This window comes from Mirounga angustirostris, unplaced genomic scaffold, assembly GCF_029215605.1.
Source record: "Mirounga angustirostris isolate CCGP_5_RB_7025 unplaced genomic scaffold, mMirAng1.0.hap1 SCAF_2, whole genome shotgun sequence".
Lineage (NCBI taxonomy): Eukaryota > Metazoa > Chordata > Mammalia > Carnivora > Phocidae > Mirounga > Mirounga angustirostris.
The window spans coordinates 192183694-192327872 of record NW_026991710.1 but is presented as its reverse complement, the minus strand read 5'-3'; positions in this window follow the sequence as shown (position 1 = coordinate 192327872).

The window sequence follows — 144179 nt, the reverse complement described above, 5'->3', positions numbered from 1 at the left end:
AGGTCTTTATTTATATTTTTATAACTTCTTCCTTATGTTTTTCAATGTTTAAAAAAATTGATGCAGATTTTATTTTCTGAGTTTGTTTTTTTCATAATCATGGTGTCTTCTTTCTATAATTGTATCTTTGAGGAAAAGAGTACAATTGAATTTCTCCACAGGAATATTCCCAACCTGGAAAAATATGATAGTGAATGTTTTACTGAAGTTTAATGGGCCATATTAGTCATATGAATTTGCAACAAAAATTTCACGAAGACTAACTTATGGCTACAAATTCTCAGGGCAAATATATTCTCCTCCATCCAGTGCCAAATTCAAGATAGAAAATTTCCCTTATTGTTCCCAATATTTTTTCATTTACTCTTGTCGTTTATTTTAGCTCTTTTTTTGTGCCAGCTCTATGTGGGGAAATACAAGGTTTATATTCTGTCTTCCAAATGCTGTGTAGCAACCAATGTTTGCAAGGCAAACTAGACTGAAATACTCAAAATCAGAAATATCTCCGAGATGAAAATATCTGCTAGATCGACTGACTCATCTGTACCGAGTGCATTTCTTCCGATATGGATATATTTCTGATGTTTCTTAGATCTTTATTCAGTAGATATAATGATCCTGTTGCTTCCATATTTTAAAATCATGCCATTTCTTTCTTTCTTTTTTTTTTTTTTTTACGATTTCTATTTATTTATTTGTCAGAGAGAGCACAAGCAGGGGGAGCAGCAGAGGGAGAGGGAGAAGCAGCCTCCTCACTGAGCAAGGAGCCCGATGTGGGACTCAATCCCAGGACCCTGGGATCATGACCTGAGGCGAAGGCAGACACTTAACGACTGAGCTACCCAGGCATCCCAAAATCATGCCATTTCTTAATGATTTAAATTGTCATATATTTAAACTATTTGTAAAAGTTACTCCTTTTATTTCAAATTCTTCTCTAGCTTATCCCTCTTTTTTCTTTTTTTTTTTTTTTTTTGCATTTTATGGTGAAGTTACTCAAAATAACAGTGGGCTAACTTCACAGCTGAGAGCCTATAGGAACATCTCTAAATAAACTATTCTTATTAATTTTACATGATCTTTCATCAGAAAGATGAAAGATCTTTTTTTTTTTTTTCCCATGGCTACTACGATGCCCTTCTCTCTTTCTCTTTATTTTTATTTTCTACTACTTTTTTCATGGCTACTAAGATGCCCTCCTTTCTTTCTCTTTATTTTTATTTTCTTTCTTAATTTCTCTTTTTTGTGTGTTTATAACCTTTTATCAGTTACATGATAGGTTTCTTACCAACTATTTAATGTTTAAGAATTGGTATGTTCCAATGATCTATCATCTGCTCTTCAGAATAAATTCTTTTTCCCTAGAAATGTTTTTTATACTTACATGGTTCCACATTTTATTTTATTTTGTTAATACCTTTCATAGTGATGACTATTGCCTGAGCACCAGGCACTCATATCCAACTGCTGACTAGATTTTTCACAAAGATCTCTCCCTCTGTTAGTGCACAATATCCTTTTTAAAATGCCCTATTTCCCCATCTAGATCTTTTTTTAAATTTTTATTTATCTATTTTAGAGAGAAAGAGAGAGAGAATCTCAAGCAGACTCCCCACTCCTCCCTTGAGGAAAAACTTCAAAATGCTTTTATTTATTTTTATAATTATCTAGGTGTATCTCCCATCAATACATATAATGTATAATACTAAATATTTATTTTTTAGATTTATTGGTATTTTCTCTTTTTTTAAAAAAGTATTATCTCCAAGAAACCATCTACCCCATCTTATTCATGTAGGATGTACCTACACTATAACTATACAAGATAAAAAAAATTGCTGGAATTTAGAAATAATTATGTAAAAGTGTGGGAGTTTGTGCTTTAACCAACATACTGAAAATCCTTTCAGGATAGCTCTGGTTTTTGTTTGGTTGGTTGGTTGTTTTGTTTTTAATAAGAAGAAACATGTTACAGTCCTAAAATATCAAAGTTAACTAGCATAATAAGATTGACTTTATTATGAGACTAGATAATGAAAAAGAAATAGGAAGATTTTTCAGGCAAGAAAGAAATGCTTACTGTGGAATAAAAGAAGTCTTTACATTTACAAAGGATATATAGATCAGAAAAAAATTCGACTACCATATGTTTCTTAAAGAATATCTCTTCAAGACTCTTAAAATTCCTTAAATCTGTGGATAGTCATCATGGAAGTTTGAGATATTTATAAAATGAAATATGTATCAGTAAAATAACATTTTTAACATGATATATTGAGTTGCAAAAATTTTTAGGAATGCTTGAGTGTACCTATAAACTTTAGGAAATTATTACATGAATAGACACATCCTGTCACATAAAATCCTTATTTATTTATTTATATTATCCTTATAATAGCCTTATTATAAAAAACAGAAGACTGTAATTTAAGTGTTGTATTTGTATTTCATTTTGCCAAAATTTTTATGAACTGTCATCATATTACATTTCAGATGGGAAGAGTTAGCACCTAAAATAGTTAATTAATTCCCACTTCTGACAGGCAAAATTTTGTGGTTTAAGCTGTCCCACTGTCTTTACATAAACAGAAAGGAAAACAAGACAAATAATCCTCCCAGACTTGAGTTTAATACATTCTCAATTCACTTACAAATAGGCTGCATGTGCCTGCATAAAACAAAGATATTCAAAATTATTTAAAAAAAATTTCCAGGGCGCCTGGGTGGCTCAGTTGGTTAAGCGACTGCCTTCGGCTCAGGTCATGATCCCAGAGTCCCGGAACTGAGTCCCACGTCGGGCTCCCTGCTCAGCAGGGAGTCTGCCTCTCTCTCTGACCCTCCCCCTTCTCATGCTCTCTCTCTATCTCATTCTCTCTCTCAAATAAATAAATAAAATCTTTAAAAAAAAAAAATTCCAGCAGATATAGTACCTTTATTCCAAACTTGCATTTTGGTCATCATAAAGGTCCTTAGATCCTAGTCAACCTTACTTCTCTGGCCATTTAGACCCATGGGCATGATAATATGAGACTGTTTTTTTTTTTTTTTCCCTTCAATTTTTTTTTTTTTTTTTAAGATTTTATTTATTTATTTGACAGAGAGAGAGATAGCGAGAGCAGGAACACAAGCAGGGGGAGTGGGAGAGGGAGAAGCAGGCTTCCTGTGGAGCAAGGAGCCCAATATGGGGCTCGATCCCAGGACCCTGGGATCATGACCTGAGCTGAAGGCAGACGCTTAAGGACTGAGCCACCCAGGCGCCCGGAGACTATGTTTATAAAGCTCTATCAACTGCCTTATTTCCATTAACTTTTGCACAAGATTGTAAAATTAAAATACAAAGTAATTTTCTTCTCCTCATATCCTTAAATAGATAACATGTTTCAGATTAAGTCCTGGTGAGAAGAAATTGACCTTGGATTCAGAAAGTGAGGATTCCAATCCAGCCAAGTCATGTGACCATGTTTTCTGTTTCTTTCTTTCTTCTTTATTTTTCCAAACTATTCTTGAGCTCAGCCTGATGGAGGAATAAAACAGATAATGCAGGGGAACTTTTATGTTGGAAGCTGACTCATCATGTTTCTTTTTATTAGTAAATCATAGACTGAAATAAAATGTGGGCAATCTCATGGTGAACTGAAAATCTGTATCTTTTAGATGATTTTCTCAAGATTCAGAGTCTTCAAATTATGTAAATGTTTTTTCTGACATATCTTTGTTACTTTGTGTTTAAAATATATGTATTTCAACTTTAGAACATTGATAACCTATTTTTTAATTCAAAAGTAGAACAAAATTTCAAAGGGAAAGCTTCTTACCTCCACCTCGGTATATTTGCTGTGTATCTGGGGATATAATTTTCCACTAAAGTGTGTGTGTGTAAAATACATAATAATCATAATTATAAAACTATAATATTCTATAATTTTCTTTGGTGATTTCTCTAAGCAGAGTATATATAGAGAATGTCTTTCTTTTTAATATATGCTCAATAGTTTATTGCATGGGAGTAGCATAAATTGTTTTATCCAATCCCCTAAACATGACCATTTGAGTTTTTTCAAACATTTTATTGTTACAAGCAAGGCTTTAATGAACAATATACACGAGTTAGTGCAATTACTTTCTTGGGGAAGAATTGTTGGAGTTTAATATATTTTGCACTTTTGATTGTTATTCCTAAATTGTCTCTGAAACAAGGTTTTGATGAATTACACTCCCACCAATAATAAATGAGAATGCTTATTTCTGGCCAGAATTGAGTACTCTGCATCTTTTTATTCTTTTTGCAAACTACTAGAAAATTATCAATAACCACTTTTTTTAACTTTCATTTAAAATATTTTACCAATTACATATCATCAGGTTGAGCTATATTTAATATTTGGATTTCCTCTTCTATAAAAGTGAATAACTGTATTTCATAAGCAAAGTTCCCTGAGAGTATTCAGGATTGAACCAATATTTCTATGAGTGTCATGGAGGTTAAGGAAAACCTCTGTATAAATTCACATTGCATCACAGGATTTCCAGAGCATATTTGAGGAGTAAATGCCGGGTTTGAGAAGCAGGGGATGCAGTACTTTCACTGAATATTTTATTTATTTTATTTATTTTTATTTTTTAAATTTTTTATTGCTATGTTAATCCCCATACATTACATCATTAGTTTTAGATGTAGTGTTCCATGATTCATTGTTTGTGCATAACACCCAGTGCTCCATGCAGAATGTGCCCTCCTAAATACCCATCACCAGGCTAACCCATCCTCCCACCCCCCTCCCCTCTAGAACCCTCAGTTTGTTTTTCAGAGTCCATCATCTCTCATGCTTCATCTACCCCTCCGATTTCCTCCCTTCATTCTTCCCCTCCTGCTACCTTCTTCTTTTTTTTTTTTCTTAACATATATTGCATTATTTGTTTCAGAGGTACAGATCTGAGATTCAACAGTCTTGCACAATTCACAGCGCTTACCAGAGCACATACCCTCCCCAGTGTCTATCACCCAGTCACCCCATCCCTCCCACCCTACCCCCCACTCCAGCAACCCTCAGTTTGTTTCCTGCAATTAAGAATTCCTCATATCAGTGAGATCATATGATACATGTCTTTCTCTGTTTGACTTATTTCGCTCAACATAATACCCTCCATTCCATCCACATCGTTGCAAATGGCAAGATCTCATTCCTTTTGATGGCTGCATAATATTCCATTGTATATATATACCACTTCTTCTTTATCCATTCATCTGTCGATGGACATCTTGGCTTTTCCACAGATTGGCTATTGTGAACATTGCTGCTATAAACATCGGGGTGCATGTACCCTTTCGGATCCCTACTTTTGTATCTTTGCGGTAAATACCTAGTGCACTTGCTGGATCATATGGTAGCTCTATTTTCAACTTTTGGGGGAACCTCCATACTGTTTTCCAGAGTGGCTGCACCAGTTTGCATTCCCACCAACAGTGTAGGAGGATTCCCCTTTCTCCGCAACCCCGCCAACATCTGTCGTTTCCTGACTTGTTAATTTTAGCCATTCTGACTGGTGTGAGGTGGTAGCTCTTTGAGGTTTTGATTTGGATTTCCCTGATGCCGAGCAATATTGAGCACTTTGTCATGTGTCTGTTGGGCATATGGATGTCTTCTTTGGAAAAATGTCTGTTCATGTCTTCTGCCCATTTCTTGATTGGATTCTTTGTTCTTTGGGTGTTCAGTTTGATGAGTTCTTTATAGATTTTGGATACTAGCCCTTTATCTGATAGGTCATTTGCAAATATCTTCTCCCATTCTGTCAGTTGCCTTTTGGTTTTATTGACTGTTTGCTCTACTTTGCAAAAGCTTTTTATCTTGATGAAGTCCCAATAGTTCATTTTTGCCCTTGCTTCCCTTGCCTTTGGCAATGTTTCTAGGAAGAAGTTACTGCGGCTGAGGTTGAATAGGTTGCTGCCTGTGTTTTCCTTTAGGATTTTGATGGACTCCTGTCTCACATTGAGGTCTTTCAACCATTTTGAGTCTATTTTTGTATGGGGTGTAAGGAAATGGTCCAGTTTCATTCTTCTGCATGTGGCTGTACAATTTTCCCAACACCACTTGTTGAAGAGACTGTCTTTTTTCCATTGGACATTCTTTACTGCTTTGTCAAAGATCAGTTGACCATAGAGTTGAGGGTCCATTTCTGGGCTCTCTATTCTGTTCCATTGATCTATGTGTCTGTTTTTGTGCCAATTCCATACTGTCTTGATGATGACAGCTTTGTAATAGAGCTGGAAGTCTGGAATTGTGATGCCACCAGCTTTGTTATTCTTTTTCAACATACTCTGGCTATGTGGGGTCTTTTCTGGTTCCATACAAATTTTAGGATTATTTGTTCCATTTCTTTGAAAAAAGTGGATGGTATTTTGATGGGGATTGCATTGAATGTGTAGATTGCTCTAGGTAGCATTGACATCTTCACAATATTTGTTCTTCCAATCCATGAGCATGGCACGTTTTTCCATTTCTTTGTGTCTTCCTCATTTTCTTTCATGAGTATTGTATAGTTTTCTGAGTACAGATCCTTTGCCTCTTTGGTTAGATTGATTCCTAGGTATCTTATGGTTTTGGGTGCAATTGTAAATGGGATCAACTCCTTAATTTCTCTTTCTTCTGTCTTGTTGTTTGTGTATAGGAATGCCACTGACTTCTGTGCATTGATTTTATATCCTGCCACTTTACTGAATTCCTGTATGAGTTCTAGCAGTTTTGGGGTGGAGTCTTTGGGGTTTTCCAAATAAAGTATCATATCATCTGCAAAGAGTGAGAGTTTGACTTCTTCTTTACCGATTTGGATGCCTTTGATTTCTTTTTGTTGTCTGATTGCTGTGGCTAGGACTTCCAATACTATTATGTTGAATAGCAGTGGTGATAGTGGACATCGCTGCCGCATTCCTGACCTTAGGGGGAAACCTCTCTGTTTTTCCCCATTGAGAATGATATTCGCTGTAGGTTTTTCATAGACGGCATTTAAGTTATTGAGGTATGTACCCTCTCTGCCTCTACTCTGAAGAGTTTTGATCAAGAAAGGATGCTGTACTTTGTCAAATGCTTTTTCTGCATCTATTGAGAGGATCATATGATTCTTGTTCTTTCTTTTGTTAATGTATTGTATCACGTTGATTGGTTTGTGGATGTTGAACCAACCTTGCAGCCCAGGGATAAATCCCACTTGGTCATGGTGAATGATCCTTTTAATGTACTGTTGGATCCTATTGGCTAGTATTTTGGTGAGAATTTTTGCATCCATGTTCATCAGGGATATTGGTCTGTAATTCTCCTTTTTGATGGGGTCTTTGTCTGATTTTGGGATCAAGGTAATGCTGGCCTCATAAAATGAGTTTGGAAGTTTTCCTTCCATTTCTATTTTTTGGAACAGTTTCAGAAGAATAGATATTAATTCTTCTTTAATGTTTGGTAGAATTCCCCTGGGAAGCCATCTGGCCCTGGGCTTTTGTCCATTGGGAGATTTTGGATGATTTCTTCAATTTCCTTAGTGGTTATAGGTCTGTTCAGGTTTTCTCTTTCTTCCTGGTTCAGTTTTGGTAGTTGATACATCTCTAGGAATGCATCCATTTCTTCCAGATTATCTAATTTGCTGGCATAGAGTTGCTTATAATATGTTCTTATATTTGTTTGTATTTCTTTGGTGTTGGTTGTGATCTCTCCTCTTTCATTCATGATTTTGTTGATTTGGGTCATTTCTCTTTCCTTTTTGATAAGTCTGGCCAGGGGTTTATCAATCTTGTAAATTCTTTCAAAGAACCAGCTCCTAGTTTCGTTGATCTGTTCTACTGTTCTTTTAGTTTCTATTACATTGATTTCTGCTCTGATCTTTATTATTTCTCTTCTCCTGCTGGGTTTAGGCTTTATTTGCTGTTCTTTCTCCAGCTCCTTTAGGTGTAGGGTTAGGTTGTGTACTTGAGACCTTTCTTGTTTCTTGATAAAGGCTTGTATTGCTATATACTTTCCTCTTAGGACCGCCTTTACTGCATCCCAAAGATTTTGAATAGTTGTGTTTTCATTTTCATTGGTTTCCATGAATTTTTTTAATTCTTCTTTAATTTCCTGGTTGACCCATTCATTCTTCAGTAGGATGCTCTTTAGCCTCCATGTATTTGAGTTCTTTCTGACTTTCCTGTTGTGATTGAGTTCTAGTTTCAAAGCATTGTGGTCTGAAAATAGGCAGGGAATGATCCCCATCTTTTGGTACCGGTTGAGACCTGATTTATGACCTAGGATGTGATCTATTCTGGAATATGTTCCATGGGCACTAGAGAAGAATGTGTATTCCATTGCTTTGGGATGGAATGTTCTGAATATGTCTGTGAAGTCCATTTGGTCTAGTGTGTTATTTAAAGTCTTTATTTCCTTGTTGATCTTTTGCTTAGACGATCTGTCCATTTCAGTGAGGGGGGGTGTTAAAGTCCCCCACTATTATTGTATTGTTGTTGATGTGTTTCTTTGCTTTTGTTATTAATTGCCTTATATAATTGGCTGCTCCCATGTTAGGGGCATAGATATTTACAATTGTTAGATCTTCTTGTTGGATAGACCCTTTAATTAGGATATAGTGTCCTTCCTCATCTCTTATTACAGTCTTTGGTTTAAAATCTAATTTTTCTAATATAAGGATTGCCACCCCAGCTTTGTTTTGGTGTCCATTAGCATGGTAAATGGTTTTCCATCCCCTCACTTTCAATCTGGGGGTGTCTTTGGGTCTAAAATGAGTCTCTTGCAGACAGCATATCAATGGGTCTTGTTTTTTAATCCAGTCTGATAGCCTGTGTCTTTTGATTGGTGCATTTAGCCCATTTACATTCAGGGTAACTATTGAAAGATAGGAATTTAGTGCCATTGTATTGCCTGTAAGGTGACTGTTACTGTATATTGTCTGTGTTCCTTTCTGGTCTGTGTTGCTTTTAGGCTCTCTTTGCTTAGAGGACCCCTTTCAGTATTTCTTGTAGGGCTGGTTTCGTGTTTGCAAATACCTTTAGTTTTTGTTTGTCCTGGAAGCTTTTGATCTCTCCTTCAATTTTCAATGACAGCCTAGCTGGATACAGTATTCTTGCCTGCCTATTTTTCTCATTTAGTGCTCTGAATATATCAGGCCAGTCCTTTCTGGCCTGCCAGGTCTCTGTGGATAGGTCTGTTGCCAATCTAATGTTTCTCCCATTGTAGGTTACATATCTCTTCTCCCGAGCTGTTTTCAGGATTTTCTCTTTGTCTCTGAGACTCGTAAGTTTTACTCTTAGATGTTGGGGTGTTGACCTATTTTTATTGATTTTGAGAGGGGTTCTCCTGCCTCCTGGATTTTGATGCCTGTTTCCTTCCCCACATTAGGGAAGTTCTCTGCTATAATTTGCTCCATTATACCTTCTGCCCCTCTCTCTCTTTCTTCTTCTTCTGAGATCCAAATTAATCTAATGTTGGTTCGTATTATGATATCGCTTATCTCTCGAATTCTGCCCTCGTGATCCAGTAGTTGTTTCTCTCTCTTTTTCTCAGCTTCTGCATTTTCCATCATTTGGTCTTCTATATTACTGATTCTCTCTTCTGCCTCATTTATCCTAGCAGTTAGCGCCCCCATATTTGATTGTACCTCATTAATATCCTTTTTGATTTCTACTTGGTTAGATTTTGTTCTTTTACTTCTCCAGAAAGGGTTTCTCTAATAACTTCCATGTTTTTTTCAAGCCCAGCTAGTATCTTTAAAGTGATGATTCTGAACTCTAGATCTGACATTATACTAATGTCTGTATTGAGTAGGTCCCTGACAGTCAGTACCACCTCTTGTTCTTTTTTTTGAGGTGATTTTTTCCGTCTCGTCCTTTTTGCAGAGGAGAATAGATTAATGAGAGAACAAAATGCTAGCAGGGTAACAACGTTCCCAGAAAATATACTCTAAATAAATCAGAAAAGATCTGAAGCAGTGGGAAAAGAAAGGGAAAGAGAGAAAAAAGAAAAAGATAGAGATAAAGATAAAGACAAACAAAAACAGAACAAAACAAAACAGAATGTAATCAAATATGATCGGGCTGGTATATAGATCAGTGCCACACACTAGATTTTGGGTGTATTTTGGTCTGTTAGAAGAAAGTGTGTCCCAAAATTTTAAAGAAAGAAAAACTTATATATGTACAAACATAAGGGTTGATATGATAAAGGGATGGGATATGACTGTAAAGATGGAAATTATAAAAAAATTTATAAAAGGAATTGATAAAAAGTTGTTTGAAAAAAGAAAGAAGAGGATTAAAAAAAAAGGGTGAGAATGTGATCAGGCAGGGGAGTAGATCAAAACCATACAGTAGAGATTTAGGGTATATTTTGATCTGTTAGAAGAAACTCTCTCAAAATTTTAAAGAGAGAACAACTTATATATATATGCCAAAAATACGGGTAACTACTATGAAGGTATAGAATATGACTCTAAAAATGAAAAATAAAAATGTTTTTTAAAAAAGGGATTGATAAGATGTTGGTTGAAAAGGGGAAATAGAAAAATTCAAAAAAAAAAAAAAAAGAAAAAAAGACAGTTAAAAAAAAATTAACTTTGAAAGACTAAAGAATCATGGTAAAAAAAGCCATGAATTCAGGGGCCTGGGTGGCTCAGTTGGTTAAGCGACTGCCTTCGGCTCAGGTCATGATCCTGGAGTCCCGGTATCGAGTCCCACATCGGGCTCCCTGCTCGGCAGGGAGTCTGCTTCTCCCTCTGACCTTCCTCCCTCTTGTGCTCTCTGTCTCTCCATTCTCTCTCTCTCAAATAAATAAAATCTTTTAAAAAAAGAAAAAAGCCATGAATTCTATCTGCAGTATTCCCCTAGTGCTGGAGTTCTGCCATTCTCATTGATCAATAAACTTGGTCTTGGCCGGCTGCTCTCGGTGATCTTCTGGGGAGGGGCCTGTTGCCGTGGTTTCCAAATGTCTCTGCCGGAGGCGGAATTGCCCCGCCCTTGCCCCCTCCCGGCTGAGTAATCTGCTCGCGTTTGCTCTCCGGGGCTTTTGCTCCCTGCGAGCTTCCCCTACAGCTTTGGAGGCGGAGAGTGAAAATGGCGGCCTCCCAATCTCCACCCCGGGGGAGCCGAGAACTCGGGGCCCGCTCCTCATTGCGCCCCCAGAGAAAAGCAGTCACTCCCGTCGCCCCGGTCTCCGGCTGCACTCCATGGTCACCCAGCCTATGGCCACGCGTTTCTATCTCTGGCACCGACCCCGGGTGGAGTCTCCAAACCCAGCACATCCCTGCGGTGCCCTCCCGCGCGGCTCCTCCCGGGGGAGGAAGGTGAGTCTCCCCGGATCTGCCGCTTGCTGGGTCCCTGCTGGAGGAGCAGGGGCCCGGCTGTGCCGCGGATCACGGTCAATGGCCACCCCGAGCTGAGAGCCTGCTCCTCAGCTCCATCTCTGCAGCCGGCTTCCCTGCTCTGATACCCAGGAGCTCTGCCACACTCAGGCACCCCCGGTCTTCCTGTGACCCCGAGGGTCCTGAGACCACACTGTCCCGGAGGGTTCCACCCCCTGCTTAGCCACCCGAGTGACGTCCCTCGGCGGAGCAGAGTTTTAAAAGTCCCGATTTTGTGCTCCGCGGCTCTATCACTTGCCAGAAGCGGCCGACGGAGGCCCCTCCCCCGCCGTCTATCCTCCCGAATATCGCCTCGGATTCACTTCTCCGCACGTCCTACCTTCCAGAAAGTGGTCGCTTTTCTGATGAGAGAGTGGTTGCTCTTCTTTTCTTCGATCTCCTGTTGGGTTTGTAGGTGTTCAGAATGGTTTGATCCCTATCCAGCTGAATCCCTGAGACCAGACAAAATCCAGGTCTCCTACTCCTCTGCCATCTTGCTCCGCCACCCCCCTTTTTTTTTTTTAAATAAGGCTGTTGCAAGTAGGAGTCAATGTGAAGGAAAAGGAAGAATTGAGTAATGTATTCTGTATTAAACCTTTAGAAAGCTCACTTTTGCATCAGATGTTTATATCTAGAGAATTAATAAAGTCAAGATTAAAAATGGCTTTCATGTTGCTACATGAAATACAGATTAAAGGAAGTTGTCTCAGTTTTCTTATTAAAAGTTTGGGGAAGAAGAAAAATTTTAAATTGCTACTTTTTAAAAAGATCTTAGATTTCACCTTCAAAGCATTCAGACTTCACATTCCTCACACTGGATGATGTTTTTGCCCAAGGGCATATGAATGTCACTCCCTCAGAAACCCATCAGTGCCAGGTCTAAAATGGCAGAGGAATTGCTGCACGCAGGGCAGGCTGCAGTATCCATCAGCTCTTGCTGCCTTCACCGCTCTGTGGGCTGTGGGACTTCCACCAACATCTGTATGTTGTGCAATGTCAGTACCCCGACTGGCTGTGTGGAGCTGTCCAGCAGTAATGGATAAATATGGATGGATAAAATATTCGCATGTAACTGAAGGATTTTAAAAAGTCCCATATAGTCAGATCTATAAACCCAACAATATATAACAATATGTATGGGGCAAAATTATTTATTTTAATTGTTAATTGTTAAATTGTGGATCAATCTAATGGCAATTACAAAAACTTAGCTGTTTTCCCAATTTAGTAGCTTTAATACTGATGCTTATGTCTATGTACTTTTTCAAAACATGTAAAAGTCAAGCACTTATTTCAGACTGAAGCCTTCTTTGAGACTGCCTTTTTGATTCCCAAATGGCAAGATGTAGACTGCATGGGTGAGATAGTCATATGTAGACCCTAGAGTATTTTCAAAAAGAAAATTATCTCAAGGCCATGATGCACATATGATAATTTTTCTCAAATTATTATTTTTTAAAATATTCTCATCACAGTAGCAGCCTGAAATGAACTTTTGATGAAACTGGGCAGGTGGAGTAGACCAGCCAATCTGTTAGCGTGGGATGTAATGTGCCTTTTTGTTCTTAAAGATTTAAGTAAATTTTTTTTAAATCAAGTATAAAAATCAGTTTTAATGCTGTTGCCAACTAAATCATGATTATTATCAGAATCATCAGATAGCTTGGAATGAAATGAAGATTGGTTTGAGTAATTGGATAGAACAAGAAAACTGGATAAGACAATAAAATAAGCCACAAAAAAGGCAGAATGTCTGATATTATTTACTAGAAAAATTCCCATCACTCACCATTTGGTGGATTTAAAATAATCTGGAGAAAAACTCATAATGTAATAGGGATAATCTCTGTATCTATTGCTATCTATTTCAAATTTAGCTATTCCTATGGCAAACTTACATGGCATTATTTTTGAAGAAAACTGTGATGACCTTGTCATAGTGACAGATGGTGTTCCAAAGTCATATTCTTTTCATCACTAATCTAACTACATGATTTCACTTTGGGCTCAGTTTTGTGAAGAATAAATACAACTTCTATACATAAAGAATATTCTATACTTTATGAAAATATAATAATTTAATTTAATATAACATAATATAAATGCACTTAAAAGGCGAGTCCATTACAATTTGTATTTATCTTCTTGTAAATACAGTGTTCTCTTGTCTTGGGCTTTGATAACATAACACTTCAAAATTATGTATGCAATTCTTCTCTTCTGGACTTGTAGTAGGAGTCTATATATTATAGTTTAGTAATGAATAATATCCATTATGTAGTTAGAATTCCTTGGTTCAAATCCTGTCTCTACCACTACTAGGTGGCTATTATGAGATTGTTCCACTTTCAGAAAAGTTTTTGATATGCATGGCATTGAATTTTCTTTTTCTTTTTGCTTTTTTTCAATGTATGTGCTGGATTTTAACTTTTTAAATTATTTTAAGGGATCTTTTGTTTCATTTTATGTTAGCCTTTGTGGATGAGTTGAAAGAATATTAGAATGTTATTCCTTAATAGCTGTTATTAGTCATAACAGATGTTGTCAAATCCTGGAATGTCCTGTTTGTTGTTACCACTGCCTATAATATAGTCTAGTGTGACTCATATTTTCATTCATATTGAATGCTCTTCTATTGGTCTGTATACATACTGTTTTATGTTTAGTGTACTATTTCATTATATTATGTATCTTAAAAAAGTAGTAACTTATTATGCTATATAAACCACATATCTCAGTATTATAAATAAAATACAGTCCAATAACTACCATTGTACTATTACACCCACTATTATTACTATTGCTTTCACTCATACTCTGAACAGCCCACACTTACTGAATGTTTTCCATATGATCAGAACGATCCTAAGTGCTTTATATTTACTATTTTAAATTTTGTAATAACACTATGAAACATTAGAGGTCTCGAACAGTTAGATATCTCCAACACTATGAAACATTAGAGGTCTCGAACAGTTAGATATCTCCAGCAAATCGCAAATCTCTTATGTGTTAGAACCAAAACGTGAAATCTAATGCATCCTCTCCAGGCCAAAGCCTGTTTATGCACTGCAAGGGTATAAAACCTCTTTGACAAAAAAGCATTAAAAACAAGATGAGTAAACCCAATTAAATATCTTTTGCTTTTTTTTTTTTTTACCTTTTTCCTCCTTAATCTGAATATTTGCCACTTATTTTTCAAAAGTGTTTCCTTTTGTATTTTACTTCTACTTTGATCACATATTTAATTTTGTTCTAGTTTGGAGCCTTATTTATTTATTTATTTAAAGATGTTTATTTATTTATTTGACAGGGGAGAGAGAGAGCACAAGCGGGGGGAGAGGCAGAGGGAGAAGCAGACTCCCCGCTGAGCAGAGAGCCCCCCAAGATCCTGGGAGCATGACCTGAGCTGAAGGCAGATGCTTAACCAACTGAGCCACCCAGGTGCCCTGGTAATCAAATACTTTTATATTTTCCCAAAAATATGTATATATCATGTAGGAAATAACATATATTTTATTTTATTTTCATGTATTTTTTAATTTGAAATGGGACCTAAAAGCATTTGATCCCACTTTCGCAAATTACTGTGAACATTAAAGCTAGCTTCGATACCTATTCACCACTTTTTTTTTTTCTTCCTCTTTCATTGAAACCATATAAAACTAATTTTTAGAGCCATCTGCTAAGGTGTCTTTAAAATATTTTCAATTTCCCAGTCATTGCACAAGAGCAGAAAGTAGCTTTTTTGTACTAAACTAAAACTGGTGATTTATGAAATGTCTAGTATGAATTAGGTCCCATATGTTGCAAGTGTTGAAAAATATACTGTGAGTTTTAGAGTCACCTACAGAACTTTAAGGACAGGCAAATACATCTAGTCATTTCTCTAACTTTCTCCTGGGTCACAGGCTAACCATTTCAGGCAAACAAGAATCCATCCATGTCTGAAGGAGCCTCCAGAGAAGGTTTCTTAATATGCCCTGTAATGCTTTCACTCTTGCTTTTAGTAGAATCTCCTTACCACTAACTTTATTGCTATGGGTGAAGGCTGCTTCTATTGTTCTTCTCTCCATGGAGATGAAGAACAGCTACCCAATATCTTCTGTGTGAAGACATTTGAAATTCTAGAATACAGTAATAAAAATTCTTCTTTGCCTTTGACTAATATTTTCTATGATGTATTTGAGACTTTAATATGTTTTCAGGGTGCCCGTGTGTGTTCTGAGCTCTGGAAGACTTTCTCATGAAGCTCATATTTTTCTATATGAGGTATTGGCTGAGCAGCTAAGAAAAATCAATGAATTGCTTTATATTATTCTAATATATCATTCTTTCATTTGTTTAAATATTGTTATCCCAGACATGAACCAACCAGGTAGATCTCATATTTAAATTTCTTTTTCATGTCTGAAAAAAAAAAAACGGAAGGGAAACAAATCACCAAAAAGGATTACTTTATGGTTATACCAACTTTATTTAAAGAATAGTTTTGTTTGGGAACCCTTTCAAATTCATCCATGAGCCTGAAATACCTTGACAGAGATTATTTCTTTCAACAAACCATTTTTAGTTATTCACAGAGCCTCATAATCTATAAGCTTGATTACAACCACTATTTATTTGTACAGGTGTTATTGGCCCCAGTTTCTGACATAAACTGCAATTTTATCTTGGATTTGTTTGGCAAGGGCTCATGAGAGAATGGGTCTAAAAACAAAGGAGAAAAAAAATGGAAATAGAAGCATTTACACTAAGTACACTACATCATCCAGTCAGGAGGATGAACTGATTTTTTTTATCCCTCAAATATAATCAACGGCAGTAGTCAGGACAAGTTTTCTGCAAAAGGCAAGATAGCAAATATTTTAGGCTTTGCACACCATATGGTCTCTGCTGCGGCCACTCAACTCTGCTATGGTATCACTAAAGTTGCCACAGACAAATTGTAAACAAATGCATGACTGTGTTATAATAAAACTTTATTACAAACACATGAGAAATGCTGCATTTTGCCCATGGACATTATTTCATCAATTCCTGTTCTAGGACAAAGAATGCCAAGACCTGCCTATATCTGCTTGGCTTTTTGTTCCCATGTTTTCCAAAAATCTCTCCTCTGGTCAGACTCTCTGAGGGATTAATCCCTCAAGAAGAGAACTAAACTGGAAATCCACAAAACTCCACCTCCGTGTCCTGTGCAGGCACCTTGGATGCCTACAGAAGGCAGTTTCCTCATGCATCCTGGCTAACGTGTATCATGACCTTAATCTGTCTCAGTAGGAGATCCCCCTACCTAAGTTCCCTGCTTTTCATTTTTCATAGTTTAGAGCAAAATCTAAGCTTTGCCATCACAAGCCTTCCAAGAGACCAGAACACTCATCCCAAATTCTATCTCCAGTGACTGGATAGCCAAGTGCTCCTCATAAATTCCATTTCTCAGTTGCTCAGGCTAAAAAAAGACAGATTTGTTCATTCTTTTCCTACTTCATAAATTCATCAGGAAATTGTACTAACTATCCTTGAAAATACATGTACTCAGCACCATCCCCAAGGTCCCTCCTGGTTTGAGCATCATCATTTCTTCTATGGATTATTAAATCTACCATTTCACCCCAATCTATCTTTAATAGAGAAATTATATAATTAAAGCATAAGTTTGATCACATCAAAGTCCTCCCATGAGTCCTCATTTTAGCCAGAGTGAAAAAACAAGGTCCTTACGTGCCGGGGTAGCTCAGTTGGTTAAGTGTCTGCCTTCGGCTCAGGTCATGATCTCAGGGTCCTGGGATCAAGCCCTGCATTGGGCTCCCTGCTCTGCGGGGAGCCTGCTTTTCCCTGTCCCTCTGCCACTCTCCCTGCTTGTGTTCACTCTTGCTCTCTCTTCCTCTCTCTCAAATAAATAAATAAAATCTTAAAAAAAAAAAAAAAAAAGCAAGATCCTACAACGGCATGCATGGCCTCAGGGCATATGATCTGTGCCACCTCCCCACTGTTATGCCTTCAACTTCTACCACCGTCACCTGCTCTTTGGATTCCAGCCACACTAGCCTCTCTGCTATTTCTTGACTACAGTAGGCACACTTCCACACTAGAGCATTTCCTAGACTTAATTATTCTGCATGGAATGACCCCCCCCACACTCTTCACTTAAGCAATGGCATCACCTCTTACTCTTTTTTAATATAATTCCACATTTGTTAAGTCCTGACATGGCCAGTTACTTATTAACTACAACCATCCCTACTGTAATCAACCACTCCATCTCTCAGAATAGCTCTTATCTGCTCTGCTCTTACATTTTTACTACATATCAATCATCACCTTCTGTCATAAATTTAAATGTTTATGAAGTTGTACTTACCATTCTTGGCTTTCTCTAGCTATTAAATTGCAAACTCCTGAGGCCATGAATTCAAATGCAATGTGGGACCAGATAGGAGATAAACCTCAAAAACATGATAGTAAGTAAAAGAAGCCAGACACAAAAGGTCGCATGTTGCATGATTCCAGTTTTATGAAATATCCAGAAGACGTAAATCAATAGCGACAGTAAGCAGATGGGTGGTTGCCAGAAGCTGAGGGTGGCGAGAGGAATTGGAAAATGACCACTTAATGATACGGAGTTTCCTCGTGAGGTGTTGAGAATGCTTTTCAACTAAACAGGGATTGTGGTTGCACAACATTGTAAATGTATTGAATGTCACTGAAGAGTTTACTTTAAAATGGTTAATTTTATGTTATATGAATTTCACTCCGATGAAAAGAAAAACATGAAAATAAATAAATAAATATTTCTCTACTGTGCCTTCACCTATGGAGACACTTACTAGTAAGAGTTCATGTGCTTTAGGAATAGACTTGGTGCAGCCTGAAGCTGGGGACACCTAGCCAGGCAGCATGTGCAACAATCACGGAGTTCAGGATAACTGAGAGGTCCAGGGCTCCACCTCAGCCTGCAGGTGACAGAGGTTTCAGTTTACCACATACACTTTGCCCCAATATTTCTCTCCATCCACAAAACATGATCTTTGAGCATTAGGACACATAATACTATAATAAGTTGTGAAAGCAGGAGATACTTCTAACTATTATACGTGTATATCTTTCTTAAAAGATCATTTATTAGTTTTAAAGTTACACATTGCCCATATCTCTGCTGAACTAATTCCTTTGTGTGTATTTAGAAGGCAATAGGTCCCACTTGTTACCTAAAAATGTGCTCTCTGTGATAAATAAAACCTGTCAAATGGAAACCAAAAGACAGAGTGGTATCAGAATTATTGCAAATGTTCATCCAGCTGTAGCAAGATACATCACAAACATAGATTACTCTAAATTTAAAACTATTTTTTTTAAAGATTTTATTTACTTATTTGAGAGAGAGAGAGTGAGTGAGAGAGAGCATGAACAGGGAGGAGAGGGAGAAGCAGGCTTCCCACGAACAGGGAGCCCGACGCAGGGCTCCATCCCAGGACCCTGGGATTATGACATGAGCTGAAGGCAGACGCTTAACCAACTGAACCACCCAGGTGCCCCTAAATTTAAAACTTCTTAAATCTGCCCAGACCAATTCTGGACCTTCAGCTACAAACAATGGAGGATGGTGCTTGCGTGACTTGGCCTTACTGATAATCTTATAATATAGGGATTGCTACTGTCCTACTTTTTTTCCTGCCCATTGAGATCTTCTTTCCCTTCTTCTGTCACTGTACACCTGCCTTAGGGTTGCAATACAGCTGTCTTACAGTTTGAATTTCAGCCCTCTACCCTTGAGCTAACATCTATAAACCATGAGATTTGTTTACCATTTTCTGGAAAATAATAGGAAATGGTTCATTTGACTGTGAATGTGTTAAGTCATCAGGGGGATCTACTGTAGGGCTCAAAGGCATAGCATCTTCCTGTTCAATCACGATGGGAACCCTCAATGATGCCCTGACACATGTTACTGAATACACCATTTCTATTGGGAGGAGGCATTTTCCTCCCCTTTAGAATGTTGTTTTAACATAACCCATGACATGATGAGCTTTTCAGGTCTTAAAAGTATTTTTATGTCCTTCCAGAAGAGAAACGATTCAATTATAAACTAGTCATTGCCTCTCAAAGGGAATATACCTACTGGCAGATGCAGGTGATTTGCTCATACAAAATCCTCAGGGTCACCACTGGTTGGTTGTTATGGGCTTTTGCCCAAGGCTCCTATAAGTGTATGTTGCTGACAATTCCAGTGTCATTTGAACATCAGAGTAGTGTGATCCCAAAAGAATCTACTGGGTGATAGCTTTTTGAGGCTCTCAGAGAGCCTGCATTTATCCAGAGCACCACAGAAATCCATTTTTTTTTTCTGATAATGTTGTTATAGGGGCTGCTACTAAAATATCCAGGTGACAGGTGATGTCTCCACAAATCAAATAACTTATTCAAATCTTATGCTTCTTGTTTTGATTTCAGAGCTGGCTGAGACAATAACCTATTTTTAATTGTTCAAGGAATCTCTAATGGCTCTAGCTTCTGTTATTCTTCATAATTTTAACATTCATTTTGGGACCTGTACTTCAGTTCAATGGCCACTCCCTTGTGGTTGTATGAATAACTGGTATTTAAAATTCAGTTTTAGCTTAATATTTGGGTGGAGATATCAGCATTATATAATAACTATTTTCAATTTAATTAAAACTAAGTCTCATCACACCAGGTTATGGACAGTAGCAAGAAAGGTTAAATATCTCTGCACAGTAAACAAGTCCTGTGGAGTCCATCACATATGAATTGAATCTGACTTTGATTTTCTTGCAAGATACAAATTGAAAAGAAAGTGTTCAATCAGTCAATCACAGAACACCAATCTCCTCTGTCTTGTTGCTCAGCTTGAATTGTTAATGCTGTTATTGAACACAGCTGATGCTTTTGGAGGTGTGCATGTACTCAGTCCTCTGTAGGCTCTAGCTAAGCTCTAGGATCCATAAGTTTTTCTTGAAGTCCATATTTTCTCACAGACCGCCAAAAAAGAGATTTGTGGGTACTAATATAATTGCATTTGACAAGTTTTTAAATTTAAGATAAAAGTTCTTGAACTCTAGGGCTCTTATATAATTTTTTTCATATATTTTTAAAATAAGCATAAGAATGCTTTTCTGTAATTCTTTTTTTTTTTTTAAGATTTTATTTATTTATTTGACAGAGAGAGGCACAGCAAGAGAGGGAACACAAGCAAGGTGAGTGGGAGAAGGAGAAGCAGGCTTCCCGCTGAGCAGGGAGCCTGATGTGGGGCTTGATCCCAGGACCCTGGGATCATGACCTGAGCCGAAGGCAGACGCTTAACGACTGAGCCACCCAGGCGCCCCTGCTTTTCTATAATTCTAAAGGCTCTACCAAGAATGACAAATTAAAAGAAGAGAGCAGATTTTCACACAAACCCATTCCTATCATATTCCATTTAGACATCACGTTTATTCTAGTAACACATTCATGTATGGGTGAGGTAAAAACCATTATAACTTTAATTCATTAACTACTACTTTTTTTGAGAGAGAGAGACAGCAAGCACAGGGGCCTGGATGGGGAGCGGGAGGGAAATAATCTCAAGCAGACTTCATGCTCACTGTGGAGCCCTACCTGGGACTCAACTTCATGACCCCGAAATCATGACCCAAGTCGAACCCAAGTTGCTTAACCGACTGAGCCACCCGGGTGCCCCCCATTAACTCCTTCTTTGAACTATATTTTTACTTTTATGCTTTCAGGTACATCACTATATGCCCCTAACTAACTAATATAGTTTACTATATTTAACTTTTAATCAATAGGTTTGTGTATAGTACTATACTGTACACCAGTGTCCAGTAATCCCAATGAAATTCTTCCACTTTTATCCATAATGGACAGTCTCAAGTCCTCTTCTGCCAACACATGCTGAACGGCCTTTTATTCAGAATCATACTCTTTTACCTCACACAGTATTAATTGGTACTGGTTATAGAGAATCTATAGATTCCTCTCTTGCATTCTTATAAAATATTTCAAAATAGACTACATGGTTAACAAACACTAGAAATTTATTTCTCACGGTTTGGGTGCTAGAAATCTGAAATCAGGTTCTGGTGAGAACCCTCCCTTGGCTGTAGATTACATTTTTATCATGTTCTCACATGTCAGAAAGAAAGCAAGAGTGTTCTCTCAGGTCTCTTTTATAAGGGCACAAATCCCATTCATGAGGACTCCAACCTCATGAACTAATTATCTACCAATGACATCTTAATACCATACTTCAGGAGTATAACTGAAACTAATATAACACTGTATGTTAACTAGCTGGAATTAAAATCAAAAGTTAAAAAAATACCATACCTTGTGGGGGTAAGGACTTTAGCATTTGACTTTTGGGGGGACAAAAACAGTTCATTGCTTTTTTGCCCATGCCCCCAAGCAAATTCATGTCCTTTTCACGTTCAAAACACATTCATTCAATCCCAACAGCCCCAAAAGTCTTAACTTGTTCCAGCATCAACACTAAAGTCCAAAGTCTCATCTAAATATCACCTAAATCCGGGGTGCCCTGGGTGGCTCAGTCAGTTAAGAGTCCAACTCTTGGTTTTGGCTCAGGTCATGATCTCATGGGTTGGGAGATCAAGCCCCACAACAGGCTCCACACTCAGCAAGGTTTGCTTGAAGATTCTCTCTCTCTGCCCCTTCCCTTCCCCCACTCCCACTTTCTCTCATTCTCTCACACTCTAAAATAAATAAATAAATATTTTAGAAATATCATCTAGGGGCACCTGGGTGGCTCAGTCTGTTAAGCAGCTGCCTTCAGCTCAGGTCAATCAGTCTGTTAAGCATCTGCCTTCAGCTCAAGTCATGATCCCAGGGTCCCGGGACTGAGACCCACATTGGGCTCTCTGATCTGTGGGGAGGCTGCTTCTCCCTCTCCCTCTGCCTGGTGCTCCCTCTGCTTATGTCCTCTGTGTGTGTGTGTCAAATAAATAAAATAAATTTTTTTTAAAAATTAAAAAAAATGTATCATCTAAATCCAATATGAGTGAGATTCTAGGCACATTTCATCCTGAAGCAAATTCCTTTCCAACTGTGAGCCTATGAAACCAACAGGTTATGTACTTCCAAAATACAGTGATGGGACAGGGTAGGCAAAAATAGGTAGAAAAATAGGTAAGAAAAAAGGGGTAATGAATCCCAAGTAAGTTCAAAACCTAACAAGGCAAATGTTAATCCATAAGGCCCAAGGATAATCCTCTTTGGCATGATGCTCCACCCTCCAGAAACCACAAAGATGGCAGTTGCTCCTCCATGGCTCTCCCAGGCTAAGGTTGTGACCTTGCAACTCTGCGTGGTCCTGCTCCCACGGCTCCAACCGTACATTACCAACACTGTAGCTCTCTGTGGGGGTTTTACACCTGAGGCACTGAGAGGGAACGTCCAATCCTGCCTGACTGGTGAGGTGGCTCCACTCTTTGAAACTGCTCTTCTCCTTGGGCCCTTGTACTCTGGGCCTGAGGTGGCAATGACAGTCATAATGATCTCTAACTCACCTTCTTTGGTCATTCTTCCATTGTCTTGAAGAATAGTTCCTGGCTTCCACTGAGAGGGTTGTTCAAGTTTGTGGCAACTACCCACACTAATTTTATCAAAGGGTCAATGAGCACATCCTTTGTGTTCTCTTCCATGTACTTCCTAATTTTTTTGCAATATGGGAAGGCTGAAATTTTCTAAATCTTTAAGTTCTAGTTCCATTTTACCTAATGAGTCTGTCTTCAAGTCATTTCTCTCGTCTCATGTTTTACTGCAAGTAATCAGGAGTAATCAAACCACTCTTCCCAAACTTTTTTCAGAAACCTCCTCAGCTAGTATCCAACTTCATCACTCACAAGTTACACCCTCCACAAAGCAGTAGAACAAGAGCATAACTCAACCAAACTCTTTGTTACTCTCTTACAAGGGTCACCTTTTCTCCACTGTCCAATAATGTTCCTCATTTCCTTCTGAGATCTCACCCGAATGGACCTCACTGTCCATATTTCTACCAACATTCTGTTTATGATTATTTAGATATTCTCTAAGATGTGAGCTTTCTTTACAGCTATCCTTTTTTTTATTCTGAACCCTCACTAGAATTGCTTTTAAAATTCTGATCACAGATATCTCAGCTTTTGATCATTTCCATCTCAAAATTCTCCCAGCCTCTACCCACTACCCATTTCTAAAGTTCCTTCCACACTTCTTTTTTTTTTTTTTAAGATTTTATTTATTTATTTGCAAGAGAGAGAATGAGAGACAGAGAGCATGAGAGGGAGGAGGGTCAGAGGGAGAAGCAGACTCCCTGCCGAGCAGGGAGCCCAACGCGGGACTCGATCCCGGGACTCCAGGATCATGACCTGAGCCGAAGGCAGTCGCTCAACCAACTGAGCCACCCAGGTGCCCATCCTTCCACACTTCAAGTATATGCTACAGCAGTGCCACCACTTCTCATTACCAGTTTCTATTTTAGTCAATTCAGGCGTCTATAACAAAGTACCATAGATATAACCATAGGGGTTATAAACTTGATATTTATCACCCACAATTCTGGAGGTGGAAGTCTAAAATCAGGGTGCCAGCATGATTGGGTGAAAGCCTTCTTCAAGGCTGCGGGCAGCTGACTTCTCATCCTGACATGGTGGCAAGAGGGTAAGCAAGCTCTCTGGGGTCCTTCTTACAAGGTCCACTGTTCAGACTTTTCCACTCATGACCTAATTACCTCCTGAAGTCTACCCTCTTGAAATCATCATATTGGGGGTTAGGATTTCAACATATGAATTTGGGGGAACCATACATCCAGTCCAATGTACTCACCAATGCATAAATGCACTTGTGTAAGTGCAAAAAAATCCATTTCAATAGTGGCTTAACAGGAAGCTATTGATTTCAGGCCACAGAGTGACATAATTCTTTGACTCCTTATCCCTGTGTTTTGTCATTTGATTCTCCTCCTTTATGAACTATAAAGACTTTAATGTGACTTTCAGTCAGATAAGGTTGTTTTCTGATCAAAAGAAATACCCACTCAACTCCCTTCAGGCAATATATATATATATATATATATTGCCCCTTCATATATATATATATATGAAATAAGTTAAAATATTAGCTTTACTGTGAGCCATCAATGAAAATTTAATTTAATACATTTTCAATCAGATATATTTCCTTCTGTTTTAATAACAACCACTTATTAAAATGAATCATTCACGGAGATGGCGACGTCCTTCCTTTTTATAAACAACGTCATCACCCCTAGCTTGACAGACCTGGTGGCCTCTGATTCCTTATCAAATATTTTCATTTTCACCAAAGTTACCAAAAGCAACCAAGATACCTAGGGTAGTCAGCCTCCAAGGTGGCCCACAGTAATGTCCACATCATTGTATTCACACTCTTTCACATTATACCAGGATTGGGCTCTGTAAGGAATGGCATATAGCAAATGTAACAGTATGTCACATCTGAGATTAAGTTCTAAGAGTCTCTATCTTGCGTACTCTCTCCTTAGCTCATGGACTCTGTTAAATGACTTGCTAGGAGGAAAATAACCTGTCATTTTGTGAGCATTCTTATAGAGTTGTCCATATAGCAAGGAATTGAAACCTTAGACCAACATCCATTAAGGAACTACCAAAAAGCAAATGAGTAAACTTAGAAAAAGTTTTACTCTAGCCCCAGTTGAACCTTGAGATGACTGCATCCCAGACTGACACCTAGACTGAAATGTTTTAAGAGATCTTGAGACAGAATCATTGAGCTGAACTACTCCCAGATTCCTGACCCTGAGAAGCTGTATGAAAATTAATGTTAATTATTTAAGCTACTAAGTTTTAAGTGATTTGTTGTAAAGCAAGAATTAACTAATAGAGTACCAACTTCTTGGTTGACTTCCAATCTACCTGAAATTTTAAAAAATTAATTTGGAAATGAAAATGAATTACAACTTATCAAAATTTGTGAGATGCATTGAGCAGTGGTTAAAAGAAAGTTTATAGAATTGAATGCAATTTAATAGACAAGAAGAAAGATCTAAAATCAGACTAGAAATTCCCAATTTAGGAACCTAGAATAAGAAGAGAAAAATAAATATAAATAAGCAGAAAAATGAAATAATAAAAACTAGAGCAGAAACCAATATAATTGAAAATCAGATACCAATAAAGAAAATCAATGAAACCAAAAATTGGTACTTTAAAAGGATGAATAATGTCAACTATCCAGCCAGGCTAAACCAAAAACAAAACAAACAGAGAGACAAAAAAAAAAAAAAAAAAAAAAAATTAAAAGAGGAAAGGAAGATGACATAAACTATTAATGTAAGAAATGAAAAAGAAGCCATCACTATTGATTTCATGAATATTAAATGGTAAATGGATAGTAAAGAAATATTAGGAACAACTCTATGTCCATATATTGGATAACTTAGCTAAAATGGAAAGTTTCAAAAAAAAAAAAAAAAGTTTCCTCAAGATAAGTAATCTACCAAAACTCACGCAAGAAGAAACAGGTAATCTTAATAGCTCTCTATCTATTAAAGGGATTGAATAGTTAACTTTCCACAACAGAAAGCACCAGACCCAGAATGTTTCACTTATGAGTTCTACCAAATATTTAAGGAAGTAAAGGTACTGGTTCTCTACAGTCTATTCCAGAAATTCTAAGCAGAGGAAACACTTTTAAGCATGAGGCCAATATTACCCTAATACCAAATCATACAGCTCTGTTTAAGAAAAAAGAAAAATACAGATTTATACTTGCTATGAACATAAATGCAAAAGTCTTCAATAAAATATTAGCAAATTAAATCCTTAAATACTTAAAAGTAATTGTACACCATGACCAAGTAGGATTAGATATGTAAGGCTGGTTCAACGTTTGAAAATCAATTAATGTTAGCCATCATTACAAAGAAGAAAACTAACTGACCAAAGAAGAAAAATCATTTAATCATGTCCATAAGTACAAAAAAGTATTTAAGAAAACCCAATATCCACTCATGATAAAAACTCTCAACAAACTATGTATAGAGCAATTCTTCTGCAGTTTGATAGAGAACATTTACAAGAATCCTATAGCTAACTTAGTGGTAAGAAACTAGATGCTTTCCTGCTAAGGAAAAAATGCTACATTTTGTTTTCCTGCTGGGAAAACAACAATGCAACAATGTCCAGTCTTACTAATCTTATTCAACTTCATACTGGAATTCCTTTCTAATGCAAAAAGATAAGAAAAAAAACAGTATATGGATTGGAAAAGAAAAACAAAACTGTCTTTGTTACAAATTATCTATGTAGAAAATCCCACCATCAAAACCAACCAAAATATCTCATAGAACCAATAATCAATTGTAGCAAGTTTTCAGGATACAAGATTAAAGTACAAAAAGCATTGCTTTCCTACATACCAGCAGTAAAATACTGGAATTTGAAAATGAAAACACCCACCATTGCATTAGTACCAAACAAAAAACAAAAACAAACAAAAAACAACTCGGTATAAATTAAAAAAATATATATGTGCATAAGTTACATGAGGGAAACTACAACACTCTGATAAAAAAAATTCTGAAAAGACCTCAGTAGAAAGATATTCCATGTTCATGTATAGAAAGACTCAGTATTAGTAAGATGCCATGCTTCTCAAATTGATGTATAGAATCAATGCAATACCAGGCAAAATTCCACCAAGTTACTTTGTGGATATTGATAAACTGATTCTGAAGTTTTGAAGGCAGAACCCAGAATAACCAACATAATTTTAAAAAAAAGAAGAGAGTTGGAGAACTGATACTACCTGAATTCAAGATTTACTATAAACCTACATTAATCAAGACAGGATAGTATTGCTGAAAGAGAAAGAGAGAAACTGAATAGAATACAGAGCCTAGAAATAGGCTAGCAAATACAAAAGAATAGAATATATTGCCCAGAAATACTCATAATCAGTTGATTTTCAACAAAGGTGATATATTTTTTAAAGATTTTATTTTATTTATTTGACAGAGAGATAGAGAACACAAGTAGGCAGAGCAGCAGGCAGAAGGAGAGGGAGAAGCAGGCACCCCGCTGAGCAATGAGCCCAATGCAGGACTCGATCCCAGGACCCTGGAATCATAACCTGAACTGAAGGCAGTTGCTTAACTGACTGAGATACCCAGGCACCCAAAGGTGATACATTTTTTTTTACTTATATGATAAATAACCTGCATCCAAAATATACAAAGAACTCTGAAGACTCAATAACAAGAAAATAGACATCCTAATTAAAACTTACAAATTAATGAGAATGACTTTATTATTTTCCTCTTAAGGCCTTGAGATTAATTGATTCTTGAACAATGCAGGAGTATATTGCAATTGCATAGAGGTTCTTTCTAGGAGGTAACAGACATCACATAGATAAAGACCTCCACAATATTGCTGAGGAGACTGAATTTATTTGGAACATAGCATAGATGACAAGAGAGAGAGAAAGGACAGAAAAAAATATTCAAGAAATAATTTGTTAAAATTACACATATCTGATGGAAAACAGGAATCTATCTATTCAAGAATGCAGTAAACTCCAAGTAGGATATATATAAAGAGATCCAACCCATTTTATTTTTTTTTTTGAGATCCAACCCATATTATTAGTAAATGAATTTTTTTTTTGACTTTGATGAAAGTCAAAGAATCAATCTTGAAAGCAGATAAATGATTCTAAGAGAATCCCAATATAAGCAACAGATGATTTTTTATCAGAAACAATGGAAGTCATAATGCAAGGGGAAAGCATTTCAAAGTGTTCAAATTAAAAATAAAAATAAAAACAAACAACATGTCTTATAATATTTTATAATTCAAAATTATCTCTCAAAATGATGATGAAGTCTTTCACAGATAAATAAAAACTGAGGAAATTTGTTGCTGACAGACCTGCCTTACAATAAGTATTAAAGGAAGTTCTTCAGGATGGAGGGAAGAGATTCAGAGACTAATTGGAATCCACATAAAAAAAAAAAAATAGCACTGGTAATGCAATTATGTATAAAAATATAAAATATGGTATTATTGCATCTTTCTCCTTTTGGTTAATAGATATATAAGCCAATTCCATAAAACAATATGTATATAATTGCATTGGTCTTAAAACATTTAAACATGTATTATATTTCACAATCACAGCACAAAGAAATGGATGAGAATAAAACTGTCTTGGAATGAGGGCATGGTAACAGATGGTAATTTGAGTCTACAGCAATTTTTATGTATAAATATTATATCTTCTTTTTTATCTCACTTCTTCAGAAATATAAAATTACACCAAGTAATAATTATAACTATGTACTATGGTGTTTAACATAGGCACAGGTAATATGCATAACAATAATACTACCAGAGATAGAGGAAATGAATAGTTATTCAGGAAGACAATTTCCTTATTACACTACAATTAAGACAAGTATGACTTGTATTTGAATGATTTAAGATGTATATAGTAATCCTAGAGCAATCATTAAGAAAATATTCCAAAAATATAATTAACAGCCCTTAAATTAAAATTTTACACTAGAAAATAACCACTTAATAAAATGATGGCAGTAAAGAAATAAAAGAGGGGCGAAAAAGATCTGAGACATGCAGTTTAAGAAAAAGCAAAATAGCAGGTGTAAATCCATTCTTTTCAATAATTACATTAAATGTGAAAGATTGGGAAATCTAATCAAAAGATAGAGATTCTCAGCTGGATATAAAAATGATGTACAAATGAACTATGTGAACTAAATGAACTATATGGTGTCCATGCTCCTATCACCTTAGATTAAAAGATACAAACATGCTGAACGTTAAAGAATGGAAAAAATATATAGTACAATGCAAACCGCACAATGAAAGAACAAGGCTAGCTATACTATATAGTTATATACATGTTAAAAATATACATGTTAAAGCAAAACCAAAGTCCTTAGAGATAAAGAGGGACTTTTAATAATAATAAAAGGTCAATCTATCAAGAATATATTAAATGTAGAGACACATAAAAATCTAATAAGAAGGCCCAAATATACATGAAGCAAAAACCAGGGGAAGTGAAGAAAAAAATAAACGTTAAAAAATATAGTTTGAGATATCAATATCTCACTCAATAATGGTTAGAACAACTAGGCAAAAGATGGACAAGTAAATAAAGACCTTGAAAACAGAATAAAACAATTATATATGGTAGATACCTATAAAGCTCTCCACAAACCCAATGCAAAATATACATTTTTCTCAAGTGCATACGGCACATTCCCTACTATTGATTGTATGTTAACTTATAAAACAAGCCCTAATGAATGTATAAAGTTAACATAAAACAAACATTTATAACTACTGTAGAATAAAACTAAATTCCGTACAGAAGAGCATCACAAAGAAAAAGATTTATAAATACACTTTAAAAAAGAACACAGACCTGGGGCACCTGGGTGGCTCAGTCGTTAAGCGTCTGCCTTTGGCTCAGGTCATGATCCCAGGGTCCTGGGATCGAGCCCTGCATCGGGCTCCCTGCTCCGCGGGAAGCCTGCTTCTCCCTCTCCCCCTCCCCGTGCTTGTGTTCCCTCTTTCTCTGTGTCTCTCTCTGTCAAATAAATAAATAAAATCTTAAAAAAAAAAAAAAAAAGAACGCAGACCTCGTGCACTGAGTCCATAAAACACTATTGCAAGAAATTTAAAGCTCTAAATTGTACAACATCGATTGTTCATGTACAGCTGGAAGAGGAGGAAATGAATGTATGGTGGAGCAACTTTTCTATATTCTTACTGGAATGAATTTAGTATTAATCAGAATTAGTTAATAATAATATAATATATTAATAATATAATAATTCCCAGAGCAACCACTAAGAAAAGTACTTAAGAGTAATAAAAGACAACTAATATACTAAAATGATACATTAGAAAAAAAATTTTTAAATGGAGGTGATAAAGGAGCAGAGAAACCAAAAGACACAAAATATATAGAAAACAAAGAGCAAACTGGCAGACATATACCCGAATATATTAATAACATTAAATGCAAATAGGATCTACACTCCATTTCAAAGGCAGAGATTTCCAGAAGTGATTTTTATTTATTTATTTAAAGAAAATCTTTTTAAGATTTATTGATTTATTTGAGAGAGAGAGAGCGCGCACAGAGGGAGAGGGTGAGGGAGAATCAGACTCGCCATCAAGCTGGGAACTCCATGTGGGGCTCAATCCCAGGACCTTGGGATCATGACCTGAGCCGAAGGCAGACATTTAAGCGACTGAGCCACCCAGGCACCCCAAGAAGAGATTTTTTAAAAAGAACAAAATCCAACTGTATTTCATTGAAAAAATGCACACTTTATATTCAAATATACACATAGATTGAAGACATATTCAACAAAAAGTGACTATATACAAATAATATATATATATATAATATAAAAATATATATTACCAGACAAAATAGATTTTAAGGCAAAAGTATTAGTAGACAAAAATAGTAATCTTATAACAATAAAGAGGCCAATGGGGGTCCCTGGGTGGCTCACTTGGTTAAGTGTCTGCCTTCAACTCAGGTCATGATCCCATGGTCCTGGGATTGAGCCCCATGTTGGGCTCTCTGCTCAGTGGGGAACCTGCTTCTTCCTCTCACCCGTTCATGCTCTCTCTCTCAATATCTCTCTCTCTCTCAAATAAATCAATAAAATCTTAAAAAATAAGAGACCAATCATTGGAAGTGTATATGTATAAATATTTATATGTATATATATATATAATTATATATATATAATTATATGTAATTATACATACATAATCCTATACATGCATATATCCCTATATGCATGTATGTATACTGAAAGAGTGCCCCAAAGTAGATGACATCAAAACAGACAGGTTGAAGGATGACGTGGACAGTTCAACAATAATGAAGATTATAATGCCCACACTCAGTAATGAATAGAATTATCAAGACAGAAAATCAATGAGTTTATAGAACACTTGGAAACTGCCAACAAACTGAACTAAATAATATCTCCAGAACAATTCCCCCCAAAACAGGAGAACTTACATCCTTTCAAAGTGTATATGAGATATTCTCTAGAACAGAGCACATACTAGATTATATTTTTAAAAAGTCAATAAACATAAAAGGATTGAACTCTTTCAAAGGATGTTCCCTAACCACAGTGATAATTAACTATAAAATAATAGAAGAAACTTTTTGAAAATCCACTTATTTAGATATTAAATAGCATACTTCTAAATAACTCTTGGAGAAATGTTTTAAATTTTTGAGAATTCAACAGAATTCTACTTCTTATAAGATTCAAGAGACTTAAGAAATATATTGACTTGTATGAAAATGAAAAGATAACATAAAATTATTATATGCAGTTAAAACAATGCCTAGAAGAAAATTATACAGTAAAGAACATGTTAGAATAGAACAAATAACATATCTGTAATGAAATCTTCTTTATGAAACAAACAAACAAAAAATAGCCAACTACACCCAGAGCACATAGAAAAAAGGAAATAATTAAAATTAGACTGAAATTTGATAAACTATTTTAAAATATTGAATAATGAAAGCTGAAATTTATTTGAAAAGAGCAAAACTGACAAATCTTTAGCTAGATGGAAGGAAGGAAAGGAAAGGAAAGGGAAGGAAGGAAGGAAGGAAGGAAGGAAGGAAGGAAGGAAGGAAGGAAGGAAGGAAGGAAGGAAGGAAGGAGGAAGGAAGGAAGGAAGGAAGGAAGGAAGGAAGGAAGGAAGGAAGGAAGGAAGAAAGAAAGAAAGAAAGAAAGAAAGAAAGAAAGAAAGAAAGAAAGAAAGAAAGAAAGAAAGAAAGAAAGAAAGAAAGAAAGAAAGAAAGAAAGAAAGAAAGAAAGAAAGAAAGAAAGAAAGAAAGAAAGAAAGAAAGAAAGAAAGAAAAGAAAGAAAGAACAAATTCCAGAATCAGGGATGAAAGATTAAAGAAGGGGATATTATTACTGATTTCAAAAGTTAAAAGATTATTAGGGAATATTATGAGCAACTTCATGGCAACAAATTAGGGATATTTAGTGAACTTGATTCCTCGGGAGACTCAATTACTGAAACCAATTCAAACTGGAATAGATCTATAAGAAGTAAAAGTACTGATTTAGTAATTAAAAATCTTCCCAGAAAGAAAAAGCTAAGGCACAGATGATTTCACACACAAATTCAACCAAATAGCTCAAGAATGAATCTATTATATTTCTAGGCACCAGCAATGAATAATCTGAAAATGAAATTAAGTAAATAATTCCCTGATACAAGAGTATCTAAAAGAATAAAATTCTTAGAAGTAATTTTTTTAAGTACAAGAAATTTATACTAAAAACTAAAAAGTATATTATTTCAAAACATTAAAAACATCTATATAGAGGGCAATTTCACATTATTTAATTAGAAGATTTAAAGTTATTAAAATAGGGGTGCCTGGGTGGCTCAGTTGGTTAAATCTTTGTGTTCAGGGAGCAAGCCCTGAATCAGGCTCCCTGCTCAGTGGTGAAGTCGGCCCCTCCCCATCTGCCTCTCCCCCTGCTCATGCTCTATCTCACTCTCTCTATCTCAAATAGATAAATAAAAATCTTTAAAAAAAAATAAAGTTATTAAAATAGCAGTTGTCCCCAAATTGATCTACAAATGTTATGCAATTCCTATCAAAATCCCAGTAATAACCTCAAACACATTATGAAATATGAAAGAAGTCAGATGCTAAAGACTGCACATTGCATAAGTCTATTTATATGAAATATCTAGAAAAGGTAAATGTGCAGAGATAAAAAGTAGATTACAAGTTGCCTGAGTGTGGACGGTGGGGAATAGACTGAGTGCAAATTGGCATGAGGAATGTTTTTGAGCTAATGAAAATGTTCTAAAATTGGACTGCATTGATAGTCACACATTCCATAAATCTTCTAAAAGCCATTGGACTACAGCCCTAAAACAGCTGAATTTATTCTATACACATTATACCACAATAAAGCTTTTTAAAACTTGTGAATTTTCGGAGTTGAAAAGTTTAGTTTTGAAGGGAAAAACATCCTAAAGGATTTATTAAAAAACAAACAAACAAACATAGAATTGTAAATTTTTAAAAAATGACAGCTTAGGAGCTAGTTTTATTTCATAGTAGAGATACATTTAATCAGCTGGGGGCAACAAGAAGTCTCAGAAAGCAACTGAGTTTATATTTCCGGGTGCCTATGAGCAGAGAGACCTTTTGCTGGGGAGTCCCAGAGAAGAAAGACCCTGTTTGTCACTTTCCAGCATTTTGAGGGAAATATTCTCACTCCATAGGATGCCTGGATATAAGAGTGGTAATGACTCTGTGAAGAGTCTAGTTGGATTGGCAGAGTGCAGCCTCTTTAAGGAGAGTGAAGTCATTTGTGTATTTTCTTCCTAGAGCAATTTGCTATGATTTTAGGCATAACTGAATGAATGTTATACTTTGGGAAGCAACAAAAATAAGAAAAAAATAAATATAAGAATATGTATATCACCACACTTCTAAGTTCCAAAAGAATAAAATAAAGTATAGGGACAATCTCAAAGAACAGTTGAGAAGAAAAAACATTTGAATGAGGTGAAAACACATTATATATATATTTTTAAGATTTTATTTATTTGAGAAAGAGAGAGCATGAGCAGGGGGAGGTACAGGAGAGGGAGAAGCAGATTCCCTGCTGATCAGGGAGCCCAATGTGGGGCTCGATCCCAGGACCCTGAGATCATGACCTGAAGCGAAGGCAGAGGCTTAACCGACTGAGCTACCCTGGCACCCTGAAAAAACATTAGCTTTTAAATAAAGGAAATTGAATTCTAGTTTTAACATTTTCCTGTTTTAGACTTCATATGAGTCACTTAACCGCTTCTCAACTGTAGGAAAATTAGCCAGAATAAATGTCCTCTGATACCATATACATGCATATTTCTAAAACTGTGAGGTCCAAGGTATTGCTGAACTTGTGGATGAATTAACTGAAATGAAGATGAAGGTATGGGAGCCCTAATTATGACAGCAAAGAACAGCAGGAAAGCCTGACTCTTATTCTAGGTTGCCTCTGTATTGATCATTAATTCTATTACATAACTATGGCAGACAGTAAATAGGCACTCTGATATTGTTTTGTTGACAGACTTATCTAAAGGATCACATTCATTTTGAACAAATATCTACTAGGTCTAACCTTCAAGATGCTATTTCACATCTTTATTTTTATGATTTTCTGATTTGATTTTTTGGTGTGTCAATTTTTTTGAACCCAAATCTTGGGTCAGGTCAACATTTTCTGTCTACCTCTAAACCCATTTGTTTCATGATTTATTTACTATGTGATCAAGTTTATGAAATTTTATATATGTAATATATATACAGATTTTATTTATTTGAGAGAGACAGAGAGAGCATGAGTGGGAGGAGGAGCAGAGGGAGAGGGAGAAGTATACTCCCCGCTGAGCAGGGAGCCGCACATGGAGTGAGATCCCAGAACCCTGGGATCATGACCTGAGCGGAAGGCAGAGGCTTAACTGACTGAGCCACCCAGGTGCCCCATGGAAATTATATATTTTTTAAAGGAACTGGTAAGTTACTCCAGATGAGCACTCATGGCAACTGGGAAGTTGAAGAAAGACAAATCTTTGACTGAGGCATGATAGCTTTTTGTAATTTTTGTGATTTATTTGAATGCTACTTTAAATCATGCCTTATGATGGACAAAAGGAGAACAATCTCCCATCATATGTAGTAACAGAATTATTTATACCAAGAAAATCAACAACTTGATTTTAAGGCAGCATGATATGTCTGCTTAATCAAATAAATGCAGTCTGAAATCAAGTAAACAACATTTTTTATCTCCAAATATAATATATCTTTCAATTTATTGGGAATTAAAATCTATGCAGGATCCACATGTATAATACATATTAATGAGAAGCTGATTGTGACTCTTTGAATGAGTGCCCAAAACCTGCCTACCTGAAATAAAGTAGCAAAATTCTACTCTAAAGCCTCGCTAAAATTGACTTGGTAATAAAATCACATAACACAAAGCAACAAAGATCTTCATCACCTTCTATTATTTTACTGTAACAATATGACCTATACTCATTGCTAATTTTGCTCCCTCATAAAGAATGTAGTGTTTTCTTAGGAAAAAATATTCCACCAAATATATATTCTGAGGCATTCTTGATCATACAAGTTCTCTCTTCTACTTCTCTCTTCTACTACTAGTTGGGATGTACAAAGGAGAAATCTGACAATAATATCTGCCTTTGGGGAAGCTGTCTTGTGAGAAACACATGATATTCCCAGAATAAAAAGATATACCTTTTAGTTAATCTCCCTCTTGACCTTATGTGTGTGGGTGTTACAATGCATAGTAATTTTATTTATTAATATTTATAAATATTAATATTTAAATGAAGAATAGGAATGGAAACCCTAAAAATATTATGCTCCTCACAAATATCAACTAAAATATCATACAATTCAGATTTGTCCCAAATATATGCCAATTTTAAGCATTCAACCAATAAATGATTGGACATATAATTTTTAAAACCTGTCATTACTTACATTGTTATGCAATTCTCGTAGGAAGGGGAAAATGAAGGGGGGGAATCAGAGGGGGAGATGAACCATGAGGCACTGTGGACTCTGAGAAACAAACTGAGGGTTCTAGAGGGGAGGGGGTGTTGGGGGATGGGTTGGCCTGGTGATGGGTATTAAAGAGGCACGTATTGAATGGAAAACTGAGTGTTATATGCAAACAATGAATTATGGAACACTACATCAAAAACTAATGATGTGGGCGCCTGGGTGGCTCAGTTGTTAAGCGTCTGCCTTTGGCTCAGGTCATGATCCCAGGGTCCTGGGATCAAGCCCCGCATCGGGCTCCCTGCTCCACGGGGAGCCTGCTTCTCCCTCTCCCACTTTCCCTGCTTGTGTTCCCTCTTTCGCTGTGTCTCTCCCTGTCAAATAAATAAATAAATAAATAAAAATCTTAAAAAAAAAAAAAAAAAACTAATGATGTAATGTATGGTGATTAACATAATAAAATAAAATTTCAAAAAATTGTTATGCAATTTTCAATAAATACCTTATACTCACGTAGCTTCCTTATTTTATTGGATGATACTACTCAAGAATTATGCTAGGTCCTACAAATGATGTATGGAATGAGACAGAATTGATTCATGATCTCTCAGACCTTGCAAACTTACTATTAAAGATGACAGATATTTAACTAAAAAAAATCAAATGCAATGATTGTAATTTAAAACATAGTATTCTATGGTAATTTATAGTAGACGGTTATATTAAGAGAGACATAAGGAAAGCCCTTTTTAAGATTAAATTCTTTTAGACCGAGGGATAAAAATTGTTCAAACCAGATAGTAATATGGATGAGGCCTTGGGGAAGCAAAAAAGATTAAAAATTGAAGTAAATAAGATAATTCCAATATATTTGAATAAGAAATAGTAAAGAAAGAATGATGTCAGCAGAAGTGGCAGAGAAAGAACCTCTGGAAATCTCCATATTAGCAATGAGAGAATTGGAAAAAAAAAAGTCAAAATCAAAGGTTTCATAACTCTAGAAATTAAGCAGTAAATTGCAACTATATAATGAACGCTTAGTCTAGAAAAAAGCAGATGAATGTGGGAAAGAACAGAACAATAGTGAGCTTTGTGATGTTTTAAGTTGCGGTATTGCCATTATTCTCTCCCCATCTCCATGGGAGACTTGAGTATCAACTACATTACAGGAGCTGGGAAGGAAAGAAAGAGATGGAAATTCATTCAAAGTCACATTCCAAGATTACTGTCATTATTTGACATGTCTGAAAGTTCCCTAGAAAATCTCACTTGCAAGACTTGTCTTTAATTGACTTATTTGAAATTCTCCCAATATGAACAGCCTTTTCCCTGGGAATGTTTATCAAAAACAATCAGCAAATTGTTTAACACTGTAGCTGTCTGCGGTGGCAATAATAGTTGAAATAAACAGCAAAATGACAAAAACCCTAAAGAGGAAAGCTGAGGAATCAGATAACCATAGGGAACTTTGAAAAGCTGTAACACATTTCGGGAAATGCAGAAGGTTACAGGGACACATAGGGCTATTTGCATGTCAAGTGGGTCTGCATGCCTAGAAACAATTGAAATGGCTCTAGCCCTCACCTTTGTCCAGTGGCTCTGTGCAAGCAGGAAGTGACAGGTAAGGCATAAATATAAACAGCCTGCCTGAGCATCGAATGAAAGCCCCTAAACACAGAGTCTGTTGACAAAAGCTGGAGGATTTATTGGTTCCAGCATGTAAGAATACCTTTGACCAATTATTACCTGATAACTAAGCTACAATGTATAGAGATTCCATTGGCCATCCAGAACATTTACTCTACACAGAATGTGTACTCTAAAAAATTAGTTCTGCAAACTGCTAAAACAAAACAAAACAAAACAAACAAACAAAAACAGCAATAAGAGCAAATTCTTGGAAGGAGGGAGATCCAATATCTAGAGTTGCCATATTAGACTACTTAAAATGTCTGGTAGTTAAGAAAAAAAGTATAAGCATGCAAACAATATATGGGCCAACACAGGAAAAGAAGCAATAAGTAGAAACTGAGGATGAGGGACCCCAGGTGTCGAATTTAATAAATACTTTAAATTTGCTCAAATAATTAATATCTAAAAAAAACCCTAGTGGAAATGTCTTTCTAAATAGAGAATAGAAATTACAAAACAAACAAAAATCCTGGGGTTAAAACACAATAAGTAAAACAGTGATACACTCACTGCTTAATATATTCTAAGGGCTGAACAACAGAATGGAGCTAGCAGAATAAAGAAGCAAGAAACAATGAATTTGGACATAGGTCTATTGAGATTATCAAATCTGAGGATCAGAAAAAAAAAGAACAAAGAAATATAGCAGGGCCTCAAAGATCTATGGGACACCTTCAAATCTGCCCATATATAGATATGGGGAGGAGAGATAGAAAGGAGGAGAAAGAGTATTTGAGTAAATACTGGTCAGAGAATTCCTGAATATGATGGAGAATATCAATTACACATCTAAGAAGTTCAGTGAATTTCAAGTAGAATAAACTTAAAGAGATCCATACCTAGTCAAACTGTTGAATGTCAAAGGCGAAGAGAAAATTGTGAAAGAAGCAAGAAAGAAATAACATATCAAGGACAAGGGATCCACAATAAGGTGAAAATATGATTCTGCATCAAATACCACAGAGGCCAGAAGCACTGGGATGATTTAGATATGTTGAAAGAAAGACTGCCAATCAAGAATTCTATATCCAACAAAATATTAGTAAAACTGAAGTAAAATTTAAGACACCTCCAGATAAAAATTGAGAGAATAATCACTAGCAAACCTGGCACATAATAGATACTTAGGTGAGTCCTCAGCTTATAATAAAAAGACACTAGAGAATAAATTAAACTGACATTAAAAACAAAACAAACAAAACTAACTGCAGGGTAGGAATAACCATAAAAATTATCTTTCAATCTAATATAAGTGTATTTCTGTGTGACTCTTTTTCCCCCATCTCATTTAAAAGACAACAAAATAAATCAATAATTACAAATCTGTATTGAGAAGCATTTAATATATAAAGCTGGAGTTTGGAGTTTGCACAGGATAATGCCACAAAGAAGTCGGTAGGAAATAGAGCTATATAGAAAGTTTTTGTACACTATTGAAATTAAATTAGCATTAATCCAAACTATACTTTTATTGTTGAGCTATTAATTTTAATTCCTACAGCAACCATTAAGAAAATAATTAGTATAGTAACAGAAACAAAAGAATTAAAATAAATACAGTAGAAAATACCTACTTAACAAAAAAAGAGGCAGTAATAGAGAAATAGGAAAACAAAGAAAGACTTAATACATATAGGAAACAAAAGCAAGATGGCTTTTGTTTGTATTGATATTTTATCAATAACTGTAAGAAATATAAATCGGTAAACACTCCAAACAAGGCACGAATTGAAAGAATAGTTTTAAAAATAACATAATCCAACTATATTCAGTCTACAATAAATAGTTTAGATTTAAAGACAAAAGAGGTTGAAAGCAAAAGGAAGGGAAAAGATATACCATAAAAATACTAACCAAGAGAGAGCTGGAATTACTATACTGACATTAGACAAAATAGATTTTAAATTAATTTTAATATATTTAAAAAGTAATAAATTTCTGTTGCTTATAAGATAAAAGATCTATGATATTTCATTATAGCAGCCTGAAGGAACTAAGGCATTCATATTATATTGTGTTCAGCAATCATTCTTTATTTGGCTACTTTGAAGTAACAGGCAACTCTAAATCTCAGTTACAAATAACAACAAAGATTTATTTCCCCCTCACACTTGATGGCTATGGTAGATTGGTCTTGTTGTGGTCACTTGAATATCCAACTTGAAGACAGCTCCGCTCTCTTAACATGCCACTATCACAAAATGTCTTCCAAGTTGGCAGTGGAAGAGAAAAAGAATGGATAACTGTAATCCAGATCTTTAATTCTTCTGTTCATATATCACTGATCAAAACAATACACCTGACTGTACCCTCTTCAAGGAACCAGGGAATGATAATCCTCCAGTGTGCATGGATTAAAGAGATAGTAAAAAAATATTGAGCACGAGTAAGATCTCCAATATTGTGTAATCACAATTTTGTTATTTCTTGTTATTTGAAGTTTATTTTTAATGAATTGCTCAGTGTTACACATCTTAGGCCATGACATTTGGCTGCCATACAACTTCAAATCAATTTTTAATCAAGAATATTTATAAGGTCTTTGAATTTTTAATATTTTCTTTCATTAATTATGCTGATATATAAATGACAATTTTTGCTAGGTAAAGAAATTTGGTTTAAATATTTTCCCACAAATGTCTTTTTGATACAGACTAATTTTGTTTGTTTGTATATAAAAATATGTCTTGCCTGAATATTTGTAATATTCTCTGTACTTGAATTACAGATTTTGAGTAAAACCATTTTATTTTATATTGATATGGAATAATTTTTCCTGAAACACTCTGATCCTTTTAAAATTCAGACTGAGTTCTTCATTTCATTATACACATTTTTTTTCCAACATTTCTACCTCATATTGTTGACTACTGTAGCCATCCCAAAACTAGGTATCATGCTAATCAGGGCTTTAAGATGTTCTTTGTTAAGATGCTAGTTACACTACGTATATCCTTTGAGTTGAAAATATTACCATCATTATCAACACATAATTGAAGAAATTTTTAAGGGAACTCCGTAATTCTTGAATGAATTAATTTTGATGTAGTGTCAATGTTTCTCTTAATTTTCCTACTGAAGAAAAATGAGGAAAAAAAGTCAAATAAAATTTGTTAACCACAACCTATATCTTGACTAAACTTTAAAAAATCTGACCTCTTGCTTTGGTCAGTATGCCCTGGTTATTGTTTTATCCTATCTTTCTAACTATCTTTTTTGATCACTTGTTTCAAAGTTAAACATTGGGAGCTTTAGCATCTGCTGGCTCAGGTTGAATAATCCCACTGCATTCTATCTTTCCCACTGATTAGAACTAAAAAACGTGAACAAACTATAAAAACAAAACAAAACAAAACAAAAAACAGCTAATTACCAGAAGACACTGAAGAGTAAAGACTAGTACATGAATTGGGGAGCCAAATGAAAACTAGAAAATAATGACAGCTATGGCAACAATAAAATAAGAGGAAAGAGGAAATTCTTATTAGAGAAATAGAGACTACACAAATAAACCAAATGAAAATTACAGAGCTTAAAAATATAATATCTGAAATTAAATAATGTACGGGGTAGGCTCAATGGCAGGATAGTGATGCAGAAAAAGAGAAAATAAACTCGAAAAGAGATATATAAAAATTATACAATCTGAAGAAAGGAGAATTAAGAAAAAAAATTACATAATGAGAGCCTTGGAAACTGCTGGAAAAATATCAAAGTTCTAACATTTTCCTTACTGAACTTCTTGAAGGAGAGGAAAAAGACACAGGTATGGAAGAAGAAATCATGGCTGAAAGCTTCCTAAATTTATTTACAGGTTAAAAATACACAGTAAACCTTAAAGAAGATAGACTCAAAGATAACCATGTACAGATACAGTGAATGTTAATGTTAAAAAAAATAAAAAAAGTTTTATACAGGGGCAATACCATTCAGCTAACTTCATATTTCTCATGATGAAATGAAGAAAACAGAAGGTGGGCAATACCTTTCAAGGGACAAGAGAAAAAGGCTATTGACTCAAAACTCTGTGCAGGTGAAATACCTTTCAGGAATGAAGGCCAAGTAAGGCATTCTCAGATGATGAGAAGCTAAGAAGATCCATTGCAAATGCTACTCTAAAGGAAATGCTAAAGAAAGTTCTACAAAAATGTGAAATCAGAGGGAAAATCTAAACTTTAGAAATTATGAGTTTCAGAAATGGCAAATGTTTAGATAGGTAGAATAGAATTTTATCTCTGCTTTAGTCTTGAGAAATGTGTGATTATTGGGGTGCCTGGGTGGATCAGTCAACTGAGGGTCTGACTCTTGGTTTCAGCTTAGGTCATGATCTCAGGATCCTGTGATCGAGCCCTGCATCAGGCTCAGCAAGGAGCGTGCTTGAGATTCTCTCTGTCCCTATGCCCCTCCCCTTCCTGCTCTCTCTCTCTCTTTCAAAATAAGTAAAAAATCTTAAAAAAAAATTAAAATGTGTGATTATTGAAAGCAAAATTATAATATTTTGTAGGGAGTTGTTCAACATATGTAGTGCATAATGCATATGGCAACTATAAGATGCAATGGGGGAGAGAGGGGTTTATATGGTTTTAAGAGTCCCATGTCTTACTTTAAGTGGTAAAGCCCTAACTCTGAATAGGCAATGGAAGTTAGGTAGCCACTAAAATTAATATAAACATATAGAGTGAAAAACAGAGACATTAGGGCGCCTGGGAGGCTCAGTCATTAAGTGTCTGCCTTCGGCTCTAGACAGGGTCTTGGGAATTTGTCCCACATCGGGTTCCCTGCTCTGCGGGAAGCCTGCTTCACCCTCTCCCACTCCCCCTACTTTTGTTTCTGCTCTCGCTCTCTCTCTCTGTTAAATAAATAAATAAAATATTTTAAAAAAAGAGACATTAAAATAAAATTCTAAAAAATACTTCAATATACTAAATGAAGTCAAGAAAGCTGAAGGCAGAGAAAAAAAATTTAAAAATTAAAGAAATAAAGGAATAGGTAAAACCTACATGAATGATTTCAACAATTATATTTAATGTAAATAGTTTAGATATATTGATTAAAAGATAAACTGGATAAAAAAATAAAACCCAAGTATATTTTGCCTCTTAGAAGTTCATCTTAAATATATTGATGAAGATGGTTTAAGTGAACTATACCATGCAAACATGAATCTAAATGAAGTTAGAGTGTCTCTATCAATATCAGACAAAGTAGAATAAGGAATATTTCCAGCAATAACTTTTGACTCCCCCAAAACTTAACTAATAGCTTACTGTTGACCAGAAGCCTTCCCAATAACAGTCAATTAATATGTATTTTGTGAGCGCCTGGGAGGCTCAGTTGGTTGAACGACTGCCTTCGGCTCAGGTCATGATCCTGGAGTCCCGGGATCGAGTCCCGCATCGGGCTCCCTGCTCGGCGGGGAGCCTGCGTCTCCCTCTGACCCTCCCCCCTCTCATGTGCTCTCTGTCTCTAATAAATAAATAAAATCTTTAAAAAAAAAAATTATGTATTTTGTATGTTATATATATTATATACTGTATTCTTCCAATAAAGTAAGCTAAAGAAAAGAAAATTTTATGAAGAAAATCATAAGGAAAAAAAATACATTTCCAGTACTGTACAGTAAAAAATCTGTGTATAAGTGGACTTATACAGTTCAAAGTCGTGTTGTTCAAGGGTCAACTGTATATTAAAAATAAATAAGTAAATAAATATTAATGAACTACTGTTATTTCCTTATGCATTAGTTAATTGTTTTGGCCCTTTTACAACTTCTGAATATCCTTCCAATGTCTGATAAAAATAGCTTTTAAAAATAATACAAGTCTGAATTTGACATGAGCAAATTATTTTGCACTCAGTGCCTTATTTCTTACATAAGAAAATGAGAAATGCATGAGAAAGAGGCCATGATGAATGGGCTAGCAGGTAGTACTCTGCACCTCTCCTGGGGGTTTCACTCATATATACTGTGCACTAAATAGCTATTTCTGTTCCTTCCTTGTCCTACCATTAGAATGGACATTGAAGAAATGTTGTATTTAAATTCTTTAAATCTAGTTTCAGAAATGATCCAGACAGTATAAATTTGACGTCACTTATTCAATTCTTATATTTTATGTTTGTAAAATAAAGTGTTTGTTAATCTCCCTTCCAGCCTTAAAATTCCAAAATACTAGCTTTATCTTTTAATTTTGTACCCCTATACCTATGCTTTAAAATAATTTCTGAGTTTCTAATTGTCTTATTCAAAATAGGTCTCTCTAGTTATATTTATAAGAATTCTATAGCCAGATAATAATGACATTCAGTGCAGTTCCCTTGTATCTACAATATATATTCAAAGTCAGTTCTGGTGCTATCCAGAAACCAGAGGGCCCTTTTTCAATACTCATATGTATTCTCAAAGACCTTTCCATCTTCTAAGAGTTCAATTCTAAGTATATGTGTTTTTGCTTTAACATATAAACGTGTATTTATTTATGTGCAGATAATTCAAAGAGAACTATGGCTGTGTAACAATAAAAATGTCTGGAAAATTTAATATTTGCTCAACAATAGGATCATGCTTTTATGCTAATCACAGGCATATGAAAAATGCTTGTAAAATTTAGTCAATTTATAACTAATGTCAACTGGCATAGTTCCTCAAGTATATCAGCAAGGATGAGATCTTTCATATCCCAGCTTGGTATACCAATAGGATATAAAGAAATATAAGTAGGTCAAAAATGCCTGCATTGATATTTGATATCTATTTAATGTCTTTTCACAAAGATGGGTATTTAATCTTTAACTTGGAAATTACTCTTCAAGAACTTGAGTCCAAATTGTTAGACTGATATGTCATATATTTTTAAAAGATTTTATTTATTTGAGAGAGAGGGAGAGAGCATGAGGGAGAAGTAGACTCCCCACTGAGCAGGGAGCTAGAAGCAGGGCTGGATCCTAGGACCCCAGGATCATGACCTGAGCCAAGGGCAGACACTTAACCAACTAAACCTAGATGCCCCTAGACTGATATGTCATATTTTAATACAAAATGATTTGAATGATAACATTTATTTTGATAGGAAACATAATAGAGTATGACTGGTCAACTCTGCTTTGGCCGAATGCAGAAATACAGAACACGTTAAGTATTTTCAATTACATAGCTGTGATTCAAAATAATTTAAATTATCTGGATCTAAGTTTCTTCAGTCTTTCAAATAAAGCACTTCTGATATGATCACTAATTAACACGTATTTTTCTGTTTAATATGTTTTGGCTGAGGATAATTTTTAATTAATTTTTTGATATATGATTATACATTCAGTGAAAAATTATCATACAATATTTAATCTATTTCCTATTTGTTTGTACTCACGTAGATTTTTCCTTCAGGCTACTAAAGAAAGAATGAAGGATGGTTTTCCTCTGTGTCTCTATTCATATGTCTTTCTCCAATCTATAAAAAGTAAATTGTCATCTTTTCTTGACACTTAATTAACAGGAGGAGACATGGTCCATTCTGATGTCCTTTGTTGGTGAAGGTTGTTGTGTTATGTTTTGCTGAATTCATGGGGCTTTTCTGGAGAAGTCTGTCTCAGTGGCATGAGGTAGTGTGTGATCCCAGTGCAGATGACAAGGTTAGCATCTGAGCTGCATGCTAAAATCTCCTTGCTGCATTGCTCCTGATCAGGACAAGGAGGAGAATTTCATTTTGACCTCAGGCCCAAAGCCGATCCAAAAATCCAAATCTTCTAACAATAAAATTGATATTTTTTTTTCCCTAAATGACATCTTTTTATAGTACTCCACTGTTTCAAGACCTTGGAAGTGAAGTCAGCCTTCGGACTTCCAGATCTATACTTTCCTCCTCATAACTAATGAGCCCCCTCTCTGGTAAATGCTCTAGGAGAAACCTGGGAGAGCAGAAAGGGTATAACCCTCTAGTGCATCTAAACACTAGTAGTTTAAGAATTAAAGCATTACTCTTAAATTTTTTGGTTCAGTTACAAATTCACCCCCTTTAACATTTTACTTTTTAAAAAATAATTTATTTATTTGAGAGAGAGAGAGCACAAGTGGGGGAGGGGAGAGGGAGAAGGAGACACCCTGCTGAGTATGGAGCCCAATGTGGAGCTCAATCCCAGGACCTTGATATCACCTGTGCTGAAGTCAGACCCTTAACCAACTGAGCCACCCAGGCTCCCCACCCTCTTTAACATTTTCAAACTTTGAAAGCCTAATGAACAATACTACCTCTTGTAGTTTCTATCAAACCAAAATTTGGGCAAGGACCAAGCTCACTAGCATTAAGTGGAAGCAGACCATTCAGCTCTTGCAATAGCTTCTTGCAATATTTTCACCATTATCATTGTATTTGGTTGATAAAATATTGTTACCTCAACTGTTACTTTTTCTTATTGTCACTGATGTCAAATTCTTGTTATCCCATGAATTAAACACAACTACTTCCAAATGACAAAAATACTTTTTCTTTTAATATGTCCAAACTATATTCATTTTTCAACAATAGCAAAAATGTATTTGAAAATTCTATGATATGGAATTACATTTGGGGGATAGTAGGCCCTAGGTCTTGCTTTGGTCTTATGTTTTAAGCTGTATCCATCTTAGACAAATAAGTGCCTTCGTGCTCAAACCTTATATTCTGGTGATTTCTATTTTAGGATGAACAACATGCAAAATCATAATAAAAAGTTATGTCATTTCCTTTACTTATTTCTCCCTTTCAGTGAGTTCACGGGGTTGAAGAGTGTGTTTGTCAAGGTAAATTTCTATTCCTCCTGAGCTTTGTAGCTAAAATGTCATCTTAATTCAGATAAATTGAGAAAGATACTTTCTCAATTTAGATACTGAACTGAGAAAGTACCTAATCTCAATTCTTCTGCTCAGTGAGTCAAAGGAAATGTTCAGAGTCATAGCTTTTAAAAATCTAATTCTGAACACTAAAAATGAATTGATTGATGAATATACTATGATAAAATTAGAAGCAATGATACTATGATTTCAGAGCACAGTTTAGGGCATTTAATGATATCATGAAAAGCTAAAAAGGTATGGTAATGTATGAACTCAACTATGAGTATTAAAAATAATTCACTAAGTAAAATTTGTAAAAGCTTAATAGTTGGAAGCACATCAAGTATTTAATTATTGCTAGAACTTATAGTTTTAGGTTAATTTCCAGGGCTAAAAACACCAAAAACATAAACAATTTAAGGGAAGTTAATGACTATATATATATATATATATATATATATATATATATATATATATGCTGAATAGAAGAGCTTTCCCTGAACAAGAGATAATTCTCCAGAGATGGCCTTCAGACATCATCTATAAGACTGATTCTGCTGGGTTTCCAGCTTGCTGACCCACCTTTCAGATTTTTAACTTGCCAACTTCCATAACTGCATGAGCCAATTCCTTAAAATAAGTATCTATTTGTAGATAGATGATAGATAGATAGATAGATAGATAGATAGATAGATAGATAGATAGATACACGTATGCAAGTTAATTTGAAACCAGAGCCTATAATCTAGGTTCTTCTAGGGTTAGATTCAATGGTAACCAGTATAAAGTTTGATAGTAGTAAAAATCAATAGCATTAAGTAAGAGATGGAACCAGTGGACTTAATAAAAAACTTTAAATTTTTTTCTACCAGTTCTGTGCAAGCCTATATAAAATTATGAGTTTGCCTGCTCAGTGGGGAGCCAGGTTCTCCCTCTCTCTGCCCCACCCCGCTCATGCTGTCTCTCACTCTCTCCCTCTCAAATAAATAAATAAAATCTAAAAACAAACAAACAACAGCATTTTTCACAGAGCTAGAACGAACAATCCTAAAATTTTATGGAGCCACAAAAGACTCCAAATAGCCAAAGCAATCTTGAAAAAGAAAAGCAAAGCTGGAGGCATCACAAGTCCAGACTTCAAACTATATTACAAAGCTATAGTCATCAAAACAGTACAGTACTGGCACAAAAACAGACACATAGATCAATGAAACAGAATAAAAAACCTAGAAATAAGCCCACAACTATATGGACTAATCTTTGACAAAAGAGGAAAGAATATTCAATGGAAAAGTCTTTCAATGAATGGTTTTGAGAAAACTGGACAGCAACATGCAAAATAATGAAACTGGGTCACTTTCTCATATTATGTGCAAAAATAAAGATGAAAGACCTGAATGTAAGATAGGAAACCATCAAAATCCTAGATGAGAACACAGGCAGTAACCTCTCTGACATCAGCTGTAGCAACTTCTCACTAGATATATCCCCTGAGGCAAGGGAAACAAAAGCAAAAATAAACTTCTGGGACTACATCAAGATAAAAAGCTTCTGCACAGCAAAGGAAACAATCAACAAAACTAAAAGGCAACGTTCAGATAGGAGAAGATATTTGCAAATGACATGTCTGATAAAGGGCTAGTATCCAAAATCTATAAAGAACTGATCAAACTTAACCCAAAAAATAATTAGTTCAGTTAAAAAAAGGGCAGAAGACAAAACAGACATTTTTCCAAAGAAGACATACAGATGGCCAACGGACACATGAAAAGATGCTCAACATCGCTCACCATCAGGGAAATACAAATCAAAACCACAATGAGATATCACCTCACACCTGTCAGAATGGCTAAAATTAACACAGGAATAAACAGGTGTTGGGGAAGATGCGGAGAAAGGGGAACTGAACTCTCTTATACCATTGACAGGAATGCAAACTGGTGCACTGTCATTGTGGAAAATAGTATGGAACTCCCTCAAAAAGTTAAAAATAGAACTACCCTATGGCCCAGCAATTGCACTACTAGCTAGGTATTTACCCAAAGTATAAAAAAATACACATTCAAAAGGGAATATGCATCCCGATGTTTATAGCAGCATATATGTGTGTATGTGTGTGTATATATATATATATATATATATATATATATATCCCACATCTGTACCATTCATCACTCAATGGACATTTGGGCTCTTTCTATAATTTGGCTATTGTTGATAATGGAATATTACTCAGCCATAAAGGCCATAAAGTAGAATGAAATCTTGGGATTTGCAAAGACATGGCTAGAGCTAGAGAGTATTATGCCAAGCAAAATAAATCAGTCACAGAAAGACAAATACCATATGATTTCACTCATATGTGCAATTAAGAAACAAAGCATGAACATATGAAAAAAAAAAAGAGAGAGAGAGAGAGAGGCCAACCAGGGAATAGACTCTTAACTATAGAGAACGGAGAGTTACTGGAGGACAGGGAGTGGGCAGGGGATGCCCATTTTTTAATTGAATTTATTATTTTTTGGGTTGAGTTTGATCAGTTCTTTGTAGATTTTGGATACTAGTCCTTTATCGGACATGTCGTTTGCAAATATCTTCTCAATGGGCTAGGGGATGGGGATTAAGGATGGCACTTGTTATGATGAGGACTGAGTGTGGCATGTAAGTAATTAATTAGTAAATTCTATACCTGAAACTAATATTACACTGTATGTTAACCAACTGGAATTTAAATAAAAACTTGGAAAAAGACTGTTAAAATACTAAATGATAATCTTTTTTTTTCTTTTTTTAAATTATGTTATGTTAATCACCATACATTACATCATTAGTTTTTGATGTAGTGTTCCATGATTCATTGTTTGCGTATAACACCCAGTGCTCCATGCAGTACGTGCCCTCTTTAATATCCATCACCAGGCTAACCCAGCCCCCCACCCCCCTCCCCTCTAGAACCCTCAGTTTGTTTCTCAGAGTCCATCCTCTCTCATGGTTCGTCTAAATGATAATCTTTATCAACAGAATAGTAATGCTAATTTAAAAACCTTAGAGAGGGAAAACTGCTTTCTGATGATATAAGCATTGATTTGAGGACACGGAGAAGAGTTTGGCTGGGAGGGCCATATTTGAGCCAAGGTTTGTTCCCACATCTTTCTTTAAAATGATTAAGACCTTTCCTTCCCTCTTTTCCCTGTTCTATATCTAATTAAATTCCTTAAAGGCATCATCCCCAGAAAAACTTCCCTAACTCAACCTCTGTGTTTTAAATGTGTATGTTATCTGTTCTTCTACTGTAACTTGAGCATCTTATTTCACAGCACTAACATTATATTGTAATTATCATTTTACAAGGTATTTCTCCTTATAGCTCATTGAGGTCAAGTACAATAAAACTAAAACAAACTTATTTCACAGTTGCTTAAAGGAAAAAAAAAGAAAAAAGAAAAACATTTATATAGTGTTAAAGTAGGAGGCAAGATCAAAGGGCAAATGCCCAGGAGGTAATAGACATATGAGATCACTTTTAAATTTTAGGCTGTTAAAAAACAAATTTCTAAGTAATGAATATGGTGCACATTTATAATAATTCTTTTGCCAGATTGACAAAGTTGAAGACTATGTTGCTATGGATTCAAACAACAGTTAACATTTTATGTACATTTTATTTTAAGGATTCAGTTTAAAATACGCATGATTTCCTCCTCAAATTTTCCAGCATTACATGTCATTTTAACTTTTGCATAGAGTAATAATATTCAATCTAATATAATTCAGAGTGACTAATTACTTGAAAAATATCACTGTACTTGAAAACAATACATTTGCTAAAATAATAAAGCCAAAAGGCCATGAGACTGAGGTTCTAATGCTTTGGAGGCCTATGCAAGTAAATGGAAACCTAAGCCAGAGTCAATGCACTCAAATCTGAGAAAATTAAATTTAAGAACACCTAATCACAAACAGGTACCCAGGCTTCCAGAAAGAAGACAAACGATTAAGCTACAGCCAATCTAATCTAATTGCTTTGCTTTGCTTCCTGCCTTCTCTATAAAAGCTTTTCTCCTGCTCCAGTCAGTGGAGTGCTCCTAACTATTTTGTTTGTCAGATACCTGATTGGAATCAATGTTCGCTCAAATAAACTCTTCAAAATATTAATGTACCTCAGTTTATCTTTTAAAAGTTCTGATTTCAGAAGCGAGGTTGGAAGAGAGTAGTGAGCAGTGGAGTGAAGGAACATGGCCAGTTGCTCATGTTCACAGATTTCTCCCTGTCCTAGAAAGCGGGGTGGGGATGGGGGGTGGATCCCTCTCAGATCTGAGCCCCACTGTTTCTCATTGGGAACTCTCTATTTGAGTATTTCTTTTTCGGGACTGGATATGGAGATGGACTGGTTCTGTTCTAAACCAGATGGGGTCCAGTGTGAGGTCTGCAGAGAGCAAAACGGAGTCCCTCCTGTCCAGCAGGATTCTGTGTCAAGCAATGACCAAGCAGTTAAAGGTAGGGCAGCTACCACATATCTCGGGGACCAGCATCAGCGGACACCCCAGAACTGATAACAAGCAGGAGCAGAGGAGGTCTGCAGGGGCCCAGGACCGATTAAATCCCCTTAAAAGGGGGAGGATTTGGGCAGCAAACTGTCACACTCCTCATACATGACCCCTCTGTGTCTGACCACTTAGAAAAGGCAGCTGCCTGGGAAGGCTCTGCTGATGGATCTCCGAACAGAGCCGAGATCCTTCCCTGCTCGGACAAAATGAGCAGTAAGTGCCCAGAGCTGACCTCGACCAGACCGAGGCTTTATCTCAACTGCATGCCCACAGACTGACCTCAGGTCTGGTTCCTTAACTTCCTACACCCTTTGTCACCTTGTTTATTGTGTGGTTTGTCTTCTGTCCTGCTCTGTGTGCTGTGTAAGAAGCCAACTTCAATCACATGGTGAAATGTCTTTGAGTTTTGGAATCCGAACCTGCTTTATAAATTGCAATTAACTTTGCTTTGTGATTGAATAAAGCTGATATTGTGGAAGGATACAAGTCATGTGTGCACCACTTCATAGCGTGCTCATGACAAGGCCTCAGGTAGGTAAATTTGCTTTTATGAGAACAAAAAAGAAAATGGGTTCTTCTGCGTCCAAAGGGTCTGGGACTCTACTCTGGCTCACTATATGTATAAGAATTATGGGTGCAAAGCTATGTTTTTCTGAACAAGTGGATTAACCTTGTCAAAGATAACCCTGAATTACAGAGGCCACAGTAGGAAACTTTTAACCTTGTTTACCCATTTATGAGGAGCCCTAGCGAAAAAGAGGTCCTAAATCTCCCCAAACTTAATGAGACACATTTTGTATTGGTATGCAGAAGTTTCTAAGAGATTAAATTAATTTTAAAAATTGCCTCTTTAAAATATTCCTTCCAAAAGGCAAATTTAAAAATCTTAAGTCTTTTCACAAATATGAATAAAAAGCTTTAGCCATCCAAGTGGGTAATCTGAACTAATTCCAACTGCCAGAAACACATTTGGTTCCAAGTGTTCTTTTATAAAGTAGTAAGCTTTGTATTATTTTGTATATCCTTGTATATACTTGTTTCATGGTTAAAATCTTTAAACATCTGTCTGTATGCTTAAGAATGTCTGTGTGTTATTTTTCTACCTCTGGATGGTATTGCCAATATTAATTTGTGAAAGAGCTATTTTTAATTGTCTTAAAGAAAAATAAGCACTAATATAAAATTAAGTGTTCTCTCGAATACAGAAACCAACCCAAATTTTCCTAAGTTCATGTGATCTTAGATGATCTTTGGTAAATAAAAGCTATTTCAAGTTTGTTGGCTTAATTAAAATAGGCATGTTTTCAGAGTTATTGACATTAAATATAATTCAAAGATACACAACTTTCGATCTACCTAGGTTTACTAGTCAAATAAGCTCATATTATCTCTGTTACAAAATTTATCAGCAAGAAAAATAACAATATGTTTGCTAAATGTCTTGTGAAATTTTCATGAGTGATCTATACATAAAAATTAAGAATGAGTAAGTTAAATAGATCCAAAAACGTTTTTGGTAACTTGAAGTCTTAAAGTTATACTAAGTGAAGTTAAATGATGTATATTCATTGAAATCGAGGTTATTCTCAAATAAGGTAAAATATTAAAACAGTAACTACTAAATAGAGGTTTATCTACTTTTAGCTTCTTACAGAGGAACTGAAGAAGTTTGGATCTGCTAATAAACATGTCTTGTGACACAATGAAAAAATTAATTTGAGGAAGAACATGCTTCCAGAAATTATGAAATGAATTCGTTTGCCAATCTACAGAATATTGGTGTAACAGTCCACACTTGCTTACCTCTTAGTTTTCATTAGAAATTAAGGTTTCTAAGGGTTAAGAATTCTATTCAACATTTGTAATTAAAACTAAGAAAATAATAAGGGAAACAATTCTGTATACAAGGAAAGTAGGATGCATATTTTGATGGAGAAAAGGTATAAGGTATGGAGACCCAATTCTTAAGGGAAAATAATTTTGTCTTAAAGGAGAATATTTTCAGAATGGGAAAGAGAATAAAGGGCAAAAACTAAGTGGGTATAAGAAATTGGAAGAGAAAGAGAGAGAGAGGGAGAATGAATGAATGAATCTTATCTGGTCAAGCTGGCTAAAGTTGGATGAATTTAAAAATAAACTTTAATATCAATAGTGTGCCTATGTAAAACTAAATTTTAATTTTATTTCATATGTTAAAAGGACAAACTTTCTTGGACTATTGGTCTGCTCTTGATAAGATTCTGAAAGGTCTGTCTTTAACTTTTGGGTAATCAATCTAAAAGGCAAAGGTTTTCTGTCTTACCAAAATAATTTCCTGTGCTTCATGTTGTCTTTATTAGGTCTTTGATTACTTGGGAGAAGTGTGTTTTCTCTATTAGATGAGCAGAAGGTTTTTATTTTGTTTTTGTTTTGTTTTGTTTTGTTTTTTTGTTTTTACAATTATTTAACTTTCTGTGTTTGCCTTTTAGTCAAACTAAGTATTGTGTAACAGTGATACTGATCCCATTTAATCCATTGTTTTAAACTTTTGATATTGTTGACAAACTTCCCAAATCAATATTCTAAAGACAAAACTTTTTGGCCTCAAAATAACTTTGAGATTTTCCAGGGGATCCCTGAAAAAAATCTCAAAGACATGTGTGCTCTTCCCTTATAAAAGAAGAGGAAATGTAGTATAATTAGGTTTATTTGATAAGCTAAATTTTGTGAGAAGCATTGCCAAATTAAAAAACAAACCAAAAGTAATGCTAAATATTCTTTTGGTTTATTTGTATGGATACGTTATTAATATAAGTGTTCCAGAAATTGTATGAAATTCCTAGAGATCTGATATGTCCTAGTATAATGTTATTAGTCATAATTCCAATTGTTATTTTAAAAAATTGCATGTCACAGAAATAATGAATCTGCTCTGTCAATTGCATTATAATGAACTCTCATCAAATCTTTAACCATGGCCACTTTTAAGTCTTTTGTCATTTACAGACAGTTTCTGTTTTACGCTGATGTCTTTGCAAAAATGTTTCATTTTCAAAGAGATTCATGGAAAGGACTGACAAAGATTTCTGATAACTTAAGATCATACCACTGACATGGGCAAGAAGTTTCTAATAAGAAACTGAGGGATTCATAAAACTATTAAACCAAGACCAAGCAAAGTAAAAATTAATTACATAGGACTGGATAAACTAAAGATGATTATAATTTCAATGACTCTGTTTGAAACATTGATAGTTCTTCAATGTTTTCTTTTCCAGATTTAAAGAACTATTTTCTCCTTTCTTTGAAGCTATCTATAACTTACGCAATTTGGTAAAGTATATTTTTGGAAATAAAAATGGAATATTTATCTTTTTTTTCTTTTTCCTCTACCTGATTCCTCCAGAATTCAGGAACTCTTACTGAGTATCCTCATTCTTCCCGATAATGTAAGTACTTGTCTAAGTTCAACAGGACACAACTGGGCAAATCCTTGCTTGGCATATCTTCTTAACCTAAAGAGGCTTTAAAAAATTTAATCCGAGATTCCTTATTACCTGATACTTACAAAAATAAGATTGACTTAATGGAGTCAATAAAGCCCCTTAGCTATCAACTCAGATACTTCATCTAGAATGTCATATGTAAGAATATACGTAAAATTACTATTCTTAAACTGGATCCTGAATTTTTCTAGTTTCCTCCAATATCTGGATACAACTCCAAACTAGTCTTTCCAATTTTCTTCCACTTGAAATAACCAAGAACAAAAACCGCCCTTTTATTGAAGCTCTACAAACTGAAGCTGGCTGACTGGATATCAGTTTCAGAGAAATCACCACAACTGATGAATGGACCTTTGTGCTTGTTGTTTGTGGGCCACTCAGAAAGATCACCAGAGCACTGGACAACATTTATACTACAAGAGGTCCAACATCTAGAAACCTACCATCTGGGGATCTCAATGGACTGCCCTCTGGACTCAAAAAAATGATTTCTAGTCTGCTCCACCCTTTGTTTTTCTTCTGTTTTCATAGAAATACCTCTTATTAAATACCTGATTGCACCCAGCATATGTTTCTAACTTTGGGAGCCTGCTTGCAACACCATTTCCTGAAATGAGACAACTGTTTAACTGAATTGACCTATTTTTAGAACTAAGATACTGGTTCATTGAGATGGAACAATCTACCAAGAAAACTTCTGGACTGTGATACTTGAGGAAGTTTCAAAAGCAGGGAATGAAGGATAGCAGAATATGTCATCTAAGGGCGCCTGGGTGGCTCAGTTGGTTAAGTGACTGCCTTTGGCTCAGGTCATGATCCTGGAGTCCCAGGATCGAGTCCCGCATCGGGATCCCTGCTCGGCAGGGAGTCTGCTTCTCCCTCTGACCCCCCTCCCTCTCATGCTCTCTGTCTCTCATTCTCTCTCTCTCAAATAAATAAATAAAATCTTAAAAAAAAAAAAGAATATGTCATCTAAGAATATGCCTCTTCAGCATCAATTTATTTATTTAGATAATAGTATTGCCTTAGATTACTTGTTGGCTAAATCAGGAGAAGTCTATACCCTAGCAAATGCTTCCTACTGCAGGATCAACACTCCTGTTATTGTAGAAACTCAAATACAAGAAATTAAGAAACCATTTGCTAAATCAGGTTGATGGTTCTTTGGGTACATTCTTTGATTTCTTTGTTACTAACTGGTTTGTTTTTTGTGGGCTCTGGCTGAGGAGCATACTTTAGTCTCTTGGCATTGCCCTCCTAATTGTCACCACTACAGTCTCTCTGGTGGCACTGTGTTCTCACAAGAGTGTTAGATACCTGTTTGCAGCCCTCAGCAGTGTATCAGGTGTTCTTACTGAGGTTGGAGCAACAGAAACAAGATGAACAATGAGAAGAACAGCAAAAAGAATTCTTCCACGGACATGGCGGGATAAACTATACATTTAGACACAATTAGACAAAAACAACTTAACCCTGATGGTCTACCAAATATTTGCTCCATACTGCATGTAGGAGAGGTGACCTAAAGGGGGGAATTGTTGTTTGTTTGTTTGTTTGTTTTTTTAAAGATTTTATTTATTTATTTGACAGAGAGAGAGACAACAAGAGAGAGAACACAAGCAGGGGGAGTGGGAGAGGGAGAGGCAGGCTTCCCGCCGAGCAGGGAGCCCGATGCGGGGCTCGATCCCAGGACCCTGGAATCATGACCTGAGCCGAAGGCAGCTGTCCAACCGACTGAGCCACCCAGGAGCCCCAGGAGGGGAATTGTTAAAGTAATTAAACAAAAAGGCCATTAGATTAAGGAGACTCTAGTGCCTTGGTGATCTATGCAAGCAAACCAAAATGTAAGCCAGAGTCAATGCACTCAAATCCACATATACAAAACTTAAGAACAACTAATCATAAACAGTTAACTAGGGTTTCCCAACGAGGCAACTGCTTAAGCGACAGCAATTCAACCATTTGTTTACTTTACTTTCAAGTCTTCTCTATAAAGCCTTTCCTTAGCACCTGTCAGTAGAGTGTTCCTAACCATTTTTGGTTTCATGGTGCCTAATTCGAACTGATGTTTACTCAAATAAACCCTTCTAAATTTTAATGTACCTCAGTTTATCTTTGAGCACACTAAAAAATAAAAGTTATTTTTACTATAAAGAAATGTGCCTTGATATAGTACAATGTGTATTTAGATAGACAAATGTTAAATGCATGCTTTGTTGTCTTTTTGCTCATGGTGGGAATTTTCTTTCTTGTGAAGTTCCCCAAAAGACATTATCTTGGTTTCTCAGAATAGAAAGTAACAGTTGGCTAATGTGTGTAACAGAACAATTTTATACATGTAGTATAAAAATGCTAGTCTTTTTAGTATGTAGATGTCACAAATTGCTAGGGGGAAACTCAGCAATCTTCATACTTTCTACTTTTTTCTAATCTATTAAAATTCTTCCAGATTTCCTATTGCAACTACAGCTGTGAGCCTGTGATTATCACTAAACCAAAATGTAAATAGACTTTACGATTGAAAATATACATGGAGAATAAGTAAAGATTCATTCCCACCTTGCCCACAACAGTCCACAGACATAATGGTTTCACCTGATTCTACTAAGGCTAATGGGAAATGCCTAAATGTCAAGCTAATTTCTATCAATATGTACTAAACAAGTGCTTTTAGAATTAGGATGAGGGTTGCTACTAAAGAAAAAAAAATTGAAATCCTGATACATTTTTTAATATTTTGATTAATGAACATTCTTAAACCATGTATGCATATAAAAATAACATTTCCATTTAAATGTTAATATCTAAACTAGAATTTTATTTTATATGTTACTTTTTATAAATATTGACATGATATGAAATAAAACGTGCTCATGTATTTTGATAATGTTCAGCAGACTTTCTGATATATTGTGATAGTAATAATAATAGAAAATATAGTAATAATCGTAATATAATAATAGTAATAGTAGTAATAATCATTGTGTTTTAAATTAACATAACAGAAGAGGAACTCAATTTAAGTACAATCTAGACGAATAAGTTAAGGGATTTTGTTTTCATATGATTTCTACCTCATTTCACACATTGCAGCCACAAATGTAATTGAAGGAAAAAGTCAATTTTAATAAGAACATAATTTTATGAATTTTGAAGTCATACTTTTAAAATACAGATTAAACATATAGACCATAGTAATTAAATGAATTCAGTTGGAGTTCTGTCACTAAGCCCATATAATACCACCTAATATTTGAATGGTGCTTTATAATTTAAAATAATTTTTTCAGACTTTATTTTCCCAAGAAATACATGAGGATACTGGTCAAACATTATTAATCTCATTTTACAGAATAGGGCACTAAATTAGAATTAGTTAAGTCATAAATGGCACACATAAAACTATGGCCTTGCTTTTTTCTTTTAAGTGTCCATTTAATGATTGTTCCATGATACCTCAAATATTTTCAGTGATAAATTTTGTAATTGTTCTAAATTGGAGTCATAGAGCTTTCTGATGATTAGTGGTCTTATATTTTAAAATATATCATTTGAAAAAATGCTTAACAGTATTTAGATATTCCAGTTTTCCCAACATAATTCTTCTGCTTATTTATTTTAAGAAGCTTTGTAAAAACATAAGCAAAACTATGGACAAGTTGAGGGGGAATAAATTTTTATATGATAAAAGCTGAAAGCTCACTTTATATTTAGAGAAGTGGTATTTAATACAATATTTCCATAGCTATCACAAAATATATTATCTAATTTTAAACTAATAAAAAATTATATGGGTCATCTTTATTTAGAAAGGTGATTTTGAAGACTGATCTTCCAAAGTGTTTGGATGTACAAATAACTTTTCCATAAGTAATTTCTCCTGTGGATCTCAGAATTTATAATGATGTTATGTGTGCTAATTTAATATACTTTGAAGTTTATAAATTGCATTATGTTTCTGCTAAGACAATTCTTCTACATTTCACATCCAGAATCTACCCAAAGCCTTGCTACTTATTACTAATAAAGAAAGACATCATCAAAATTTGATTGGTAGTTTTAGTAGAAAAGTATTACTGTCTTTTACACTTTTGATAAAACAGAAGGACTTCCAAATTTGTAATGCCATCATGTCTGAAAAAAATGGGAAGAAAGATTGGGACACTCGGCAAGTTATCTAGTTCATTTAACTATTCTACTTAATTGCTTACAATAAATACAGTCATCAACAGATCTCAAACAGTAAGCAGTTAACACAAAGCAAATGACTGATTTTTATTATAAAATGTGGATTTTAATCATTGGTTTGTGTAATCTGTGTTTGAATTAAAAGTAAAATATAACCAGAGAATACCTTGAAAACACTACAAAGTATAAAGAAAATTAAAATATCATTTTTGTTTCCAAAATTAGACACATGGTATTAAGGAGGTAACAAATGTAATTTAATACAATGACATTTACAATGCACAATGAGAAAGGAATACAAATATTTATGAACCAAAGAGCACAGCCTTTAACTCATAATGCCTGTATGACAGAGAAAAAGATAAAGGAGTCAATAGAATCACCAGAAATGAGAATCTTTATCTTTTGTCAACCTATGCCAAATTAAGTAAAACTAAAGTAAGTATGGGGAATATAAAACTTTTTTGATCTAACAGATATAAACTGATTCTTCTAATTGGAAAAGAGCTATAAGTGGAAAATTGTGTTTGACTATGAAAACACCCTCAAACTCTAAAATTATTTGATAATATTAATGATAAAACATCATTGAAATAGCAGTACTAATTGTGCAACTTTGTGATTCCATTTACACAGATAAAACAGGTAAAAACAAGTAAATCTAAGTCACATTGTCAAAAGTAAGAATATATTTTTAGTTGGAGGGAGGCACTGTTGGAAGGGGCCAAATGGGATGCTTCCAAAGATCCAGTAAGTGTCTAAGTCCTGATCGGAGGCACCACTACATGCACATGTTAACTATGTGGTAATTTATCACAGTTATTGCAATCATTATTGTGTCCCTGTCCATATCTATGATATATTTCCATAAAATTCTACTAGCATACATAATCAGGCAATCTCACTTATAAATAAGACTGCAAATTTTTAAGTTAAACTTTAGTGAATAAAACTCTACAGTATTGTCAAAAAATGATACGTGAATAGTTCAATATGATGCAAATGATTAATAAAATTCATCATATTTATGAGTCAAGACAATAATTATGCGAGCATCTACAAATACATCAAAAAATTTGTTTCATTTGATCAGCTATTTCTGTTTGAGGAAAATACTCTCTCTTTCCTCTTTCTCTCTCTCTCTCTCTCTCTCTCTATATATATATATATATGTATATATGTAATAATAATAGGGGCACCTGGGTGGTTCAGTCGATTAAGTGTCTGACTCTTAATCTCAGTTCAGGTCATGATCTCAGGGTCGTGAGTTCAAAGCCCCACACTGGGCTCCACACTGGGCCTGGAGCTTATTTAAAAAAAAAAAAAAATAGTTACACTAAAAAGTTTATACAGGAGTTACATCATTAAAATAGTGAAATAGGAGTTTTCTACCATCTTTCCATCAAAGAACACTGCTTTTAGTGATCACTCACAGATAAGAATGCCTTTGTGGAAGTCTAGTAGTCCACTGGAGAAGTTCCAGCACACCTTTGGAATAAAAATAATTCGAGATTGGATGAATTGAGGAAAGTAAGAGGAACAGTCTCACCTCACATGTCAGTCCTCTCCAAGGAGCCATAACTCAGTGACAAGAGAACCCTTCTTGGCCAGTGACTTCTCCCACAGGGGAAAGTGAGAGCATGTGCATAAGCACCTGGCTTTCCCAGCAGTAAAGGATGCTGCCAAAGAGACCCACTTTTTTCTCTCCCAGTATAGAAAAATTCTGAATCTCAGCCCAGGGCTGATGAGAGGTATTTCACTCTTAAAACCAGTCAGTAAGACTGGAGGAGGTGACTCCTTCAAATGAAAAGTCAGCAAAACAAGACTTCAAAGAACATGAAAAATCAAGGCAACAGAACACGACAAAAGGAACACAATAATTTTCCAGTAATCAACTCTAAAGAAATGGAGATCTGTAATATGTCCATTTAAGAATTCAAACTAGCTGTTTTAAGGAAGCTCAGTGAACTACAAGAAAGCGTAGAAAGACAATTCAATGAAATCAGAAAACAATACGTGAACAAAATAAGAAGCTTACCAGAGAGAGAAATCATAACAAAGAACTATACAGAAATTCTGGATCTGAAGAATACAATAAGTGAAAAGGAAAAACAATAGAAAGCATAAATAACAGACTAAATCAAGCAAAAGAAAGAATCTGTGAAGTAGGTAGACATGTAATTTGAAAGTATCCAGTTAGAGGAAAACAATGAAGAACAAAAAGAGTTTCAGAGTGCCTACATGTACTATGGAATACCATTAAAAAAAAACACCCATACAATATTGCAGTCTCAGACAAGAGGTAGAAAAGGGCAGAAAACTTATTTAAAGAAATAATGGCTAAGAACTTCCAAGATGTAGGAAGATATCGGGATATCCAAGTTCATGGAACTCATAAGTTCCCCAACATTTTAACCCAAAACAATCTTCTGCAAGACACATTGTAATAATACGGCAATCCCATCTTTGGTTATTTTTTTTTAAAGATTTTATTTATTTATTTGTCAGAAAGAGAGCACAAGCAGGGAGAGCTGCAGGCAGAGAGAGAAGCAGACTCCCCACTGAGCATGGAGCCTGATGCAGGACTTAATCCCAGGTCCCTGGGATCATGACCTGAGCCAAAGGCAGATGTTTAACCGACTGAGCCACCCAGGCGTCCCTCATCTTTTGTTATTTACCTAAAAAAAGGACATCAGTATCTTGGAAAGATATTTCCATTCCCATGTTCACTTCAGCATTATTCAAAATAGCAAAGAAATGACTTAAGTGTGCCCATCAATAGATGAATGGATAAATACAATGTGAAATTATATATAGTGGAATTTTACTTAGCACACACACACACAAAAAGGAAATCATGGTGGACTTTGAGGGCATTATACTAATGGATGTAAGTTAGACCAAGAAACACTAGTACTACATGATATCACTAACATGTGGAATCTAAAAAAGTCACACTCATAGAAACAGAAATAAGAATGGTGATTTTCAGGCCTGAGGGGTTGGGGAAATGAGAAGATGTTGGTCAAAAAATATGAACTTCCATTTATAAGATGAATTTGTTCTGAGATATAATGTACAGGATGGTAACTAGAGTGAATGGTACCATATTATTTACTTGAACATTGCTAAGAGAGTAGATATAAATATTCTCAGCACATACGGGGGGAAAATGGTTATTATGTAAGGTGATATGCATTAACTATCCTTATTGTGGTGATCCTGCTGCAGTATATATGTGTACCAAAATATCACAATGTGCACATTAAATTTCCATAATGCCATGTGTCGATCATATGTCAATAAAGCTGGAAAAATATTTACACATACATATAAGAAATTGGGTATAAATGCATGTGTGACTATATACAAACAGATTTATTAAGTACTTAATTTAGAACTAAACATTACATGTAATTTTCTCTTTTATTCAATGCTGTGGTCCTATAAATTAGGTATTTTTATTGTTCCCTTAGCAGATAAAGGCATTGAAGTAGAACAAAGCTCAGAGTATCACAGTTCCTGATTTTAAACTATACTACAAAGGCATATTAATCAAAAGAGTATGTCTCTAATACCAAAACAAACACATAGATCAATAGAACAGAATAGGGAATCCAGAAATAAACCCACAATTACATGGTCGATTATTTGTGTCAAAAAAGGCAAGAACATACAATGGAGAAAAGATAGTCTCTTCAATGAATGGTTTTGTGAAAACCAGAAAACTATATGCAAAAGAGAGAAACTGGACCACCTTCTTACACCATATACTAAAATAAACTCAAAATGTATGAAAGAATTAAATTGAGACCCAAAACCATAAAGCTGAAAAGAAATGTATGTGGTAAAGACTCGAACTTTGGACTTAGGAATATTTTGGGGGATCTGTTTCCTCAGGCAAAGGCAATATAAGTAAAAATAAACAAAGGGTATTATATCAAACTAAAAAGCTTTTGCAGAGCAAAGGAAATCATCAACAAAATGAAAAGGCAACCTACTGAAGGGGAGAAGATATTTGCATATGGTATATCCATTAAGGAGTTAATATCTAAAATATATAAAGAACTCCTACTGCTCAACACCAAAAAACAAACAAAAAAATCAAAAAAAAAAAAAAAAAAGATCAGAGGACCTGTACATTTTTCCAAGGAAGACATAGAGATGGCCAACAGACACATGAAAAGATGCTCAACATTGCTTATCATCCAGGAAATGCAAGTCACAACATCAGTGAGTTACCACCTCATACCTGTCAGAATGGCTAGCATCAAAAAGAGAAGAAATAACAAATATTGGCCAGGATGTGAAGAAAACAAAGATAACTTTAGTTTGCTTTGTTTCTTGGCTATATATATATATATATATAGCCAAGAAATAATATATATATTACATTATGATTATATATATTATATATATATAATAATTACATTATTATCCATTGTAATTATAAAATATTAATATACCTTTATTTTAATGGCTACACATTTAAATAGGAAATGTATTTGATCTCTCATTTTATTTTCATTTTTGTTTTCATTTTTGGAGCATTGTGTAGAGTTGAGCTCCTTTTCCTACACTTGTTATTGTTTTAGATTTCTTCATAGGTCAATTATCTGCTCCTCTTTTACTTATAGATTTTCGAGAATACTTTGAGATTTAAATACATTTCTAGCTGTATGTGGTATAGCTACTCTGTTCTTTAATTCACCTTTGTTATTGTTCTCTTTTCCTATAATTACTTCCTCTGTTTTAGAATTAAGAACTTGGGGCGCCTGGGTGGCTCAGTCAGTTAAGCGGCTGCATTCAGCTCAGGTCATGGTCCCAGGGTCCTGGGATCAAGCCCCGCATCGGGCTCCCTGCTCGGCGGGAAGCCTGCTTCTCCCTCTCCCACTCCCCCTGCTTATGTTCCTGCTCTCGCTCTCTCTCTGTCAAAAAAAAAAAAAAAAAAGAATTAAGAACGTAAGCAGAGCCTAAGGATGTCAAAGCGATCTAAAATGATGTTCCATAATCCACAAACATTCTGTGTCACTACTCTTCAGATATGTTGCAGTGATGAGATATACTTTTATAATTTTAACACACTTAAGTTGGAAATTGAAATTTGGTATAAGGAGGTGAAGTAGGCCATGAAGTAATTATGTTTGATTCAGAGGTAAAGACTGAGGCTAATGCTAACATTGTCAAATTGTATTAAAAATCACTGTTTCACAGGGTGCCTGGGTGGCTCAGTCGGTTAAGTGTTTGCCTTCAGCTCAGGTCATGATCTCGAGGGCCGGGATCGAGCCCCAAGTAGGGCTCCCTGCTCAGCGGGGAGCCTGCTTCTCCCTCTCCCTCTGCCACTCCCCCTGCTTGTGCTCTCTCACTCTCTCTCTCAGAAAAATAAATGAAATCCTAAATAAAATAAAATAAAATAAAATAAAATAAAAATCACTGTTTCACCACACATGTAGGGTAGGGTTCTTGATGAAATAACTGGAGTACTCAAGAAGAGAGCCCAAGCCTCTGTATCTGCTTAGCATTTGCCATTTTATTTATTTATTTTTTAAAGATTTTATTTATTTATTTGACAGAGAGAGACACAGCGAGAGAGGGAACACAAGCAGGGGGAGTGGGAGTGGGAGAAGCAGGCTTCCAGCTGAGAAGGGAGCCCGATGCGGGGCTCGATCCCAGGACCCTGGGATCATGACCTGAGCCGAAGGCAGACGCTTAACAACTGAGCCACCCAGGCGCCCAGCATTTGCCATTTTAACATTTCATGAATGCAGCCATTACTGTGTTGTTGGTGTTTTCAAATACGTAACGTAGGGAACATCCGGATTTGAGATTACTGGATACCTTTATTGTTCGTATTGTTACAATTTAGATGTTTAAGTATATATTTGGAAAACTATGTTGACAATACCTTTGATATTTTAAATCATGGAAAGGTTTTAAGCACTACTCAATTAATATTAGCAGAGGTTTATGTCATTTGCTGAATGTGATTAGAATCATCCTGTTTCGGGGCGCCTGGGTGGCTCAGTCGGTTAAGCGACTGCCTTCGGCTCAGGTCATGATCCTGGAGTCCCTGGATCGAGTCCCGCATCGGACTCCCTGCTCCTTGGGAGCCTGCTTCTCCCTCTGACCCCCGCCCCCATCATGTGCTCTCTCTCTCTCTCTCTCATTCTCTCTGTCTCAAATAAATAAATAAAATCTTAAAAAAAAAAATCATCCTGTTTCAACATATTACACACATATAAACACATACACACGCATACACATGCATACACACACACACACATAAAATCTCAAAGGTCATTTTGACTAACAATAATTATGACCTTAGTACAGTAATCTTATATATTCGAAATGTCAATTTGATCTAGCTAACATTTTTAGGTGAATTACATTATTATCCATTGTTCATGTTTTACTCCCATGGGGGATTGTTTATTTACTGGAAAAGTACCCTTTATCAACCCTGATATTTTTATAATGTACTTATTTTAAACACTTCCCATATGTTCCCTGAAAATGAAGACATATGGTTCATATAGCATTACCATATGCTTGCAATGATAAACTTGCATTACAACAAACACATATACTTTATAATTTATGATGTAACTCAGTTCCAAACTGTTTTCTTTCATGTCATGCTCATTTAACTATTTTAACTGCTCTTACAAATAACTTTCCCAACTAATCATTATTATATATTGAATATTGTGATGAAAAAGAAAATAAATTATGATATGTTAGAGAGAGAATTCTTGAGGTTAAATATATCACTGTCATAGATTAAGAAGAATTTCAGATATATAGCTAATAGGTTCTAAGATTATAATATAAAAATATCAGGAAGGAACATGAAAATAAGAAATAATCACCAAAAGGACATAAATAAATTATACTTCCTGTGCTTTACTGCATTAAAATATAGATCCAAGCTAAAATTTGGTGAACAAAACCATACTTTTTTTTCCAGTGGTTTTGTTAACAGTATTAAAAAAAAAAAGGAAATGAAAACAATTCTTTTTCTTTTTTTCCTTTTTTTTCCTATTTGTGTTATTTTGCTGTAGAAAAATAAGAAGGTTCAATGGAGTAGAATGGATTCTCACTTTTCAGTTTGGAATTCCTGTAGTCCAAGAAATCGCAGTGATGCCTTAGAGTAGAAAATGAGTCTACAAATCCTTTGTTTTCTGTGACATACTATACTTCCAATAAGTTAACAAATCCTTTTCAATTTTATTTCTTCTGATAAATAATTATGAGTTAATTGCATAATATACTTATTCAGGTTCAAAAAAGACTGCCTATTTATCATTTTCCTGAATGAGATATAATGTAATTGACAAGGCAAATGGATGGTTTTGACAGTACTTAATAGATAAAGATTTAATCTAATTCATTAATACTTGAGTAAACATAATACAGAACTTGTACATATACATTGCTGGTGAAAAGCACATGTAAAAAAACATACTATTTTAAAATTCTAGCATTATTGATCTAGGGAAAGTGAATACAATCTATAAAATGACAGAGAAATATTTTACATCAAGGGTTAATTAATATACAAACACCTACTCAACACTAGCTTTTTTCTCATAATTATGAAATCATCATTGCATGATTTTGTCTTTGGAATTTTTTAATGGATCATGTCTACCTGGGAATTTACATGGTTGTAATTTTTCAAGATTTGCCTCCACAACCAGTTTATTTTGTTCTCCTTGAGAGTACCTAAAAATAGTTTATGCTCAAAAGAAGTTATTGAATTGGACTAACCTAAATTAAACTGGTTAAATACTGTATGTACCACTTTTATTTCTTTGGCATTTAGCCTATTGCTTTGAACATAAAAATATTCAATATGTGTTTCCCTTTAAACTTAAATAAGTAAAGTAGGAGTTGGTCAGACTTGTGGTACATAGTGCTCATAATTATTATATTATCCTTGTCATCATGCGGCAAATCTTATTTTGATTGTTGCTTTTATTTGATTTTGATTTTCTTTTTAATAGTATAGAATTTAGGTTTTTTTATTTGTCCTACAGAATGTGAAATGTGATCTGAGATTAAATAATCTTCGCTCAACTATTAGTAATGAATGTGTTTCCCATCTTTGGCAGGTGGGAGTAGGAAAATTTTTGATAAAAATAATATTTTCCATTGTGAATATTTTATATTCAGATCATTGGAGGATAAAACATTTTATGCATAATCAATCTATTGTTATTAATTATGCTGTCACTTATAGTAATATACTATATCAATTCATAGCCCTGGTTGCACATAATGGTAATATACTCACTTAAAGAGATCAGATAAATTGAGGAATTACAAGTTAGTTATTAATATTATAAGGCCACATGCCATTTTGGGTTATAATGTGATTCAGTTTTTACATCAGGATTGCATCATTTTAAGAAATGTATCAATAAGACATATTTACTTTCAAGTATTAGAAAGTTGAACAAACTTAGGTTGATTTTTGTTATCTTAAATGTTCAGGCTAGTGGATTTTCTTTTAAAAAGAATTCAACTTGACAGGAACATATTGTGTCACCGGAAGAAGGGATTAATCCTTATATTCATGGATTAGTAAAATGATAATGTGAAAACTTGTCATAAACACCAAGCTTAGCCTGGTAAATTTTCCTTCCACCAGAAGATATGGGGAAAATCTGTCTTAGAAATTATTAACCCTGCTCGGGTATGGGTGAATATGTGTATTTCTCATTCTTTTTGAGCTTTTAATTCTATTTGTGTTCTCGAAAAAAGAAAATTCTCTCAAGTAAGTGTAAATTTTACTTTTCTTTTTCTCCATAGATTTAAGTCTCAAAAAAGAAAACTTTTAAACAACATACATGTATCTAGTGGCATTGTTTTGTGTATCATTTTTGGTCACAATTATTTGTACTTTAATGTGTCAAGTGTGTTTATTCTCATGTCACTGTTCTTAAATACTAATAAATCCCAAATGATAGAAAGTCTTTTCAGTAATAGTCTCATTTATATTACACGGAATAGCCATTTAATTTATATTATAGTTAATATTTTTTTCTATGAGTGTTTTATATTTTCCTTGAGAACATCTTTTCTTTTTTCCCTAAGGATTTATTTATTTATTTTAGAGAGAGAGTGGAGGGAGGGGCTGAGGGAGAGGGAGAGGGAGAGAGAGAATCTCAAGTAGACTCCACACTGAGCATGGTGGACACAGTGCATGACGCAATCCCATAACCCTGCAACCATGACCTCAGTGGCAATTAAGAGTCGGATGCTTAACCAACTGAGCCACCCAGGTGCCCCTTGAGAATTTATATGAATTTAATATATGCTATGGCAAAACAATTTAAAATAAACATTTAAATACTTATCATTATAATGCTACGATAAAAACGCTGAGCAGTTGAAAGTACAGAGGAGGTGAGGAAATGTGAATTATTAAAACATGATAAATTATCCAAATAAAGTAAAATTTGTGTAAAAATTAATGTGGGACTTTACATGATCTTTAAAATATAACAAAGATGAATACCTCCTAATATATACATGAGAATGGGGCAAAATGAGTTCTTAGTAATGTGTAGGCTGCTATAATTCAAATTTTCCACATGTCAAAAGATTTTATGTTCAAATTGTGTTAGATTGAATAGAATATAAAATTGCCATTTTATAGATTAAAAATCATGAAATGGCTCACATAATTCAGCATAATAGTTCACAAAAGCATAGCATTAAAATGTATCTGTCTGGGGTGCCTGGGTGGCTCAGTCGCTTAAGCATCTGCCTTCGGCTCAGGTCATGATCCCAGAGTCCTGAGACTGAGCCCTGCATTGGCTCCCTGCTCAGTGGGAAGTCTGTTTCTCTCTTTCCCTCTACCTGCCGCTCCCCCCCTGCTTGTGCGCTCTCTCTCTCTGTCAAATAAATAAAAAAATCTTTAAAAAAAATGTATCTGTCTAGTCTCTTTCCTGATCCTGGTTCACTCCTATAAGAAAAGGATATTTTATGTATTGAAATCATTTCCAAAGGCAGCAGTTTAATAACTTCACATATCACAATAAAACTATATAGCAGGTTATCATTATCAACAACAGCCAAATTAGGGAAAGAGCCCAAATGTCCATTGACTGATGAATGGATAAAGAAGATGTGGTATATATATATATATATATATATATATAATGGAATATTAGCAACACAAAAGATTGAAATCTTGACATTTGCAATGATGTGGATGGAACTAGAGTGTATGATGCTAAGTGAAATAAGTCAGTAAGAAAAAGTCAAATACCATATGATTTCACTCATATGTGGAATTTAAGAAACAAAAGAGATGAACTTAGAGGGGGAAAAAAGAGAAAGGTAAACCATAAAACAGACTCTTAACTACAGAGAATGAACTGAGGGTTGATGGAGGGAGGTGGGTGGGGGATGGACTAGATGGGTGATGTGTATTAAGGAGGGCACTTGTGATGAGCACTAGATGTTATATGTCACTAACATATATATATGTTATATATAACTAGATGTTATATGTCACTAATCACTAAATTCTATATCTGAAACTAATATTACTTTGTATGTTAACTATGTGGAGTTTAAATAAGAACTTGAAAAAAAATTGCATGGCAGCTAAGTATAATGGTGATGCATTTGTGCCCTTGGATAATTAGTCCATACATTGTTTCAAGAACTGAGATTTATGAATTCATTATATTTTTTTACCTGAAAAGGATAATGTAAGTCATTCAAATATTGTATCTTTCAAATAATACGACATTTAGAGAAGTCATCTGAACTGTTCAAACTTACAGAGCTAACTAAAACTAATAACAGAGGGGCGCCTGGGTGGCTCAGTTGGTTGGGCAGCTGCCTTCGGCTTGGGTCGTGATCCTGGAGTCCCAGGATCAAGTCCCGCATCAGGCTCCCTCTCGGCGGGGAGTCTGCTTCTCCCTCTGACCCTCCTCCCTCTCATACTCTCTGTCTCTCATTCTCTCTCTGGCAAAAAAAAAAAAAAAAAAAAATCTTAAAAAAATAAAATAATAAATAAATAAATAAATCTTTAAAACTAATAATAGAATCCATGTCTTCAAGTACCAAACTTAATGTAGATTTTCAAATGAGAATTAATAACAACTTGTTACTTTTGAATTGAAAACCAGAGGGAGGGACGTGGGAGCACAGCCTATTAAAAGAAATACTCAAAGAGGAAAAAAAAATCCGAGGGAAGCAGGAGCCTAAGAGAAGAGCCACAACTGTCTATTTCTAATTGACAATTCCAGGCAATTTCAGGGAAACACTGAGATCTAAGAAGAATCTGGTCTGAGGTCTTTGGAAGGATGCTGTGAGTTTAGAGGCAAAATATGAAATTCTCAGATAGAAAGTCAGGAAAGATAAAAAGTTAAAAAAATAGCAAAATAAAGTTCTAGATTTGGACCAAAGGAAAAACAAATAACTGAGTGGGTAGAAAATTCCACTTTCTAAAAAAAAGGAGTTTATCAGCCAAACAATTATAAGATTCAGGATTCAGAGGTTCGATTTGAGAAGCTACCATCATAGTTACTATAAAATGTGAAAGCCCACTGGCTAATGGGGTAGGAGTGATTAATATTTTCTTGTTAGGCTGGGAGAGATGTAAAGTATATAACTGTGGTTAAATATCTCTTGAGATTGTCTAGGTTTGTAACAAAACTAGTTGAGGCTTATCATAAAATCATTGTTCTTTCAAGATGCTTAAGGAGAAGAAAAAAATAATTTAATAATGAATTCCAAAAATATATTTTGCATTTTTGCAAGCCAACGAGGTAACAATATCTCTCTTTTCTGCTCCCCATGATAGTTGGACTTTTATCTCCAATATACTATGTATTCCTTTTTTCTCTACATTAGATTCATGTTCTTCATGTTGCCTTCACTGCTAATTTCTTTAGGGTATTCTAGTATCTCCCAGAGCAATTAGCATGGTGTTTTACACTCAATAAAAGTGTGTTAACATATCTGTTAAACTGTGACAAATAATATCTGTACCTATGTCAAAGTTATTGTGTTAAATAATGCAAGTTAAACTACTTTAAAAATAACATTATTTGTAGGACACTTGGGTGGCTCAGTTGATTGTCCTTTGGCTCAGGTCATGATCCCAGGGTCCTGGGATCGAGTTCCGCATTGAGCTCCCTGCTCAGCGGGGAGTCTGCTTCTCCCTCTGCCTGCCACTCCCCCTGCTTGTGCTCTCTCTCTTTCTCTCTCTCTCTGACAAATCAATAAATAAAATCTTTAAAAATATATTATTACTTGCAATGGAAATAAGTTTATGAGGGTTAACATTTATTGAAAGCCTACTATGAGACAGGCTCTGTTCTAAATGTTTTACATTGACTAACCCACTAAATCTCCTCAACAATCTTAGTGGATAAGTGCATTTATTATTCTCATTTGCCACCTGGGAGAAATGAGGCATAGAGACATCAAACTTCTCAGAGAGTAATAGGTATTTACATTGATATAAATATACCAGAGGAGTGTTGTGATTTGCAATGACATTGTATAAATAGGTAGCATTGATGGAATCTTACCTATTGCTTATAGCTCAACTGGTTTTATATAAAGGTTAGAATTATTATGTAATACACAGATCTTACAGTTTTAATATTACCCAAATGAGTTCCCTATAGTTCTTGTGATGCAGCATAATATATTTCAAAACAAAACAAAACAAATATCAAACCAACAAAAACCAAGATATGGATTCAAAATGACAAAATATGAAATCCTAGAGGGCAAGCACTGGAAATCATCCTTTTATGCTCTGCTTACTTGTGACTTTTTACAGACAATGGCAGATCTCACCTGCCATCTTCCTCTATTTCCTCAGTGTCTGTCTGTTTTTGAGTAAGAAGGCAACTTCAGTCAAGGATGAGACTCACCATTCTGCATACAACTGGGCCAGTGGGAGATGAACTCAACTTTCTACCCAAACCAACAATGACCAAGCCACAGCAGACTTACCATATCCCTACAGAGAAAGAATAGAGCGAGCACCTTCTTGTAGAAATAATTTTCTTAGAGTCATCCCTATTAGTGAAAGTAATCTTTCAACAGCCAACCTCTGATAGGTACATTTGAAGAAAAAGGAATGACTCAGATCAGAGGAAGCTATAGTTTCAGTAATAGAATACCTGATAAGAGTCAGATGACAGCAAACTCTGTAGACACTGTTTTATATCCTTTCTGTTCAATATTATTATTTATTTATAGAGATGGATATTGAACGCTTATTCATATTTTTAGCAATGAAAAGTTGCTAAAAGGGAAGCTGACCCACACGGAATGGGGAGAACTTATGATGACTATGGAAGCTGAGATTTAATACAATTACAGTCAAAATTAGAGAAACTAAATAGCACAAACCTTGATTTTAGAAGCCCTGAAAAAAGCGTTCCTGGAACCTATAAGATGTTAACATTTTTTTAAATGTTTTTTTAAAGATTTTATTTATTTATTTGAAAGAAAGAGAAAGAGTGAGAGCACAAGTGGGGGAGGAGAGGGGCAGAGGGAGAGGGAGAGAGACTCCCCGCTGAGAACAGACCCCCCCCCCAAGGTGGGGCTCAATCCCAGGACCCTGAAATCATGACCTGAGCCAAAGTCAGACACTTAACTGACTGATCCACCCAAGTGCCTCAAGACATTAGCTTTCTTAAAAATGTATATTATTAATCATATTCCTCCATTAAAATTTAGAGTTTAGGTTTAATTTTGAAAATAAATGTTACGTCCTATGGTTCTGTTGGTGGGGATGTTATCCGAATTACCACCAGCCTAGATGAAAGAAAATGGTTCCCTGGGGAAATTATAAGTCATGTGACCATTAGCAAGCATACATATATGGAAAAAACAAGAATAATTTCAGTGTAGTCCTTAAGTATACTTTACTTTAGAAGATACATCACTCCCATCAAGACTGTTGAATATTCATGGCATTTTGCCTGTTACCTTCTCTTCAGTTTTCAGCCACACATAACTGTGCCTCAGAGCCCCCAACTCGCAGCCTTCTCTGGTAATGATGATTTAAAAAAATAATCCCAATTTCAAGAGGCCTCCAAAGATATGCCCTCATTTTACAACATGGCCCCTACCCCCATATGAAGAAGATAGGTTAGAATCATCAGAGGTAAACTTTTCCTTATTAGGTGGAGAATGTTATATACATCTCATTGTTACTTTAGTAAATCTCATAAAATTCTTAAGAGTACCAATTTACAAGAAAAAATATAGCTAAATTAATTTTCATGGGGGTTTTCTAGAACTACTCCAAAAGTAATATTTATATTGCCCAATGAATTATGTTAATTATTAAAGAACAACCACACAGACAAATAATGTTCAAAATTATAATAAATATTAGCAGCTTTACAGGATTTGACATAAATCCTGTTCTGGAACTTCCACTTACATTGCAGTTTGTGTTTAATTGGGTTATAGCAGCTTTTTAGTGTTACTAAAAAATATACATGTCCATGCCTCTTTGCTAATTCACCATACATGTATAATTTTGCAGTTTTCTTCAGCTATCCTTTCCTTCTCCTTTAGTGATGCGTAATCATGACTGTCAGAAGAAATGAGAAGGACTATAACTCACAAGCACAATGATAATTAATGTTACCTCTGTTTGAAGGCAGTGATATAGCCTTGGCCATCACTGCCTTCAACCAACTTAAATAGTTTATTATTTATATTTTGTTGAGCCAATTGTAATCTTAGCCCTTTTATCCTCATGTATGAAAGCATTACTGCAATATGCATGAGTATTAAATTATTATGGGAATAATAGTGAATGTAACTTTTTCCAAAAGTAAGATTATTTGAAGCTCATCTCACTAATACTCACTAAAACTAATAACACTGCTGTTAAGAACTGATACCTTTGGTAGACATCTTGTAAATTCTATGAATTTTATTCACTAAAAGTGAGCTAAATATGAGCCACCATCCCCTTCATTACAGTATTATTATTGGTTATTTTTTTACTGCCATCTGAGTTGGAATTATTTTAAAAAAATAGCTGTAGCAATTTTAAAAAGTGGTTGAACCTGTCGGTTCATCAAATTACTTTCCCCAGAACACATTAAGTAAATTACTTTATAATTATTTAGAAATTCTAATAGCATAAAAAACACTTTGAAGGAGAATATGGTAAAGTCAGTCCTAAGTATGACAGACACAGACATTGTGTTTTATGTTCAATGTATGGAAGAACCAATTTTGAATGATTTAGGAAATGAAAATAAGTAGAATACCGTGATGTTTCATGTTGGTAGAAATATATCACTAAGAAAAAGAGTTCATAAGAAGTTACCTCTATGTTGTTATCAGTTAGAACATGGCCTATTATATTTCATTGTTTTGTCCTTACTTTTATAAAAACAAAATAAAGAAACAAGCAAAACAAAACAAAACCCAGACTCACAGATACAGGGAACAGAGTTGTAGTTGTCGGGGAGAAAGAGATTGGGGTAGAGGAACAGGGGTGCAAAAGGGATGAAGGGGGTCGGGAGATATAAACTTCCAGTTATAAAATAAATAAGTCATTAGGATATAAGGTACAGTATGGAACACAGTAAATGAAGTATTAACTTTGTATTCACCTTACATACACAGAGGCTAACTAGACTTACTGTCATGATTAGTTTGCAATGTATACAAATGTCGAATAACTATGTTGTACATATGAAACTAATACTGTATGTCAGTTATACTTAAATAAAAAAAAAAAGAGGGGTGCCGGGTGGCTCAGATGGTTAAGCATCTGCCTTCGACTCAGGTCATGATCTCCAGGTCCTGTGATCGAGCCCCACTTCGGGCTCCCAGCTCAGCAGGGAGTGTTTCTCCCTCTGCCTTTCCCCCTGCTTGTGCTCTCTCTATCTCAAATGAATAAATAAAATCTTTAAAATAAAACATTATATATTCTATATGTACATTGAGGACAATCATGTTTATAGTCCTTATAGTAATTAATAATAAGATGAATTAATTTTGTAATGATAAAAGCCAAACCTAAGCTAAATACTGAAACATAAAGCAAGAATCAGAATACAGCCCTGAAAGAAGGTACATGACAAAGAAAATGAAGAGACATAAGAAATACATAAATTAGAAAGTGTGTGTGTGTGTGTGTATATATATATATATATAAAAGTGTGTGTGTGTGTGTAAGGTTAAGTGAAGAATTCCTGAAAAATAAAGTTTAATAATAAGTCACATAGCAATTTATATAAATCCTCATATTTATTAAAGGAAGGCATTAACATATGTTCTCAAAATTGTTTATAAAGAATCATAATATGCATTTAATGCATTTATATTTCTTTATAACTTAAAGAATTGGAGTGACTTTTCTCATAGAACAAAGGTTAGAGGACTGTAATAAAAACAGAAATGAAAAATTTAAAAGTAATGGTAAGCGATCTCTTTATCTGTCAAAATTTCCAAGACTTTACTGATATTTCAGTAAAGCAAACTAGAATAGTGACATCGATTGCTCAGTATTTAGCCACAGAAAAACATGGGCCTAGATTAAATCTCCACACTGCCTCTCCCCAATGTGAGAATTAAATGAGATAACATATATGTGGTGAATGGCAGACGATAAGCACATACTACATCAGCAATTAACAAAATTGTTATCATCATCCCCCCAATCCCTCATCAATCTCACCCAAATTCCTTAAACAACTTACAAAAATGATTTCCTTAAAAGTCTTTCATATGATTCTTCCAATGAATATTGGTTAAAATTAAATATTGGCATAGATATTTGTGTGACTTGGCAGAAAAATTCATAGCCCTAAGCCAAATAAATGATCAATTTTATGATAATTTAAAAGTAAATTCCCTGGAAATGTAATTATTATTTAATTATTTAATTTATTAATTTCACTGTTACCTGGGAGCAGATTTTAGTCTATACTTAGAGGAAGAGATAAAACTGACATAATTGGAATTGCTTAATCTCATAAAAAGGACGAGGGCCTGTGGACCTAAATTAACCTGAAAATTGTAAAGGGAGACCTAATTAACAGTATCCTTGAAAACATTAGTCTTAAAATGAGAATTATTGGAAAATTAATATCGATGAACATTTTTTTCAAAGTAGATTTCATCAATTTAGGAATCTTTCCAACATTACTCATTACAAAAATATTTGTTTTATCCATGCCCCTCTCCTTTGAGAACTATAATTAGTTATATAGCATTATAACATATAATATGTAACATTGTATATTATAAAAACATTATATAATACATATTATAATAATATATTATGTTGTATATAACATTATATATAATAATAATAGTTACATACATTATATAATTTCACTTGAGATTGTTGCATAGCCTGCAGATGCTCTTTTCATATTTTGTATTCTATTTTTTGTCTTTTTGAATTGTTATTATTATTGAACTTTCAATTTCAATGTTTTCTTTTGCAAAGTGTAATAAATAATTAAATGCATCCAGTGAACTTTCCATCTCACGTTCTGAAGTTTTCATTTTTAGAATTTTACCTTTTTATCTCTCCATATTGCCACTCAACATTATGCAGTTTTCGTTGTCTAGTCTCAACATTCTGAACATATACAATGTAGTAAAAATAATTGTTTTAATATCTCTGTCTTATAATTCTAACAGCTGCTTCGACACTGGCTCTATTTTGATTGATTGAATTTTCTCCTCATCTTGGGACTTATTTTCCTGTTTCTTGCCATGGCTGATCATTTTTATTGGATTTTAGAGATTATTATTTTATTTGGGGGGATGCTTGTTTGTATTCCTAAAAATAGTCTTATTTTAGGATGAATTTAAGTTACTTCAAAACCACTGGATTTTTTTCTATAATACTTTTAGGATTTGTTACGGATTGATGGAACACCAATGAGTCTGGAGCTAATTATACGTCTTCATTGAGCTGATGCCCTGTGTATCGTGAGGTTTTACAGTCTGGGTGGAGGAAAAGAGGACTATTCACAAATGTCTTTGTCACCAGACACTGTTACCACTAATTAAATTCAAATGTATTTTCCCCCCTTTGAGTAGTTTCCTCACCGATGTATGGTGATCATTACACTGCTAATTCTTGATGGAGTTCTTTAGAAGTATGATCATCTCTTGGGGATTAACATAAGAATAAAAAAATAATAATAATAAAAAAATTAAAAAAAAATACTAGACTACCTCTAAAAAAAAAAAAAAAAGAAGAAGTATGATCATCTCATTCTCTACATTTCTCTCCTCTCTGGTGCTCTGTCCTAGGAACTCAAACCTTCTCAGTCTCCTTAGACTCTCAACTCCTACTACTCTACTGCAGGAGTCCACTAGGCTTCCAATGAGTTCCCCCACCCCACCTGCAAACTCTCTAGGGCAGTAAGCTGGGCAAACAGAGAACTTCACTTCAATTTGTTCTTGTCTCTGAGGAATCACTGGCTTTCATTTATTGATGTGTAGTGTCATGAAAAAGCAATGTTTTATATATTTTCCCCAGTTTTGGGGTGTTTCGTGAAGAAGACTAATTGTGTTCCCGGTTACGCCATATGGAAAAGAAACAAATATGTTCACTAGATTTTAATTGATAAATTTTCAAATCATATACTAAAATTAAAATTTAGGACTTATTTTGACAAGTTTAAATTAGGACAAATTTATTTAAAACTTTATAGCTTTGGTATAAAACTAAATTGTGCTTAAACTCTGAAATACACACTTACTTGTTTTAACAAAAAAATCTTAATTTATTGGAGACTTTGGGATGATTATTCCTTTCCTCATGAAACACATAGCTGCACTTTAACAATTTTATGATGAATAGCCTGCATTTCTGTAATCTTGTTTTCAAAGATAATTTTGATATTATATCTGTAACACAAATATATTTTTAGTTTTAATATTTGGGGGGAAATTTCAGAAAACTATATTATGAATGTGTTAAAGTCAATTTGTACTAATTGCCGGAACATTAACAGATATACCTATGTATAAATATTAAGTGACTGAATTCCCCAGATATAATGCTTTTTTCATATCAAAGTCATCTTATTTGGGATTTTTAAGCCAAACTGGAAATTATAAATATTGTAGAATTATGTATTCTAAATTCTTTTCTGCTTGTTAATTATTTTCTTAAAATATGCATATAAACATATATCAAAATATATATGTGATATATATGTATGCGCAAATGTACATATAGATACAGATAGTCTGAATGTAACATGTTATATTTTAAACTGTGCTTTTTTTTTTTTTTTTTGGTTCCCCAAATCTTGCATTAATGGTAAATATTGGTTTAATTCTCAAGGTATATTTTTTTAATGTGCCTAGAGAATTATACTACCTGATCTTTTGTAAGTAATTTAACCAATTAAATGAATGTGGCTTTGTTATAAACATTTCCAATATTGAGAGCATCAGAAATCCCATGACAGAATGTATCCATCCATCTAGTATTTGGCAAGTTACAATTTCCATTTATTCTTGTTTCCCTTTTGAGACATATATAGGAAATGAGCTTTTTACTTTGAATGAAACAGACTATTTTCTTGGTTGTATTTCTATTATGTTAACGAAATGTTTCATTAGTATATCCGTAGGGACTAAATGTGGCAATTAGTAGCAACAACAATGTGGATGTGAGAGTAAAGAAATAAATAAATGTAAAAATTTTAATGCTATTTTCTTCAATAAAAAATGACAGCACCCAGAGTCCCAAACCTCTTAGGATATAGCAGCTTTGTTTGTTTGTTTATTATTATGAAGTCATTTTAACGATACCTTTTCTAAAATAACCTGCGAACTTTTCTCTTAATGAAGCTATTGTTCTCTGAAAAGAGCATTCACATTAACTGAGCTGAATATATTTAAGTTCTTCCTCGGAGGGAGGAAATATCTTCCTCCTAAATCATCAGCATAATGAAATAAAAACATTTTACCATGAAATGAAGATAATTCAGCAACTTATATTCTCCCAAGAGTCAGACCAACATTGACATGTAATAAGCTAGATATTCTGAAGGAAGTAATACTGGTCTTGAATTAATGAGAATACAGCAATGTCCACATCAGTGTTCAACTTTACTGAAATACCATCCATCTATCAAGAAACACAGTGGGCAGAGTTCAATATGCCTCATGTATGAAAGAGAATACGAAGACTAAGGGGATAAGAGGAATTTTCAAGGCACAGAACAATTACTATTCTGGGTCACTAAGTGAAAAGCCAAAAGTGATATGAGATTTATGACATAAGCTAAAAACAGGAAAACATTTGCAGGACTAAGCATCAATATCTTCTTCAACTATGTGAAGCAATGAAAGAGAAATCTTGAAGAAAGATTTATACAAAACCTACTTCGAACATTAAACGGGCCAACGGTAATAGCAATGTTTTAATAATTCTATAAAAGATACACATCAGGTAAAAGAAAGGCAAGGGAATCTACCACACATTCTGTCACCAAGTGATTTATTTTCCTGCCCCCAAACACTTATAAAAGGTTATAAATATACACCAGTTTAGTAAAGAAGGGAGTAGCCATTCACGAAACAAATCTTTAAGTAGGTCTTTTTGGAAAACGCTCTCTGTGATGAAATGTACTGACAACAGCTTTAGCATACAAAACTGATGCATATTATCATTCTGCTAACATTCGGTTATTATTGCTGGTTTTTTGTTTTTTTTTTTTAAAGATTTTATTTATTTGAGAGAGAGAGAGAGAGAGCACATGAGAAGGGGGAGGGTCAGAGGGAGAAGCAGGCTCCCTGCTGAGCAGGGAGCCCAATGAGGGACTCGATCCCGGGACTCCAGGATCATGACCTGAGCCGAAGGCAGTCGCTTAACCAACTGAGCCACCCAGGAGCCCCCTGCTGTTTTGATAGATATGTAATTCTCTTGAATTATGAAACAAATTTTATGTCATGCAAAATAATGTCTGCTAGAAATAACCTAGTCATATTTTTAAAACTATTGCTATAGAATGGGCGACGGAATGCTTAACTGTAGTAACTCTACTAAATCACATAAGCAACTCAGCAGAGTATGGCCGAGAGGCTTTGTGCCTTCCTGGCACCCATCCCTTGATGTCATATTTCCTCTCATTCGAGAGATCTATGGACAGAGACAGGAAAATAAAGGGAACTAGAGCAAGCTAAACTCATATCCTCCAGATTGCTTAACATAGGATTTTGGTTTGGTTTTGTTTTCACCTTTGGCACAAATTACAGAGATGAACAGGAAAAAAAAAAATAGTTACATTATGTTTCTCCCTTTTAGCTTCATTTCAAAGTTGTATGGTCTTAACACAACAGACAAGAGTCACATATGTGAGTACTCTGAGCTAGGACCTTTTTCCTTATCATAAAAGCACTGTAAAAAGATTCAGAGTCAGATTATTCCTAATAATAATGTGAAATTAAAAATAAGAGCTAATTCTTCTTCTATTTGCTACAGTTTGCATTAACAGATAATTAGATTTAAACAAAAGATTTTAATATACATTTTTAATATTTTTTATATCTTAATGTGTTATATAATAAAAACAAGGATTTAATACATAGGTATATATTAAAATCCTTTCTCGAATCTAATTTTCTGACAATCTATCAGCAAATACACACAAACACATATCTAACTCTCCCATTAAATCTTTACTTGTACTTCTCAGTGTCACTAAATCAGTGTAGTTTCATAATTTCCCTATGAGGGGAACATGGTTGGCTCAGTGGGTAGAGCATGTAACTCTTGGTTTTAGGGTTCTGAGTTCAAGCCCCATATTGAGCAAGGAGCCTACTTAAAACAAAAATAAATAAATAAAAATAAAAATTCCTTATGAGACAAGCATTAAAATCATCACTTTTTAACCTCAAAGTACTTACTTGAAAACCTCAAGTGACCCAGTTACTAAAAGGCTGAAATTAAACTTGAATCCAGGACTCCCGGTTTCGAGTGTGGGCTCTTTCCTTGTAAGCCAGGCAGCCACTTAGTGAATGTCACCTTCCAGAAATCCCACCCAGCAGACAGTGAGACATTTGAACTAAGTGAGTTGTAAAGGATTCATGATATTTAATGTAATAGAGGGTTGAGAACATGGAAACATCAAATAACATGTGTGTCCTGGGAGATGAAAGTAATTCAGTATAGTCAGATTATGGGGTGATAGGAGATTGAGGTAGCGGAAGTGGGAGATAAAGGTTCTAGAAAAAAATGTGGTAAATATTATGAAAAGGTTTTTTATACTGTGCCATGTGAGCAGGGAAAGGTTAACCCGGTAGCTCTGAGGGGCTTAAACTCTGCATTTAGATGAAAGGACAAAGTCCTTTCCCTGGCCAGCTCCTGGCTGATGATCTGGGAACGTGGAATATTCTGTGTGAGAAGTTTTTTTTGCAAGCCTGCAGCCTTGGGCCATACTCTACCAGGGTGAACAGATAAATGTATCTTAACTATGTGATTTAAGGTGAATATTTTTGCTGTTAGGGTGAAGGGCTATCTAAGTAGCTGGTATCAGTCAAATGAGGCTTGCATACCAATGTGACTGATGCCAATAAAACTCTGGACAACAAGGCTCTGGTGAACTTTGCTGGCTGGCAACATTTTTGTGTTGTCACACTTCAGTGTTGTGGGAATTAAGTATGTCCCTATGGTTGCTCTTGGGCTTCATTCCTGTACCTTTTCCCTTGCTGATTTTAATCTATAGACTTTCACTGTTAATAAACCATAATTGTGAGCATAACAGCCTTTCTGAGTCCTTCTAGTGAATCCCTGAGCCGGAGAGTGGTTTTGGAGATCTCCAGATTCACAGCACACTATGGAATTTGGATTTTATCCTCTACACAACTGAAAATTACAGTAGTCTTTAAAGAAATAGAAGTTTATTTTCATTCATGCATTTAATAAATTACTATGAGTACCTTCAATGTATCAGACTTATTTTTTGGCTGTGGGAATTCTTCAATGTAGACAATAAATAAAATTTCTGGTTTCGATATCCACCTGAGACACATAACAGAGAACAAATTAATATCATATTCCAATATGATATCTATTTTATCAAAGTAAGTGGGCTGTAGCTGGTTGGAGATGAGGTGGGACTAAAGAAGTTAGTTGGTAAAAAAGAGCAGTCACTTGTATTAGGCAAGAGAGTTTTGCTTGGCGTTTTGTGGATTGCACAGTATCGTTGTTTTCGTCTGTGCTTGGACAAAATTATAAAGTGGTCATTTTTGTTGTCTCACTCCATCATGGTTGCAGAGTGACTTTCTGATGTGGCTGTTCCATCAGATTGTTTATGTCCCCCAGGAAACTGCACAACCCAGCTGTGAGCGTCAGGCCAGTTTGTAACAACACTAAAGCCTACCTGTAAGTGCTGAGAGGTTTCATGTATCAGCACTGCTTTTTCCTTCTCAATGAAAACTATAAAATAGCCGGGTGTTACTTCCAAAGTGCTAGAACAGAAAAACTAAGACGCAGTATTCCAAACTCTGTGAAAGTCTCTCTCAAAATTGAAGCAAACTGAAAATTTTTGGAAGGATTGTCTCCAGTGGATCTACACTAAAATAAAATACCATTCAGCCTGAAGAAAAACGATTCAAAATGGAAGCTGAAGACAAAGAATTAAAAGTAATATAAAGCATAAACATATAGATAAATCTAAATACAACTGTATAAAACAAGGAAGTTAATATTGTGTGGAGAGATATACATTTATATATATGTAAATATAATATACACACACTTAAATTACAGGGTGGCAATAGATAATAAAATTAAAGTTTCTAAGATTATTTTCTGACAAGAGGTGAAAAATTTAAAATATCTCAAACTAAACTAAGGTAAGCCATACATTAAATAGAACACATTAAATACACATATTAGACTAAAATAAGCTAAGGTACGTGTTATTTATTGAAATAATAAAAAAAAATAGTAGGGGTCTTACTAGTAAACTAATAAAGTTGAGGAATAAATGATAAAAAAAATGATCAAAAGAAGGCAAGGAAGTAGAGAAAAAGTAATATAGAAAATGGGACCAGTAGAAAACAAAGAGAAAGCTGAGTTAATTATAATATTAAGTACCAACAGACCAAATATTCCAACTGAAGGACAAAGGTTGATACACACAGAGACGAGCACACACACACACCAACCATTTGTATAATGCTTTCAGAATGAAGACAATGTAAGTAAAAAGTACATTAAAAAGGTATGCACGCATCACTAACCTAAGGAAACTGGTGTCTTTATACTAAAATAAAATACAGTATACATGAAGCCAGAAAGCATATCTAGAGGTAATGAAGGACACTTCGTAATGATGAGTCAATTCACTGTGGAAATATAACAACTTCATACTTCCATGCACACAACGTAATCTCAAACTGTACCCATAAACTCTTGAGGAAATATAAGTAACTAACATAAAACAGTATGAAAAGCAAATAAAAATTTGGTAAGGACATAAAAATTGGAATTGCACTGAGAAATGTGACCCAAACGATGATATAAATAGTATACTCAATACTGCAGCATTCACATGCTTGTCAAGTGCACGCAGAACATTTAGGAAACCTTTATGACATACGGCAGGCAATAAGGCAAGTTCTAATAATGATGAAGAATGAAATTGTAGTGAATATGTTCTCTTACCATGGTAGAATTAAGCCAGAAATTAAGAACAAAGCAATAATTTAAAAATCCCCAAAGTGTCTGGTAATTAGCAGTGCTTTTAAACATAACACATGTCTCAAAGAAGGAATCACAAAGGAAGTTGTGACACATATTGAAATCGAAGCGTAAAAAGCATATGTATCGGGGCACCTGGGTGGCTCAGTTGGTTAAGAGACTGCCTTCAGCTCAGATCATGATCCTGGAGTCCCTGGATTGAGTCCCGCATTGGGCTCCCTGCTCGGCAGGGAGCCTGCTTCTCCCTCTGACCCTCCCCACTCTCATGTGCTCTCTCTCTCTCATTCTCTCTGTCTCAAATAAATAAATAAAATCTCTAAAAAAAAAAGCATATGTATCTAAAGATGTGAGTGAGATTCATTAAAGGCTTTGTGTAGAAGAAAATTCATAGACATTATTACATAATGGAAGAAAGACTGGAAATCTATGATTCAAGCATTTTTCTCAAGGTTAAAATATGAGAAATAATTTAAAAAATAAAGGATAAATAATAAAGTAGAAAAATATATATGACATAATTAAATCAATGTTAGCTTTTTGAAAAGATTAATAAATAGTCATATAATACAAAACCATCTTCCATAATATCAATAAAAACAAAACCAAAAAATAAACACCATCCCTCTCTCAAAGAAGTGCAAAAAGCATAATTTACAAATACCAGGAATAAGAACAGAGAACATTACTATAAATTTATTGCCATCAAAAGGATAATAAGATGATTATACGAACACATATGCTAAAAATAGTTGAAAAAGATGCAAAAAAAAAAAAAGAAAAAGAAAGAAAGAAAAAAAACCCTAAACAAAATAATAGGATGTATCTTAATAACATCAATGCAATGACAGAAACTTCAAAGCAGTGACAGAAACAATAAAATGCTATATCATAAGCAAGCTGGGATTACTACAGAAATGCAGGATGAATTTAATATTCATGTATCAATTTGTAATTTACCATACTAATAGAAGTAAAAAAGGAACAGAATAGAAGTTAATGCAAACAGAAAAAATGTATTACATTTTCATTAGAGGTAGGAAAATGTCTATTTCATAAAATCCAACATACATTTCATAAAATTTCTTGTCCACCAAACAACAGAAAAAAATTTCTCTATTAAAGGGACCACCAAAAATCCTACAGTAAACATGAGATTAAAAGCTTTCTTTCTGAGATCAGAAATGACACTCTGATAGTCAGTATTACCACTTCTACTCTTCCATTATATATTATATAATAACAATTTTATTTCTAAATTATTTATTTCTAAATTTCTAAATTATTTATTTCTAAATAATAATTATTTCTAAATAATTAAGAAAATATTAAGAAAAAACGTAACTACCATTTAATAGCATCAAAAACACCACATTCTAGGTATCAGTTTAATGAAACTGCTACAAGACCCTTATACCAAAAATAACAGAAAGAGACAAGAAGATTCAAATAAATGGAAGGATACACTATGCTCATTATGTAAAAAACCAGTATTACAAAGGACACAATTTTACCCATGTTGATCTCTACATAACATGAAATCCCAATGACTATCCCATATATTTGCATATATATGAAATCTAACAAGATTATTTGTATAAAAATACAAAGTATCAGAAGAGCTAAGATTTTAAAGAAGGACCAGTATGGAGAACCTTGACTTCCAGACATCAGAACTTATTAGAAAGGTCAGTATTATGTAGGATGATAATAATTATATATATATTTACATATATATATATATATATATTTTTTTTTTAAGACAAAACCCACCAATTTTAGGTGGGGACATGAAATAACAGGAGCTCTCATACACTGCTGATGGGAGTATAAATTTGGAGAATTCTTTTGATAGCGTTTAATAAAGCTGAAGATATACATCCCCTGCCACTGCATAATGAGCTTTATTGGACCTATTGATTTCATTGTGATGGCCCACCTTGACTTGTCCACACTGACCATACGCTTGGACCCACACATTTCCTTCCTCTCATTCCTTTCCTATTTATACTTAATTAACTCTTGCTTATTTCCTTTCCTTTCAATACTGTTTTATTATTCTTCAGTAAAGTATTTAAGACATGTCTGAAACATTTCCCACAGATTACCAACACCTTAATCTAAATAAAGCACATTAGGGAAAAAAAAAATCTTACTTTAATGTCAGAGATTTAACGGTAAAATTATGCTAGTTAGGATAGTGAGGCAGCATGCATATGAGTTAGAAGAAGAAGCATCAGCGTCAGGCCCCTTGGGGGACAAATCCTGATCCTAATATGTTATGATTAAGTGAATGTGGGAAAATTATTTAATCTATCAGTAGGACCTTCATTGGTATGTACATGAAAGTCTGGAGCAAACTGGTAAGAGTAGGTGATCCTCAGTAAAAATTTTATTTTTGGATGTGAGGGACATAGGTGTGCTCAAACTGTGAAACACACCCATCTGTACAATTATAATTTGTGTCCTTTCTCATAAGAAAAGTTTATTTAAAAATTAAAAAATAACTATGTTCCTCAGCATAAGGAGCTCATGCATTTTCGTCATGTTCACTGCACTGAACTCCAGCTCTGTGGCATCTTCCTCTGCTTCAATTCAAGTTTCAGAATCTAGGAAGGAGAATCTGATCAGTTGCTCACAATTTGGAACAATGCCATTTCCAACTCTTACTTCCCAGTAGGATGGGAAGAGCTAATGTGATTAGCAGCACTAACAGAAACTTCTAACTGCTACATGATAGATTCAGTTCCTCAACGTTGCCTGGATGCTGAGGATTTTACCAAGAATGAATGGTAAACATGCCAGGTGGTTGAATGACAAGAAAGTCTCACAATCCTCAATGCTTATCAATAGACAACAGTTAGTTACTTTGCTATTACATCTAAAAAGTGGGGAAGTATGGCAAACAGTGGCAAAGAAACAAACTAGAATCTGGGAGAGATGAATGCAAATTTTATGGGAATACTCACAGACAGAAGGGTCAAAATGACCCACAGCTCTCCTAACATCTCAGCACTTCCTTCAGAGTGGAACCAAACCAGAATGGAAAGTGCCCCAAGGGAACGATCCTACCTCCCTACCATTATATAAATTTACAGGGAGCTTGGAAAGGGATCAGAGAACACCCAACTGAGTAGTTATTATGTAACAAAGGTGCATGCCTGAACAGAGATAGGGACTTGTTAACCCAGAGTTTAAAGAGGTCTTGGGTTCTTCTATGGAGTTAATTCTGCAGATTTACCAAATTAGAAAATAGGAAAGAAAATCAGCCTCGGGAACACCCAGATTCATTTCTCCTCAGACCATCTTCTGTCCCTTGAGGGTTTATTGGATATACTTACACATTCCAATTGATGTCAGGTTGTATCAATTTCTACAACATTGCATGTAAGTGGAAAAATAGTAAGTTTTTTGCAGCTCTGTTCAGTTAGTAACTGACATATTAACATCACCATCACTTCTCTGATAAGCAACCCTCCTTTATAAGCACCTACCTCTAAACTCTTTTTCAACTTTTTCCTTACCCTTGGAGATATATATTTTATACATTTTTATTTAGTCATAAATGTCTCTTTATCATTTTTGTTAATTCATTTTAATATCAAAGTGATATATTTATAATGTTTTATACACTACATAATCTATCTCACACACTGTGCTAAAAAGTGAAAGTTTTTGCCCTTTCTCAAGTAGCTTTAACTTGTACTAAGAAAGGTGTTGTAATTTTTTTGAAGTATTTTCTAGTTTTTTTGGTACTTCTAAATATTTTTCATGGCCAAAATCCATAACTCTGTATAAAAATTGTGTATGCAATTAAAAAAAAAATATATATATATGTGTGTGTGTGTGTGTGTGTGTGTGTGTGTGTGTTGGTGCCTGGCTGGCTCAGTTGGGGGAGCATGAGACTCTTGACCTCGGGGCTATGAGTTTGAGGCCCACATTGGGCATAGAGATTACTTTAAAAAAATAAAATAAAATAAAATTTTGAATTGTTTAAAACCTCATGGAGTCCTATATGTGATGCACAGATGTGACATTTGAAATATGCTATTTAAAATGCTTGAATCATTTATAATATAATTTTAAGGTATATTATAGAATTTCTGCCACAGTATAAAATAATCATAATCAATAACAAAATAATAATATAAGGAAAACAATAAATGTTTATTGATTTTTGGTTTTCAGGCTTCCTATAGACTGAATGTTTGTGTCTTCCCAAAATTCCTATGTTGAAACCTAGCCCAACAGAGTGATTGTATTTGGAGGTGGAGCCTTTGGGCAGTGATTAGGTTGTGAGGGTAAAGCCTTCCTGAATGGGATTAGTGCCCTTATAAATGAGAGCCAAGGAAACTCCCTTACCCCTTCTGCCTATAAATCCACTGCAAGAACGTGGCCATCAATGAACCAGAAAGTGGGTTCTAACCAGACTCCAAATCTCCTGGTGCCTTAATCTTGAACTTCCAGCCTCCAGAACTGTGAGAAATAAACTTTAAACTCTAGTTTAAAGCCACCTCATCTGTGATATTTTTTTTACGGAAACCAGAACAGATGAAGACAAGGCTTAGTTTTAAAGATTTTAGTTGAGCATCTGATTTCATCTTCAAAATATGTATCTGAGCATTATTATTATGACCATTTAGTGAATAAGTGTGCTAAGAACTAGGACACTGATTAATTTGTTCAAGTTCACTTAATCAGAATATATTATAACCAGAATTTGACCACAAGATGCCTGAGTCTATTGCTTCTTCCCTTAACTAGTATGTATGCTATCTTCCTAACTATCTTAATTAGCACAGTTTTCGTGCCTAAGAGGGAAAAATGAGACTTCATTAAGTATTAACGGGAGGGGAATGAGGAGAAGGGAAGGTGTGGTTTCGAGGGTATCATCAGTAGATGCAAGACAAGGTGGGCCATTACGATAAAACCAATAGATCCAATAAAGTCAAAGAGAAGCAAGGAAATGAGTCCACGAAGTTTGTGGCCTGTCATCTTTCTCTGCTTCAGAAACATCCTCTGGGCTGGTCTGATTTTCAAGTCAATTAGAAAAAGAAAGATTAGCAGAAGAAGAGAATAGTTTCTAACAATGAAAACAATGAACAAGAGAAGCATTACATTTTAGCAGGAATGAGATGGAGAGAGTTAAAGAAAACTAGGACAAAGAAAATGCAAACTCTAGGAATTGAAATGCTTAACTGCCAGGAGGGAAATGGTGTCCTAGGAGACAAATAGGCAGAATATAAGGCAAAGAAAGAAAGAGAGAAGCCTGGGGGCAGAGGAAAGAGCTTGTCTATCTTTGTAGAATAGAGAGTAGAGGAAAGACAGAGAAATTAGTACCTGATGTGGATAAAAAAAGAAAGCAAAGGAAGAGGGAAAATGATGTAACTGGAATTCTAAAAAATGACAATGAGAGAAGGGGATATATTTGAAGATCCAAATGAAAGCATATTTAAATATCGCAAAAAAGATTTATAAATAATTTGCGTACAAAATTTAAAATAATTTTACCAGCTAATTTAACTTTTTTTTTAGGGGTGACCTAACATAAGGTGATAAAATACATGCTAGCTAATAAACAAAGGCAAATTCACTATAGATAGGCATCTTCAATATGCCATGTGAATGACACTATTCAATAAAAGCTTAGTTTTCAAATAATAAGCCTTATTTTTTAATTGTAGAAAAATATATATAACATAAAAGTACTATCTTACCCATTTTTAAGTATGCAGTTCTCTTGCATTAAGTGTATTCACATTGTTGTGCAACTTTCATCGCCTTCCATCTCCATAATTTTTTCATGCTGCAAAAATATGAGCTACATTTAATTTTTACAAAATTTTATGCATAGGCACACCTATGTTATTTGAGGACTATAACTAAGATCCCCAGCCCTTCATTAACTGGGCCTAATCCATTCCTGATACAGTTTCCTTCTATCTCCTACATAAATAATACTGATTTAATTCCCTTCAGATGCTATTTTTTTTTTTTTTACAATAAATGTTTCAATAAACAGAACTTAAAGTAAAAATTAGATATTCAGGTTAGAGAAATAATAAAAATTCCTTCTTATTGAAAACTAATACTTGACCAATTGAAGAGCTATGGTAAAATAATATCCATATGCTATGGTAAAAATCTATCCTGTGTATATCAAGTCCTGATACAACATTTCCATATGCCTTTGTCAAATTCTAGCAAATTCTTTGGAATTGCTAAAAAATAGCAGCAACAATAAAATTGTTGAAACATTTGAACTGAAGGGTTTTTTTTTTTTTAAGAAAAGGAAATACCATGGACTTTAAGTCAAATAGTATGAATAGCATATTGATTTTCTCTATAAATGGGGCTTTTCTGCACATCGTAAGAACTGATTCTTTCCACATCTTCCCTTCAGCAAGGCTCAGTTTAGCTCAGGATTGTCTAAATATACCTATCATTTTGGATGAGATTTATCCAATTTTAGCACTGAATGCTTTTTTTTTCAAGTTAAAGTCTATAAATTATCTGCATGAACAGAATTTTGTTGATATTTTAACCAATATAAGACCATCTGACTTGGAAAATTTTAATTATTGTTTCTTTTTTTTTTTTTTAAAGATTTATTTATTTATTTATTTGAGAGAGAGAGAATGAGAGAGAGCAAGCACATGAGAGGGAGGAGGGTCAGAGGGAGAAGCAGACTCCCTGCCGAGCAGGGAGCCCGATGCGGGACTCGATCCCGGGACTCCAGGACCATGACCTGAGCCGAAGGCAGTCGCTCAACCAACTGAGCCACCCAGGCGCCCAATTATTGTTTCTTATTTGGTATAAATGCTGTTTATGTAAGACATCTTACATTATTGTAAAACAGCAAATATAACCAGTAAACATAATCTTCATTATTCTTCACTGTGATCTCCATGTTAAAAAAGAACAGGTAACTCCCATCACCATACACTCCAATCCTGAGAATTTGAGTCTTTGTTCTATTCCCGAATTTGTAAGTGTAAGGAACTGCCTTAGTTTAATGCTTGGATTTACTGAAACTACATTCACAAAACATTTACATCTCTTGGGAAACAAAGCATTATGAGGAATTACCATTTATGTTAATTATAGATATAAAAATACAATCATTTTAAGAACTTGTACTTTACACTAGGTGTATTATGTTAATATCAAAATTGATGTATTGTGTCCAAAAATATATTTCACTGTTAACTTAGCAACCTACAACAAGAAAGCAGAAAACATTTTTACGAAAGATACTGTGGAAAGCTATTTCCCACTTGAATGAATTATAAATAGCAGGGCTACTCTGTTACTAATACAATAAAGAAATGGATTCTAGATTAGCATTAAGGGATCACTGTATCAAGTTTTGAAGGATTTGCAAAGTGCCAAATTGTGCATGAATTAATCATAGCTATTCTTTCTAAGATTTATGAGTTGTGCTTCAAAAATTAAATCTAAAAATGTTTTGAAAAGAAATATGTGGAAAATTTTCTGACTCACATTATATTAACTGCTAGACTTAAAGAAAATAGACATCGGTCTTCCAGCTAGTTACATACAATTCTACAAAGAAAGAAAAGAATCAAAATGCACACGAATGTTTCAAATGTGCGTTCCACAATCCTAAGTAGTGAGAGACTTTAAACTCAATATATGTTAGGCATTTTTTTGAAAATACAACAGAAAAGTGTATATATACTGGATATATTAATAAATATCTGGCTACCCAAAATAACAAAGTTCCCAGGCTTAATAAGAAGAAGTTATGAAATCTATTATGATACACTCTGGATGTATGGATCCTCTATAAAAAATAAGGCATTTTCATGAAATATTTATCTAAATGTAAAATAAATGCAGATATGTGTAAAGTTTAAAAACTAATAATTCTTGGGGCACCCGTGTGGCTCATTCGGTTAAGCATCTGCCTTCAGCTCAGGTCATGAACCCGGGGTCCTGGGATCGAGCCCTGCATCGGGCTCCCTGCTCCTCGGGCAGGCTGCTTCTCCCTCTCCCACTCCCCCTGTTTGTGTTCTCTATCTCCCTGTGTCTCTCTCTGTCAAATAAATAAATAAAATCTTAAAAAATAAAAAATAAATAAAAACTAATAATTCTTAAATACCTCAATACTAATTAGTTTACTGAGTATATCCTGTACACAAAGAGCTTAGATTTTAAATTTTTTCCATTCAGGCTTCATGTTGATTGCACTCTGTAGAAAGACACTGATGAGAGGACTTGATGTGTGAGTGCGTGTGTGTGCACGTCTGTGTTTGTGTCTGTGTGTGTGGTTGGCAAGAGTCTTTCCGGCTTTTGTTCCTTTTTAAAATTTATTTTATTGAGTTTCACAGCTGTAAAGACACCTGCATTCTCCAGCTGATATTCTGGGCTTATAGTTCTGCAGTTCCAGAATTTCATTTTTATTTTAAATGCCATCATCACCATTAATACGCCTGTAAGAAGATATTCCAATTCATTTTTTTTTTCCAAGACAACATATGTCCTCATACATATTTTCAAAAACAACTACTTTATTGAACTTCAGCTTTTGTTTCACTAGAAAAATTACTATCTGAAATTCTTATCATTATGCTGGAAAATCTTTGTGGAGCTCCTCAAGGGACAACTGCATATCAACAAGTATTGTAATTTCTACAAAATAGAGAACGATCCATGTTCGATTAACATTGTAATATAAGACTACTTGTAAGAAACGACAGAAAAGACATTTTAATATTTGTAAAAATTATATTTCTTTTAATTCATTTGAATATGCTAAGCTTGCCATCTTAAAACAATAAAAAAATAGATAATGGAAAGAAAGTTTTCTCATTATTTACTTATTTCCCTTTCTCATTTTACTTACAAATGAAGATCATAAGAAAAATGCAAAATCTTTTTTTTTTAAAGATTTTATTTATTTATTTGAGAGAGAGAGAATGAGAGACAGAGAGCATGAGAGGGGATAGTGTCAGAGGGCAAAGCAGACTCACTGCCGAGCAGGGAGCCCGATGCGGGACTCGATCCCGGGACTCCAGGATCATGACCTGAGCCGAAGGCAGTCGCTTAACCAACTGAGTCACCCAGGCGCCCGAAAAATGCAAAATCTTAATTGAAGTATTATCTGTCTATAATGTACCAACTCTTTATGTGGAGTGTACTGTCATATATTTATTTTCTAACTATTGAAATATTCTATTATATAATAATTCAAAATAAGTTATACCAAAAATAAAATATTCTGTATAATAATATATCTGATGGAATCAGGCCATAATTATGTTTTAATAAAATAACATATTTAAATTTGTCATACAATTAATATAGTTGATATCTAAGGATTAGTGTCTTAGATTAATTTTCAAGCTCATTGTTCTTTTTTTTTTTTTTTTTTAAGATTTTATTTATTTGACAGAGAGAGACCCAGCGAGAGAGGGAACACAAGCAGGGAGCCTGATATGGTGCTCGATCCCAGGACCCTGGGATCATGACCCAAGCCAAAGGCAGCCGCTTAACTGACTGAGCCACCCAGGCACCCCGCTCATTGTTCTTGAATAATCATACTCATTACCTGAATATTAACTATTACCATCTACCAGTAGTTCTGCCGTAGAACCAGTATTCTGATAGTTTTCAATTCAAACTTAACATTTTACCAATCATAAGGATGTACTATAACAATTTAATGTTTATTTATAAATACACAGAAAACATAATATAAATGAGTATAGTTTTAATTTGTCATTAAATCCTCAATCTTTGAATATAAGTAATCCATTCATTATATACATAGAGCCTTCCAATTCTCATTTGGTTTATCATAGGGCTCAGTAATTGTAACTGTTTTGCTTATAACTCACTGCAGTTAAACCCTGTTGACAATAAAACAGACAATGAATTGTGTGTAGAAAATTAAATGCATATAATCTTTTTCATTTATTCTTTTCTGTATGCCATCCATCTTTATTTTGTTAACTTTTTTCATTACACTGGTAGCTAATATCTTCTGATTATATTCCACACATCTTAATAAACAAGGCGTAGATGACCCATTAACTACAATGAATAGCAAAGGAATAAAATTGCTATTTATTTAATAACCACTATATCCTTAATGTGATATTGGATGATTTATTCCTATTGTATAAATTAATATTTAAGTAAATCTAGAGATTTTTATATTACTATTCTAGAAAGCTGATATTCATAAGGGTAATGTGACTGGCCCAGGGCCTCAAAATACCATTACACCATAGTGTCTGGACACACGGGCTAAACAATAATATCTCATATTAAAAAAAAAAAAAAAAAAGCCTAAAAGGGTGGATATGATACACATATATGGAGATATAGTTTTGATAAGAATAGATATCAAGGACGATATTATATAGTCAGCTGAAGTAATTAAATTTTAACGTAATGCCTTGAGCAATGAGACCAAACGCTGTGTATGAGGTCCATGAGAAATAGGTTTTCCCATTTTGTGCAAAGGCTTAGGACAAAGCATGAGCCTGGGGGCAAAATTAAAAGTAAAGACATGGGAGCACTAATTTGCCACCGTTCTTTATATGTAAAGAACTGATAGGATTTTTAATACTAGTTTGGTGTTTCTAGTAAAGTATGAATAATATTTACTTATAAGCATATAGGTAGTCACCCGTATAGAATTCCGGTTAGAAAGACTCTATCTCTAAATTCTAGACAATGAAGAAATGATCAGAGTCACTTGAGTATAGCTGGATTTCTTTTCTAGTTGAATGATAAATGAAGTTTAGTAAATTGATGTATTCACTAAATTATCATTTAAAGCAATGGAAAGCAGAATTACCAAATTGCAGTTTTAACACATTTCTTAATTAGAAAGAATTAGAGTAAGAAAACATACAAAGGATAATAAGATAGATTTACTATTAAGGGAAATGAATCCATGACAATCTTTTTTTTTCAATCTGGAGTGAGATACCTAAAACTGTGTTTAGGCCAAAAACATGATCAGTAAGAATGTTGATGAGCAGTTGTTTGTTTGTTTAATTTGGCAAAAGAACACTTTAAGGAGCACAGCACTTGAAAGATAAATTACTTTTAAAATTTATTATCACAAAATTTATTATACTATAAATGTAGAATGTGAGAATTAAGGTATCTTATTTATCTCAGGTGTCCCTTAAAATATCACTCTAAAATTTATGCTCTGAAATGCCTTGAGTAATACAGCAAATTCATTTTGGGTTACATGCCTATAAAACTCTATTTGGTTTGTTTCTTTTGTTTTGAGACTGAACCATTGATTATATATATTAGAATGATGAGCTATCTAAATAAGTAAATATTATTTACAATATAGATGCTATGTCATCTAAATCTTACATTACCAGTTTATTTCCAAAAATTCATTAGGCACTAAAAAAATGGAAAATTCTGCTGGTAAAAGTGTGGGGGGAAAAAGCATCTGTATGTTAACATAGAAGGAAGAAAAGTAATTTGCAAGTAAGACATTTAAAAATATATCCAAGAAGAAGTTAAGAAGTTGGCATTCTTGTTAATATTATAAGGTAATGAGTTTGAAAATTTATCATCATGCTGATAACTTGAAGTATTTAGGTGATTTCTGTAAGGACCAATAGTAGGTAAAAGGCTAAGAAATACTATTACCCCATCAGTGTTGATTTTGACAACTCAATGTGGATGTCTCTCCATCACTTTATGAATTGTAAGGATTAATATAGGGCTTTGATTCCTTCTTGTCAATCAATCTCTCATCTTTCTCTACCAATAAATTCAACTTTATTAAAAAATAGATGTGTTCTCCCAATCACTTGAACTTACGGGATTTTATTTTCTTTATTTTTTTGTTCCATTCTGTCAATTCTCTTCAGGGTCTTCGGTGGTTATTACTACTTTTTAACATTAATTATATTGATAGATTATACAGAAATGCTTTATATTGCTTACAGTTTTAAAATATTTTATACTTTCCCTTAAACACATTTCTGAAATTATTTATTTCAGTATCATCTAGAGAACCTACTTCACTTGCCAGCCAAGTCTATTATTTAAAGATCCAATATTTAACACTCTTGTCCGTTGAACACAGTTTCTTTGTCAACATTGAAAATATGATTATTCTGGGCACTCATCCCTTAAAGAAGGCTAAGATCTGTCGTTACTTATTTCACCATGTATAACTCCTAAGACTAAGTTCAAAAAGTTAGAATCAAATTATTTCTAGAACTGTAAAAGAAAAACAGCCTTATTTTAAATTATGATATTCTAAACTCTAAATCTTTTGCATTTTTATCTATTTTGTGTTTAAATAATATTCACTGTGTTCATTTTCTAAGTATGTGTGAATACCCTGAGACCTTTTAGGTTTTCACTCTTATTTTTAAAGTTGTAATACGACACACACACACACACACACACACACAAAGACATACATATTTAAGAAATATATTATTTTCATAAGCAATACTCATTCTTTCACTCCTTATATATTTATTGACCACCTATAATGTACTGGATATTGTTCTAGGTACAGAGGTTATAACAGTAAACAAGATAAGCCTTGTTATCTTTATATTTTTCCTGAGAAGTTTTTAGTACTTTATTTTTTGGTATATAATTTTGCTTGGTCTTATAATGCCATTAATAACCTCAAGCTTAAGCTAAGGTCTTTAACTTATATTTCTTTCCCTTTAACTATACCATCTTTCATGATATATCTTTTTGAAATATATATCAAATAAATTTAGTTTTTAAGGCCAAGGAAAGAACAATCTCATTGCATATACCTACAAAAATTAATAGTGGTGCAAAAATTATGCACAGCCAGCAAAATTGGCAAAATTAATGTGCTGATCCTAACCAGATTTACAAAAATGCAAATACTGCAGTTTTTATCTCACGGTTTAAAGAGATAAATTTCAAGAAAAGAGCAATACTTTTTTCTTTATAAAAGTAATAGTAAGCTTAAATCATTCTTAATACTAAAATATTTGTAACAGCATAATATAAAGAAACTATTTCTTGGCGACTCTGTGTTTTCTTCAAGGAGATACACATTTTCCAAATATGTTTGACTTAAGAAAAATTACATTTTTATGTTTATAGGACCATTATTGTTCACATTATTTATAAATACTACTGAACTTATAAATGGGAGCATATATTTTCCAAAAATGCATTTTACAAATTAACTATTTAATGCTTATTAATTTACTTTTACTTGTGTATGAAATAGGGAATCTAATGGTAAAACTGATCACACACAAAAAAAACTGGTTACAGATTAGAATTTAAAGTACTGATGTATTAAACATGCTATGAGAATATTTTAAAGAAAGCCTGTTCTTTATACAAAAACAATAAATCAAATAGCTAGGCTAAACCTCATGATTAGTAATAAAGGAGGGGCTGGACTGTGCTATAAAAGGCAGAATTCATATTCACTAAGAAAGAAGGAAAACAAGTATCTCCTTTAAAGTTTATAGTCATATGAGGAGGATACTTCCTTTTATGTTTATAGTTAGAAAAAGTGTTTTCTTATAATTCACTACACAATTTTGTACCTAAAGGACCTTTTTAAATACGAAACCTGGTAGAGATCATAACAAGATTAATATTTTTAAAAATTATCCAGAAAAAGTAAAAGAGCAATAATATGCAATGTATATGATATAATATTAAACACCAAGGGGTGAGAGTTTTTCTTCCTCTGACAATAAAATTTGTGAGATCGGTAATACAAAACTTGTGTTTTGAGAAGCGTCTGCTCAAGAAGTAAAAGAGAACAAAACAATATAAAAAAAGTAAAAGAAAAATCATAATACTCAAAAATCTTTAAGTGAAGATAGGCTAACATTAAACTTGATATCAGGTACATAGAAAGTGGAGGGAGGAGATAAAGATTAGAACATATCTGGCAGGTAGGTAGCGGCTGAGGTAGTTGCATAAATGAAGGGCTGCATAAAGATTTTCTGCCTGGAGTATTATCCGAGATGGTAAAGCTGAAATATGGTCATATCCATATCCATATCAATAATTTACATATTACATTAAGTACATTAATTATAAGTGGTCTAAATGTACAAGAAATATATATTAAACATATTAACTAAAAGTGGTCAAAGCATATGAATAAGATTCAGAAACTAAGAGAATGATTTAAAAAAGAAAATGAGCCAACTATATGCCGTCTACAAGCAAGTAACTTAAAATGAGATGGAAAACTGCATAACAATATCTTTCAAGAACTTAGATTAAAAGTAAAAACAGGAGAGCTTTCTACCATGCAAACATCAATCAAGAGTAAGGTAAAGTAGTTATATTAATATCAGGTAAAGTAGATTTCAGAGGAAAGTAAATTACAAACAATTCATATAAAGTGAGCAAATCGCCAAGAGGACATAGAAATCTTGATGAACTAAACTATAGAGCTCCAAATACATGAAACAAAAATGATGGAACTGAAAGGAAAAATTTAAAAATATAAATGTATTTATATATATTTATATATACTTCAACAGTTTCTCAGTACCAGATAGAATTAATAGACAGAAAATTAGCAAATATACAGAAGAGCTAAATACCATCAACCAGGTGAATCTCATTGATATTTATAGAACTCTCCACTTAACAATAAAATAAGCAGTTGTTTTTTTTTTTTTTTTTCCCAAGGGCACATGGAACATTTACTAAGGCAGACTATATTCCAGGTCTTTCATCAAAAATAATTAAATGAAAAAAAAAGAAAGACAATCATACAAAATGTGTTCTCAGACCATATAAAATTAAATTAGGAATTAATACAAAATAATAAGATGAAAATAACCAGAAACATGAAATTAAGCAATAAGCTTCTAAGTAATTTGTGTGTCAGAGGAAATTAGGATATACCTTGAATTAAACAAAAATCAAAATATAGTATATAAATATTTGTGGAACATAACCAAATGGAATTCTTAGAAGGGTAATTATAGTGTTATATTAGAAAAGGAAAAAGTTCTTAAAATGATAATCTATTTTCCCCTGGAATAAACTAGAAAAGAGAGAACAAATTGTGCCCAAATATAGTTAAATAATTTAATAAATGTAGAAGCAGAAATCAATAAAATTAAAAAAAAAATGGAAAATTCAGAGTTCAATATATTTATTTGAAAAGATCAATAAAATTTATAAACTTCTTAGCAAGACTGATAAAGCAAAAAAGAAAAATAAAGACACAAATTATGAAAATGAAGAATAAAAAAGATGTATCATTAGAGATCCTGCAGCCATTAAGTAGATACTAATGAATGCTAATGCTAATATATTGCTATAAAGAATTCTATGCACTCTCAAAATTCACTCCAGTTGAAACATAACCTGATTATAACTATTAGGTAAACCAAACTACTAGCTTGTGCAGAAAAATATCTGGACAATTTTTGGATTGGAAGACCATTCAAATATTTTGAGAAGAAATAATTCCTATTCTATATAATTGTTTCTGGAAAGCAGAAAAGAACACCCCTTGACTCATTTAATACTAAAAGAAGAAAAGAAAAAGAACTACACACCAATATCCCTCATGAATTTAGACACAGGCAAAAAAGTTGTCAACAAATGTTAGAAAATTTAATTCACAAGTATATAAAAGAACCAGTATACCATAACCAAGTGGGACTTATTCTAGGAATACAAGGCCCGTTTAATATTTGAAAATTAACCAGTATAACCCATCCTAATAACAGTCTAAAGAAGAAAAATACACATGGTTCATATGTACACCTAATATTAAATTTAATGGGTAGAGAATTAATAATTTTCTGTTAAGATCAGGGACAAGACAAGAATATCCTGTCTTACCACTTGTATTCAACATAGGGATGGAAATCTTAGCAAGTGCAGTAAGGAGATAAAGAGCATTCAGATTTAAAGGAAGAAATAAGACTCTATTATATACAACATGATTCTCTATGTAGAAAATTCAAAGGAATCTACAGAAGGCTCCCAGAAATAAGAAGTAAGTTTAATATGGTTGCAAGATAACCAGTCAGTACACAAAAATCAATTTTATTTCCATATATTAGCAATGTACAAGTGGAAATAAAAACTTCAAAAAATAGCTCTTATATTAGCCCCAGCAAAAATTAAATGCTTATGTATAAATCTAGCAAATGATCTCTAACATCTATGTACTAAAATCTACAAAAAGCTGATAAAGAAATTGAGAGGTATACTATGTTCTTGGAATGGAAGACTCATCATCTTAGAAATGTTAATTCTCCCCAAATGGATCTATTGATGTAATACAATATAATATTCTAATCAAATGCAATACATTTTGTTTTGTTAGCTAGATAAATTTATTTTAAAACATATATGGAGGGGCAAGGATCAAGATAAAACAATTTTGAAGAAAAAAGAATGAAATTAGATATAAAGCTTTAAAATAAAGGTACAGCAATCAAAATGCTGTGGTACTGGGGAAAAGATAAATAGATCAATGGAACAGAATGAAGAGTCCATAAAAAGATCTGTGCAAATATAGCATTTGGTTTTTAATAAAATACCTATGAAATTTAATTCTAGAAGGGTAATATTTTTAATAAATGGTATTGGGACAATTGATCCAAAAAAACAAAAAACAAAAAATCAAAACACATCAACATGAGCCTCATAACTTATCTGTATATTAACTCAAAAGGCACCAAAGATCTAAATGTTAAAAGTAAAGTTAAAACTATTAGAGAAAATAAAAATCAGACAAAATCTTTACAAACTAAGGTTAACTGAAGACTTCTTAGTTTGACACCAAAAGAACAATTAATTAAAAAAAATAAATTGGCTCCATCAAAATAATAATAATTTTAAAATATATATTTTGCTCTCTGAAAGACACTGTTAAGAGATGAAAAGACAAGTTTCAAATTGGGAGAAAATATTTGGAAATCATATGTCTGACAAAGGAACTGAATCCAGAATATACAGAACTTTGCGTTGTTATTAAATATCCTTTAGTAAAGGATTTTAGATAATCACAATTAGATTTACAAATTTACATAATTTGTTTATGCTATGTAAATGAATCTGCAGATAATTCCAAATGGAATAGTGTTTCAAGAAAGAATGATTTCAGAAAAATCCCATTTTAATATGTTTTGAGATATCCCGAGAAATTTCTAAAATTAAACTTCAAAATGTGGCATGCATTAAAATGCACACTCAAATTGCCAAATAACTTTATATACCTTATTTACCAATCTTATGTGAAAATATTCCTTTCTCCCAACCTTTCTGTGAGATAATTCTAGATCTTAGGCAAGATTTAGCACCAGCTCACTTGCAAAATACATACATATTTTTTCTTTTGTTAGAAAAGAAGAGGCCACTTTCTTTCATCCAGCTTCTATTTTATTCCTGTACTGAAATCTTTGTTCTTCCTTTATTCTAAGATTCTAGGTTATTTTACTGTGTGTACTAAAGTTAGAGATTGATCTCCCACACTCATAATTAGGAGTTTCAAGGAAATCTTGAGAAATTCCACTTTTGAGAAATGTTTTTTATGGCTGATATGAAAATTCCCTAAAGACTTTAGATAAACTCATTGCTTTCCCCATCTAACTTTTTAATGATTTATTATTTATTTTAGAGAGAGAGTGGTGCGCAAGGGGCAGAGGGCAAAAGAGACAGAGAATCTTAAGCCTACTCTCCGCTGTGCTGGGAGCACTATGCTGGGCTTGACACCAGGACCCTGAGATCATGGCCTGACCTGAAATTGAGAATCAAAGGCTTAACCAACTGAACCATGCAGACACCCCTACCCATCTAACTATTCAAAGAGATGAATCAAAATCATAATAATTTAAAAGTTAACAGGTATTTTCTTCTAAATTCAGAGGTTTTTGTTTTATTTATTTTTTTTTTTACCTTTGTTTTTTTGTAGAGAGGTAGAAGGCAAGTTTGCAGTGGAGTAATTTTCCTGAATTTCCCAGATATCAAAATTTACTTAGCAATTATGTATGTTTTCATTTTAAATTAAATTTCTGGACATTATTTTTGCCACAGTTATGATGTTTCTTATAAGAACTGCTGTTGGATTTTTAATTTGTTTGAAATCATACTTATAATAGGGTCTGCGTTCAATGGATATCTGAAAAAATGCTCTTTTCCCCAAAACTCTCAAAGTTTTTCTCCATTTCATGACATTTGCCTTTTATATATGCACTATCTTTCAATGTTATTAAAGTAAAAACTCTGAACTTACTTCCTAGTTACATGAAAACATTGATTTAGTGCCTTGTAAAGAATATATAACCAGTGTAGATAAAGTTGTAGGATGACTAATGATATCACTGTAACATTATCTTGTTTTTACTGGCAAAAAAATTTTTACTTCACACACTCAGAGACAGATATCCAATGCTTCCTTGCTGCTTCTTATACAACCTTGACAGTTAAAAATATTGATAGCGTGGTTGTATTTCATAATCTTCACTGCTTTTCTGAACTGAGGTATATATAAACACTTTTCATGGAAGTAATCAGTAAGTCAGGAAAACTAGTGATGTGTTCGAAGCAGCATGTAGGTTATGATACTAAATTGCTATTTTTTATAATAGTTTTTGCATAGACTTGCCATAGTTAGAGGCGTTTTTTTTCTGAAGGAGTTAAAATGTGTGTGTGCATTTTGCAAAATTAATGTTTTTTTTTTTAAGATTTTATTATTTATCTGAGAGAGAGGGGAATAGAGCACAAGCAGGGGGAGCAGCAGAGAGGGAGAAGCAGGCTCCCCGCTGAGCAGAGCCCGTCGTGGGGCTCGATCCCAGGACCCAGGGATCACGACCAGAGCTGAAGGCAGACACCTAACCGACTGAGCCACCCAGGCGCCCCACAAAATTAATGTTTTTAAGGGAAAAATGAACATTAATTATTATAGTAATGCACCAAGTATTTCTAAGGCTCTTCCAAAGGTGAAATGTACTCACTATAACATTGTGAATCAGCAATTTTACCTTTAAAAAGAAAAAGTAAATCCTTCTTTTAGAGCATTATATTTGAACCTAAGACCTATAGGAGGAAATAGGAAACTTTTTAGTAGATTATGTCATAGTTTGGTTAGTTTGGTTCTATACTTTAAAGCCTAATGTGTTTATGAAGATTGGAAACTTAGTTGAGAAAACCAATGACTATGCTTTCAATCAGAGTAGTTATAAGTGGTCAATCTTAGTATTTGAAATTCCATGTGAATGAGATATTGTTAAAGGCAAATTAACCATTTTCATGATCTCTGAACTTAGTTTCCTAAGTGGATTTAGTGAAAGAAACCTTTTGAGAAAAACATCATTAACACTTTGTGAGGCATTAAAATTACATAAAACAGTAGTAGGGAAGATTACTTTGTATAGTAATACTAAGAGGAAACATACTAATTAGTAGCTTCTGCTCACTTTTTTTTCTTTTAAAAAAGCAAAATAGTCCATCCTTGGCCTAACAATCAAAATTCTATCTTCTTTACTGAGATATAACATTGCATAAGTTCAAGATGTGTGACATGTTGATTTGATACACTTATTTACTGTAAAATGATTATCATTGTGGCATTAGCTAATACCTCCACACCTCACATCCTCATATAATTACCATTTCTTTCTTTCTTCCTTCCTACCTTTCTTTCTTTTTCTTTCTTTCTTTCTTTCTTTCTTTCTTTCTTTCTTTCTTTCTTTCTTTCTTTCTTTCTTTCTTCTTTCTTTCTTTTTCTTTCTTTCTTTCTCTCTTTCTTTCTTTCTTTCTTTTCTTTGTTTCTTTTTCTTTCTTTCATTTCTTTCATTTCTGCTTTCTCTTTCTTTCTTTCTTCCTTCTTTCTTTCTTTCTTTCTTTCTTTCTTTCTTTCTTTCTTTCTTTCTTTCTTTCTTTCTTTCTTTCTTTCTTTCTTTCTCTCTCTCTCCCTTTCTCTCTTTCTCTCTTTCTTTCTTTCTGTGAGGACAGAACATTCAAGATTTACTCTCTTAGCAACTTTCTAGCATCTAATACAGTATTAACTATAATCTGTATACTGTACATTAGATTCCCAAAACTTACTCATCTTGTAACTGAATGTTTGTACCTTTCGATCAGGTATCAGGTGATCTCATTGTAGTTTTGATTTGCATTTCCCTGATAATTAGTGAGGTTGAGCATCTTTTCATGTATCTGTTGGCCATTTGTAAATCTTCTTTGGAAAAATGTGTATTCAATTCCTCTGACCATTTTTTAATTGGATTGTTTGTTTTCTTGTTACTGAGTTGTATGAGTTCTTTACATATTTTGGCTAATAACACCTTACCAGATATATGATTTACAAACATTCTCTTTCATTCTATAGGTTGTCTCTGCATTTTTTCTATTTAAGTTTTTTTGCTATGCAGAAGTTTCTTTTTAGTTTGACACAATCTCATTTATTAATTTTTGCTTTTGCTGCTTGTGCTTTTCCTGCCATATTAGAAAATCACTGACAAGACCAATGTCAAGGGGCTTTTCCCCTATGTTTTTTCCTAGGAGTTTCATGGTTTCATGTCTTATGGTTAAGTCTTTAATCCATATTGAGTTAATTTTTTCAAGTGGTGTAAGATAAGGATCCAATTTCATTCTTCCACATGTGATTATCGAGTTTTCCCAACACAATTTATTGAGGAAAGTTCCTTTCCCCATTGAATATTCTTGGCTTCCTTGTCAAATATTAGTTGACTGTATGTGTGAGGGTTCATTTCTGGGCTCTGGATTCTGTTCCACTGGTCTATGTGTCTATTTTAATGCCCATGCTACACTGTTTTGATTACTGTAGCTTTGTAGTATAGTTTCAAATCAGGAAATATGCCTCTGGTTTTGTTCTTCTTTCTCAGAATTGCTTTGGCTGCTAGGGGTCTTGGTGATTCCGTACAGCGTTTAGAATTATCTTTTTCTATTTCTGTAAAAAAGTATCATTGGAATGTTGATAGGGATTGCACAGGTGATTTTGGGAAGTAGGAATATTTTTTTTAAAGATTTTATCTATTTATTTGAAAGAAAGTATGTGAGAGAGAGAGAGAGAGAGAGAGAGCGTGAGCTGGAGGTGTGGGGAGCAGAAGGAGAGGGAGAAACAGACTCTCCCCTGAGCAGAGAGCTGGATGCAGGGTTTGATCCCAGGACCCTGGGATCATGACCTGAGCTAAAGGCAGATGCTTAACCAACTGATTGAGCCACCCAGGCACCCCGGTAGTATGAACATTTTAACAATATTAATTCTTCTGATCAGTGAACATGGGATTTCTTTCCATTTACTTGTATATTTAATTACTCTCATCACTGCCTTATAGTTTTCATTGTATAGATTTTTACCTTCTTGGTTAAATTTAATTCCATCTTTTATAAGTGGGATCCCTGGGTGGCTCAGTCAGTTAAGCATCTGCCTTCAGCTCAGGTCATGATCCCAGGATCAGGGGATCCCGTCCTGCATCAGGCTCCTTGCTCAGTGGGGAGCCTGCTTCTCCCTCTGCTTGCCGCTCCCCCTGCTTGCGTGCTTCTCTCTCTCAATCTCTTTCTCTGACAAATAATAAATAAAATCTTTAAAAAAATAAATAAATAAAAATGATTATTATACCCAACATATGCACACATACAAACACGTACACACACTCACAAAATAAGAGGCAAAAGCCAGGAGATAATAAATTGGAGGAAAATAAAAAGTAATGGCATAAAATAAAATTCCTACCAAAACTAACAGGTTTATTTTCTTTTTAATTTCCTAATAATCATTCATTGGAGCAAAGGATTTCAATTTGGACTCTCTGAACCTCTTTTACTACACTTGCAAAAAAAAATGTATTTCTGCCTCCTTATGTCCCAGCATTATTTGAGAGAATCAAATGAGTTAATAATATGAAAACTCTGAAACACTAGTCAAATGCAAAACAGTATTGTAATCTTTTAGAAACAAGGATGACATTGTATCTGAAATGGGTAGAGGGCTTATTATTAACTTTCATATTGGTAAAGTGTTTCATAATCTTCTTGGTAACCACCATATAGTCTTATAAACATAAATACAAAATTCAGTTGTAGAAAATGATAATTTCATTCATTCATTCATTTATATATAGATACTAATCAACAGTCCATTGTGGACCAATAAAGTTTGCTGATATATATTGGACAAAATCTCACAAGATGCAATACGTGATGTTTTCTGTAAATACTCTAAACAAAACGTTCAGGAATACAATTTAAAGTGATACTATTTAGAGAAGAGCCAGTGGAATTTGTAAAATGTGCTCCAGTGTACTGTTTGATAAATCAATGATTCATAAATAGGTAAGAGCAGTACCAAGATTTTTGTTACTACTTTAAAGTTTTTGTTAGTATTTCATTAAAAGATTGCCTAAAGATGACCTTAAAATTACCTTCCCAAATCATACTCAATAGCTCACATAAAAAAGTGAATAAACAGGGGCACCTGGGGGCCTCAGTCGTTAAGCGTCTGCCTTCAGCTCGGGTCATGGTCCCAGGGTCCTGGGATCGAGCCCCGCATCGGGCTCCCTGCTCAGTGGGAAGCCTGCTTCTCCCTCTCCCCCTCCCCCTGTTTGTGTCCCTCTCTCGCTGTCTCTCTCTCTGTCAAATAAATAAAAAAATTTAAAAAATGATTATAAAAAAAATAAAAATCTGAATAAACAGTTTTTGCTAGGTTGGGAATAAAAAAAGAAAATCCAGTCCATGAAATAGTTTTCAAGGTACAAGTTACTAAAATTGCTGGTGTGACTATAATTTAAATTGTATTAAAAAGTTAACATTAAACATTAAGTGTCTTACAGTTAATGTATCACAATATATTAAATATATTAAACATTAAAATGTTTTCCTTTTAAGATTTCTAAGTTATATCTGAAGTGTTGTGCATTTCCTCGTTTTTAAGTCCTGCTATTCTACAAGTACAAAGAGAAAGCTTTGGATTGCTACATTCATATAATCCATGTTCTTTTAAAAATCAAAGTCATCATAAGAAGATAGTGTCTAAATTTGAGCAGCATCTGTCAAATGGGATTATGTGAAGGATTAAGAATCTAAGAAATGGATGTTTCTAGGCTGGTCATCAGAAACGATTTACTGCTTCTACTGCCATCTCCAGTAATGTAATCACAAAAATGTCATGATAAAGTCATAATCTCTACTCAATAAGTCAAGCCCAGGAACCTTATGATGAGTGAAATTTAAATCCTTTGAAACTTTGGTTTTAATATCCTTCCCATAACTACTTGGATGTTTTATTTTTTTCTTATTAGTAAAAACTATCATTAGTAAGTCATTATTATATAATGCACAAAATACTGTGTATCAACCATCCCTGAATTTTATTATTCTTTAATTCATGGGAAGGTATTGAGAAATTGAGCTCTACTTAACATGTACATATACATACACATATCCATACATATGCATGTATACACATACATTTTAATATATGTGCATATGTTTGTGCATATACATGCATATGAATGAAGCGATACTAATAATTAACCAAAATGTGTAAATTATTCTATGTTAAAATATCAACTTCTATTTCATCAATATTTCAGATTTTTGTTCACTTGACAAAGAAATAAAAAGGCAAGTTGAAGGCAAACTTTAAAATCAGATGGATCTATTCCAATTCCAGCTTTGTTACTTATTAGCTAAAATATTTTCAAAAGGAAAGTTTAATTTCTCTGAGCTTTAGATTTCTCACTTATAGTATTAGAATACTTATTTATATTTTCCCCATCAGATAACTGTAATTTTGGAATGTGACATATAGGACACCTACTACCTGAGTGACACATGCTCATAATATTAGTGACAACATGCCTACTTACTTATACTTCCATTCTACCAAATAAGTAATATAACATTGATGTTAGTGGGAAAAGAATGTTCAAACATTTACTTTCACCTATTCTTTTTGGGTTTCAGTCCCTTCATGTCAACAAACAACTCTGCTAAGGTGCACAGTGATCTCCATGGCCTTTAATGCATTTGATCTATAGCTGAATGTTATTTTCTAAATCTTGTTTCTGTCCTTCCATGTCTTTTATGACACAATCACCTTTTTGTTTAATTTTGCTATTTATAAATTCTTTTTGCATCATTTTATACCCACTATTAAAATATCTCATGGGCACTCTTGAGTATATAAAAAGTCAAATTCATTGGCTTTCTTCAGAAATGTGAAATTGCAGATTACCTTATTTTTTTATGAAATCACTATTATCCCTCCAAAACCAGTGAAATTGCAGATCACCTTATTTTTTTATGAAATCACTATTATCCCTCCAAAACCAGAGCCTCCATTTCTATCACCCCTTTTCTCCAGTCCATCATCAATTTCGACTTTCATATCTCTTGACATGTGTCGAAAACTTTGACCTCTCTCCATTTCCATCACCTCCACCTAATCCAAATATATATGTATTTTTTCTATTGTGACTGGTGCAGTAACAGTTTAGCTGAATTGCCTCCATTCTCTCTGGTTCTCTTCTACCCTCCACATGTAACAACGTAGTTGGTTTTTGTTTTGTTTGTTTTGTTTTAAATTCAATTTAACTAACTTATACTGCATTATTAGTTTCAGGGTTAGAATTTAGTGGTTCATGAGTTGTATATAATACCCAGTGCTCATTCCATCAAGTGCCCTCCTTAATACCCATCAACCAGTTATCTCATTCCTCCACCCACCTCCCCTCTAGCAACCCTCAGTTTTTTTTTTTTAAGATGTTATTTATTTATTTGAGAAAGAGAGAGAGACAGAGAGAGAGAGAGAATGAGTGGGGGGAGGGGAGAGGGAGAGGGAGAAGCAGACTCTCTGCTAAGCAGGGAGCCCAGTGTGGGGCTCGATCCCAGGACTCCAGGATCATGACCTGAGCCAAAGGCAGACACTTACCAACTGAGCCACCCAGGCGCCCCCCCTCAGTGTGTTTCTTACAGTTAAGAGTCTCTTATGGTTTGCCTCCCTCTCTGTAATGACAGAGTTTATCCATAAAGAAAAATAAATTTTCCACCCCATCTAACAAACATTTACAGGCTTCCCATTGTTCTTAACATAGTCATTAAATTTCTCATCATGGTCTGCCAGGCAATGTATGCCTTTTCTTCCACCCCCATCCTATCACTACACACATGTCCTTTTTATATGATCCCCACTTCCTCTCTCAATCCTTCACTGAATCTCCACCATTTCCCAATTGTATTATCTCATGACATCATATACTTTTCCTTCATGGCATTTATTACAGCTGAAATTTCCATTTCCATTTACTTTCATCTTGAGTTTAAGTCAGGCACCAGCTGCCTTCACTTATCATTTTTTCCAAAGTGTCTAATAACATGTTTGGGACATTTTAGATAGTCCATAAATATTTGATAAATAAATTTAAATGAATAAATGAAATAGCACAACATGAAGGATGGAGCAAAATCCTAGCTGATTTCATGGGAAATTCAATATAGACTATTGATGAATAACGGTAGCATTCTACTTTACTATTGAATTATTTATACCAATCCATGAATTTCTGTAAACCCACCCCACTATAATCACAGAGTATTCCTAGGTTAACTGCATGGGTAGCATGTTGATAGAACTTAAGGGAGTATTGCCAATTGGGAGGAAATATGAACTTCCTCTATTTTTAGAATTGGAGCATAAATGATACAAAACGACCACAATGTAAGACAAAAGAGATCTTTAATCAAACCCAAGTTAAAATTCTAATAAGTTCCTAGAAAAGAGAAATGACCAAAAGATCTTTATGAGAAAGAACAGTTACTACTGATTATACTTTATAGATAAAGAGAGATGTAATGAAATTCTATAAGAGCTATAACTAAATTCATAATGGTGTGACAAGAGCCATATATGCCCTGGGTGAGTGTGGACTTCCCAAAAACCACTATTGCCCATCATCATACAATGATAAAACTAGTTGAGGGTGTGGAGCAAATTGTGGATATGAAATTATTATAACTTATGGTCATAAATCTAAATTGTCATAAACCTCCCATCTTTTCTCCATTTTATCATTCATCCATTGTCAATTTCCATTGTATTCCCTTAATGTCATTGATACTGATTTACACAAGTGGATTATTCCATAGTCAGCACTAGTATCCAGTAGATAAACTAAATGTTTCTACCACAAAGGGACTTATATCAAAGTTAATTCAACTTACCTTATATATATCTTTTCAAATTCAGCTAACTGGTTTATTCCAATTATAATTTATTCAGAGATTATAAACCTAAAATTTCTATACTTAACATCTTTTCATAGGAGAAATCAAGTATATTAAAGTGTAATGCAATTATATTTGTATTTTTCTACATAATTCAGGTTAGCATTATCCTAAATTACAGTCCTTTGTAAGACAAGTTATTATACTTTGAACTATAAAAATGAAGAATACATAGTAATAAAAGTTACAATTCTTATCAGTTTCTTTAGAATGTCCAAGTTCTGTTTATCTTTTACCTCACCTGGGCATACTCTAGCACATATCCAACATATCCCTTCAGAATTCTTACTCATTTTTGTTACTATTTCAGCCAATATTATGCATAACTGAATCATACACCCATTTTCCCTATAGACATAAGGAATTTATTTTATATACATTAGTTTTGGTTAAGCATTCTATGTGGCCTGTCCTTGTTATCATCATAATCAATAAGAAAACTAATATGTTCAAAATATGATTTTATAAAATATTACACCCACTACTTTAGTTGATCTCACTGAATGCTCAGTCCTTTACACTTATATATTCTATCAATTGATCAGTGTTTTAAGACTATTTTTTTTTTTTCCTTCCTTGTCAAGCCAGTATCCAGCTGTATTTTCTCCAGTACTTCAACTACCATAGTCATTAATGGACAATCTCACATGTTTTGTAAAATCTCATACTGAATCAAACCAATCATTTGATCCTATGCTTATATGTCAACCTAGGCCAAGGCTTTTGAAGGAAAAAAAAAAAAAATCACAGCAGTATAGATTTTATGTCATCACACACAGTTCTTCAAAATCAACTGCAATCTAAAAACTAACTGCAAATCAATTCCTTGAATCACCTGTTTGTTCGAAGAGTAACTCCTCTGGACTATACTCATCATTACCACTACTTTCCTTTCGAGAAATACCCATAGTTTCTGCTTTTGTGAGCCTTTCACAGCTATTTGCTATATATCCTACTCCATCCATTCTTACAGCTAAAAATGGATTTAAAGGGTCATTAATTCTATCCACCATTTCTTTTACTCTTCTAAAAAACACTTACCCTCTTGTATATCAAAATTTAACGAAAGAACTATCTATATTTGATCTCTCCACTCTCTAGTCTTTATTTTCTCATTTTGGAACTGACCTGACTGATGAACTCTTCAACTCTATAGTGGATGCCACAGTGCTCTGCTCCAGTTCCTCTCTAGAACCAAAGAACTCATTCTCTCCATTGTCAGGAGACTCCTGCTGAATCCTCACAGTTGAGTGCCTTTCTGGGAATCGCCTTCTGACAAAGGAACTGCCTTTCCCAATGTTAAACCTTCTTGCTGAAAGGGGCTTACATCCAATTGACTGGAGCAGCTCTTAATGTTCCTGATTCCCTTGCCTGAATTGAAGACAACTGTGAAAGGCCACCCCAGCGCTAAAGCTCCTGAGGTCTTTGCTATTACATTCAATAAGTGGATCTGAGCATCACAAGGGATGTGCTGTAAGAAATTCCATGGTTCATTACCCAATCTTCTCTGCCACACTCCCAGCTAAAGACAGAGGCACTGATTCCTCAGCTTCCGGGAAGGTTGTTTGTTGATGGTTCAAAGCTGAGTCCCTCCCCAGGAACTGCCTCCAGCCAAAGATTAGGCCCCCTCCCTGGGACTAGTCCACCTCTAAGGAAAGAGGAAAAAAGGCCAATTCCCTCAATTTAGATAATGCTGAAGGGTCATACCATCTCTAGATCTCCAACAGAATTAAAAATTTTCTCCATGTAAATCTTCCATCAATGCCTTACAGTCCACAACGTTCTGAAGAAATATCTCCATCTCAGAGCCTATTTTCTGGGGCAACCACCCAATAAAATTCAAACTCCAGTCAGTGATCAATGATAACTGTATTATTCATTATCATACATACACCAAGCACTATACTGATCTGCTGTTTGACAGTCACTATTCTAGAAATGGGGAAAAAGTGCTAATTATGCACATTTTCTGCTTTCCAAGTATATGCAACAGTGACAGAAACAGGAAAATATGAGTGTTAGACACTGGGTGAAGTACACTGGTAGAGATATGTTTCTTAAAACATATCTCTACCAGTGAAAATGTGGAAAATCTGCCTGAAAATGTGGAAAAGAGTACAGAAAAGTTGTAAGAAGAGGAAAAAATCCAAATGGAATCCTGAGAGATGAATAATATGCAATATTATGAAGTATTGCAATATATAGAAAGCATCTTGATCAATGTTGAAGGGTATATTTCTCACTAAATATTGTCTGAAAAGTACCTTCTTGGGCAAAAATTATGTTTTCAACTCATAGGCTGTATCAAATACTATTCAAATTTTCAAAGCATTACATTTATAGAGTAAATGATAAATAATTAAGAAAATAACATGGAATATTTATGTTGTATCTAAATGGGGATGTACTTTTCCATTATATACCTAATATATTAATTCATGAAGAAAAGGATAAACACATCTGACTATTTAAAAAATTTAAAGAAAAAAATTAAAAAAATTAAAAAATTAAAGAAACTTCTGGACATCAAATTATAAGAAAATAGTGTGATATTAATACTACATATTTTAAGCTCTGTAATAACTCATGTAAATACTTACGAAAAAACATCATGCCCCCTTGATTTTACATGGTAGCTGGAAGAAAAGACAATTTAAAAAAGAAGAAGAAATAACAGATAAATAATAAACAAAAATATTCAGCCTCATATTTATTAGATTATAAATACATTCATGAAGCATCTTATGAGGAGCTGACCACATGCTAGTTACATGTGTGAATTATCAAAATTCAATAGTGAAGAGATAATCACTCTCTCTACTTAGATATTATTTTTAATCTAGTGGGAAAACTGGCAAAAAGTAAATAAACAAACATGAATCCATAAGGCACAAATCCATATACTTATGCAATTATATTCAATTATGTTGTCATTTATTAATGAAAGAAGAAAACAGAGATCTCTATCAAAATTGTGATATTTCTCTGAAGATGTTATAGGAAATGAATAAAAGACCATAACAATGGTAAACCTTGAATTCTATCTTAAGGAAATTAGCAAGAAGGAGAAGAAAGCGACATGAAACAGCAGGAATGGGTTTGCTTATACTCTGGATGCTTTGGTGAAGTATAACAATGTTTAGATTGAAATTAAGAAATAGAATTAAAAGTGCAAAAACAGGTTTTATTCAGAGTGTAAAATATTAGAATTGAAAGTATTTACCAAAAACAAAAACAAAAACACAGAACTCAAGGAAATGTTTGGAGGTGATGTATATGTTTAATATCATGATCCTGCTGATTCCATCACAGGTATACGAATATACCCAAACTCATGAAGATGTCTCAATTAAATGTGTGCAATATTTTGTATATCAATTACATCTCAAAGCTAAAAGTTGAAAAAGAAAAAATGGTACTGGAGGAAACCAAGTTTAATTTTTATTTTAATTAAATGTATGTATAGGGAGCCTGGGTGGCTCAGTTGGTTAAGCGACTGCCTTCGGCTCAGGTCATGATCCTGGAGTCCCGGGATCGAGTCCCGCATCGGGCTCCCTGCTCGGCAGGGAGCCTGCTTCTGCCTCTGGCCCTCCCCCCTCTCATGTGCTCTCTCTCATTCTCTCTCTCTCAAAAAATAAATAAAATCTTTAAAAAAAATGTATGTATAAACAATATATGTATGTAAAGTAATAAACATCACCGGTTAAACCTATCTTAGCTTAGCTGGTTTAAAAAAATTCTATCCAAGTTGTTTCTAAATTTAATCTAATCTAGAGTTAAATCAAAAGTTCTTATTCTTGATTTTTCTTCTTTTAGTAACTTTAATAGATAAGCTATTTCAAAAAATAAGTTGTAAAACAAATTGCAAACTGTAGCTGTTAAAATTAAAAATAAAGATTTTAAGTGAAATTAGATATTTGCTAGGAGATCAGTTATGCCTCATTAAGTAAATCTAAATTGTATTTATCCATTTATCTACTATGAAGCAAGGAAATCTTATCTCTGCAAAATCTAATACTTCTATTTAATTGCATGTAGAAGAAAGAGAAGTGATGGTACTAGGAAAAAAAGGTATTTCCTTCTCTGGAAGTATTTCTTTGCTACTTTATCTATTATGATAGAATGAATTATTAAAGGGTCTTATAGTCTTTTTTTAAATGGAAAATATCTGATTTTTTTCTTATGAAAATATCCCCAACCCTCCCATACAAATTAAAATTTTTCTCACAGAAGTACCTCATTAAATAAATATTTTAGGGGCGCCTGGGTGGCTCAGTCGTTAAGCATCTGCCTTCGGCTCATGTCATGATCCCAGAGGCCTGGGATCAAGCCCCACATCGGTCTCCCTGCTTGGTAGGAAGCCTGCTTCTCCCTCTCCCACTCTCTCTGCTTGTGTTCCCTCTCTAGCTGTCTCTCTCTCTCTCTGTCAAATAAATAAATAAATAAATAAATAAATAAATAAATAAATCTTTGAAAAAAATTTAAAAAACTATTTTAAAATATGAATTGCATTAGAAGTAATTTTTTTTAAATGTCCAAAAATTATTCCCCAATTTTTATCCACTTGCTTTGCTTTACCCAAAGTACAAATAATACCGGGATTTTTTTAAAGCATATGATTGCTTTATTTATATTATAACAAATATTTGTTACACACATACACACACACACATATATTACTTTATTATTTGACAAAATTACAAATGTGGTCTCATACTCAATGCATTTTTCTATAACTTATTTTTGTTAATTGGCATTATTTTTAATTGCCGTATTTCATTTGACTGTGACCATGCTCCTTGAAGACTCCTATTGATGGCAATTTGAGTTGCTTCATATGTTTATTTTAAAGAATAATACTGCAATAACCTTGTTTTGTAAATGTTCCCAGGTGAACATTTAACAGATTTTCCCCAGTATACATACAGTGATGACTGGGTATTTTGTGTTCTATTTTATAACTGTTGGGTCTTTTGAAAATAATGCAAATTGTTTTCCAAATAGTTGTGCCAATCTACATTTCTTCCAGCAGTGACTATGAGTTATAATGTCTCCACATCTTCAATAGCACTTGGTTTTGCAAGACTTAATTTCTGTGTCTGGTACCATTCTAATTTTTATAGTGTCTTTTGAGTTTTACTTAAGAAAAACTTATCTACTTTAAAAGTATACATTTTTATTTTAGTACAGTCTTAGAATTATAAAGTTGTAAAGATAATATAGAGTTCTTATATAACCCTCCAATAGTATCCTCTATTATTAATATATTATTATTGTATACCTATCACAATTAATAAACAAATATTGATGCATTATTATTAACTATATTTCAAACTTTATTCAGATTTCCTTTATTTTCATCTAATGTCATTTTTCTCTCCCAAGATCCCATCTATGATGCAACATGTTTAATAGTAAAGCTTAAACTTAGTAAATTTAGTCTTTTTCCCTTTTTCCATTCTGGTCTCTTTGGAAAGAAAGTACTATGCAAAGTCCTCACCAAAGGAGGAAGTTATTCTCCATCTCTTTGAGGAGGAAGTATTTAACATTTATTATTTGCAAGTTTCTGCATGGAAGATTTTTTTTTTCCTTGCACAGTTATATATTTTTAATTCATTTATATTAGCATGTATTTATAAATATTTCTTTTAGACATTGTATTATAATCCCATACTGCTGTATTTATTTTCTTGCTCAATTTATTTCAGCTGTGGCGATTGGGAGTTTTTTCAATACATTCCTGCCTTCCTTTGAAATACCTCATCATTTCATGTGGGGGCTGTGTGTGTGTGTCTGTGTGTTACTATCATGTTAAATGTCTTCCTTAAAACTTTTTCTTGTTCTTCAGTGTTTGGGTTCCTTGGTTTTCCATGTAATTTTTAGAATCAACTTTTCAAGTGTCACAAACATTCATATCAGGATTGCATTGAAATATGGAAATCAATTTGGGGAGAACTGGCATTTAAGTTATAATTGATGAATTTTCTGTAAATACATTTTTATTCAGGTTTTATAAGACATTTCTTATAATAAAATTGTATGATGTCTCAACAAATAGCATATTTACTTTTCGTGAGTTACATTCCTAAGAGGCTTATATTTTTGTGGAAATTACAATTTTTTTTCTGTTTTAAATTCTGCTTTATTGTTGTTATTGATGCATAACAAAGAACAACTGCAAAGGGAGACTGACTTCTGGCAAGACAGTGTGAGTTCTGCTAACCTGTCTCCAGTGAAACTGGAGAAAACTTACATTAAAAAAAACAGACAAACAGGGGCACCTGGGTGGCACAGTCAGTTAAACACCTGCCTTTGGCTCAGGTCATGATCCCAGGGTCCTGGGTTCAAGCCCCGTGTGGGGCTCCCTGCTGAGCAGGGTGTCTGCTTCTCCCTCTGCCTCTGCCTTCCCCACCCCCACTCATGCTCTCTCTCTCTCAAATAAATAAATAAAATCTTTAAAAACAAACAAAAAATACTGACATTTAAAGCTTAAAGTAATCATCCCAAGGGAATATAGCAAATGAAGAAACATCTAGATAAATCTGAAAAAAAAAATCTATGTAAATTTGATAAGAAATTTGAGAGTCTGTGGTATTTGAACCAAGACTGCTCCCTGGCTCCCACTCCTAGCGCCAGACTACCACAGTCAAGAATACAGAGTTCCCTCTCCCCTCCTACTCCCAGTTGAAGGGCTTTCTTTCTAGAAGAGCAAGACATCAGATTTTCTCATCCTGCCCCACCTACCTATTGTTGAGGCTAAGTCTTGAGCAACGTTGGTTGACAATGGAAGATCCCTATTCTACCTTGATCTAGAAAATAGAGGCTTGGCCTTGGGTACAGTGAGCTAAGAAGACCAGGTCCTTACTGTACAGAAACAATAACGCTTTGGCAGGTGGGGAAAAAAAAAGTGGTGGGGGGCCCTGATAACACTAACTCTAGCTCATAAAGCAGTGATTCCAAACCAGAAAAGGCAAGCTGAGGGATCTTCAAGATGCTATCCTACCCTTCACAGAGTGCTCAGTCCCTAGGGCTGGGTTTTCATTCTGTCACTCAGAGAGAAACTTGCCACTGTGCTTAATCACAGTTCTAGAGCACTGGGTCAGAGATTTTACCAAGGGAGACAAGTAGACCAATACACAGATGCTTCCTAATCTCTTCACAGAGACTGACTTCATTTGAAATAGATTCTGGATAATCTCAAAGTCGAAAGATACTCTGAAGAACAGTGGAGGCTGTAATGAAAGAGAATTAGGAATAGATTTAATATACAAGTTAAACTGTAGGCAGTCTAGTTTGAGAATGTTGCTGGGAGGAGTCCTACTGGGATCAGAACAAATACAAAACACTACCTCAAAATATTCTTTCGGGATGCCTGGGTGGCTCAGTCAGTTAAGTATCTGCCTTCTGCTCAGGTCATGCATGATCCCAGGGTCCTGGGATTGAGTCCGGAATCGGGCTCCCTGATCAGTGGGGAGCCTGTTTCTCCCTCTGCCTGCCGCTCCCCCTGCTTGTATTCTTGTGCTCTCTTTCTTTCTCGGACAAATAAAAATCTTTAAAAAAATATTCTTTCATAAAAGCCACAATTTGGGTTGGCTTGTAGAGGAATTTATGCCCCTAGGATATTGTTTAAAACAATTGTGCAATTAACAGACAATTAGTGGAGTTTAACAGTTTGGTGTGTTCATGGAAACAGAGAAAAGAGATCCCTAGGAATAGCAGGGAATTTCCTCAACCTGATGTAGTCATCTATGAAAAACCCATAGCTAACTTCATACTTAAGAGTGAGAGCCTAGATGCCTTCCTCAAGATAGGAGACACAAAAGGGATATCAACTCTCACCAACTCTATTCAACGTTGTACTAGATGGTCTAGTGAGGGCAATTTGGCAACAGATAGAAATTAAAGCCATTCATATTGGAAAGACAAAAGTAATTGTATCTAAATTCACAGTTACATAATCTTATATATAGAACATTGTAACTATTGTACTAAAAAATCTATTAGAATAAACAAGTTCAGCAATTTTGCAGTATAATAGATCAATATACAAAAATCAATTGCATTCTAAATATTTGCAACTCAATTTGCAATAACATCAAAAAGAATAAGATACTGCAGAATATATTTAACAAAAGAACAAAAACTTATTCTTTGAAAACTATAAAACCTTGTTGAAATAAATTAAAGAAAATCTAAGTAATTGGGAAAACATTCCATTTTCATTGATTGGAAGACTTAACATTGTTAACATGATAACATTCCTTAATCTGATCTAGGGATTCAACACAGTCCCTCTCAGAATCCCAGCTGCCATTTCTTGCAGAAATTGAAAAGCTGATTTCAAAATTCATATGGAATTGTAAAGGATCCAGAATAGCCAAAACAATCTTGAAAAAGAATAAAGTAGGGGGATTCACACTTCCTGATTTAAAAACTTACTACAAAACAATAATCATCAAGACAGTTTGGTATTTGCACAAGGATATACATATAAATCGATGGAATGGAAGCGAAAGTACAGAAATAAACCTAAACATCAATTGTTAAATGATATTTGACAAGGGTGGCAAGACCATTCAATGGTGAAAGAATACTGTCTTCAACAAATAGTTTGGGGACAACTAGATATCCAAAACCAAAAGAAAGAAGTCAAATCCTCAACTCTAACATCATCACACTGCATTCTGCCTTGTACTTATGGGTTTGGGTTTTTGGGGGGAGGAGAGTGGATTTTATGGCTACTTTTATGACTAACTCACAGACTTTCTTAAATTTATCAAATATATATTTAAAATATATATTCTGCAATTACTGAGTTTAGGAATTCATATTTTATTAAATCCATCTTGTCAGTTGTACTCTTTGATTCTACGTGGCATTTGTGGATGTCTTTGTGCATACGCTAATATGTATGCCCCAGGGGTTAATTATGTGTGAAAGTTATTTTCAAATCTCTCATTATATCTACTCATTTCTTAATTTCTTCATGTATTTCTATCAATTTTCTTTTTTTTTTTTTAAAGATTTTATTTATTTGACAGAGAGAGACACAGCGAGAGAGGGAACACAAGCAGGGGGAGAGGGAGAGGGAGAAGCAGGCTTCCCGCGGAGCAGGGAGCCCAATGCGGGGCTCGATCCCAGGACTCTGGGATCATGACCTGAGCCGAAGGCAGTCGCTTAACCAACTGAGCCACCCAGGCGCCCTCAATTTTCAATTTATATATCTTGAATATCTGTTATGAGGTGCATAAAAGATAAATTATTTTCATTTGTTTGTATTTACATGATATATTTTGTTTGTACTTTTAATAACACAGATCTTTTTATTTATATTTAGTCACTTTTTAAAAAATATCATGCAAATGGACTTTTTTAAATCTATTCTGTCAATGTAAATTTAGTAAATTTAGAATACTATATATTTTCTTTTATTTTATATAGTATTGCATTTGAAATTTTTCTAAACTCAAATTTTGAACTTCCTGTTTGTCCTATGCTTCTTATATTGCTTTTCTCAGGTTTTCTCTTCAATTGAGCTCTTTTTCTCATTTTATTTTTTATATTCATTGCCTTGAAACGTATATATTCTGTTTATATTCTGTAGCTGCAACGCATACTTAAACTGGATCAGTCAGGGTTCAATGACTGAAACTGAAACCATCCGAAGTGTATTAAGGAGTGAAAGACATTTAATATGAAAACTCAGTGCTTATAAAATTATTGAGAGATTGGAGAAATGTTCTCCAGTGGCTGTCACTGGAACTCTTGTAAAAATAACTCATGCCAATGTGTAGTGGTTCTCCCAGGATTAGGAAATCGTCACACTAAAGTCACCAGCACCACTCCTGCAATTATCCCTGGACATTCATGAATATGGAATAGTGGATCCAGCCACTAGCTAGCAGAGACAGAAAAAAGCAATAAGAAATTGGCATTTCTGTATTTCCAAACTTTAGTTGCTGCATCTTAATGATAAAACCCAATGTGTGTCAAGGACTCAAGCTGCAAAGAATCCAAGATATAGTTTCTAGATTTTCATCCTCTATGTGATGGAAAGAAGTGGACTGGAAAGAAGACAAAGTGCAAATCAATCATATCCTCTACAGCCAATTTAACTACTTAATATCCAATTCATCTTGCAGCTCCGTCTTTTAAAAAAATACAGCAACATTAGCCTGTATAATATAATTTAAATATTGTTATTGCAAAATAAAACATCTTTGCTCTGTCTCCAAAAAGATAAGCTGCAGCCTCATCAGTCACTCTACTTGTCTTGTTTCAATAGTCACATTTACATTTAACATTCATTCTAAATGTGAAATATTGATAGATTCTTTGACTCATGGGGACTTGGTGATACCATTTTCTACCTGGACCCAATTACATACCAAAAATTGATTCTCAATTTTTCTCCTTTGCCAAAGAAGTCTGAGCTTTATTTGAACATTTCTTGTTTTTTTCAATGAGATTATCCTCAGGGCCAATGTTGTCATTTGTCCAGCAATGTAATATTACCTAGATATTCCTTCCAGAAAAGGGTTGCACAAGATATTGGGGCTAGAAATAAGTCTAACTTCTTTCTATCATTTAAGGTTAACCACCAGTGATATTTGCATATTAGTGCAAATTGCTTAATATATCAAGAAGTCATTTCTTTGATTTAGACTCTTTTTCGTTTTATGCTTTGCTGCATTTTGCACTGAAATGAACTTGTTTTAGACACTGGATAAAAGAGTGAAATCAACACTTTCACTTAATACTGATCTCTACTGTGATAATTTTGGCCACTTGCTACTTCAGTATTTTTGAGTCTAGTGGCCATGTGACTCACTCTGGCCATTGAGACACACATACTTTCTAGTGGGAGGTTTTTAGAATGTGTTTCTTTCTTTCCCCCAGCCCCTCCTAAACAAGGCATACATAGATGGTACAGTCCTTTTCCTCTGTCTTTCTGTCTTGAAAATGAGTGTGTTTTTTGTTTAGAGTAGAAAGCAATCATCTTGTGAACAAAAAGTAACAAGCATGGGGAATAAAGCCATCACACTTTGTATGAGGGAAAATACAGTGAGAGACAAAGACTGGCATCTTTGATCAGCTGAATTGATGTAAGCTACATTTACTTCTAAACTTGGTGTTATGTGAGGAAAAAAATACTTATTTTTTTAAGCTACAGCAAGCTGGATTTTCTGTTACTTGAGTCACAACACATTCTTCGCTGAACCAAAGCCTAAATAAATTGGCTTAGTAGATCTGCATATGTAAATGTTTATTTATATCTTTTAAGAATTTTTAAATAAAAGCCAAGCATGAATTTGCATTTTAGAATCAGTACCCACATTCTCTCAATAAACTATGAATATGTATATGTTCAATATTCCTACCTTTTATAATGGATGGCTAGATACTGAAGTGAGATGCTTCTAATGTAAGTTTCAAGAACTCTTCTGGTTTATTTTTGTTATTGATTGAAGTCGCATTAATACTTTTTCCATAAGTTATACATTTATTATATATTTCCTTAATTTTTCTTGCTGAATTTAGTAAAATGTGTAATTTACGTAAGACAAAAAAATTTTTAGAGTAAGAAAACTGTCTTTTTCATAAGTTTAAAAGCCATACATATATATATATATATATATATGTATATATATATATGTAAAAATATCTATTTTTGCTACATAAATAAAGATGCATTGTGGGGAAATTTTTGTATAAGACATTGACAGGATCATTACAATGAGATGAAACATTTGGGGACTTTTCTGGGTTGAATGCATGAAGTCCTGATGCCTAGTACCTCAGAAGGTGACCTTATTTGGAGAGAGGGTAATTGTAAATACAATTAGTTCAGATGATGTCATACTGGAATAGTATGAGCCTTTTTATTTTAAGATTGTATTTATTTATTTGTGAGAGAAAGAAAGAGCACAAGGGACAGAGGGGAGGGACAGAGGGAGAGGGAGAAGCAGACTCCCCACTGAGCAAGGAGCCCAATGTGGGCTCATCCCAGGACCCTGGGATCATGACCTGAGCAGACACTTAACTGACAACCATCCAGGCACCCCAAGGGTGAGCCTTTAATCCAATATTATCAGTATCTTTATAAAAAGAGAAGAGGAACAGAGAGGAAAATACATGTGATGACAAGGAGATACACAAAGGGAAGATAGCCATATGAAGATGAAGGCAGAATTATGTTGCCATAAACCAAGAAACACTTGGGGCTACTGGAAGATAGATGAGGCAAAAAAGGATCCTCCTCTAGAAGCATAAGAAGGAATATCCCCCTGCCAACAGCTTGATTTTTGACTTCCAGCCTCCAAAATTATGAGAGAATAAATATTTGTTTTTTTAAGGCATCTATTTTGTAGTATTTTGTTACAGCAGCCTTGGAAAACTCAGGACCTTAGAAGGGACAGAGTACATTTTGCCTGTGGGAGGGATGCCAGTGATTGGGAACCAGGAGGATGAGAGTAATAAGTAGTCACTAAGATGTCCCAGTGATCCTCACCTCATAAGAGTGTATAGGTTTCACCATTTAAATGTGAGCTGGATTTAGTGACTTGCTTCTTCTTCTTCTTTTTTTTTAATGTATTTATTTGAGAGAGAGAGAGAGAGCATGCAAGCTTGAGTGGGGGAGGGGCAGAGGAAGAGAATCTCAAGCTGACTCCCTGCTGAGTATAGATCCTGATGTGGGGCTCCATCGCAAAACACTGAGATCATGACCTGAGCCCAAATCAAGAGTCTGATGTTTCACCAACTGAGCCGCCCAGACGCCCCTAGTGACTTGCTACTAACAAATGTACTATATAAATGATAGGGTGTTAATTCTGAGGTTAGATAATAAAAGACTGCAGCTTCAACCTTGGACTTCTCTTTCTCTCTCTCTCTGTCTCTCTCAGATCTTTTACCATAGGAGAATCCAGCTGACATTTTGTGAGATGGTCCAGTGGAGAGACTAAAGCCAGCCAAAAACCATGTGAGAGGATTTGAAAGTGATTCCACTTGAGTTGAGCTTTCATATGAGTCCACGGTCCTGAAGAGTAGCTTGCAACTTTTGAGAAGTCTTCAGCTAGAGGCACACAGCTAATCAATACCCAGATTCTTGACTCATACAAACTAGGTGTTAACAAATGATTGTTGTTTTAAATCACAAAATTTGGGCTAATTCATTAGACAGCAATAGATAACTAACACAATTGGTAACTAGAAACTGAACTAAAAGATGATTTCTGTTATATACCCAAAGCAGGACTGTTATATTTGGCCCCTCTTCACCCCATTGGTGAGAAAGAGATCACTACCTTAAGGTTATAAGCATGAATGGACACCATAGTCAACACTAGAGAAATGAGAGCAATGACAGTTTTATAACTGCACATAGTCAGCCTGGAAGAGGCTCATCCCGGAGGCTACATCTAGCAGACCACAAGGGGAAACTCACAGGTCTGGCTCAGGAGGGTCGAAAGGAAAAAGAAAGGCTCCCTACAGGCAAGAAGCTTGCTGAAAGAGCACTCCAGGTAGGATGGTAACCTCAAGATGAGTGCAGACCCTCACAGGTACAATGTGGAGCATACACTCCTGCCAGGTGCCAAACTGATGTTCCATATCCCAGTTAGGAAAACAGTCCAGGGAAACTGAACCAGGAGCTTTCCTTCATCATGAGCCCATCATCACTACCCACAGTAGATGGATGCCTTCCAAGGATCTTTAACCCTCTACTCTGGGACACACCAGTTATCTGAATGGGGGTGGGTGAGAGGCTTATTGCTGTCAAGATGCTGCCTTTGAATGGCTGCTCACCAGAGGCATAGTGATGTTTCCAGCCTATGTGGATGGAACTCCATTGTTTGCACGGAGATGCCACAGATTTCAACTGCCCAATCCAGCCCTCCCCATGCTCACATCCAGGCCTCTGTTGGGGGTGCAGGACAACAGCTCTCATTGCATAAGGGATCAAGAGGAAAGCCCTAGCAGGGAAGTTGAGTTGCTGATAAGTCATCCTGCAGTGATGGCAGAAAGAGAGACTGCAGGTCAGCTGATTCTCCACACCTCCATTGTCCCTCCTAACTTCCACCTGACTTCATACACAAAACACAAATTCAAATTTCAAGACATCAAGGGAAGATCATTAAAACCCAAGCCTGGGGCTCTGTGAAACTGCCCTGGCAGCACAACCATGAAGTTGGCCCTGGCCAAATGTCAATAACCAAGGGTCCAATTCACAGTATTATATAGTACAGGATGAGGACAAGGAGCCCTCTGATCATCAAGCAGGCAAGGTGATGGCTCTAGGAAAATCCATAAGAAAAAGGGAGGGACAGCTAGACAGTAGGCAAAAGAATAATGCCTTTATGTATTTGGCCTTAGGAATGCTAGACTTTACCTATTAAAATGAGCAAGTCATCAAAGGCCACTTGCAGTGGCAGGAAAGAGACCCTTTTTGTGAAAATCTAAATTGTTTATCGTGGGTCACACCCAGGTTGATAGAGCTCACTGCAACTGTACATATGTCAGAAAGACTTTTTGAATGATATAAGAATAGAATTGATAAGGATGTATAAACACTATCCCACAGTAAGTTTTAGTGATTTAATCCTTCTTATATTTCCAAAGAGCACTCGAGTTGTAGGCTGCCAAAATGCTTCAGGATGTCTTAGAGGTGCATATTACTGATGACAGATAGTAACATAATCCCCACATCCAACTGAAATATTTTTCAGATTTCTGTTTTAGTAGCACCCTCTATTCCAAATGTCACCACACCATGCCTCCATGACAAAAACACCAGCAAAGCATTGCCCTGGAAGATGATAAAAAAAAATCAGTGTATACTATTATATTCACCTCAATTCAAAGATGCCTGTTTTCAGAGATCTTAAATTCCAGTAAGTTCTTGGTCTTTTGTGACCCAAAGGAAACAGCTGTGGTCACTAAATTGTTTTACATTAAGTCCAGGTACTTCTGTTATCTTAGCATTGCTACTTTGGGGAGCTCATCTATTTGGCATAAAGTATAGAGAGTTATTATTTATTTAATTGCTTACTTACACATTTCAAAAATAGTTATTTGGTGTCTACTACACTTTAGGCATGGAGATACAACCAGTGAACAAAACAAAGATCCTGCTCTAATCAGTAATACAGTCATGTAGGGGTAAACAGCACATTTAAATAAGTAAATAAGTAAATGCTACATTAGATGATAAAAATGCTTTGAAAAGAAATAAAGCAAAATTAGTGGGGGCTGAACAGGCCAAGGATTATTACTATTACTTTCCGTGTTCAGTGTATGCCTCTCCAATTGGGTGGCACATGAGCAAAGATCAGAAAGTAGCTGGAGATCCCTGCAGGTGGTGGGGGATGAACTTTCCAACAGGGAAAACCACAAGAGGGAATGTCTTGTGGGAGGAACATGCCTTACTGTGTGAAAAGCAGCAAATAGCCAGTGTGGAGAAACAGTGTAAGGAGGAAAGTGGAGAGAGTAGAAGATGAAATTGGAGAAGGTCAGATTATGGAGGGCTCTGTCCGCTTTGGTAGAGTTCAACTTTGACAGGAGTGCTGTAGGAAGGCAGGCACTGGGGAGTTGTGAGACGGAAAGAACAACACTCCTGCTTTGACTCCTGCTTTCAAAAGGATGATTCCAGTGACCATGTTTATAATAGACCATAGCATGGTAAATGCAAAAACAAAAAGAATAAGAAAGCATATCTTTTGCATGCTGAAGGAATGCAGTTGTCTCTAAACTGTAAGTGTGAATTAGGATACCGGTAGTAGAGATGTTGAGAATTGGTCAGACGCTGGATATATATTAAGGAAATTGCAAACAAACTTGATAAAGATAGATGTCAGGTGTGAATGGAAGGGAGGAGTCGGGGGTAATTAAAAGATGTCTGGTTTGAAATGCTGAAGATCCAGTCGTCATTTAAAGAGCAAGTTTGAGGGCGCCTGAGTGGCTCAGTCATTAATCATCTGCCTTCGGCTCAGGTCATGATCTCGGGGTCCTGGGATCAAACCCCGCATCGGGCTCCCTGCCTGGTGGGAAGCCTGCTTCTCCCTCTCCCCCTCCCCTGCTTGTGTTCCCTCTCTCGCTGTCTCTCTCTCTGTCAAATAAATAAATAAAATCTTAAAAAAAAAAAAAAAAAAAAAAACGTAAAGAGCAAGTTTGAGGCAGGTAGGCACAATCAAGAGTTCAGTTTTCAGTATGTTAAGTTAGAAATACCTCTGTTTTACAGAAAGAGATCCAGTAGGCAGCTGAATATGAATTAGCTAGGTTTACAGGAGAAGTCTGGAATGTAGGTAAACATTTTAGAGCCATCAGCCTAGAAATGAGACTGGAAGAAAACACTTAGAGACTTTCTATAAATAGAAAAGAGAAGCTACCTGAGGATTTGACTGAAGACCACTGCGACATACAGAGGAGGAATCACCAGAAAAAACTGAAAAGAAGTAGCTATTTGTAGGAAGAAAGGGACATAAGCAGGGACACATTGTACTAGAAATAAGCAAACAAAAACAGTGTTCCAAGAAACACAGAAGACTTTATTAACATGTTCCATTCCAGGTTATAATGAAGAAAGAGAACTAACCACCGAATAGGGTATCAAAATGGTACATAAGTGTTGTTTTCGTACTGTATTGGAAAGAAAAGCATGAATGAAGTGGTTTAAATGGGAAAGGAGATTTGGAGATTTTGACCCTAAGCTTTTTTGACAGGTTTTACTTTAACAGTGAGAAAACAAATGGGTCAGTAGCTAAAAGGAAATTTTGAGATGTTGTAGATTAAATAATGGACGCTTAAATCCCCAGAACATAGGATTATGTTAATTTACAGGGCAAAGGAACTTTGCAGATGTGGTTAAATTAAGGAAGTTGAGATGGGGAGATTATCCCAGAATATCCAGATGGGCCTAATGTAGTCAATCACAATGGTCCTTAGAAGAGGAAGACAGGAGGGTCAGATAAGGAATGAAGAAAACTATACACTGGAAAATGAAAGAAAATGGATTCCCTTAGACCCTCTAGAAGGAACACATCCCTGCAGATATCTTGAATTTAAGCCAGTGAAACAGATTTCAGGTTTCTGATGTTCAAAACTATAGATAATAAGTAGATCATATATTTGTATTGTTTTAAGCCACTAAACTTGTGGTATTTTGTTACAGCTGCAATAACAAACTAATGCAGGGTTCAAAGAAATTTTATATAAACCTTTTAGATTATAAAATAAACCACATATTTAGTAACATATATGCCACTTTATAGAAAATATTTTAAAACAAATACCTGTGTAATTTCAAACCACATGGTTTAAAGATATGGAAAATTTCTAGTAACTTAAAACTCCTCATAAGCTACTTGCCCATCAAAATGCCATTATTCTTAGAGGCAACCACTACTTTGAAGTTTCCAATAACTGCTTCACTATTTTCCTTTACAGATTTATAATCTAAAAAGATGTTACAATATAGTTGAGATTGCTTTTTCAACATTACATAAATGGAGGCATCAGGATATATATTTTGTTTTTGACATTGTACTTAACAATTTTTTAAAAATAGTTAGATTTTTGCATGAAGAAAATCATAATATTCATTAATATATGAGATCCCATTGTCTAAATATGCCTTAATTACATGTTGACAAACATTTACCTATTTCCTGGTTATCACAATTACAATGTTGTTATACAGTTCTACAGGTTAAATACTAAGAAACATAATCTATGAGCCATAGGCTACATGGATATTCACTTTTATTGAAAATTACAAAATATAGATGCTTTTGAATTGCTACCAGCAGGGTATTAAAGTCCTATTTTCTTGGTATTCTCACCATCACTTGATATTACTTAACATACTAGTTTTTGTCTATCTTTCTGTCAAAAAAGTTTGCCTGTTTGGGGAGTATGTAGTCTTCATGACTTTTTGCATTCCCATGATTACTAATGAAGTGAGAACTAATATTTACATATTTTTGACCACTTAGATTCTTTCTGTTGCCATTAATTTTTTTTTAATTTTATTCACATGATGGAGTGCTTTCTAGATACAAACAGGGCATTTTCCCCTCTCTTTAAAAAATATTTTTTTAATGATTAGAAATCCAGAACTTTCAAAACAGGACTAGTGTAAAAGAAAAGTGATAACGAAGTTAATATATTCAAGGTATATTAGGACATGGCACCAGGACCTATGAATTCCTGATCTGAAGGGGCAAAGTGAGTAATATCATCTGGTGACATGGGGTTGAAATCTGGGGGGCTTCAGGTGGGAGAGATAGACTATGGTCATGAAAGTTGTAATGAGGAGCAAAGAATACACATTCTCCCCTCCATACCCAGTGATTTGCAGAGAATTTGAAAGGAACCACCACAGCCTAACTTCAGGTGTAGAAGCAACGTCATAGAGAAGAGTCAGGTTTCACTTAGGGCAAGAATATGGAAGGAATCATAATAGGAATGTACTAACGAAGAGATGTGAGTTCCTGAAAGTTCAGAGGAAATTTTTCCATATTTGGAGAGAGACAGAATATTGGTTTGTGCTAGTGCTATGTCAGGATGGCATCTGTAAGGGCACGAGAAGCTGAGATTTTAAAGAAAGCCTGGGATTTGGGGCTTTTTTTAGTTATTGATGTAAATAGTCAAAAAGGCCTGGTGAGCTGAGTCCAAGTCTCTTGAGATTATTTTGCTGAGATTTTAGTATTAAGGTGGGTTGATAGGGAAGAGGAAGACTTCCAGGAGCAAGAAGAATGCTGTGAATCCCAGCTTTCCTGGTAATAGAAACCTGAGAGCCAACAGATGGTGTTACGAGGACAACACAAGAGCTTAGCCCCCTTTCTTCATTCCTATTCGTGAATAAGGAAGTTACAAAGCTGGATCTTAAGTGAAACACATTTATACAAAAGAATTATTGATAAGAAAAAATGTTACAAAGAGAGATTCTCCATAAATGATTAAAGTGGAGAAGATATTGAAAACGCCTTAGATAAAATTTTGTTTACTAGATAGATATGATCTGGGAACCAACCCAGGAAACAGTGCCTCAGGTTTAGATCATTTTGGAGGTGCAGCCAGTCCAAATATTTTTCGACCAATCACCCCATGTCATTGTAAATCAAGTTAGTCTGGAGGATTGTTCTCTACTGTTGACTTTTTGGCAAGTGGAATAATGCACTGCAGGAATGAATCAGGTAATGCGTATTTTCTCAGGATTAATAAAGCATGTAGTAGTATGTCTTGCTTTGTGTCACTGTGTATTTGGGGTATAATATGGAAAAAAAAAGAAAATCATACTAATACTATCTGTAATCAATTTTAAGGTTTTCTTGTATCTAAACAGAAATACTGATGGAAATCTTTAAACACACACACACACAGAGTAATAGACTAACAACTTGATTTGGGTGGAATCTAAAAAATCTGATGAAGACACCACCAGGAATATCTCTTCAGCACTTCTTGACTTTCAGGTAAGGAATAAAATCCCACTATTATATAGATGCTCCATGTCATTTAAAGCAAAGGCAAAAAGGCAGGGTGAATCAGGTGATTCTCTACCCAGTTAGAAAATGCAGACAGCAGAGGCACAATGATTGTGGTCCTAGAGAACAAAATGGGGCTAATAATAAATTCCAGATCTTAACTGCTTAAGTTAATTTGGGCTTGCACTTTTCTGATGTTTTCTTTCTTTTTGCTCTCTTTTGTTTGTCTCATCTTCCTGTCTTTCTTGATCTCAACAACACTTAACACACACACATACACATAAAGACACATGCAACTCATCACACTTTTTGTTACCATTCTCAACACAGATGCTTTATACATTTGGGTGCTAAACTAGGTTAAGCCATAGAAATCTGTATGACCAAGGATACTTAATGAATTAAGCCTGTAAGATAACAAGCACAAGTATTCTGGTTTTCCAAACTTCCCAGAAAGAAATTTGCTTTTATTTCTCTTTTTTAAATTTGTATAAAGATCCAGCAATTTTCTTTTAGGTTGTACTCTGTCAGTGAGCTATGAATCTTTCATTAGAATCCATTTTATGTCAAACCAATGGTAAATGTGGAAGACAGCTAACAGAAAAAATGATCAAAATACCTAAAATCATAGGATTTAATTTGGTTAATTTTTTTAATCAAATAGGGTATTAGTGATAAGCCTTTATGAACATAGAAATTAAGACTGTAAAACCACTCTCTTATAGTCCAGATTATGATCAAGTGTAAATGCAAGGGGTGTTAAATTTTACCTTTCATATAAAAATATAGGAATATCATATATTTTGTATGGTTTAAGAAACCAGAAGCAACAGCATTACCTAGAAGCTAACAAAATGTGTTCCAAGGAAACAAAAGCATAAGCATCACCTAGGAATTTGCCAGACATCCAGCCTTGGGTTCTAACCCAGCCCTACTGAATGAGATCTGCATTTTAATAAGATCCCCAGGTGATTTGTTTTCACATTAAAGTCTGAGAAGAGCTGTCATAGAAGATGCAGAAGAACACCTGAGTTGCATTGCAGAGAAACAAGTGGAGTATTTGAATGATGTTTTCTAAGTATATTTAGTTTCTTGCATTTTTAATGAAAATGAACAGTTGCTTTTTTTCTGTCAAGATCATATCCCCAAGAAACCATGATACTACTGACCTCATAGTACAAAATAATTTACAAAAGTGTCTAAGGAAAATATGACTCAATTTGTTCTTATAACCATTCAGCCATATGCATGTTAACCAAACTGCCTTTCTCCTTATGAACAGAAAATGACAATCAGGATAAATTGTCACTTCCTCAGAATGAATAGTAAATAGTTTCTTGAAAGTCTGATATTTGGAGGAAAACTATATTTTCTAGGTCCTAAAATCTTTCTTGTAGTAATAACTCACCACACTGTATTCATTGTCTTTTACCACACTGTATTCAAATGGCCAAAAAGATTTAATTTAATTCCCTAAAAACTTAGTGTACAACCTGAGAGGAACCAAGATCCAGATAAACTATAGAGTTGCTATAGATTTGAAGGTTTGAAAATAATGATGTTTGTGGTCATATATATATGTGTGTGTGTGTATATATATGTATATATATATATACACTACTTAAGAGAGTACTATTTATTTCATTTATATTATTTATTTCATTTATATTATGACCTATTAGGTAAGAGTACTGAATTTCACTCATTTGAGGAATACAGTTTCAATTTTTCATTACCAGTTATATTAAATATGGAATATAAATATAAATATAAATATAGCTATAACAGGCTATCTTTATGATTTTAATGGTCTTTATCTAATTATCCATTTGCATCATATCTTCATTTATAATCACAACTCTGTAATTTATAAGAGTTCTGATATGCCAATATAACAACTACCTAACAATTTTATCATGACTGCCTAAACATTTTATGATGCCTTAATTCAATATCCCTGCTTTACCCAGTAGTTGTCACTTAGATAAAGATGACATGCTGCTTTATATCTCTGATGAAATTTCAGACTAATAGAGCTTTGCCACATAGAGAAAAATAAAAGTAGTCATTTTTAAGTTTAGGTGGCAGTATAAACCTAGATTGAGGTTGGTAAGATCATAGCAAAGAAGGCTATTTGTCACAATGATCAGTAAAGTTTGGAGAAATAGTTGTTTGTGCTGTTAAAAACAAAAATAAAAACAAATAAAAATATCTAGCTGCATTTGCAAAGAATTTATTGATATCTTTATCTGGGATCTTCCCTGGAAACTTTGCTTCACATTCCCTTAAGTGTCTACATTATCAGTTACTCCAGTATTCTTAATTTTATACTCTTGAATTTATATCTGATAATTAGTAAGACTTAGAAAACTGACATTTATATTCAAAATTTTAAAAAATAATTATTTGAAGATATTTTTCAGGTAAGGGAAATACTTACAGTTGGAGTTTTAAAATATATCTTTGATGATGTGCCCTAAAGTTCAGTTAGAATTACTGAAATGACTTAGAAACAATAAAATGTTGAACTACAGTTATGCAATAGACATATTTCTTTTCTAAAATTTAAGTTAAATAAATTTATTACAAGCATTTACTTATTCATATTCAAGCTTACAATCTTATAAAATGGAAAATGTAGATTTAAAAAAATCCAATAGAATTCTGACTGATGAACTAAGCTTCAGTTTACAAAGATCTTAATTTCAATGAGCTGGTTTAGTAAGCTAAAATGGAGTTAAAAGTTAATTATTCTAAAAACATTGTTAGATGGCAGTTGTTAAAAATCACATTCTCTCAGTAGGAATTTTTTTTAAAGGTTGTTTATATTTTGGAAGAAATGGCCAATTACTAAATATGTGCTTATATGTTGGGGAGGGAAAACTTACACGTAGAAGAAAGTTATTATGGGTTAAATAATTTATCCTTATAAACTTATGTGAACTAATTTATCTATTTTTTTGGTTTATTTATTTATTTCTATAACCTAAGTGAACACTTAACTGTTCTGAAACTCTTGTCTGAATAAGGAATGATCACAGACACCTATATAATAGCAGTGTGACTTTACTTCACACCCAGCATGTTCCTACATAGCCTGGAAGCAAGGGTTTTGACAGAGTAAATGGAGTAGTATCTTTCTGAGAAAGAGGAAAATCGATGAATCTGTATTCAGCAGAAGCACCCTGCTGGTCTCAGCTGTCCAATGCCGAGCTATCAGTTTCCTCATTGATACACAGTGGCTATTCCATTTACTCTTTTAAAAAGTGCTCCCTCTAGATAACAGTAAAAGAAAGCAAGTATCAATAAAGTAGGAAATCCCCTGTACAAGCTCTCAAACAGAGGGGAAAAAAATAGATCAAGCTTTCCTGGGGTTCAGTGTTTGTGTAGAATGAGCTCAGTACCACAACTCTGTTTGTTAGATCTATGAAATTTTCCTGAGTACAACTTTAAGTATATTATTTTCTTTATTTCTGGCACTTACAGTTAACACAAAATCTGAGGGTAGCCTTCTACAGTTTCATCTTTTTTTTCTTCCTACACAGATAGGTGTAATACATAATATAACCAAGGCTGTATAATATTAAAATAATTTCTACTTCAGTTTTAATACAGGAAACGATATCACGTAGAAAATCTTTGGGGATATTTCTAGAGGGAAATAAGAACGTGCATATCAATTTTGACTCAGGTTTGCCACAATACCCCTACTCACAGAATAAATATTTACGTAGCAACTATTAGAAGATAACACATAAAGAAGGTATCTCTAACTACTTCTATATCTCCACTTGCAATCCCGGGCCATTCTATCTTCTCATTATTCTTTTGGGACTATGCACGTTATACTTGCTCATCCCAGCTTTATTTGTAATGCCTCTTATCTCTTGCCAAGCATAGCTCTGATTTCTGCACACCTTCCTATTTGGGCAAGACATTAAAGGTTCTTATCATTTCCATTTCAAAGTGATCTTAGGAAAGTACAAGAACTCAGAGTTCAGCTCTTAACAGGATGATACCCTTTGAAATAACCATTCCAATATTGTCCTTGAAATAACATCTGTAGCTCGCCATCAATGTTTTCTTTTCCCAGTTCTGCTGTGGGTTTTACACCTGCTAAATCATATAAAAAATAACTAAGAGTTTTTTTGTTTTTTTGTTTTCCCCTCTAGAATATGTATGTTAAGCTAATTGGAGAATTGTCTTAATGTTGCCTGCAAGCATGCATAAATGTTATATAAACATACCATCATTATTTGCTAAAATAACTGAACGTAAACAAGGTAGGCAAAGTAGCTTTGCAGTCACACATTGGCTTCATTTGATGTTTTATAATCACCACACAAAAATTTCACATTCTGCATTACTTTAATCTTTAATACCAAATCTACAAATGTGAATTCATGGAGACACTCCACTAGAATATGTTTTGGTAAATAATTATTGTTTTCAGTGCCAAATAGCAATATGTGCCAAAAGACCACTGTATTTTACCTGTTAGAAATTACAGTTTGGTTAATACACAATGTGCATGAAAAAAAGCATTAATTTTTAGCAATTAATGCTTATTGCTTGATGAAAACACTAAAACTTATATTTTCAAATAAACAACTTAGCTCTAGATTCTTCCTTCAATTTAGCATAGAATTAATAATGTAGCAGGAACTTTTTGAACCAATTCTTTTATTTCAGATATGAATCTCTAAAAAAGAATTTTTTTTTTTAAGATTTTTTATTTATTTGAGAGAGAGAATGAGAGAGAGAGAGCATGAGAGGGAGGAGGGGCAGAGGGAGAAGCAGACTCCCCGCCGAGCAGGGAGCCCGATGCGGGACTCGATCCCGGGACTCCGGGATCATGCCCTGAGCCGAAGGCAGACGCTTAATCGACTGAGCCACCCAGGCGCCCTAAAAAATAATTTATTAAGAAATGTCTATGTGCATTATCCTTTGCTAGGTGATTTAAAAATAAGTTAAAAAATAAAAAAGCAATATTATTTCAACTGGATAAAGCCAATATTCTTGTCACCAAATGCCTCTTCTTTTCTTACTTAGATATACAATCCCTGGTATTTAGCATGATACCTAGCCACGTGTAGAATATTTCCAAGTCTTCCCTGCAGTAGAGGTAAATGGATTTGAATGGAGGGATTATTATCATTATCAGATAATGAAAGCATCGATATTTAAAGAGGACAGTCTCATTAGCCTGAGGGTGGGGCGGGGGTGGGAGACAACAGAAACAATAAGCTAAAACAGTAGATATAAGAAAAATTCCCAATTTTTGAAGTAAAATGATCAACCTATAAAAGCATTTTTTTCTAATGCTCAACTAGAAAAGGGAACAAAAGCTAAGATATTATTAGCAATAACAACAACCCAAAAGAGGAACTGAATAACTGGAAAGACTGGAGAAAGTGGCTGCAGCAAAGATTTCTTGGTCATTTTTGCTTTGCAATGTTCAGGTAATATAATGCAAAGTCAAGATTCCACAAGCTAAATGTCAATGCAATATTAATAAAAATCCGGAAACTTTCTTAGGCAATTTGCTGAAATTTATAACATTTATGTATTTATAAATTTATATAATATTATAAACATGTATATGTTATATGTTATCTTATACTAAACATCTTGAATATGACTCAGGCTGCAAAATTGAAGAATGAGGGAAGTCTTTCACTGGTAGTTAAGACATTATTATGTCATAGTAATAAAAATAGTGTGGCATTTTCACAAGAACAGACAAACTGACCCATGTGCAAAATGGGAAAATTCAGAGATAGAGTCAATATCTATTGAATTAGGCACCATGAAAAAAGGGAGAAAAGATAGGTTAGTAGAAGATGGAAAAACTGCCAAACCATATGAAAAAAATAATACTGCTTCCCTACTTAAAACGATTTAATTTACAAAGAAAAAAATTAAAAATGTAGTAAATGTATGACGAGATACTCAACATCATTGGTTATGTTATGTCTCCTCTCTCATTTGTGATTTTATTTATTTGGGTCCTTTCTTTCTCTCTTTCTCTCTCTCTCTCTCTCTTTTTTTTTTTTTTTGATAAATCTGGCTAGAGATTTATCAATTTTATTGATTTTTTTTTCAAAGAACCAGCTACTGGTTTCATTGATCTATTCTGTTTTTTTTTTTTTTTTTAAGTTTCTCATTTACTTCTGCTCTAATCTTTATTATTTCCTTCCTTCTGCTGACTTTAAGTTTAATTTTTTTTTCTTTTTCTAGCTCCTTTAGGTGTAAGGTTAGGTTATTTATTTGAGATTTTTCTTGCTTCTTAATGTAGGCCAGTATTGCTATATACTTCCTTCTTAGGACAACTTTTGCTGCATCCCAAAGGTTTTGGGCCATTGTGTTTTCATTTTCATTTGTTTCCATGTATTTTTTTTAAATTTCTTTGATTTCCTGGCTGACCTATTTATTGGTTAGTAGCATGTTGTTTACCCTCCATGGATTTGTGGTCTTTCCAAATTTTGTCTCATGGTTGACTTCTAGTTTCATAGTGCTGTGGTCAGAAGAGGTGCATGGTATGATTTCAGGCTTTTTCTATTTGTTGAGGTCTGTTTTGTGGGCTAATGTGATCTATTCTGGAGAATATTCTTCATGCACTTGAAAAGAAGGTATATTCTGCTGTTTTAGGATGGAATGTTCTGAATATATCTGTTAAGTCCATCTGATCCAGTGTGTCATTCAAAGTCATTGTTTCCTTGTTTATTTTCTATTTAGATAATCTGTCCACTGATGTTAGTGAGGTGTTAAAGTCCCCTACTATTATTGTATTATTATCAATTAACTCCATTATGTTTGTTATTAATTATTTTATGTATTTAGGTTCCCCCCTGTTGGGTGCATAAATATTTACAATTGTTATATCTTCTTGTTGGGTTGTCCCCTTTATTATTGTACCATGCCCTTCTTTGCTTCTTGTTACAGTCTTTGTTTTAAAGTCTAGTTTGTCTGATATAAGTATTGTTACTGCAGCTTCCTTTTGATATGTATATGCATTATAAATATTTCTCCATTTCCTCACTTTCAATCTGCAGGTGTCTTTAGGTCTACAATGAGTCTTTTGTAGGCAGCATAGAGATGGGTCTTGTTTTGTGTGTGTGTGTGTGTGTGTGTGTGTTTTATCCATTCTGACATGGTATGTCTTTTGATTGGAGTTTTTTGTTCATTTACATTCAAAGTAATTATTGATACATATGTATCTCTTGACATTTTATTACTTGTCTTGTGGTTGTTTCTGGGGATTTTCTTGGATCCTTTCTTGTCTTTCTCTCTCATGTTTTGCTGATTTTCTTTAGTGATATATTTGAATTTCTTTTTCTTTATTCTTTGTATGTTTATTAGTTGTTTTTTTTTTTACATATGGTTACTATTAGGTTTGTGTATAACCTTTTCTGTAAATAGCAGTCTATCTTAAATTGAATGTCATTCAGATTTGAGCCCATTCTTTTCTCCTCTCCTCCCCATGTTTTTGGTATATATTATTATATTATATACCCTTTTGTATGTGTGAGTTCCTTGACTAATTTTACAGAAATTCATTTTTACTGCTTTTGTGTTCCCTGCCTTTATAATGTCACTTTTGGTCTCTCCTTTCCACTCAGAGTCCCCATAACATTTCTTACAGGGCTGATTTAATGGTCATGAAATCCTTTAGTTTTTGTTTGTTTGGGAAACTCTTTATCTCTCTTTTTATTCTGAATGTTAACCTTGTTAGAATATTCTTGGCTGCAGATTTTTCCCATTCACCACTTTGAATATATCATGCCACTTTCTTCTGGTTTGTCAAGTTTCTGTGGAGAGATCTGCTGCTAACCTTATTACTGGTCTTCTTTGTAAGTTAGGGACTTATTTTGTCTTACTGCTTTTAGGATTTTTTCTTTATCTCTATATTTTGCAAAGTTACCTACAATGTTGTCTTGGTGTTGGCCTGCTTTTGTTGATTTTTGATGGCAGTTCTCTGCGACTCCTCAATCTGTATATCCTTTTCTTTCCCCAGTTTAAGGAAGTTTTCAGCTATTATTTGTTCAGATAAATTTTCTGGCCCCCTTTCTCTTTCTTCTTCTTCTGGGACTCCTAGAATATGAATATGAATATGAATATGAATATGAATATGAATATGAATGTTATTATGTCTGATGGAGTCACTAAGTTCCCTAAGTCTATTCTCATTTTCCATAATTCTTTTTTTTTTCTTTTGTTCAGCTTCATTGTTTTCTATTACTTTGTCTACTAGGTCATTAATTCATTCCTCTGCTTCTCCCAGCCTGCTGCCATTGCCTCAAGCATGTTTCAATTTCATTTATTGCACTCAACTATGATTGATTCTTTTTCAACTCTTTTATCTCTGTGGTAAAGGTCTTACTGATGTCTTTTATTTTTTTCTCAAGCACAGTGTGTATCTTTATGATTGTTGCTTTAAATTCTCCATCAGGCATATTACTTATATCTCTTTTGCTTAGAACTCTGGCTATGGCTTTATCTTGTTCTTTCACTTTGGATAAATTCCTTTGTCTTTGCATTTTGTCTAAGTCTCTGCCTTCTTCTCTGTGTTAGAAAAGCCAGTTTGTAGTGCCAGGGCCTGGCACTTCAGGGAGTGTCTCTGGTGTGTGCTGTGTGCACTCTGCTGTTGTGTTCTGGCTGCTCCATCCTTCAGGCCAATTGTCTGCAGAGTCTTTCCTTGCCTACTGTGGGCAGTGTTTGGTCTCTGGCCTGAACGGGGCAAGTTTTAACTAGATGTGCTCTGGTTTGCTTGTGAAATGAGACATGTCACCACCTCCACCAGAACTGAGGCCCTGCAAAACTGTTCAGAGATGTGGTATGGGCGGGGTTTTGTGCTGCACTGCTGGGGGAGGGGCCCTCTATGCTGAGACTGAGGCAAGCATGTCTGAGAAGGGCAGTGCCACCAGAGCACAGAAGGGTAGGGCTTGGTAAAAGCAACTTAGGCATGCAGTGCCAGTGTTGCGCTGCTTCCCACAGGTGTCTGTTTTTATGTTGAGGAGTGGGGAAGTAAATGGCACCCAGCCAGCTCCTTTGTTCTTACAGAGGTATTTCCATGAATGCTGCCTCTCAAGGACATGCTCCAAGAAGAGCTGATAAATTTTCCACTGTATGCAGCGGGTGCTCTTCAAATTATTGTTTCCATGCCCTCTGCTCCCAATTTGTTTGCTTGCCTTCTTTCTAGAAGCAGTGCAGTGTCCTCAGGGCTCTATCCCAGTCAAGCCCACTGACTTTTAAAATAGCACCCATGATCCATTTCCCCCTTAAGCCACTTCTCTGCACTTCCTACCTTCTTTAATATGTCCTCTCTACTCTTTAGTTGTGGTGTTTGTTCTGTCAGTCTTCAGGTTGATTTCTGGGACATTTAGGATGATGTGATAGTTATCTCGTTGTGTCTGTGGGATGAGGTGAACCTAGGGTCCTCCTATTCTGCTGCTTTCTTCCTGCTTCCCAGGGGATTGAGTGATGGTAATAGCCAAAGACTTAGGTAGAAAGAAAAAAGAAAGAAAGAAAAAAAAAAAAAAAGAATCTCATTAATTGACAACACTAACTAACCTATTAGGACTGGCTACTAGAACAATCAGGGCAAACACATCATTACTTTCAGTGCCTAAAAGGCAGGAGAAACCTTTCATTCAGATTAGATCTTCAAGGAAAGGCCAGCCACTGGTGAAAATCTCCCACTTCAAAAATCTGATGAACAAGGCTATATTAGTGCTCTAAGAACATCATTAGGAAGATTTGTACTTTGGCTTGAGAAGTAGAAATGATGAGGTACAAAATAGCTCTAAAAATAAATCTTTAAAGCATTAGGTACCTGAATTAAGTTGAAATACCCCAACTTTCTCTTTATTCAGATATCTTTAGTCTATGGCCTCTGTTCATATATTGAATTAGAATAACACACATGACCCCAGACATTAACCCTGTTGAAATTACCCTTGTAGTGGGGCGCCTGGGTGGCTCAGTTGGTTAAGCAACTGCCTTCGGCTCAGGTCATGATCTTGGAGTCCCGGGATCGAGTCCCGCATTGGGCTCCCTGCTCGGCAGGGAGTCTGCTTCTCCCTCTGACCCTCCCTTCTCATGCTCTCTGTCTCTCATTCTCTCTCTCGCAAATAAATAAATAAAATCTTAAAAAAAAAAAAAAGAAATTACCCTTGTAGCTGAGATTGAATACAATGCTCCTGCAGAGCCATTTTATGCTCCTTGTTTTTTTTTTTGTTTTGTTTTTTGTGTGTATGTTTGTGTGTGTGTTCAATGGCATATCTTATGTGTGACTTATGGTAAATATATACTGGGGGCAAAAGGTTTCTTAAGAAGGAGGAGAATTAATTAGTCATTATACAAAGAATTTCAGGTCTGAAATTGACACCATCTATCACCTGCTCTAATTTTTCAATTTACAGGTGAAAGAGCAGGCTGAGCAAAGTGACCTGGCTTGGTCAAGGTCACACACCTAATCAATGATAAATTCAGATTCCCTCAAGTCTTGTCAAACCGGTGTTCTTGCCTACATAGCAAAATTCTCCATAGTACTAGAGTGCTTCAGGGAGTGCCTCAAAAGACCAAGCAGGTGGTCCTCCAGCCCCTCCTCCTAGCTTTGACCTGGGAAGATTTACTATATACTGGACTTTCAGAAATTATTTTTGGAAAAACGTTTTTTTTGTTGTTGTTGTTAAATGGGAAAAATAAACATTGTTTTACTTAATATTTTTTATTGTACTTGCACAACATTAGAGCATTAATTATGCATTTAACTCACATCCTATTATTTTTAATAAATGCAACTTTTGCATTATTTCAAAAAATTAGTTGAACTTTAGGTATGTGACAAATGCTATGTAAAATTCCGGAGCTACAATGATAGTCAAGATATGGTTTCTGACTTTAATTTCCTTCAGGGAGGGATAGGGAGAAATAGGCAGTTGAGAAAGACTTTAAAATTAGTATGAGATACAGATAGGAAGGCCATTTCACCCAGTTGAAGTGCTCAAAGAATGATATAAGCAGAAATATGATACATAAACAGTATATAGGAAAAAATAATTGTGACAAATGGTCTAAGTAGAAGAAAGAGCATGTAAAAGTATCATGAAGCATGTGAGAGTAGAGCATACTTTAGAACCTAGAATTAATTCTGAATGGATGTGGGAGAAACTAGAATCGTGGAGTAAATAGTGTGGCATGGAGAACAGAAAGTATGGGCTTCATCATGAGATTGATGGGGTTCGAGTCCTGGCTGCACAGACAGTGTAAACTTGATGACATACTTTTAACTCTCATGTCCACTTTTTCCTCTTCAATTTGTGTCAGTAATAAAATGTGACAATGCTAAAATATACAACAACTAACATGAGATAATTCATTGAAATAATGAGATGTGGATGTGAATACAGACAGCTTTAAATTGGAATCATGGCTTTGCCCCTAAATAATAGCATGACCTTAAGTTGAGACTTTAACTGCATGCCTCTTCAATGTCTTTATATGTATAATGGGTGGAAGAATAGTATGTTACATAGTTGCCTTATGTGAATTAATGGGTTTTTGTATGTTCAAAGTACCCACATAAAATTGTCTGCCACACAAAACAGCTCAAAATTTTTTATTTTAAATTTTAGGTGTATATATGTGTGTATGTATGCATGTGTCTACTCATCTATCTATCTATCATCTATCTATCTATCTACCTACCTATCTACCTACTTAGATGAGAAGATGACATTTGAAGATCAAAGGAACAAATTATGTGGGTGTTTGGAATAGGCAATAAAAATATATGCCTACATATTTCTGTCTATGTATGTAGACAGATACAAAGTTAAATGGAGGTACCCAGCATATTTGAGAAGGGGTAAGGAAACAACTGTGGCTAGGGCAGAATGAGGAGAATAACAGCATGTGTTAAATTCTGAGAGATATGATACAGCGCATGAGAAAATGGTGAATACAATGCTTGGGATTGAAGCACCGTAGGGACTTGAAGCTATTATTCTAAGGGAAAAGGAAAGGTTTTGGAAGTATTGGAGTTTTATGTTGAAAGAGTAGTGGTCTTAATCATTAGCTGCTTGGCTGGGAACAAATTAAGGTAGGAGGTAGTGGAGAATCATTGCATTAATCTCAGGAAAAGGGGATGGATACTTGAAACAAGATGATAGCAATGGAAATATGGAAGGATGTGGTTGGACCCAGGATATATATTTAGGGTAGAGCTGATAGTACTTTTCCACAAATTGGTTATGAACAAATGAGAAAGAAGATCTTGTAACAGTAAAACAGAAAGTGTGTTAGATTATAAAAATGGCCACTATAGAATATTGCAGACATGCCTTGTACAAGCTCTCAACTAGGCTTTAAGAGGCCTTTAGGCTTCCTGTCTTGCTGCTTTTGGGATCCCTGCACCACCATCATGTGGAGAATTCCATTAAGCCTGTTGGATGAAGAAAACCATAGGCCTCAAAGCTCTCTTCCTTCTGACAGCCAGCCAATCTCCAAACACAGAGCATGAAGCTAAACAACAGCTGTCCATAGACCAGCCAAAGAATTGCCCAATGAGCTCAGCCTCATTTGCCAAAAGACAGAATTTTGAACCAAATGATTGGATGTATTCTTAACCACAAAGTATTAAGGTGGTTTGTCATGCTGCAAAAGATAATTGTTACAATGGATCTATAAATTCTTTGCTGGATTTGGACCAGAGTGTCACGGTCTCCTATAGATTGTGGTATAAAGTAAAATTGTCTATTATAATGTGAAGCAAATTTTTTTTTTTCTTTACATCTGATCCCCAAAGACCAGAGGCTTCCAGGACATCTTAGTAACACTAAAACATCACACACTGGTTAAACTCATCAGTTTTTTTATCATAAAGTCAAACTATAAATAATTCTCAATATAGGTTCATACAACTATATATTCTGAGTCTACTCCTCTCCTACTTGGCTGGAAGACTTTTCCTTATCTTCTCTCTCCTATATTTCCAACAACTTCTTCCCAATCTTTACTCTCAGTTGATGACTTCCTTCCAATTTCACTTGGGCAGGGCGGGTACGGGAAGTTCAAAAGAAAACTTCCACTATAAACAACCAACTTCACAACTCTTTGGATCTTTGCTTGTACACCATATTTTTCCTTCCATTATGTTATTATAACTGATCTAATCTCATTTTTCTATGTGAAACAGAGACTAGCCTACCCATTTCTGTACAGGATCATATCTATACTCATCTTTCCCATTTCTTCTGCATTGAGTTGCCTTTTTAAATTAGGTCTTTCTTTAATTTCCACTTTTCAAGCCACATTCTCAAATTAAAAAGGTAAGCATAATCAATTTTACAATAAGTATGAATAATTTAATTTTCTTAAATGAAGATTGACTCTGATGAGTATATAAACAGATCAGATTATTTTAAACATTTACAAACTAATGTGGGCACTTATTTTCCTACATGGATTCACCATCACGATACATACAATTTTGAGAAACGGTTAGCATTTTCAGGATACAATATTTTACTATTCAGGACCATTTCTTAGGACATTTATGAAAGGAAATAGTAATCACAGTTTTCTTCATTTCTTCATATTTTGTTTATATTATATTTATTAAATTTAAAAGCATATTACTTCTGTCTTTTGTCCTTGCAAAATGTTTTTCTAATGCATCTAATTAGAACTCAGGGAGTTATATTATTCATTTGGCAACAGAGGTATACTAGATGCCAGCTGCAAGGTTTTGAACTTCAAAATCTGGAATTTAAGATTTCTGAAATAATAACTCAATTTATTGTTGGCATTGCAGAAATGGCGCTGATGTTCTCCCTATGCAATAAATATGGTACTCCCTTAGGTAATGCATTAAAAGTTTCATAGAAAATATTTTCATTAAATACCTTGGGAATTTTTATTGGTTACCCTTTCTTATAAAAATAATTAATTTTTAAATTAAAGTTCTCCTTTGTTTTTTACATAATCTTTATATTAAAAGATTGTTTAATGTTTTGAAGCCTGTTAGAAAAATATTTTCCAAGATGACCTTCCCTTCATTCGTTGGCAGGATTTTCTGGTGTAGTAGAGAATGATGATGTTATTGCTTGGAGCAGTATTCCAGCTGTGCTCAGCAGGCAGGAGAATCTCAGTCTAGACACACTTATCAAGTTTGTGTGCATGTACAACATTACAGAAATTGGATGAGGTGTCCTGGAGAAGGCTATGAATGATCAACAGTCTAGTGATATGATTGGTGCTGGCTTTTCTGGGACAATTCTGAATTAAAACATATTTTTAAAATTTCCATTTGAGTAAAATTCACCTCACTGATCATATATTTTGACAACTGGTTTAGAAAAAAATCTATCTTCTATATTTCAGAAGCTCAAGAACATTGTCCCTTAGGTAATAACATCATAGCCATACTGCAAAAATTAGCATGATTGACTGGTAGTAGAGAGATATGGTATGTTTGCTTCAGGTAGAAATGGAAATTTACATACACCTCATATCCACTTTCTGAGAATAGTTAGAAGTCAAATAGCCAATAGACACTGAGGCTTGTGGAAGTGTGGATATTTTTGAAAACCATGGAAAATGTTTTAAAGCAGCTACTATAGAAGAATACAACTGAGAGACAAGAGAAACAAATGGAATTCAAATTCAAAAAAATCTAGAGATGTTTTAGTGGCAGGGATTTAAAATTGAATAACAGCATTTTCCACACCCTTATATATAATACATAACCTGGAAGAAGAACAGAATAATCAAAGAAAAATAGAATGAGTTTGGCAGAATTTGACAAGAGCAGAGTATCAGGGAACTAAATGTGCCATAGTATAAATCTACTATTGTAATATCTTATCATGAGATCTAAGTGGTTGAGGAGGGTAGCCACCCTATAAAACAGTATGGAGGTTCCTCAAAAAGTTAAAAATAGAATTACCCTATGACCCA